This window comes from Lampris incognitus, chromosome 6, assembly GCF_029633865.1.
Source record: "Lampris incognitus isolate fLamInc1 chromosome 6, fLamInc1.hap2, whole genome shotgun sequence".
Classification (NCBI taxonomy): domain Eukaryota; kingdom Metazoa; phylum Chordata; class Actinopteri; order Lampriformes; family Lampridae; genus Lampris; species Lampris incognitus.
This window is the reverse complement of record NC_079216.1, coordinates 63,709,216-63,827,885: the sequence shown is the minus strand read 5'-3', so window position 1 is coordinate 63,827,885 and position 118,670 is coordinate 63,709,216. Positions and strand designations below refer to the sequence as shown.

Sequence of the window (118,670 nt, the reverse complement as noted above, 5' to 3'; positions counted from 1 at the left end):
TCATCTTAGGGAGCAAAACGGGGATCAGGGTTGTGTCGGTTGACAAAATAATGCCGCTTCCCTCTCTTCAAGCAATAGGACGGAGGCGAATTTTCTAACTTCAGGTGCTAAATAATTTTGCATACTGTCCTCACAGTTTCACTTAGTTGCATGAGTCAAAGCAGCCTGGAAAAAAATATGTTGTAACTCCTCGAGTATTGCAGACTTGTAGTTTGGTTCAGAACAAATTGTCGCAACTGTCGAAATTATTCTGTGATATCAAAGATGGCACCACGTGATCCATAAAGCAACGGTATGGCAGGTCAGTATTTTGTCGATATCCGTCGCTTTTTGACGGGTCGGTATTACGGTCATTATCATCTGGCGTAGTAGGTACCATTCGGTTATAAACCTTTAGGGACGTCAAATCACATCTTGTGGTCTAGAACATTGCAGCACTTCTACACATTTTTCAACACTTTAAACAGTCTTAAAAAAATGAAAGACCAAAAAGTCCGTCTTGATTTTTCTACGGAAATTCAGACGACCGCCTCTCGAACCAAAATGGGCCTCGCGTGAATCTGGCGCTACAAAACGCGATGTCAAAAGATTTGGAAGTCCGACCATCCGGCTGCCTGAAGCGTGGGATGTGACAACCTCTAAATCAGTGTTGGAGTCGCATGTGTCTTCACATGCAACTCCAACGCCGGAGTTGCATGGCGACAGGCGTGGGCGGGCGCAAGTCCACGAATACTGGGACGGCATCCAGCGCTTTACCTGTGGCCCCCCGTCCGTAGGGTTAGCGGTTGTGCCAGGAAGGGCATCCGACGTCAAATTTTGCCAGATCACTATGCGGGTTGATAAGACCGCCATCGGTGCTGTGCCCTCACAGGGTACCGATGGAAACTGTCGAATCTGCTGTGGCGCCCCCTGGGAAACGGGGAACAAGCCGAAAAGAAGAAGAAGAAGTTGCACGTGTCTCTTTACGTGTCGGGTTCGAGAGAAAACCCGCATATAAACGGCTCTCTACGGCGCATGGTTGAGTATCACAGCTCCGATCGATCGATCCGTTTTTTCATGGCTATCTAGATCATCTTTTTAGGCTTGTTCCCCCCCCCCCCCCACCTCCCCCCAGCAGCTCTCGTCAGCATCTTCACACAACCGTTCCCTCCACGTGAAATTATGTACGATGCGAGTGTGTGTATTGGACTCAGTGGGCCCTTTTCTAAGCTGCTGTCCTGCAAGTGTGAAGCCCTCTTCCAGTGACTCCAGCTGCAGTGGAAGTGCAGCTGGGGAGATAAGGAGACATCATGTGGCTCTCATACTTTCTGGGTGTGCTTGAGAACGGAACACAGAGCCCTCCAAAGCTTTGATGTGCCTGAGGAGACATCAGCGAGTGTTATGTTAACTCTCTCCCTCTCTCTCTCCCTCCCTCTCTCTCTCCCTCTCTCCTTACAGATTGTGTTTAGCGAACAATCTGTAAGGAGAGAGGCGAGAGAGAGCGAGAGAAGAAAGAGTGCTGTACAATGTGCTAGGAGAGTGAAGGAGAAAAGCTCAGTTGTTTTTCTGATATTGTCGAGGTGTCAGAGAGACGGGACAGGACGCAGCCATGGGGCGAAAGAAGATACAGATCACCAGGATCATGGATGAGAGGAACAGGCAGGTCAGTATTGTCAGAGCTCGTCTCCCTCGCTCACGCACACGCACACGCACACACATACGCACCAGACTTCTCGTCACACACTTGGCAAATGGAATTCATACTTCTGATCTAAGTGTGTTCAAAAAGGACTGACCTTTTTTATACGAGGTCAGTTTTTTTAAATGTCGATTTCGAAGTGTGTGTTGACACGGGGTGTTTTCAATCAAAATAGCATAATTCATAATTCCCACCGCAGTAATAGTTTCCACGTATACTTTAGAAGAGCAAAACTAAAAAGGGAAACATACAAAGTATGGAAAAAGAGGCTCTTAACTATTCAGACTGTAGGATTAGATAAGCAGGCCTAAAGGAAAACTAGTAAACATTCCTGTATATATATATATATATATATATATATATATGTGTATATATATATTTGTGTGTGTGTGTGTATGTGTGTATATATATACATATACACACACACACACACATATATATATATATGTATATATGTATATATGTGTATATATATATATGTATATATATATATATTCTTGAACATTTTTTTATCTTTACCGACAGTGTGTTTTGCAGAGTATGTAAAAACAAGGCAAGTAAGTCATAATGCCGTATCCTCAGTTGGACTCTATTCAGCAGCACATCTATTTAGACGTAGATTCAAACACGAGTCAAGCAACACGTAATCCTCCATATTAACTGATAAGCTCAGTTGCCTACAAGTCCATGAGATGTTTTTCTCTGTTTTGCGTCCTGTTTGGGACCTGTGCTCTGCAGCTGTCATGGAGTGCATAGATCCAAACCGACAAACCTTTTCCCCCAGAGAGCCGGCCTTCTTAACGGGGACCGTGACATTTCTTTTGTCAGCGGAGGGGTATTTACAGACACGATTCCCCTGCCACCCTGCAATTTCAACCGGAGAACTTGATGAGGCAGCAGGAGCACTGGACTGCAGCGGGGGCCTCATGGCGTGGGAGTGAACACAGAGGCCGAGGGGGGCCAAGCGGGCTGCCTTTGGCCTCTCCACACTGTAGGGCTTGTCCCCTGGCCTGGCGGCACGGTCGGGGCCCCTCGCCTTAGCCTCATGTGTTTGCAGCTGCTCGATAGTAATTACCGTAGGAGTAGCCACGGCGCAACAGCACCCTCTCATTTGCAGGGTGGGTCAGCAGGACACACAGCACCCTTCTCTGCCTCAGTTATACTGGCCCGAGCCAGCCACAGAGAAGGGAGAGGGCTGGAATTCACTCCGTCTGCCCCAGTTAAATATAAACTCCTAAACAGCTCGGTGCTGTACAACACAACTTTTGGTTTGTCTGGAGCAGGCCTGCATATCTATTGTTGGAAGATTGCGCCCTTTTCTTTTTTAGCCGTCGCATACGCCCTTTTTGAGTTGCGAGCTGAGAAATCGTTCACCTTTCAATTGGCAATAGCCAGCAACGACGCTTGCCGATGAATGCTGTTCACACCCCCTCCAAATATAATTTGCGCACCCACATAGGTGGAACAGCTTTCTTTTTGCGCCGCACACAGAAATGCTGTTTGAGGTTGCGCTTCCTCCCCTGGGGATGATAACACGATAGCTCATGGTGGTAGCTGATTGTTACTCTGACGGTGCCTCCGTCTCTTACCGCGACGCTGGCAGTTCAGCCGAGTGAGGAACAAAAATTCACAGGGCGGACCGATTATCAGCATAACACCTACCTTCCGGGTAGGATCCAAACACCGGGGCAGGGGAGGCAGCACTCAGGGCACGGTGCTAGCCGTTGCAGGTCATTTACAAGGGACGCAACGATAGGCAACATCTGGAAGATAAAAAAAATAAAAAATTAAACTTGCTTACACGCCCGTCTCCAAATTATACCCCATTTTTCCAGAAGTATGAACTCAGAAGTAAACCCCTCCCCCCCCCCCCTCTTTTCTCGCCAAGCCTCAGACTTCTAGGACAATGAAACGCTCAACAGCCTTTTTACATTTTGCTTTTTCCAACATCGTATCGCTTGTAACCCAATACGCAATACACCGAATTTACTGTAAACTCAATTTGCCAGCAAAGCAAGTCTGGAACAAAGAAGACAAACATAAGTAAAAAACAAATTAAAAATAATTCCACCACCCCCCCCCCAAAAAAAAAAGAAAAATATATATATAATAGAGCTGTGTTGTTGGTAAAAGGAAAAATAAGATCATATTTATTCTGCCTGAGCGTCTTGCCTCTGGGCTGAGTCAGGCCAGGGGTTTTAAGCAACATCACAGACAATGTTTGCAATGGGGGGAGCTTCCCTCAGGTATGTCTAATCCACCCCCGGCAGGCATCTATATAAAGCTATAACCCCACAAGCCTACTGTAAATCCTGCAAAAGGTTTTCCTGTCCCGGCCATAGGGATTTCAGTCGCCGCCTTCCACCACCATGCAACGAAAAAAATCCTCTCCGGGGCTTAGGAGCGGGTAGCAGGGTGAAAGAAACAGACCGGCGTATCACGGCTTGTCTGTGAACCAGTTGTGGACCAGAACAATTGGGCGAAAATGGACAATGTCCTAATGAAGTAGTCAGACCGCTCTGGCCGCCCTGGTTGCATCCACTGTTGCTACTGGAACAGCGCACCCTGAAGACCGCCAGGGAATGGGAGCGGATGGTGCGTGTTGTGTGGACCCAGGGTGGCATGGCTGGCGGCTGCATTGAGAGTCATGTTCTCCTTCATGCAGGAGCGAGATTTCTTCAGCGTTAGTGGCCAAGAACATTCACCTTCTTCTTTGAATCGACTGGTAGAATGCCGCCTCGTTTGCAGAGGTGTATTCTTGTGGCGTCTCTCCGGCACCGAGCTCAAACATTCTCTACGAAATCACATCAGAAGGTAGCAAGTCTCTTTCCCTTTCGTAGGTATTTTTGAGCCGGACAAGGTACGCTTGTTTCACTGGAACTCCGTCACATTGAAATGTGCCATTGACGGCCAAAATAGTGACTGTGTCAGTTCCCTATAACGTACCTTCATCTTCCGTTATTCTCCTTCATATTTCACACGAGCAAAGGACACTGTTGGCAAGAACCCTGCTCACAGCGGCAGTTTCTTGCTCTTCCACGCACATGGTCTGCCACCATCGGCCGGCCTGTAGTTTCCCAGTTCACCGGATAAAGCACTAGTTGTGTCGGACCGCTGTGATCTATTTTTAGAATGCACGAATACTACTCTCAAGTTCATGTGATGTATTTCTACCGTCCCATTTGCACATTTACATAATCTAATCTGCTCCGTAATACAGCGGAGCGCATACAGCATTCCAGTGTTAGCAAATTACCAGTTTTTTTTTTCCGTTGGTCTGAATGTCGAGATGTTATACACGCCACAGTGACGGAGGCTCAGATGGAGCCGCGCTCCCCTCACAGCTTCTCCCGTTGTCCCGCCACGGAAAAGAACACGGTCAATCAAAGGCGGGGGGGGGGGGGTCACGAGTCTGAACAGACAGGCTTTTTTCTCTTTCTGCCCTTCCTCTTCCTCTTCCTCCCACTCCATCGTCGGCTCAGAAGACGTGAACTCACCTGCGGCCCTCGTATATTCCTCCCCGGGTCCTGATGGGTGTTTTAACAATTACGCCCGCAACTGTTTGCACACTGTGAGGGCCGCGTGTTGAGTGAGATAAGCTGTAATAAGTGGAGTTTTACGTGCCGAACGAGAGGCCTTTCTCTGTGAAATATGCGGTTACTCGGGCCGTGGAAGGTTTCGCAAAAAAAAACGAATCGAAAAAATCTGCCGTTTGTGTGAGAACGGGTGAGTCGTGCTTAATGCTGAAAGAGTCTCTCAGTAAGCGATGTAAATTGCATGGGATGTTTTGTTCATAGGAACAGTTTCACTTTCTAAGGGCTTGTGGAAAGCTAACATATCAGGTTGCCGCTCATTGTCCGGTGGGCCTTGAAAAGAAAACTGCAGCTGCAGCCAGTTGAAGGCCCGACGGTGGATGCGACGGTTTCTTTGTTTATTGAGATACTTTATTGATCCCCGTAGGGAAATTCCTCTCTGCGTTTAACCCATGCTAGCTGTGTAGCTAGCATGGGACCAACTCCACTTCGTCTTGCCGTGCTCCGGTCAGGGGCACAGACAGGAGTATTGACCCTAACATGCACGTCTTCTTGATGGTGGGGGGAAACCCACCGCGGACACGGGAAGAACATGCAAACTCCACACGGAGGACGACCTGGGATGACCCCCCCCCCACGAGGTTGGTCAACCCCGGGGTTCAAACCCAGGACCTTCTTGCTGTGAGGCGGCAGCGCTAACCGCTGCGCCGCTGTGCTGCCAATGTGATGTGTCGCATTATATCATTTGTAAAGTAGAACCATCCATTTGTCGTCTATAAATGTATTATAGCCTGAGTTGGGAACAGCGCAGAACCGGCTGTGACAATAGGGCCAGCATGCTTAAATAAAGCATCGCTGTAATAATTTAGATATGTGTATCTTTTCCTCGGCGAGCCTCGGATCATACAGTGTCTTCTCTCTGGGGTGTGCTCCTTGCCAAAGGGGACTCGCCATTTGCATACGGGCACCATTGTTGGGAGATGTGAATTTTTTTTTTTTTTTTTTTGCTGCCTGCCTGCCTCTGCTGCTAGCTATCTATATTCATAGCATCAAAATGAAAGAAGGTCTTAAGTGGGCTAATTGAATAATGTGGCAAGACAGGATGATGCATGGGGACAGCAGGGGCTCCCTGCATTATCTCTGCAATCTGCTTTGGACAGGCTGTTAACCTCTCCGGATAGTTTGTGGCACCGGCTGAGAAGGTCTGTCTTGTCCAACGAAACCAAGTGGATTAGCTTTCAGGAAGAGCGAGCGCAGACCGGAGGTCAGTTTGGTTGACTTATTTTTGATTTTTGATTTCGTTACCCATCCGACAGCCCGCTTCAAGTCGCTCGGTCGCCCATCCGTGTGCCTTTTCAATTTCATTTACTCAAAATCTGTCTCGCCGACACGCTGATCGGAAGTATGAGAAGACAGCTTTTAGCACAAAACCTAAAAAAGTATTATTCCGGTTGATTAAATGCGCACACACACTCACTCACAGGCACACAAATACAAGAACAAGGACACATATGTTTATGTTTTTGTGGTTTACAATGCTCTTTAACACGTTCTCTCTCGGCACTCTGCCTCCGTTTCCCACTGCGTTCCCGTTCCTCTGCTGTCCCACTGTCCTTTACACACACACACACACACACACACACACACACACACACACACACACACACACACACACAGAGCGGAGAGGCGGGACTTCCAGACTATCCCTGCAGAGGAAATGGTCTCAATTGTGGACTCAGATGTCCCAGTGAGCTTGGGTCTTTAGAAAGAAAGATGATCTGTTTTGAGATCGTTAAGAGATGGCGATTGTGTAGTTGTGGCAGGTTTGGGTTGCACGACTAGTGTACAATAACAACAGCAGAGCCCTTGGCGCTGTTCTGTGTGAGGCTGTGCAGGGTCTTTCACCTCACGAGGAGGGAGAATGATGATGTGAACAGTAGGGTACCCATTAGCCCTGTAACGCGGGGTAGGAGAGGAATTCTGGCTGGTGCAGCAGAGTGAGCAGAGCCTGGTGACGTCCTTTGGATGCCATTAAGCGGGCTCACTGGGGGTAATTGCCCAAGTCATTAAAAGTTTGATGATTTTGCTGCTGGGTGGAGGGTTGCCTGCCCTTGCTGGGGCTCATTTTGGAGTTTGCTCTGGCACGTCAAATGCCTGTGGGCGCAGAGCTGTTCTCTCTCTCTCTCTCTCTCTCTCTCTCTCTCTCTCTCTCTCTCTCTCTCTCTCTCTCTCTCTCCCCTCCCTCCCACTCTTTCACCTGCTTTCTCTGTCTGTCTGTCTTTCTGTCTCGCTCTCTCTCTCTCCCCCCCTCCCTCCCGCTCTTTCACCTGCTTTCTCTGTCTGTCTGTCTTTCTGTCTCGCTCTCTCTCTGTCTCTCTCTCTCCCTCCCACTCTTTCACCCGCTCTCTCTCTGTCTCTCTGTCTGTCTGTCTTTCTGTCTCGCTCTCTCTCTGTCTCTCCCGCTCTTTCGCTCTCCGTCTCTCTCTCTGTCTCTCTCTCTATCTCCCTCTCTCTCTGTCTCTCTCTCTCCCTCCCGCTCTTTCACCCTCTCTCTCTCTCTCTCTCTCTCTCTGTCTGTCTGTCTGTCTGTCTGTCTGTCTGTCTGTCTGTCTGTCTGTTTGTCTCTGTCTCGCTCTCTGTGTCTCGCTCGCTCTGTCTTCTCTCTCTTGTCTCTGTCTCTCTCTGTGTCTCTGTCTGTCTCTGTCTCGCTGTCTGTCTCTGTCTCCCTCTCTCTGTGTCTCTGTCTGTCTCTCTTTTTCTGTCTCCCTCTCTCTCTCTCTCTCTGTCTCTCTGCCCCCCCTGGGAGCAACACAGCAGATCTCTGTCATTTTTCAGCCCTTGCCCATTACTGAAGTTCTGAAAGGTCATCATTATTTTCTGACAGGTGGAGAGCTTTTTGATAGAGAATAAAACGAGCCCAGAAAAACAGTCAGACTCCACAGACGGTGTACCGTGTTGTTATTGTCAGTGATCTGCAATTTCCCAGAAATTCGATTGAAGCTGGGAAGGGAGAAAGGTGCTCCATCGTTTTGCTTGAAACGTTGTATCTTGTGAACAGCTCTCAACGTTTCTCTAAGAAAGCCAATTAGATAATTACATCATTATTAAGAGTGCGGGAGCCCATTAATAACCAAAGTATACTCTGGCTCTCATGGCCATCACTGGCGGCACAACATTAAATGACCAGCCGAAATTCTAGCATGTCGACCCCACTAACAAGACAGGATCACACCCGGTTACCGTTAAGTACCCAAGGTCAGTCCCACCAAATGGACAAATGGGAAGCTTTTCTGCCCTTAGTTGTCCACATGGGGAACCTGGGGGCCGTCCTCTCTTTTTCTTTGGGAGAGCTGATTCAGGCAGACAGTAAGGGAGGCCAAGGCCTGTCTCCCAGGCTCCAGCACTGCGGCGCTGCGTAGCCAGCCCACGATTTCAGGGCAGCAGCCACAGGGCCCGGGTCACTCTGCCAGCTGGTGCCAGGTCGCTCTGTCTCTCAAGCCCGCTCTTCGTGTCTGCCACGGGGGCCGTCAGAGTTGACATGAGGCTCTCATGAGGCCGCCAGCATCTCACCCCTCTGAAGGTGTTAGTGACTCAGGCATCTCCTGCCATACCCCGGCCCCAGCCTCAGTCTCAGTCCCAGATGTCTTGTTTGTCATCTTGGCTCCACAGCCTAAGGACAGGCAGTGATAGACCTTTTGATTGACACATCAACTCGGTGTTGGCGTGTGTATATGTTTTTGATTTTATTTGTGCGTGTGCGCATGCATAGTGGTTTGTTATTGCATATTTTATTATAAATTGTGCAAATTTCCAAGATAAGACCCTTTTCTCCCACCGTGTAAAACAAGAAAAAAGCAAGTCAGTGATATAAATAAAAGAACAGCTGACTCGCATGCTTGGGGAGATTTTAGGTGCTTTTTTATGATGCCCCCGTGGAGAGGAAGTTAGATATCGTAGTCGCATATTACATTAAGACCTCAATAACTGCAGTTTTGGTGATTTTTCACATACCGTCTTAAATTGCAGTTGAGCCCGGTCCTTCATGGCCACGAAAATGTCATAACCAAAAAGGAAAATGGATATCATGGAGCCCAGCGTCAAAGAAACTCAATATGGAAATAAGTGCTCTTGGTTTTTAAATTGACGCCCCTGGTTTTATGACACCTGCCCTCAACTTTGTAATCCGTTCTCAACCCAGGAATCTGTACCCTCAAAATGTATAACCCATGCCCACAAATGACCAAACGGTGGCCTCAAACTAATAAACACCGCCATTTTGTTTTCTGCGCTCTTGAACTCGCATCGCAGTTCATTTCTGCAAGAAAGACGTGAAAGACATCGGTGTTTTGCATTTGTCATAGCTGTGATGCACCGAAACCTACCCATTTAGCAAGGGAATGTGTTTCAGCTTTCTTGTCCCTTTGCCAGCTGCAAATGAAGAAATTAACTCAGTGTCTTGTCCCTCGATTTGGAGCGCAAAATCAAAGCCACGGATAACCAATTTTAGGGTACAGGTCATCAATTTGAGGATGCCCCTAACCCGGTTATTTAATTTAAGGGAGAAAATTACTACTTCAAGAGCATGGATTATAAAACTGCTGCCGCCGATCTCAAAACTGACTGCACAGATTTCCAAGTTGTCTGTTTTGACCCGCGCTTTATAGGTTAACCGCTACCTTAACATCTGCAGGTTAACCACTACCTTAACATCTCCAAGTTAACCGCTACCTTAACATCTGCATGTTAGCCGCTCCCTTAACATCTGCAGGTTAGCCGCTCCCTTAACATCTGCAGGTTAACCGCTCCCTTAACATCTGCAGGTTAACCGCTACCTTAACATCTGCAGGTTAGCCACTACCTTAACATCTGCAGGTTAGCCGCTCCCTTAACATCTGCAGGTTAGCCGCTCCCTTAACATCTGCAGGTTAGCCGCTCCCTTAACATCTGCAGGTTAACCGCTCCCTTAACATCTGCAGGTTAGCCGCTCCCTTAACATCTGCAGGTTAGCCGCTCCCTTAACATCTGCAGGTTAGCCGCTCCCTTAACATCTACAGGTTAGCCGCTCCCTTAACATCTGCAGGTTAGCTGCTACCTTAACATCTGCAGGTTAACCGCTACCTTAACATCTGCAGGTTAACCGCTACCTTAACATCTGCAGGTTAGCCGCTCCCTTGAATATCTGCAGGTTAGCCGCTCCCTTAACATCTGCAGCTTAGCCGCTCCCTTAACATCTGCAGGTTAACCGCTCCCTTAACATCTGCAGGTTAGCCGCTCCCTTAACATCTGCAGGTTAACCGCTACCGTAACATCTGCAGGTTAACCATCTTGATGTCTGTAGGAAGCCTCTCCAGATGCAGTATATCAGCTTGTCGTCCCCCCCCCCCCCTCTGGGTTTCTTCACTTTTGCGAAGTTCACGTTTTGAAAATGCAACATTTTCATCCGAAGGAAAAAGTGTCGGAAACGTGACGCCAGAGCAAAATGAGCACCACGGCAGCGCATCCCGAAAGCGTCGGAAAAGGTCAGAGTGTTTTCAGCCTGACGCAGACTCTGCCAGTAAAGAACCGCTGGTTTAATTACTGAAGCAACTTCAGTTGTGTGTGGATTATTACACTGACCTTATCAAAAACCAGGGGAAAAAAATAGTCCTTTTTATTAAAAGTTCAGACTCGGATTCAAGTTCCTAAACTTGCGCTGAGTATCTTTGTTGTGTTTTTTTGACATGCTGAACCATGGGAGAGATCTGCCAGTGGTCCTCCCACATGACCTCAAGGATGTCTGTGGTCTTCCGCCGTCTCACCAGCCACCCAGTAGAACATGGGGGTGGAGGGAGGTAGAAACCCAAATAGCCACATATTTTTCAGCCAACAGAAATGCTACCAAGGGAGACAGCTGCACTTCTTAGACATCATGCAGTAGGGGATTTACAAAAACAAAAAAAACCCCAGCCTATTTCTTTGCCTATTTATTGATAAACGTATAGGAGGATGTGCTCTGCAGCTTTTAATGGCAGGGTGTGCAACAGCCGGTAATGTAGTGGTACTGTATCGGGGCCGGGGCCAGGGCTAAGCCTCGGTGCCGCTGCTGAGGGTGAAATGAAGCGGCGCCTGGGTCAGCAGCCTCACACTCAGCACTCTGCCACCCATCCAGGTGGAACAAAGTCCTCGCTCAGCGCCTCACCCCAGGCTCCCTGCTGAAAGGTGACATCTCCATGGCTTACCAGCTATATTCATCTGCTAAAGAGCATACAATTTGTTAATCGTTTCCGTTCACGACGGTCCCTGCTTTCCACATAGTTAAGCAAACCAAATATGCAAGCAGGCAAACAAATGGAGCAAGTCGGCAGCCGTAGTGTTAAATAAGACGAGGCCGGCGTCGTTTGGTTGGACCTGCAAGTGAACCAGGGCGGTTACTGCTCTATTGAGAACCAAGTAGAAACAAGTGCTCTATGGTGCGGGGATTTGGCTGGAGCATATACCCTTGTCGGCCTCCATGCAGCGATCCACCGTCAGACCATTATCAGAATGACATGCACGGAACCACCAGATGCTTTTTCCTGCTCTGCCACACTCGCTCCAAGGCTTTATCGTTCTGAGATTTTCGAGGAAACGCACCGCCGGACCGAGCCGCATCCGTATCTCAACTAAGTCATTTCAAGAAAAGTCAACTTCGTATTTGTTTTGTCGAGTGAGTTCACCGTGACATGAAAAAATAGAAGCGACACCGGGGAAGGGAAGGATCCTGTGTGTCTGCAGAAAGGGTAATGGCCCCGTGTAATTACCTGTAGTGTGAAAGATTTGAAATTCATTTTTCACAGTTGCGGTGACCTCACCGCCTCAGCCATTACATAGACACCGTACAGCTCATAGGATTATACTGCATTATGCCGCTGAAATGAGGGTAGCCGCAAGCTGTGACCAATTAAAACTGAAAAAAAAGCTAGCTCATCTGCTCAACTCCTTTCTTAGTAGGTCAGTGAAATTGATAGATAACACACACACACACATGCACACATGCACGTGCATGCACGTGCACACCATTTTCCATAGTTCCACACACAGCTCTTACCAGCAACTCCCATTGGGGGCTGAGCACTGTATCACACACACTAAACACGAAGCATCTTTTGAGTAACAAAAAAAAAAAAAGTATTGGTTTCACACATATTCATTTCCCATTCTCATTTTCTTGAAATATGCTGCTATTACAAACCTGAGCGACGAATGCCCGCGCTCCAAAATTCCCTCGGTCTGAATGGTGTTTCTTAACACGGGGAGGGATTATAGCGCACTGCAGAAAGGCGGTGTAACACAATAACGCGTGTATGAGGCTGACGCGACCACAGAGACGGACGGGGGCTGCAGAAATACAGGACATAAAGTCACTCTGCGGAGGGGGTCGGGTTACCGTCGGAGTGATGTACGACCCGAAGTCCCATCTGAGGGCTCGTGTTACAGGGCTTGTGCTGTGCTACGAAGATGGCTTTCCATACATGGCGGCAGAGGCCAAACTAATGCGTGGACCCCTGTCATTGCCGAAGCTCTGACTCAGCTTTCTGACCCGTGCCTCTCACCGTGACCCATGACCCGGTAGCTTAACGACCGTTTTATACACACGCCGTGCTGCTCCTGAAGGAGAACAAATGTGGTTGTCTGTCACTCGTACGGTGGAATTTGACATGCCCTGTATTCATACAGCGTGCCGGGTTCGCTGGGTAAGTTATGGAGGAGCTGGGTACCGTGTGGCCTTACATTACGAATAATATGTGATTACTCAAGTCAGCTGCCTCAGAGGTCTTTCATATCTGGCATTAAGAAACAGTTATAGTAAGACACAGGAGATGACTCCCCTGATTCGGATCAAGGAAAATCTCCGGAGAAAAAGAACTTGGGGGCTCTTTGGAAGGAGGGATCCCGTTCGCAGGATCGAAAGGTTTACGGCATAATAGGCGGCAAAAGGCCGAGATAGACAATGTGGTCGCAGATTGGGAAAGGAAACGCGTCGTGATTCATCTGTAAAGCACATCTTTACTGGGGCGTCCGTCCGGGTGGCGTGGCGGTCTGTTCTGTTGCCTACCAACACGGGGCTCGCCGGTTCGAATCCCCGTGTTACCTCCGGCTTGGTCGGGCGTCCCTACAGACACAATCGGCCGTGTCCGCGGGTGAGAAGCCGGATGTGGGTGTGTGTCGCGGTGGCCACTAGCGCCTCCTCTGGTCGGTCGGGGCGCCTGTTCGGGGGGAACTGGGGGGAATAGCGTGATCCTCCCACGCGCTACCTCCCCCGGGTGAAACTCCTCACTGTCAGGTGAAAAGAAGCAGCTGACAAATCCATATGTGTTGGAGGTAGCACGTGGTGGCGCAGCGACCGGGACGGCTCGGAACAGTTGGGTAATTGGCCAAGTACAACTGACAATTGGGGACAAAAAGAGGGAAAAATAAAAAACACATCTTTACTGAATGGTCTCACAGCATCTTTTAAAGCACAATGTTCTCACACTTACATTTTAGGAAAAAAAAATCGGTAACACTTTCTATGAAGCTTGCATCTATAACGCCCTATAAGCATCTATAACGCCCTATAAGTGTAGCTATAAGTCATTGTAAGATTCATTATAACCATGTATATAACCTCACAACACCTCATAACCACCTTTATGATACATCATGTCAATTTAAAATGGATTTATGCATTATAAATATGTCATCATTAGCCTGTTTATCTGTCAAATGTCATAATGCATCATAGCCAATTGTTTTGTAGAGATGCATAATGAGACTTCAGTGCTATTTCACAGTCTTCAGCCATAGCCGTTAGTCATTGTAATACACATTATAGGAAAGTATGGGCGTTATAGATGCAATAGACGCTTATAGGGCGTTATAGATGCTTATAAGGCGTTTTAGATGCAAGCTTCATAGAAAGTGTTACCAAAAAAATCAAGCTAGAATTAAAATATTTAGTCGTTAACTTTCTTGTTTTCTTGTCAACGTTACCTAATACATACGCATTTACGTGAACCTGCCACTGCCGGGTTGTGGGAAGCGGTGTAATCCTCCTTGACGGATAGCTCTGCCTTTCTCTCCGTTCCTCAGGTTACCTTCACAAAGAGGAAGTTCGGACTGATGAAAAAGGCCTACGAGTTGAGCGTGCTGTGTGACTGTGAGATAGCCCTCATCATTTTCAACAGCTCTAACAAACTGTTCCAGTATGCCAGCACAGACATGGACAAAGTGTTACTGAAATACACAGAGTACAACGAGCCCCACGAGAGCAGAACCAACTCTGACATTGTAGAGGTGAGTCGGCTTCACTTTCTTACTTTTTATCAGGGGGAGAAAACTCATTAGCCCGACCTTTAACCTTTCACACCACCCAGTTTCCCTCCCTGTTTATATTCTCCTCTTGAGAGGCACACTTTTTTTTTTCTTCCCGCGAGCGCAACCTCATACTCCTTTTTCTGATCCGTTGGAAGTATTTTTCTGCGGCGTCGACTTCAGACCAGAGACGACAAACGGATACTCGCGGGATCCCGGCTGATAGGCGTAAACCTTTTGCTGCGAGGGCGGCGCTTTACCCGTGCGAGAGCAAGGGACGAGTAACAGTTTCCTCCGGTCGCCATTCAGATAGGCCGCAGGAGGTCTGCGTCCCCTGATAAGTCCAACTCCTCTCGAGCCCGTCAACTGACGTGGTAAACCTATCTCTGCGCCAGCCTGCACGCGGCGGCTGTTTAACCACCACGGCCGTCCTGTTTCCCCACAGATATTGTACCTGCTCCGTCCCACAGCAGCCCGGTCCGTGCCCTGCCTCCAGAGAGACGACTCCCCCGGCTCGTTGCTATGGTAGTTTCACCAAGACATTTTGCTTTTGGCACGTCGGAAAACTCTCCCGAAAGCCCCGCGAGCGCTTGAACTTCCTGGCGGCCGCCGTCTCGCTGAATGCTCGAGCCCCCGGCCGAATAATAAGCCGCGTGTTATGCCAGCCCATGGCGCGGCCAGCCAAAAGCATCAGTAAAACGGAGCCGATCGGCGACGCATGCCGGTCCAAATGTCTTTTAGTGACGCACTTTTCGGTTCCTCGGCCCGTTCTGCCGGCTGCAGCGGGGGTCCTCGCTCGCGCTAAATGAAAGGTAAACACATCTCGGCACCGTAAAGGATATCATAATACTTACAGTGAAAGGTGGTCTGTTTATTATGATAGTCAATATTGAAAGTAGACCGACCGGCTCTCGGGTTTCATGTTTTGACTGAAGTGTTTATGTTAGACGATGCAGACTTTTCCCAGATTTCTGCACTGCTGCGTCACAACACTTGATGTTTTTACTGGCACATTTCCACTGAGACGTACGTACCTTGTTATTACTGTGGCACAACAAAGAGGGGGGGGGGGGGAGGCAGGCTTAAGATTAGCGAGGAATTCACACACACACACACACACACAAAAAAAGCCCCCCCTCCACGATTCTTGTGTTTTGCAAAGTCTTTCACTTGGAGGAATGAGTAAAATTACATGCGGCATAGAGGAGTCAGCTGTGGCCCGTTATCTTTTATTCATGGTGCTGCTGCTGCTTGTGAATTACCTGCTTGGCAGAGCTGCAAAAGAGTGCTCTGCCATGCTGCCGCCCCATGCAGTCGACCTTCCATCAGGGGCCCTCGGAGCAGAGCAGGGGCTCACCTGCATAAAAAATACATGGATGCACTCCTCACTTACGTAACGGTGGCCACAAATTTGTTTTTGTCGTGACTCGGCGAGCCGTCTTATTTTAGCCAAGGCCCGGGCTGCGAATGCCACGAGAAGTTTGTAAACTGCCCATTAAATAGTTCCCTCCCCACAGTGCCCCGTGTACCTGTGGTCGACCGACGGATGTTTGTGTTTACGATATGTTTTAACTGGCATGTGCCGGGGCATATAATGTCTGCACAGGCAGCACCAGCGGTCCGCCGCCAACTAGATTGGTGGACAAACTGGTAGTGATCTGTTCATTTCCCATGCAGCCCCCGGGGCAACTCTCAAGGAGGCCGTCCCCCCGCTGCACGAAAGGCGAGAACAATGTGGCGTTGTCCCTGCTCACTCGGCCAGCATCTGTGCAGATATGCGCAAATCCCCCTCGGCCTCACGGCGATGTGGCGAGGGTTCAGAAGTGGAGAAGCAGAGCAGAAGTAACCAAGCACTAGTCCAAGCCCCAGTTCAGGTCGCTGCCACACAGCCCCGCCATTCAGAGCAGACGCTGGAGCCGAGCAGCAGAATGACCTCAGTCGTGTCAGGTTATCTGGTCAAATCCCCGGCTAAACCCTGCCGTGCCGTCCCGTCCTTTAAAGCGGATGGCCATTTTCTTTGTTTCATCAGATGGGTGACTCTTAATTTGACGAGCCGTGGCGAATGATAGTGTTTTGCGTGCGTTTTCACGTTTATACTTGCGGAAAGAAACGCACAACAAGTTTACGTGTTGCAGTTGTTCGGGGTTGTTGGTCCGCTAATAGAGGGTGACGTTGCTCCACTCGCTGGTTAATGTATAGGGATGTTTGTGCTGTACATGAGGGGGGAGGGCCGTGCATTGATTACAATGGAAAAGATGGTAGCCCCTCCCCCACACACACACACACACACACGCCTCTCACTATTTATCTGCTGAAATGAGCCTCACATGAGGGCACTTACTCTGAACACTTATCTGAAATTTTAAATTGCATTAAACCAATTATTACCATGCAAACAATCATGTGCTCATTTACCTTGTTTGGAGCACCAAGAAAATCCTCTCCTCGGTTTCCAGTGGGCAGCGTTCTCTCTCGTTCCATGCGAGAAACCAAATCAAAGGTCACATTCCTGCTCAGTGGTACCATCTGTAGATGAAGGCTGGGCTGTGCAGCGCGAGAGAACAGTCTCCATGTTTTCCACAGATGGATGCATGCCTGGACCACAGTGTGATAGCTCAGTGGCGGGCCGTGGACTTCGCCTAAAACTTGGCTCCCTTTCCGAATTCGAGCACTAGGCTCAGACTGCTATGGGTGTGTGTGTGTACTTTTTGTGTTTGTGCTTTTATAGAGTTCAGTATTTTTATATTATGTACAGGGGCGGCGTGGCTCAGGAGGTGGAGCGGGTCATCCGGTAATCGGAAGGTCTCTGGTTCGATCCCCGGCTCCTGCGGAGAGCGCGTCGAAGTGTCCTTGAGCAAGACACCGAACGCCTTAACTGCTCCTGATGAGCAGGTTGGCGCCCTGCGTGGCAGCCTCCTCCATCAGTGTGGGAATGTGTGTGTGTGTGTGAATGTGAGGCGTACACGGTAAAGCACTTGGAGTGGTGGGTAGACTAGAAAAGCGCTGTATAAAATGCAGTGCATTTACCATTTTACCCTTTATTTGTGGGGGAGGGGTGGGGGTCATAAGTCCCCACAGGACTCTTGGGCTTATGATTAAGGTTAGAGCTAAGGTTAGGTTAAGACATGTAGTCCTGATAAGGTTAGAGGTAGGGGCTGGCGAATGTAGTCAGTGATGGTCCCTACAAATAGAGGAAGACAGGGCTGTGTGTGTGTGTGTGTGTGTGTGTGTGTGTGTGTGTGTGTGTGTGTGTGTGTGCAGGCGGTACATAAGCAACAGGCATCAGGTAAACTGTTCTGGCGTTCACGTCCAAGTGGGATTTTTTTTTTTCCAGGTCATTTTCTCCGAAGGTCGTTTCTCTGACGTTTCTGGGAAACCTGGGCAGAAGGACACGCCGCCTGTTTGCGGCGAGGAGCCCGCTCAGCGGCAGCAGGTGCCCCGAAAAGAGCTCGAGTGTTTGTCGAGTTTTGCTTTGAACGGAGCCGAGTGTTAGCTGGCGCGCAATGCTTTGCACCGTGGCGGGCGCTTTTTACAGTGTGTTGTGTTTCTTATTGAATTTTATTTGTGCCGCAAATGAAAACGCTGCCATTGGTCATTAGATTAATCTAATGATCCTCGCTCTTCCTCCCCTCTCCGCTGCCCGAGGTAATGAGATTTTGCCCCAACCTTAAGCCCTTATCCCGGACACAGTGAGGCCTCTGTTCCTGCGAGATACCTTGAAATGAGAGGGGGACTTCACAGGCGTCATTTGGTACCTATCTGTGCTTTCTCTGGGCTTTTCAGTACGGTTACGGCACATGGCGAGAGGCCCGGCTGATTCTGGTTTGGTGACACAAGGAGGTGACGTCAAGTCAGCGCGTTAACGGTAAACTTGTGACGTACAGATTGTGAAGACAAAACTTAATTCTAGAAAACAATTTTTGGGCAATTTTTGGTTAGCGGCACGGTGGCGCAGTGGTTAGCGCGGTCGCCTCACAGCAAGGAAGGTCCTGGGTTCGAGCCCCGGGGTAGTCCAACCTTGGGGGGTGGTCCCGGGTCGTCCTCTGTGTGGAGTTTGCATGTTCTCCCCGTGTCCGCGTGGGTTTCTTCTGGGGGCTCCGGTTTCAGCCCAAAGACATGTAGGCCAGGTGAATCGGCCGCACTAAATTGTCCCTAGGTGTGTGTGTGTGCCCTGGGATGGCGTGGCGGCCTGTCCAGGGTGTCTCCCCACCTGCCGCCCAGTGACTGCTGGGATAGGCTCCAGCATCTCCACGACCCTGCGAGCAGGATAAGCGGTTTGGATGACGGATGGATGGATGGATGGATGGATGGATGGATGGATGGAAGTATTGGTTAGCGCCATGCTATTGTGAATAACCGTGGTACTGTGGATGCACAGAACGGACTCTCTGCTACTTTTCTGCATACCGTGCGCCGGTAAAAAGCCAAAGAACATTCATAGGGAAATTACGCTCATCTACCAAGTACCCCAGAGGGGCGGCCATTGTTGTTTGGGAAACACGGTTTAGCCCCGCATTTATTTGCAGTTTCATGATAAACAGCCCATTCACTGAAATATCATGTGATTTCTATAAAGCTTTTCTTTTATCATCACTAATGGCATATTGTTATGAATGGGAATATATTAATCGTTCAGTGAGGTATGTAAATTTTGACCATTTCTGAATGTCAGGCCCTGAATGATTTCCTTCTGCGCTATCAGTTTGAATTTGATCTTTCTTTCAGTTGATAATGATATTCCTGAAATTTACAGCCAACCATGGCAGTGTTTTATGAAAAATTAAACGTGAAGTATTCAAAATGATAAAAGCCATTTACAGAATTATCACACCTAATGACTACATTTCCCATTATCCATCACATTTCTAATCTAACTGTCCTTAAAGCGGACTCTTTCGGGGTGAAAGAGACGGTACAGTAAATTAAATGACGCTTAAGTGGTACAGTTTGAAGCGTGAAGATGTCACCGGTGTAATTACAAATATTTAAAGAATCGGTTATAGAGCTGTGGGCTACTGGCAGCAGAAACATAAAAACATGTTTGTGTTGTCAATCACAGCCTGAGCGGTGATTAAGACTCATTCCCGTCTTAATGAATGCAAATTGGCACATCTGCTATGGTGAGCTTGCTGTCCAGACTCTTCAATTACCAAGATTGATCAATTATCCTCCTTGTGGGTCTGTTAAAATGGAGGCAGGGGAGCAAGGAGAGCGTTGCGGAGAGAAAAGGGGGGGGGGGAGAGACAAGAGAAAACGAGAGAGAATCCCACAAAGATTTGTGCTCAACCCGACATGCTAACCATCGAAATGAATAGATTTTTTTTTTTTTTACTTGATTGGATCCAAAATAATAACGCGGTTAAAATAGTGGACTCTATAGATAGTCTGTCAAATGTGATGGAGCGATTGTGATTTTATCTTTGAATATGCACTTTGAACAAAGGCCGTCATGTGGGGTACCTCCATCTACATTATGAAACAGTGGTTAACAATCAGACGGTCATAATGGTGCAGATGAATACCGAGTAGCAGTCGCAGTACTGCACAGAAATGGCCTTGAAATGTTAGCGGTTCCACTTTTAAATCAAGTCGAATGGTATTTGTAATGCAGTTGGCTTAGAATAATGAAGCAAACTGTTGTATAGGCAGCATTAAAACGTGGATTTGTTTTTTCCTCACTTGAGCTTTAGTCCTGTTTCAGGTTATTTGGGTTTTGCATCTCTCATTGTAAAGCATCAGACTGTACACAACAAACAACATGATTTGCATTGTAAATCTCTATCTGATTCTCCATCTGCACAACTTGTGTTGGAACAAATATTCCTGTGAGAAACAAACTTGAGCCATGCAAATATAGATCGAGACTCTTTCAAGTAAGAAATCTATCGAGGATATCGAGTCACGTGGCTCGCCGATGTCGGTTCTATGAAAGGAATCGCATTCCTGAAATATCAAAGCGCACTGGTGAGGCTGTCCTTAGCGTATCACAGGCAGATTGTCCTGAGTGCGGTGTATCTCTAATTGTGACATACCAAAATAACAGGGACAGTCACCTGAGGCTCCAACTGGCACACAAAGAGGTTGTCACTGCTCCCAAGTCCCATACAACTCAGCAAGAGTTGGCTGACTAGATTATAGGGCATTGTGCATTCAATGCAGAAATCTACAGAAATGCATCTCTCGCACAATCGGGCGTAAAAAAGAAAAATTTGATTTATAGAAAAAGGCAGCTGTACACCTCTGCAGCTCTCTCTCTCGAGTCTGCAAGGTGATTACTTACTTATCCAAGTGCATGGTCACCTCGAAAAATTAAAGGGGGTCGAAGTAAGGAGAGAGAGCGAGAGAGAGAGAGAGAGAGAGAATGATAGTGTCTTTGAGAGAGAGACAGAGAGAGAACAATAGAAAGTGAGTGGGAGAGTGTCTTAGAGAGGCAGAGAGATCCTTCATATTCGTCCTTAGCAACAAAGAAAATGTCTTGATGACACACAAACTGCAGAAGCAGCGCTTCAGCAGGATGACATGAAGAATAGAAGCACATAAAAAAAAGGCCCGATTTTCCATCGTAATGACAGGAGTGAAAAAGAAGCCAAACTTGTGAATTACACCGGTGTTGTTCAAACGTGAGCCGGGCCAAAATACTCAACGTGCACGTGGAGTAGGCCACGTCTCGATCAGGCCCACCAAAACATGTCCTAGCTCGATCCGTGCAAGGACCCGCAATATCATGAGATCTGGACCGGGCCCAGTATGTATGTATAGACGAATGCCCAAAAGAAAATATGACATTTTAACAGGAGACAACGCCGCTTGTTTACTCCGAGTTTGCTGCAGAGTCAGAGTCCCGTCTAATGCTGAGGCCTTGTACTGCCCCGAGCTGAGGGGCGGGCATGGTTAGCTGCAAATTCAGGCCTGTTTTAATTTTTTTTTTGGGGGGGGGGGTGGTTGAAGAAAAGTTCACTGCCCATGATTTAAACTTTACTCTAATTACAACCTACCAAGTGTCTATCTTGGTGTGATCAATCTTGAAAGCTTATTCTCTGCTGACACCTTTTATAGGAATACATCCACACATTTCGACTTTTTAATTCAACGTATTTTCCAATCATGCTGTCTCAGTAATCCTGAAGCATGTCATTTTTTCTCTGATATAACTTGCTGATATTACATCTCCTTGCATTAGACGGCTGGATTTCTCACTAACCTCCCTATACCCCACTATGCTGTCCTCCGCCCTTTCGGTCTGTAGAGCAAGCTCACAGCAGCAGTGATGAGAAATACCTCTTAGTACCTCCGAGCCAAATGTCACCGCTGTTGACCCAGACTCACTGAGTTAATGTTACATTTCCAAGGGATTCTAATATACTAGAAATTCCCCTTTTTTGATATTAGGGAAGAGAAACAAATATGTGCTTTTGGGCTGTTACAATTTATTAGAATGGGGTTAATTTGCCTTTTTGCATTTATATTATATGTATTGATACGTGGTATACTTTAAACCGAGTGACTTAGACTGAGTCTTATTTGTGAATGGCGTAATGTCATTTTGCTAATATTGGTGGGTAACGAGCAATATTTGGAAATTAATCGATGCATTCATTTGTCTGATGCATTGGTTTGTATGGGAGAAACCGCTACTGAAAGGTCCACGCTCCACCACAACCGCAGATGATCTCAGTGTTTCCACCTCTTCTTGAGGAGCGGAGGGTCCATGGATCGCACGGAGAGCCGATTTTTCTTTTTCTTTCCATCACCTTATCGAATTGTATCCCCCAAAGTAGCCCAACATGTCAGAATTGTGAGGGTGGGCATTCCTCATTCTTCGGTGCTGTATTTTCCGGTAGGCGCTTCGGCGCAGGTCAGGTGAGGAGTTGACCCACACTGTTAGCATGCTGTCAAAACAAGCACGTGCCGTTTCCAGTTGCTCCCAACGCCTATTTTGGGGACAGTGCAGTGGGGCAAGGTAGCTAAAAATAAATAAGGAATTACAAATGCCTACAGTGAAAACAAAGGAGGAACTGGGCTATCTTTGTCAGGAGCCTCAGCCCCGCCTCGGACGACCGTTTAAACACCGCCGTCCCAAATGCAATAGGCCTGTGAGCTTATTACACCGCTTTACCTTAAATAGACACAATGGCAGGATCAAACTACACAGTCGCTGCCAGTTTCTCAGTCACTTTTGTCGGTGCACTTAGTGCATTCTGCCTCAACCTTTTCCCTCCCATGCACAAGTTAGACGCACCGCCAGAAGGCGTGAAGAACGGCGTTTAATTAGTGCAAGAGGAGGCAGCGATGCAACCGGAACGCATTCGTTTGTTTGGGGTGGGGGTGGGGGGTCCCCCTTGTGAAATTTGTAACGCTTCTGAGCAAATGCGTTGTCACCGCTTCTTAAATTATTGCTCTCCGACCGGCATTTAGCGTAGATTCGGTGCTTAATTCGGCTCCGCAGCGCCAGGCGACTCGCTTCTCCCCGCCGCGGCCCGAGTGTGGTGGGAGTTGTTTGACAAGTCTTCATTTGCCACACCGAGTGTAGCGACGCTAATACTGTTGCCGGTCTCATGCTGGGTTTCAAAGTGCCCCTTTTTGTAGGACAAGGACTCCTTTTCCTCTGGGCTTTTAGTGAAAAAGGGTCACCACTCCTTTTTCCAAGTTTTTTTTTTTCTTTCTTTTTTTTTTTGAGTGTAATGAAAGCAACGGCGGTTGTAATTTTCATGTTAGTATTTCACAGAGCGCGCTATTTCTGTCCACCTTGGTGGAAAACACAGAGATAACCCCTCCGCTTGGTTGCTTTGGAAACGGGAAATTTTTCAAACGGCCGATTCCGAAGAGTGAAATTTCATTTGGCTCGTTGAAACAGAGGTGTCCATTGCTGCGAGTGACGTGGTGTTTTCACGGATTACACGCTGCGCCACAGAAGATCGTTTTATTAGCCGTGTTAATATGATATAGGGTGTAGCGCTGTTTTCTCCTTCATGCCAGCGCTTCATCATCAGCGGCTGGTTCTCTGTGGTTTCTCATATTTATGTTCCTGTTGTTTTATTCTTACGTCAAAACACTCCTGTGTGGTAGTTGTTACTAGGTTACTGCTAAGAGATTTGGGTTTTGGCACATGTCGCGCCGCATTGACGTCAGAGGTCGTGTGTTTTTTTTGTTTTGTTGCTCCCATCCTTTCTTGTATGAAACGTGTTGTTCATTTCAAAACCGTGCCCTCTCTTTGAGAGCGCAGATTAAAAAGAGACGCCGCAACCGAGACGCCTGGCCGCGGTGCCACTTTCTCTAGATTACTCCCCGGTGACGAAGCGGGGCCTGTGTGCATTCACCAACGAAGAAGACGGGGCCCACACGTTCAATATACCCAATTGCTCCTTCCATTAGAGAGTCCGTCTTTTCTCGCATAATAAGTGAGAAACGTGTGTATGTCTGGTTTATGAAGATTTTTCATTTTGTAAATAAACTTTGCTGTCTTACTATACTAGGTATCAGCTGATCCCCATTCCCTCCATTAGCCCAACGAGGGCATATACGACAAGGGTCAAGTGCATGTAGGCCAGGGCTTCCCAAAGTCCGGACCGAACCGCCGGTCGGTCCGGACCCAACCCATACCTCGTGTTGTGAATACGACACCTTATGGAGTGTAGCGTTTTCTATTGTGTGCGTTGTTGCTGCAGAGCTCACACAGCTTTACACCGGAGAATTTGCTTTAAGGGTGATGTGAAGCTTTTATTACACTTACAGTAACATAATGAGTGTAGCTGTCACCAAGTCGACTAACGCCGTCTTCACTTCACCTGGCTCCCTGTCTCTCCTCTGCTCCGTGTGTGAGAGAGAGAGGGAGAGAGAGAGAGAGAAGGAGGGAGGGAGGGAGAGCAACTAATGTGACCATAATTGACAGTAATGAGTAGCCTACCAGTATGAGAGTTTTCGTTAGGGCTACAGCCAATCAGAGGCAGAGTAGGGCGGGTCTTTGATTGCTGGCAACCAATCCCGTGTCTCCCACTAGGCCCGACTGCATTATGACTATCTTTACTGCCTTGAACTTGAATGTTTGTTGCTCAAAAGTTATCAGTGAGTTGATTAAATGTTATTTTGTTCCGGACTTGAATAAAAATCAGATGCAGACCTTTGAGAAAGGAGTTTGAGAAGCCTTGATTATAGACCATTAGTACAGATTTTAAAAAGAGGACTCTCCCTTTAATGTGTGAGTAAATCTTGGTGGGTAAGACAGAGCTTGGGGCTAATTCTGTGACACGTGGGGTGGGCGCTGAGTTTGGGGGGAAGTGTCTGCCATCACCAAGGGAGTTATTTTGTTCCTCCCATTGCAGCAAGGCTTTCTTACGGCACCGTTTGACACAAAGATGTCTGACACTTGAGTCTTTTTTTCCCCACAATGAGCTCTGACAGAATAATCATAGATTAAGTTGAGGCTTTGAAATATCTGCTCGCAATTTTGTTTGGTTAGTTTCTACACGACAATATTTGATACCGGATTTCATTTGATGTTGATTATAATTTAATCGAGTCTTCTCTATTTTGTGCAACGGAAATTCTTTGTTTTTTTTTTTGTTTTTTTTTTTGCAAAGTGTTCGCTAGCATACTTGTTCTCCGTGATTAATTTTGACAAGCATTTATAGCTTCTCTATCCCAGACCCTGTCAGACACCTGTCATAAAGCACACACACCATGAGAAATGGGTCATACATTGAGCTGGCCTAATTCGGTTTGATCTAGTTAAATCTCAGCCGAGTTACAATCGGAATACTTCACAAAATCGGTGGTGTGTTGAATGAAGTCGTAACACCACGGTGGCCTGTTCAACCGAGGAAATGTGACACAGACGAGTTAAAGTTCAGCAGAACCCCTAGCCGTACGCCTACCCCCTGTGTCCTTTAATGACCTTGTGGTCCCAGTGACGGAAAATGAGACCTTCGTTTTCACACACGGTGATTCCACTGCCTTTGCTTGTGCAACAATCTGCTTGCCCTTGTGCCCCCCTCCTCCCAGTGTGAGTGCTGTGTGGATACCCCTGCCCGCCTGCCCAGGGGCGAGGACAGAGCAAAACCTGCTGGGACGAGGAGGCGGGGGTTGGCTGGCACCATGCCACCTCCCCCCGGCTGCCTGGTCTGACTCGGAGCAAAGAGGGAGGCTGTGGCTCAGATTGATGAGGATAGAGGTCTTTGGTCAGGGTATAGAGTGATGCAGTGCAGACGTCCTGCTGGCACATCCTGCCCTCTCTGCTGCACGACCCCCAGCCCTCCGTACTCACCTTATTGGAACTCCTAATTGTCCTTATGAATATTTTAGTGGCGAGCAGGAATGGGAGTTGAGGGTTGGGGTATGGTTTCAAGGGCCTGACAGCTAATGAACCACTCAATGACCAGAGAGAGAGAGAGAGAGAGAGAGAGAGAGAGAGAGAGAGAGAGAGAGAGAGAGAGAGAGAGAGAGGAGAGAGTTAAAGGGGTGAAAAGAGCAGACAGCTGTTTATAAGTAATCCCTTTTTATTCTTATTTAGAACTTTTTGAATTTGCGATTGCAATTTCCTTTCAGTGGCAACTCTTCAAATCACTTCATCTCTTTCTGTAGGGGACAGCGCCTGTGTTCCCATTCTTTTCAGTCTGTAGCTAATGATGACATTGGTATGCCTTTATCCTCAATTTGTACTTTAATTCCCACTTGTCCATATTGAAAATATGCAGTCTGCTGATTGAGAGAATGTTCTCTTTGACTGTGGCAGCTAATAGCTTTGTCACAGCAGTCATTCACCAGTCTCGCAGCTTGCTCTCTAAGGGAAGGGGTTGCACACTTTACTGCAACAGTATTTCACTTGTGAATATGGACGGACTATATTTCTCAAAGCGATGATCTCGTCACTAGTCAGTTAGCTACAGATAATTATCTGTTGTAAAGTACACCAGACTGGTATAAGAGAGTGTTATCTATCTATCTATCTATATATATACATATATATATACATATATACATATATATGTGTGTGTGTGTGTGTGTGTGTATATATATATATGTGTATATATATACACACACACACACACACACACATACACACCCACCTCCATTAGAAATATACACCGAGTTGCCAGTTTATTAGGTACACCTATCTAGTAGCCCTTAGAACAGGATGAACTCATCTGGGGATGGATTCCACAAGATGCCGGATGCATTGCGCAGGAATGTTGCACCATGCTGAAATGATAGCTTTGAGCAACTGCAGCAAGATGGATAGCAGACCAGTCTTGCTACAAGCAGCCCCTTCTTCCACTGTATCCCAAAGATGTTCGATAGGGTTGAGATCCGGGGACTGTGCCGGACACTGGAGCAATGAAAGCTCACTCTCATGTTCCTGGAGCCATTCATTGATGATGATACGTGCCGTGTGACATGATGCATTATCATGTGTGAAGTGTCCACCCGAGTGTGGATGAACTGTAGCCAGGAAGGGATGAACTTGGTCAGCAGCAATGTTACTGTTCAGATGTTCTTCAGTGGGTATCAGGGGTTCTGCTGTGTTCCAGGAAAACATTCCCCACACCATCACACTGCCACCAAGAGCCTGTAATGCTGACGTCAACCACGGCAGCTCCACGGCTCCATGTTACTTACCAGACTGGGATAGGAGTTAGGGCACCACAACTGGTATAATTTCCGATCCTTCCATCAGTATGATGCAAATGTAACATTGATTAGACCAGGTAACTTTTTTCACTCCTCAACGGTCCAGTTTTGATATAGTTTTTTGCCCACTGGAAACGAGCTTTCTTGTTCTTTGCTGACAATATTGGCCCTGACGTGGTCTTTGGGTGTTTTAGCCCAGATAGAGTCCGAAAAATGGTGCGTTCTGAGATGACATTCTGCACACCGACGGTAATTTCAGATGGGACTTGGCTGGTTGTGGCCCATCTGTTCACTTGCAGAATTCTTGCCATTCTCTTGTGATCCCTCTGATCCACAAGCTGTTTTCATCCACAGGATTGCCGATTGCTTTTTCTCCATATTCTCGGTAAACCCTTGAAACGGTTGTGTGTGAAAAGCTCAGGATGACGGCCATTTCGGAGATGCTAGAACCAGCACGACTAGCACTAACTATCCTGCCACTTTAAAAGTCACTAAGGTCACTCGATTTGCACATTCCAATGCTCAATTGAACATTAACTGATGCTAGAAACCCTGGGCTGCATTGCAGTCATGTGACATTGGCATGTACCATTTGTGTGAAGGTGGGGAGAGTACCTAATAAATTGCCAACACAGTTGGCAGTTTATTAGGAGCATGGCTCACTTGGATTTCTAAGCCACTACAGAGTCTGATGCTTAGCTCTAAATTCATCATGATTTGCTCATTGTCCCATGTCAGAAGGGACTGGATCTCATTACATTGTATATTGTTTTTCTAACAGCTGCATTAAGATCACAAATACAATACAGATGGGCCAACCAAGAGCTCGCCCCCTGCCACTGCTTTTCCTGTTGAACTAGTGGCTGGACAATGCAGCGAGCCAAAGGAAGGACATGAATCTACCCTCATATCCTGATATCAGTCCATTCATTGATGTGAAATGGTCATGAGATTAGACGAGATTTGTGTGGGAATCACAGAGCTTTCCTTCTCTACCGGTGCCTTCACTCCTGAATCGGCACAGTAATGTGAAGGGAAACTGAGAGAGGCTGTGCAAATGTTGCTACATGAGTGTAGTCCTAGGTCATGGCACATAGTGCCCAAAGAACAATCGACAGAGGCTTTTATTCCCCTCAAGTGAAAACTACAGCGCCAGAGGGATAAGGGAACATGGCGATAGTGAAAGACTTGTCTCTTAAGATGTTATATAAGAGCAGAAATATTCCTTAGTAGATAAAAGCTTTCCTATCAGCCGCCTCCCCATGCTGATTTCCAAGAGCGTTCACACTCAAAGAAGCCCTTTGATAAGCACATTAGATGGAACGGCCTGGACACAATGGTGATGTCATGAGGATTAGCACGCTAACTTGCTTAGTGTTGGGCACAAGGGCTAATTCACGGCACTGCAGGGCGAGAGAGGCTGGGACACCCAGTTTAAACGAGGTGAGGGCAGCCTTGGCGCAGCAACCAGTTAAAATATAGCTTCTAAGTAGTGAAATAAAGGCTGTATGAAGTACTGGCTGCCCGTATCACTGGAATGGATTGTACTTTTATCACAGCCATCCATTCCCCAAAGTTCCTATCCAACTGTGCTCAGTTTAGTGTATGTCTTTTTTTTATTTCACGTTGCCATTACAGTCTCAGCTCTGTTGCTGTTGAAAGGTTTGTGATTGGAGCCATGGTGCACAGCGGTCATAGGTCAGGTGGCACCTAAAGCTAAGTATAGCCATTTGCGGTGGCTCGGGCACAATGGAAGACACTTTGGAAGCGGCCTTTTCATATCTCTCTTTCTGCTATCTCCCCCACCATTTTGAAGTTGGGCTTTTATGTCGAACCACCCTCTGACTCCTTCCACCCTGCTTTCTGTCCGTGTACAGTACTGTACAGTACATGAATAAATGAGATGCAGAAAAAGCTCTCCTGACACAGAGGAGGGAGGACATCAATGTGAAATGCTATTGCAACGCAGGCACACACACACACAGCAACACACTGAGGCCCATCTCACCAAAATACAGTACTTCACAAGGAGCAGGTGACGTAGGTGGCTTACGCAACAATTTCGGATGTTATTTTTAAGTCAGAGAAGAGAGTTCACTTCAAATTCTCAATGAGAAGTTCCGTGCAACTTTTTCAAGCTTAAACTTAAATGATGAACTCCCAAATGTGTGGATGTCAGTATAAATTTCCTGCTTGGCCTCTTGGTATACATCTACATACAGTACTGTACAAGTACATACCAGAATCGTGTTTATTGGCCATGTAGGTTCGCACTACATGGTATTTGACTCCGGTTTCGTGGCTCCCGGTGTACTTGACATGGAATAACAACACGACAACACAACAGTCTTCAGCTATATGTAGCAGTTCTTAAGTGACTCCTTGTCCAAAATACTGAACAAGGGATGGCATGCCAGCTAAATCAAGGGTGTATGCCAAATTGCTTTGTACTGCGCTAAAGCTTTCTGTACCATACATATAGTACCAAACCAGGCAATTACTGTGCTAAATGTTCCCCGCAGTTACAAATAGCTTAACAGTTGGGTCTCAGGTGGAGCTGAGAAATAGATTTTTCAACACAGGAAGCCTCGAGGCACCCTGCAAAGGACAATGTTCCTTGGGATAAGCGAAGGTATCACACATGGAGACAAACAGGCAGGCATGCGCTTCTGTTTGTGCGCACGTGCACGCAGGTATGCACACACACAATGGAGCCCTGCTGGTTTGACGTCAGGCTCGCCGAGTTTCATTTTTATACGTTGCGCCAAATATCTATCAATACAGGTTTGGACTGCTGTGAGAAAATAGCAGCTGGCCCTGTTCCCACTCATCTTTGTGAGCCTCTCAGGGCCTTGTGAATAGATTACACAAGTTCCCCTGCCAGTACTCCCTCCCACCCCACCCCCGTTACAAACAGAGCCCGTATCTCCCATCATAAACGCTACTGAAAATCCCAACCTCTACTGTATTCACACCCATCCAACTTTCCTTTCCAGGGCACAAACCCCCCCACAGCTTGATTCGACACTTGAAAGGCATTTTGAAACTCCTCCCCCCCCCTCTAACTATTCATATTGCAAAGAACTTATCTTTTATTTGGCCATCAAATTCCCAGTAGCTTTTCATTTTCTAGGTCAAAACACTACAGTGTTTGGAGCACTCGGCAGCATTGATATGAAAGGGTAAAGTTGGACTCGGGTCGGGTGGCCTTCAGGGCTCCTTGCGGTCCCTTGTACGGCCATGTCTTTGTGCGACTGCATCTGATTGGCCAGCATGGGGAGCCAGGCCTTGACAGGTGTTTGGGAGAAGGACACCTGTTTGGCCATGTGCTGATTTAGTGATCCATTTACTGGGCGCTGCGGGCAGCATCTGTGGGACACCCAAAACATGCCAAGTCGTTTAAGGAAGAATTGCAGCCATGCTTTCCTGGTCCTCCCATATCTCACATGCATAATAAAAGTACCTCACAAAGGGTGTCAGACTCGAGCCAGTTTACGCCAAATGCTGTGAATGCCGAGCCGTCAGTGCAATTCACATTATTTCTGAATAGCTGAAAAGCCTCTTGAGTCAACTAACCAAAGGTTTACAATAATGACAGGAGAAATGTCAACTTGAGTGGTAAATGTCATATTGCTTTGACACCGCTTTGTCTGTCATGATGTGGCATATCCCCGGTGCTGCTCTGAATGCTGCCTGTCCTTGCCTGATGCTATTTGGCGCCGACTTTTCCAGTTCGCTCCAGCGGCCCCTCCCTTCATCGCCTGGGCCAGAGGGTGCGGCAGGCTAAGGACTGGTCAGGCTTGTTGTGAAAGTGGTGCAGCCCTGCCCATCTCACACAGCCTTACCCAACCAGCCTGACCAAACTTTTCCCATAATGAGCAGGTTGCAACTTTAATTTGCAGGTCCCAATCAGATGTTCGGCTCTCTGGTGGAGAAAGTGCCTAGCTCCCCCGGTAAACACAGGCCTTTAAGAACACTAACTAAAGGGGGTTGGTGCAGCAAACAGGAAATTACCCAGGAAGGCGTTTTCTTAGAATGAGAAGAATGCCACTGCTCTGCACCACACCAAACAGTAACGCATCTGTGGTAAATCGTCTATCATTCATTATCCAGAAGACACGTCTGTCTCACTCTCTCCCCCGGGTACCGTGGACTGTCCTGTCTGATGAGATGTGGAGGCCTCCTTTTTTCACCCTTACGTAGTTGTCAGCCAGCCCATTCCTGTCTACACAATGTGCTCTTGTCATGCCAAGCACATACGTTAACGGACGGAAGTGAGTCAGTCTTGGGTAAAATCTAGAGAATTGAGTGTGTTGATAGGAGGTAGTGCAGGTGCGAAGGTCTGATTATTCTTGAGAGCGGCAGTGAAGAGGGTGTTTCTGGGATGCTGAAGCCTGTTATGAAGAACATATTGTAGCCCTGAATTCAAATAAACATCGCTGAGGGGATGTGGCCAGTTGATAGCCCTACGTGTATACCTATTCTCATCTTATGCGCCTTTTTCCTGCCACATCTGAGCAAGGTTTTTTAGCATAGCGTCCCATTTAGGTAACTCATAGGTGCTCCTCGACAATAACACAGGTAGTAACTACATCAGAGCCGGAGTGTCAGTCAATGTTGGGATTTGCTAATGTACCCGATATCATCCAGAATAGCGACAGGCACGGGCCCAAGTCCATGAATACCGGGACGGTATCCAGCGCTTTACCTGTGCCCCCGTCCATAGGGTTAGCGGTTGTGTCAGGAAGGGCATCCGGTGTAAAATTTTGCCAAATCATTATGCAGATTAACAAGACCATACCGGATCAGTCAAGGCCCCGGGTTAACAACGGCCACCATTGGTGCTGTGCCCTCACAGGGTGCCGGTGGAAACTATAAAATCCACTGGGGCGACCCCTGAGAAACGGGGACGAAGGTGAAAGAAGACGATCATCCAGAAACGGCATGCGTGCTAACACGGGAAGGAGCCGAGCGTTTCGGGACTTCACAAAAGCACAAAAGAGGAAACTGAATTCAGTGATGCTAAATTTCACACTGCCATGAGAGGGAAACGTTTTTTTCGGAAATGTGAGTTGCATTGAGGTTTTGGTGTGCAGGCTGGGTTAGCCACATTGTCTGCACAGTGCAACCATACTGTCAGATCACAATCAGAGCATGCAACAGCTGTTGCACTGCCACCACCCACACACATTCCCTCCATGCAATAAAGACACGTTTCCTTTATGTACACACACACACACACACACACACACACACACACACATACATACAAGGGGCATGCAAGTACACACACAGCCCTCCAAGTTGTTGGTTGATGAAGACAAGAGACAGAGAGTAAGGTCTCATTAGTGTGTGAAGGTTCCTGTCCCCCGGCTCAGACTGTGGCCCCTGCGTCCATAGGAGTCAGCGACCTTCCTGTAGATACAAGGTCTCGGAGGCAGCCCGTGGACAGGGCAGGGCACGTCTGTGGACCTCCTGCGGGTCTGATAGGGGAGACAAGAAATCCACTCATAAATCATGTTTTGATGTACACCTCCCTGATAGCACGTGCTGTCATGTGCTGTCAGCGAGTCTTGTTAACGCCGCTGTTCAGCGCTCTAATGAGAAGCAGCGGACAGCCTTTGTGAGAGTTAGCCAAGGTGCAAAGCGTTGGGGTTGTGAAGTTGTGCAGCGTTTTTTTTTTTTTTTTTTTTTTTTTGTGGACTAAGAAAATGGGGCTTTGTGACACCACAAATACCATCCTATGCACTCTTTGCTCGTACAATAATTGCTCAATTTCATGCTCAAATAAGCATCTTTGACCACATACGATAATCCATTTTATCGCCTACACGAATTAGCTTTGATAAGATCCCGTGAGCGACACCCACGCCGAGTTAAGGACGGGGACGTCCTAAAGTGCTCTGCTGTGGGATCCTCTTACGCCGGGGTGTCTTCCAGCTGGGTGGCTTACGATAACTGGAATATAATGAAAAATGCAAACGCGCACTTGCAGCAAGACGGAGGGGGACAGGGGGGAGGGAGGGAGGGGGAAGGAGAAACACGAGAAAAGGGAAGAGGAAATGTTTGATTTCTCTTGCCCCGAACGCTGGTGAAGGGTGAAAGGCTTTAAAGTGATGTTTCGGCTCCCCCTTATTCCACAGCCGTACCGTGCTGTGTCTACTGCTTAGCCCGGCCAGTGGGTGTAACTGTAGCGCCGAGGCTTTTAGAGAACAACTAATATAATGTGTACACATGTTGTTTATTTTCCACCATCAGAATGAGTCGTGTTTGCAGAACCCGCAGCGGTTTTGAATGTATGCGATTCCTGACACGAAACTTTGGGGCGTCCGGGTGGCGTGGCGGTCTATTCCGTTGCCTGCCAACACGGGGATGGCCGCTTTCGAATCCCCGGGTTGCCTCCGGCTTGGTCGGGCGCCCCTACAGACAGACGCAGTTGGCCGTGTCTGCGGGCGGGAAGCCGGATGTGGGTATGCGTCCCGGTCGCCGCACTAGCGCCTCCTCTGGTCGGTCGGGGCGCCTGTTCGGGGGGGGGATGGGGGGGGAAATAGCGTGATCCTCCCAAGCGCTACGTCCCCCCTGGTGAAACTCCTTCCCTTCCGGGTGAAACGAAGCGGCCGGCGACTCCACACGTACGGGAGGAGGCGCGTGGCGGTCTGCAGCCCTCCCCGGATCGGCAGAGGGGGGTGGAGCAGCAGCGACCGGGGCGGCTCGGAAGAGTGGGGTTGATTGGCCGAATACAACTGGGGAGAAAAGGGGGGACCCAAAAAAAAATATCCAAACCTCTCCCCCCCCCTCCCCCCCACAAAATGTTAGAATTAATAACAGTAAAATGTTGATGATAAGCTAAGCCTGAGATCCACTTCATGTATGCTGTTTTTTGTTTTTTTTTGTTTTTTTTTGTGTTTTTTTTGTCAATTGTCCAATTTTATTTCAGAAATTAAGAAACAAAGGCCATAATGACTGTGCTAGTCCTGATGCCGATGACTGTTTTGGGCACAGCCCCCTCATGGACGACCGTTTCGGCAAACTAAGTGAAGAGAGTGATTTAATGTACAAGCGCTGTGGTGTAAGTACTTCCTTCATCCCCTGCTGTTTTGTGTTGATTCCTGTCTTTATGTTGATGTTCACTACAGGCGCTTAACAAGAAAGAACACAGAGGCTGTGATAGCCCGGACCCCGATGCCTCATATGTCCTCACTCCTCACACAGAAGAAAAGTATAAAAAAATTAATGAGGAGTTTGATAATATGATGAGAAATCATAAAATCGTAAGTACTGTAAATGCAACGTTTTTGCTTGGCTTTGTGGCACAAAGGACTTTCACTCTATTTTTTTTTTTTATGTAACTTTTTTCCCTCTTTTTGTTACCTCACTCTAGATTTTCTGTCACCTACTGTCAGAACTGCCCAGTCACGTGTGCCCCCTTCATTCGGGGGGGGGGGGGGGCGGCGATGTCGGTGTCTTATGTTTATGTGCGCTGCCCCTGATATTTGGGCGCACCCCGATAAGATCACATTTTAGCCACACGGCGGGTCAACGTTTCTCCCTTAACCCTGTAACGGTCCCCAGAAAGGACACCTTTCTTCGATTTCCTGTGATGTTGAGCCCCCCCCCCACCCCCCCACCAGCTCGTGTGTGGTCTCTCCTCTTACAACCTAGAGGGTTTTTTTTCCCCCCCCTTAGCTTCCTGTCATATCCTGAGCTACTCCGTCAGTCACGTGGGCCCGTAGCACACCGATACTGGACTATCAACTTGTATCGTCCCCCCTTTTACATCAAGTATTGCGTTACTAGGGGGCGTCCGGGTAGCGTGGCGGTCTATTCCGTTGCCTACCAACACGGGGATCGCCTGTTCGAATCCCCGTGTTGCCTCCGGCTCGGTCGGGCGTCCCTCCAGACACAATTGGCCGTGTCTGCGGGCGGGAACCCGGATGTGGGCGTGTGTGCCGGTCGCTGCACTAGCGCCTCCTCTGGTCGGTCGGGGGGGCGCCTGTTCAGAGGGGGAGGGGGATAGCGTGATCCTCCCATGCGCTACGTCCCCCTGGTGAAACTCCTCACTGTCAGGTGGAAAGAAGCGGCTGGCGACTCCTCGTGGTAGTCTGCAGCCCTCCCCGGAGCGGCAGAGGGGGGCGGAGCAGCGACCGGGACGGCGGGGTAATTGGCCGGGTACAGTTGGGGAGAAAAAGGAGGAGGGGGGGGGGGAGTATTGCATTACTTCGCCTTCTCAAATACCACACGCCTACTGTGATCTTATCCTGGGTGACAACGGTAGGATGGCACAACTGTGGCGGTTTCAAACCTTCTGTTTTGTGTTTGTTTTTACGGTGTCCCCGACACGATACGCTCCACCGGTATGTTATTAACAAACTAATGGTTACACTAACCGCCTCCTTGGATAACGCTTTGTTAAAATGTTCTCCCTGTCACCTGTCATCGCTGTCAAGCTTTGTATAGTCAGCACTTTGTGTTCGTGGATCAAACGCAGGTCGTTCTGAAGTCGTATTGCACTGTACCACTCCCCCAGACTTGTTAAAGAATGCATCACACCATGCTGCTGCAACACGCTGTTACCCCATTCAGGAGTGCTGACTATAGCAACGCGAAGGAAATCATCTATATGCATGTTCGTTTTTAAATGACTTTATTTGAATTGTGTGATTTTTTTTTTTTTATGACCTACGCAACCTATTTGTGTGCTTTACCTTGGATGACGTGGATCATCCTTCATAACAAATGTTTTGGTCATTGTGAGATAGGCTCCATTTTAGCCTAAATAAATAACATTGGCATGAGGTATAAATGTTTATTGGGTGTATTTTGTGATTTTCTCAGGCAGTTTTCTGTATTTCGTTTTTGTGAAACAAATTTTTTTTCTCTTGACTAAACCCCAGCGAGACTACCCTGTCGACTCCACCGAGATAACCCGTGCATTGTTGTGTGTGTGTGCGTGTGTGTGTGTGTGTGTGCGCGTGTGTGTGCATATGTGTATTTACCACTTATAGCCCACAGCACTGCCTCAGCAGAACTTCTCCATGCATGTGGCGGTGCCGGTCTCCAACCCTAACGCCATGTACCAGCCAGGAGGGGCTTTGGGCACTCAGGCCCTGGCAGCAGCCACAGTTTCCCTGAGTGACAGCGGGATGCTGTCCCCACCCCAGGCGTCCCTACACCGGAGTGGGGGCTCTAGCGGAGGTCCCCAGAGGCCAACCAGTGCAGGTAGCGCAGGTCAGTAGGCAACACCCCGATCTCACTCCTATCCAAGACCAATCACCATCTTAAAGAATGGTGTACTAATTCACCGGTATAATTTCATTCTATCATTTTATGTAAATCTGTTATCGAGAAATGCGAGGAAAAGACCACTTCCCCCCCAATGCATCCCCCATGCTCACAGATCCCTTCCATTGACCCGTAGCGTCCCGTCGGCTTCAAAAGCCATTAATCGCAGCTTTGAGAGACAACGCTTGAGCCTCAAACTTTTTCCAGAGTGCACAGAAAGTTGAACCAGCTCATCTGAACACAGCGTTTATTGAGAGACAAACGTTTCATCACTCATCGAAGTGGCCTCTTCAGTCTCAACCGACTGCAGGGATCCCCACCCTTATAAACAATACAGTGGCATAACGACCAAAAAAGACCCTGATCGGTGTCATATGCAAATTGCCGTGAGCATTAGCTGGCGTTACAGCGGCCGTGTGTACTAATTACAGAGGATTGGGGAATAGCTGTAATCGCAGCATTGTAGTGGTGTGACAGACCGACTCTTAGGCCCCCCTCCTCGGTTCAGGGATGGCGATTCTCTACTGAGCATGCATAAAGACATTTTTCCAAAGGTGACTTCAAGAGGCGGAACTGTTCTCGTGCCTTCAGTGTTGCACGTTAGTAGTTACCGCCAATGTGGCAAGCTGGCGGAAACCGGCTACTGGCAGGATAGCAGTTGCTTAGCCTCCAATGTCAGGGCAAGTATGTGGTACCTGGCCGTGGTGTCACCTCGACACAGTGCAAAGTGTTTTGTAAGTAGGAACATGCCCATCAATGTTGATCGGCTGTGTGTTAGTAAAGAAACTAGAGTTGTGTTCGCAGTCGTTCCCTTGTCCACCCATTTGCTGTCCCCTGCCTATGGAACACTCTATAGCAGGGATAGGCAACATGGTCCAAAGAGGTCCGGTTAGGGTGCAGGTCTTTGTTCCAACCAAGCAGATACACACCTGCGTCTATTAGTCAACCAATAGTCTTTGCTAAGGTAGACTCAGGTGTGTAACTGCTTGGTTGGAACAAAGACCTGCACCCACACCGGACCTTTCTGGACCACGTTGCCTATCCCTGCTCTATAGGGAGGTCCCATCATGTGGTACGGTGACAAGAGTGTAAACAGAATGGGGAAGGTGAATATAGTGCGCTATTGAGCAAATAGTGAGCAATTTCAGACACAGCTTAGCATTCTCTCGACTGATATTATAGAATAGCCAGTTAAAAGCTAAAACGTTCAAATAAAGGCTAGAACAGCCAATCGCAACCTGACACAATTAGAGGCACTGCAGTAAACAAACCAGCATGGTTGAAGACCCCACATTCCATCCAATGGGAAGCCCCCCAAATATGTGCAATGCTATCTGGACTACCATTCCTAAACTAAACTAAACTCTGCACCATTGCACTCTATCACCTCTTTTTCACCTGCATAAGTCAATCCTTGTGTAGATATTTGAAAATTGTTGTGTTGTAGTGTTGTTATTCTATGTTAAGTACACCGAGAGAGCCACGAAACCGGAGTCAAATTCCATGTTTGTGCAAACCTACGTGGCCAATAAACAAAACAAGTCTTTTTACGTTATAAATTTGTTTCAGAAACCCCCCCCCCCCACATTATTTGCAATGATGCATTATGATGACCAATGCAACAGCTACTCTGCAACCTGCTTTGAACTCTTTTTTTATTCTTGTATTTTTTTTTGTATACTGGGACCCTATGGCTTCCTGGATGGGAGCTACGTGTGGCATGAGCTAGATGGAAAAGATTTGTGAACATGGCGAATGCATGGGGGAATTTAGTTTTTTTTTCTCATAGCATTTGTCAACATCAGGAAATGCATACAATTACACTAGTGTGTGTTAAGCTTTTAAGGAGCTGCACATAAGTTAGCATGGGTTCATTAAGTTGTTTTACAAGAGTATTTGAGTGAATTGGAGTTCTTCTGCGTGCTGTCGACTGGCCACCTAGTATAATCCATTAAATGTGAATCATTTGATTGTTGTAGGGTTTTTCAGAGGTTCGTGGTCATGTTAACACCTCTTAGGCAGGGCTTATGATGTCACTGTCGTTCTTCACACTTTCTGAAAATGCTCATCATCACACCTTTTCTTTTGTTTGTTTGTGATGCGAGAAGAATGCTGTCTGTCAGCTTACTTGATGCATGCTCAATAATCCAGAAAAGGTTGAATCAGTTCATCTGGACGCAGCGTTTATTGACAGATATGGTTCATCACTCAACTAAGTGACTCTTCAGTCTCAACAGACTGCAGGTATCCCACCCTTATAAACAATCCAGCTGCATAACGACCCAAACCAACCACCAGTTTCATATGCAAATATGGACGTGACCGTTAACTAGCGTTACAACGGCCATGTGTCCTATTCACAGAGGATTTGGGAGTGGTTGCAATCACAGCACTGTAAGATGGTGACAGATGTACTCTTAGCCCCCCTCCCCCCCGGTCCCCGCCCTCCCCCGGTTCAGGCATGGTCGTTCCCTCTTCACATAGATGACCTCTTTGACTCCCCGTTCAAACCAGCGTTCCTCCCTATCAAGGATGTGCACATCCACATCCTTGAAGGAGTGGCCACTGGCCTGTAGGTGGCGTAGACTGCGGAGTCCTGTTTGTGTCGGGGGACCCGGTCCATGGGGTGGACCAACTTCTGGTGCAGCGTGTTTTGGGGTTTGAAAGCAACTGAGACATGTTGTTTGGAAAATACACGTCTCAGCTTTTCTGACACCCTCGCCACATATGGCACCACCGCTGGTTTACATTGAGGCAGCTGTTGTCCTTCTCCTCTCTTCGACTGGCTGGTGCACTGTTTGGGCGTCTTCCTGGCTTTGACTAACGCCCAGTTAGGATAACCACACTGAACCCAGGGCCTGTTTAATGTGGGATTTCTCCCCTTCCCCGGCGGCTGTGTTGGTGGGGATGTTGTCAGCGTGGTGGTGCAGCATGCTGATGACTCCTAGTTTGTGCTCCGGTGGATGATGAGAGTCAAACCTTAGGTACTGATCAGTATGTGTTGGTTGACGGTAAACATCAACAAACAAATGTCCCCCGTCACCCATTGTAATTTCACAGTCTAAGAAGACTAACCCGTCACGTTCCACATCCTGCCTGGTGAACTTGATGTGATTGTCCACCAAGTTAATGTGGTCGGTGAAATATGGCATGTCCTGAGATTTAATTTGAACCCAGGTGTCGTCCACAAATCTGAACCAGTGGCCAGGCAGTGCCCCTGGATAGGACATCAGAGCCCTCTTTTCCACTTCTTCCTTAAAGAAGTTGGTCACTACAGGTGAGACTGGGGAACCCATAGCACACCCATGCCTCTGCCTGGAGTGCTGCCCCCTGTATGTAAAGTACGTGGACTGGAGACACAGCTTCAGGAGCAGACACACTTGGTCTGTGTTAAGGGTGGTCCTATTGCTAAGGGTGATGGGGGACACTTGATAGCTGATGTTTACCGTAAACCAACACATACTGATCAGTACTTCAGGTTTGACTCTCATCATCCGCCGGAGCACAAACTAGGAGTCATCAGGTCGCTGTACCACCGAGCTGACAAAGCCCCCAGCGAAACAGCGGCCGGGGAAGGGGAGAAATCCCACATTAAACAGGCCCTGGGTTAAGTGTGGTTATCCTAACTGGGCGTTTGTCAAAGCCAGGAAGACACCCAAACAGTGCACCAGCCGATACCACAGAGGAGAAGGACGGCAGCTGTCTAAGCATAAACCAGTGGTGACTCCGTATGTGGCGGGAGTGTCAGAAAAGCTGAGACGTGTATTTTCCAAACAACAAGTCTCGGCTGCTTTCAAACCCCAAAACAGGCTGTGCCAGTAGTTGGTCCACCCAAGGACTGGGTCCCCCGGCACAAACAGAAATATAATGGCACAACACAGGACAGCTAACGCGTCAGGCCAGGCCTCCACAGTCTACATCCATCTACAGGCCAGTGGCCACTCTTTCAAGGAGATGAGGATGTGCACATCCTCGATAGGGAGGAACGCTGGTTTGAACGAGGAGTCAACGAAGCCATCTATGTGAAGAGGGAACGACCATCCCTGAACTGAGGAGGGCGCCTAAGAGTACATCTGTCGCCATCTTACAATGCTGTGATTGCAAACGTTCCCAGATCCTCTGTGGATAGTACACATGGCCGCTGAAACTCTAGTTAATGGTCACGCCCATATTTGCATATGAAACTGCTCGTTGGCTTGGGTCGTTATGCAGGCGTATCCTTTATAAGGGTGGGGGCACCTGAAGAGTCACTTAGACGCGTGAGGAAATGTATCTGTCAGTAAACATTGTATCCAGAGGAACTGATTCAACCTTCTTTGACGTCAGCTTATGGTAATTGTATGGGTGAGCTAGTCTGGGACTGAGACAACCTGGTCTCAGCTCAGACTATTGTGGGACCCGAGTCCTCGATACACATAAGGAAATACATGAAGTGAGTTATAAAATCTCTACCGTTTAACCAAGTAGCAGAAGTGGCTGACTCTGGATCGTGGCAAAGCCTAAACATGTGTTGTGAATTTAGTTTATGCTTGTATTTCTAATTCTTCACCTTTCATCCCTCATGATGCCCCTGCTTTTCATCCGATTTAAAGGATGTGGTTTGGATGATCTTGTTGCTGTCTGGTGGAGGAGACTTCCCCCTTCCAAGCCCAGATGGCACACGGGCTTAAGTGCTTCTCATGACAAGCGTCACCTTGGCTGGGTGAACAGAGTGAGAGAGCATGAAGTGAACGCCTACTGTCCAAGAGAATTAATACTCTCTGGTTGCAGATGTGTCTTTATAGTGGGGAGCTACAGCCACTGTCTTCAGGGTATGCTGTACCTGGCTCGAACACCAACGCTGTTTCTCTCAGCCACCCGTTGAAATCTTTCCCTTTCTTCCGCACATCCTGCCATAAGGGTGTTGAAGAGAGACCGTGCCTAGCTTTTGTGTGCAGTTGAGAAAGATCTGCATGATATTTTCACGACCGGTCTGGCACCTCCATCACATGCGCTGCTAGTTGGCAGAAGGATGCCGATGGTTAATCTTATCATTCTGTGCATCTCATTAGGTGGCATGCTGGATACCACAGACCTCTCAGTGCCAAGTGGTGTGGGCTCCAGCCCAGCGGGTAAGTCCTCCAGGGGAGATTCATTAGCTCTCTGTAGCTCTGCCCAATAGCCCCCCCCCCTGCTTAGCACGCGATGTGGATAGTCACATTTCCCTTTGTGATTGGTCTGCGACTGTTATCGTCGCCATTGATTGGTACCGCCTTTGTTGTCCAGCTTCGTTTTTCAATGCATGCTGAGGGAATAACACCGCCGCTCCCCTCCGGAGTGAGGAAACGTGTGTGGAAGTCATTGAACGCGTGCGTTAGGGATGGGGAAACTGCCTCATCCTGGTGCAGTCTTTCGTTTGGCTTTGGCAGGTAAATAAACGCGGCGCTTCCTTTAAGTTCGTCACCTCGATCCAGGCCCTCTCCCTCCGGTTTCCTTCCCTCTATTGACAGGTGCATCTGTTTTTCACCAGTACCCTGACAGCCCTTATAAGGCTGGAGAGGGTCTGCAAGATGCCTAGACCAGCATAACCCTGGAGGTATTCGGGCCATGACATCCCTCTAAGACCTCGGTACACAATGACCGGACAGCCTGTCATGGCTGCTATGTACTGCATGAGAGGCGGAGGCAGGTGGAGTTCAGCTCTTCGCTTTTCTCTCGGCCCGCTGCATCCCATATAGCGTTATGAATAGGGACATTATGCCGTTATAAAGCCGGTCGTGAATCCTGGCGAATCGCCGAGAGACTTTTTGTTATAATATTGGATTTAAAAAGGGATGGTTGATGAGGCAGTGATTAGAAGCTGTCGAGGGAGACTTGGCAGAACCTCGGTTTGCTTCGTGGGCAGCATTCTGCGCCGAGTGCCTTGTCGGTTTATGATTGGGGTGTGGTGCCGGGCTAGGGTTAGAGTTAGGACCCTTTGCCAGGGGGTGTCAGCGTTTGGCACTGTGTGAGTAAGCTGCAGCTGTTGTTTGTACCAATAGCATGGAATAGCGGAGACTACAGGGAGGAGAAGTCTCTCCAGCCCTTCTGTCAGATGACCATTCCTGACATAGCTCTGATTTTTCACAAGTAGCAGCTATATCAAGAGGAGCGCTCTCCTTAAGTGCCCAGATGGACCGGTCTGCACTGCACTGTGGAAAGACTGTGAGGTCAATGCATTTGAGCACTTAATGGGCAGCACGGAAAGAAACTGTAACTCCAAATGGTGGACGAGGGCTTGTCAAGAAAACAAGACAGATGTGAAGATTAATCAGTAAAGTGCTTAACAAAGTGAACTCGATCAAATAATGTAGGTTCTATATGTGCCAGTTCTATTTATTTCCATTTTCAGTTGATTCTGAAAATAACCATGCTTGCAAGTAAGCAAGCAAGCACACACATAGTCACTGTTGTTTAAGTGAGTACTCTTGTTGAGTTTATTCGTGACAAATAAGTTTCAGTTGTCCTCCCTTAAGGACATAAGCCATCTGTTGCAGCTCTTGTTTCATCTTTGGCACCCGTGGCGTCTCTGAAGCTGTTACACCTTCACCACATTAATCCTTTTTCGTGTGCTTTTTTTTTTTTTGTCACTGTTAAACACAAAATGTAGTTCTAATGTGACACAATTTGATACACCGTTACTGAAATGCTGCTACATTGCAGTTCTTAACTACCCGGTGTGCTCCTTCTCTGGTCAGTATAGAGAACAAACTCTGAGTGTATGGGCAGTTAGAATACTCTCGTTGCTGCACAATATGTCAGAAACCCGCCCCTTGCGTTGCACACTTGTTTGCACACTTGGAGACATTCTGTTTATTACACGCACCGGAAACATTAGCATGTCGCTGGGCATCCGGGTGGAGTGGCGGTCTATTCCGTTGCCTACCAGCACGGGGATCGCTGGTTCGAATCCCCGTGTTACCTCCGACTTGGTCGGGCAGCCCTACAGACACGGTTGGCCGTGTCTGCGGATGGGAAGCTGGATGTGGGTGTGTGTCCTGGTCACTGCACTAGCACCTCCTCTGGTCAGTCGGGGCACCTGTTTGGAAGGGGGGGGGACTCGGGGGGGGGGGGGTAGCGTGATCCTCCTACGCGCTACGTCCTCACTGTCAGGTGAAAAGAAGCGGCTGGCGACTCCACATGTGTCGGGAGGAGGCACGTGGTAGTCTCCAGCCCTCCCCGGATCGGCAGAGGGGGCGGAGCCGTGACCGGGATGTCTCAATAGAGTGGGGGTAATTGGCCGCATACAATTGGGGAGAGAAAAAAAAAACAATTAGCATGTCGCTCACATACTCAAGGAAATGAGAATGAGAGATGAGGAGGGCCGTCATTCATGTTGCATGTAAAAAATGACTCGGTGCGAGTGTCTTTTCACATGTGGGAGGGAAAAACAGGTTTTCCCCCGGGGCTCCACTCCTTTGTTATCTTTCAACAATATGGCCATGTCACTTCCTGCCTAGTCTGACGAAGTTTCCAGAGATGAATAGGGCCGTGCATGTGTAGCAGTCCTCTTTGATTCATAGTCAATAATTTCATCACATTCATCCCGACGTATTTTGTTTCTTGTCTGAACTTGCGAAACGTTTTCGGTAATGACGACCAGGCAACGTATTATTGTGAAAGCACGGTTTTGTCACAGTCGCTCATTTGACTTCCAATGCAAACTGGGTGCTGGAGTTGTAAAGATAAGCCCTTATGTAATGCCACTCCCCGAGCTGTGTTAATTATTTAGGACAATGAATCTATTTATTTACCCCAAAACGGAAACCAAACAGTCTTCTGCTTGCCCTGTGTTCATTCATAGCGTGTTTAACGGCACTACCAATCTGTTGGAGATGCCTGAATGTGGAACAAGGACAGACATCAGACACCGCACACACAACAACCCCCCCCCACCCCCACCCCCCGAATTGTCTCTACTAAAAAAGCATGGATCAGTTTTTATGGGTGCGCTCTTGGCTCATTATTGCTTTTGTGTTGTACATTTGTTTTTGAAATTGTGTGCTCGTCATTCTTTGGCTTCAGAAATGATGGGCAGTTTGATCAAACCAAATTTCCTGGCATATTCTTGAACATATGACCGTGCCTTTTCTCCTTCCTGCAGTGTACATGGACTGTTTTCCCTGTTTGCATCGACGCAGCGCAGTAGACAAATTGTGTATCTTTTGTGTGAGATATTTCTACGGGGAGGCCTGTGGTATGTGCACATTCATGTCATTGCAACATTAGCTTTTCAGTTCGGACTGAAATCGCCTCACTGTGTCATAGCCGTCTGACTGCCGGAAAGCTCTGCCGGCGCGCCTTTTACAGAAAGACACCGAGAAGCCCCCCACCCCCCTTCTGACACCTGCCATGTTGCCTCACTGTCATCCACTTCCGCACATGAAACTGTATTTGCATAAACATCTCATTCCCACTGAATGACATCTGTAATGCTTTTAATCATGTCTGCTATTTTTAGTGCCTTGGACCCCTTTACTCTGCTAATTGTGTAAAGGTTGTTTTTGTTTTGCAGCAGCCACGTCTTGTACGATCAAAGATAGAGCCGAGGGCAGTAGCGACTCGTATATACTGTTGATTCAGCTGTGAGATACCATTGTAGGCCTCGTATAACTGTTTATTTGACCTTGTATTGTTGGGGTCCTTATCTGTAGTGGAAGGGGTTATTGTTCCATTATGTGCCCAAGCAATGTCGTGCTCGCTCCGCAGACAGCTTGTGTTTCACAGGGGACCCTGGAACACAATGGAGAAGTCAGCCGCTCGCTGAGGTGTCACCGATCCGTTGATAGAATACCAGATAGGATTGACTCGTTGTTCCCCTGTTTTTCAGGATTTCAACACATTTAATAACCTCCATTTTCAGCCTTCAGACTTCCCAGAAGTTGGTATCGCTCGCTACAAGCACGATTGCTAGAAGAGCACGGTGCTGAGTTTGGTGTATCAGTAGAGGAAAACGGCGTTTTCTTTTGAGGCGCACTTCAAATATGACTTTTTAGCTTTCGGGATTTTTTTTTTTTTTTAATATTTACAAATTATTTAACAATTTACAGCTTGCGAATTGATGCTTTGATGATATAAATCCCACTGTCTAATCAGCATAATGGGGGAAAAAAACAACCCCAATTCAATTCAGACCGATGCTATCTTCATTTGAAATTAAGGCTATCGGGGGTTGGGAAAAATCCGGGCACTCTACGGATATCTGTTAAATCAGTGTTTTACTGTGCACATTGCAGTCGAAAAACAAGTGCGAGAGATACGAAAACGGCAGAAACTGTTTCCATGGCGGTAACTACAGTACAGCCTTCCTGTGTTTGGCAAGTTGGCCGTCGATCTGAAAGATTGTAATGCAGTGATTATGGTGCAGTATTTGATCACCATAATAATCCAGGTGGCTGCCAATCAGATAGTAATGTCTACAGAAGTGAGCAATTACCTTACGGCCAATATTGTCAAAGCTGGAAAAGAGAGCTCGACCGCGTTGTCTTAATTAACACCATCAGCCCCCGTGTAAAATATTCAGTTGTGAGGAGCGTTGTCGAGAGACGCGATACCCAGCTGGGAGGCCCCCCCGAACCCGAGAGAAAATACAGAGGTTAAAGCGTTCACAGACGAAGGTGTGAATGTCGAAGAGAAAACACGCCGGGCCACCAGTCTGTTTGCAGCTTGTGTTCAGCGTTTGAGAAAAAATACGCGGGGTTAAAAAAAAAACAACACTGCTGAGAAATAGTCTTAGCTTCGACTATGTCTATAAGGCAGTCACAGTACATTTGTTAAGTGAATTACTTCACATCCCAAGATGCAAGGAGCTGACTTCGGTACAATCATTCACTTTCAGAATGAAAGGCTCATCAATTTGGAAATGGACATTTTATTTTCGTAAATGTGCAGGATAATTATCCAAGTCTATTAAAGTTTCCCAGAGGGGTTGAAACGCTTAATGCTGCATGCCACAGCAAGCTTAAAAAAAGAAAAAAAAAGAAGTGTGCAGCAGCGGAGGTTTAGCTGATGACTGGGAGGGTTGTCAGTCACAGTCCGCAGTCTGATGATTCGTACGTTGCTGTGTATCTCAACAGGGAACGGTTTTGTCAACCCCAGGGGTTCTCCAGGCCTCCTTGGCACGCCCAGCGGCAACGGCCTGGGCAAAGTAATGCCCACCAAGTCTCCGCCGCCCCCTGGAGGGAACATGGGGATGGGCAACCGCAAGCCAGACCTAAGGGTTGTTATTCCTCCGTCGAGCAAAGGGATGATGCCCCCGCTGGTGAGTACAGAGCACACTGCTACTCGCCGTAACACCCGCTGAGGGACCTGTAAGTATCTGTGCTCCAGGGTGAGCCGTGTTTGGCTTAGCGATCGTCTCTAGACCTCCCACACATATGAGTAACCAGGAAAGTTTGGCGGTATTTTGCCCACACACGTTTCTGATATTGTGTGCTGATACAGCATGCCATGCTAGTAAGGTTTCACCAAGAAGGGAGCCGTCCCTTATGCCTCAGGATACATAACTGTCTTGAGAGCTGTTTGTTTTTTGTTTTTTTTTAGATTTATTTACAGTGTTCAGCCCTTATTTGCTCCTATTACTAGTGCTTGGTGTTCATCTCATGCTGCATTCTTCTGTAATCACCTCCAGGAGACTGCCAATTTAGCCAAGAACCTGCAGCCCAGGTGCCTTAACTGGTGCTCAATTATTCATATTGAAATGAGAGGCCCTCTCTAATTATAATAATTAAAGTGCAGAGAGCTCTGACCACAGTGTGCACCTGAGGCTACAGTAGACTCTCACGGCCATAAATCACCATGCAAAAACAGTGAGTGCGTGTGGGGATGGGAATCTCAGAGATCGGGTAAAAAATGTGCTCTTTCTAACCTGCAAGTTTCCCGGCGCTGTTAGCAACAACAGCGCGTTCAAGAAATAACTGTGTTTGGTAAATAAACATTGGGTTACTGTGGGTGCTCCTCTTGCACCGAGTCTCCTCTGACCCAGGGTGGGGTGTAAACAAGCGTGAGTTACCATATCGGCATTTGGAAGTGGTAGAGCAGGACCGGTTGTGTCGGAGGAGACACGGAGGTATTCAACATGTCAGGGTACTGAGAGGGAGGCAGAGGGAAGGGTCTGCTCTGTCAGGGCTAACCAAGCATTCCAGATGGGTGGAGGCTGCAGCGGGTGCTCGCGGTGGCAGGTCTGCAGACAGCCTGTCATTAGGCCATAATGGTATTAAATTAATCACATCTCGGTGTGACAGAGTAGGGATGAAGACTTAATCAGGGGCCGAGGGTGTGAGCTAGATAATATCTTGTCGCCCTTGTCGTGTCTTCCTGCCGCTATTGATTGAGTGTGGGTATTAAGGCAGCCTTGGCCTAGGCAGAGTGTGTCCGTTTGCACTGAAAAGATGGAAAATGGGCTTTCTGGTTCCCTCCAGCGATGCAGCACAGCGGAGCTGGCATATGAGCAGGATGAAAACGGTTAACGGCTACGCGGTCACCGTTGATACCGCCGTACAACGCTCGCCTCTGCTAAATGCACTGCTGTTTAAAGAGGGTTAACAATGGCATCGTCCTTAAAGCTCGAGCGCGGGACTTTGGCACACATGTCCGTGACGTCCACGCCTTCGTCAGACGAGTTCACATAGTGATGATTAAGCCTATCGCCTGCCAGGTAGAGCTCTCTTTGTTTCACAGTGTACCGGAGTTTCAAATCTGGTGTCTACGGCGACATTCCTGCGCTGGTGCACCGGAGGTGAAGTGTAGCGATGCGTTTATTGGCTTGACGGAGCAAAAAAAAAATAAAAAAAATAAAAAAAATAACAGACTAAATAAACAAATGCTTTGCCAGAGCTGAACTTCCGTGTGACGAAAGCACTGGCATGCCTTTAATTGGCTTGCCTTCGGGGGTTTCTGCCAGAAAGCTTCCGGGCTTGGAAGCTATGGTGGAAAAACCCAAGAAATGTCCAAAAAACAAAAAAAAAGTTTCTGATGCTCCAGAGGGGGAAAAAACACATTCGGCGTTCAGAGGAAGGATTAAAGTAAAAAAAAAAAGAAAAGGGGGTGGGGTGGGGGAAGCGATAGACAGCGAGGACAAATAGATACCCATTCTGTAGCTTTTCCTGCATGGAAAGCGACGAAAGAAGAGAGGTAATTACTCTCCCTGCCCAGAAGGGGGAGACAAAACTCAACTCAGAACTTGATTGCAGACTCGGCGTCCATAACAGACAAAAGGCAAAAGATAAGAACCGTTGGTAAGAGATAAACCCTAGACAATACGTAAAGCAAACACGATAAAATAACATAAAAGGGAGCAAAGCGGTGTCTTTGACCAAATCAGAGGGCAGCTGCAACAGCGATCCCACTGCCGGGATTGGTGGCGTGTGGCGCTGAATCAGATATTAGTTAAAGCCACGATGATTCTATTATAAGAGTCACTGAGCCAGCAAATAGACGTATACAGGAGCTTTCTTAGAACAGCCGGGAAAGTATGGACTCCTGCAGCCACAAACATTTCCCTCACCCTGCACCCTCTACACCAGTGGTTCTCAACCGGGGGTCCGCGGACCCCCTAGTGGTCCGTGGTGTAATTGCAAGGGGTCCGTGAAAATAAAATATCTTTAAAAAAAAGATCCTATGACATTTATAGAAACAGGATTATTTTACTCAAATGTGACTGAGACCTTTATCTGCCTAAACTATAAAGGGCGACAGGACTTTTTTCTCCAATTACATCTGTTTCACAAGTGTAATTTATTGTATTTTAATAAGAGATCTCGCTCCCGTTTGCATTGTTAAAAGTTGCTGCATAACAATTCTGTTTTGTTACATATATCTGAAAGTTACTGACTACATATTCTGTTTTGTTACATATATCTGAAAGTTACTGAATACATATTCTGTTTTGTTACATATATCTGAAAGTTACTGAATACATATTCTGTTTTGTTACATATATCTGAAAGTTACTGAATACATATTCTGTTTTGTTACATATATCTGAAAGTTACTGAATACATATTCTGTTTTGTTACGTATATCTGAAAGTTACTGAATACATATTCTGTTTTGTTACATATATCTGAAAGTTACTGCATAAGAATTCTGTTTTGTTAACTATATCTAAGTTACAACTGAAAGCTCTTATTTTTGCCCCAAAGAGTGAAAAAATGCTATAATGCAATTTAAAATGCAGTTTCTACTAAATTGCAACCCCCCTCCCCCAAGATCAGGTGGAGGGGTCCTCAGGGTAGATCAAAAATACACAGTGGGTCCAGGACCCCAAAAAGGTTGAGAACCACTGCTCTACACCATTTAAAGAGCGAAAAGCCAGTGTTGTTTTAGGAAGAACTCCGGGCTGTACGCCCAAGTTGTGTTTTGTAGCCTCACAATTCATTCCCTGACCCGCTGAATTTACTGGAGAAGTCGATGTTAACCCCAGTGACATTTCTCTCTTCATTTTTCTGCCAGGGGTTTTAAGCCAAGAAAACTTGCACATTATAATGAAATTGATGGTTATGATTTGGACAAGTCGAGTCACGATGAGCAGAGTGCATGAACTGTGTGACACACAAAGAAATAAGTTGTGGTTACTCTGGAAGTCGTCCAGACCATTACTTACTGTATTCCTTCTAATGTTAACGCAATAGCTAACACTCAGCGTGAGCAATATGCAGCGGCTCTGCCTCTTTGTCTGTAACTCTGCCTCTCCTCTTTTCTTCTGTTGAGGGCAGTCGGAGGAGGAGGAAATGGATTTGGTGAGTTGTGAGCAATGCCTGAGCAAGTGGCTGTGTGAACATGCTTCCGGTAATCACACTAGGCTAAAGGCAGCGCTTCGACCGGAGATTGGCCCTCAGAGTCGCCTGCAATAACAAATGAAGAAAGGCCGAAGCGAAGCCCAGTTTGTCACTGCATGCTCTGGGTTCAGCCTGTGAAAACCGCCTCGGCCCGATTTGGCTCCTCCATTCCCAACGCGCCAGTGGTAGTCATAATACAGTAGAGAAACAAAAGTTGCGTGTGTTTGTTTTTTTGCAGAGCGAGAGAGGGTGAGACGGAGGAAGGGCGAAATAAACAAATACAGGTAGGCGGGAAAGGGAGAAAGACGTCCTTGAGGATGGATGAACTTTGAAAGCCGCGAAAGCAGCCGTTCGGATGAACGGCGAAAACGTCCCCGGTCTTCAGCGGCCAGTCCAGTTGTGTGTTAGTTGTGTTTTCCTCTGGACACCTCCCTGCCCGGGATGGCTGAGAGGAAAGCGCACAGCGGAGGAGAAAGAAAGAAAGTAAGGGAGCAAAAAAAAAAAGGGAGGGCGCTCGAGAGACGGGGCCGAGGCTTTTTTTGGTGAGCGTTGTTATCGTGCGCGTAACAACATTAGGAAACATTTTGAATCAAGCCGTCGAATAAAATTAGAAATCATTTATTATTTTTTGTGAAGAGGAGAAAATGACTTCATGCTGAATGATGTCATTGTGTTGAGAGGCTCGTGTTTGGTGAAGTCATCTGGCGGAGGAGTGCTGGAACAATGCAAGGAAGCCATCAAATAGATCATAGCGTTGCCTCCAATGTAACTGCGGGCAGCTGCACATGTGTTTGTTACATTATCAGACGGAAGACAAAAGCACGTGAGGCAGATATTTGTCATGTTGTGCTGAACTGATAACGTGTCTATATTTAATGAGCGCATCGCAACCCTGCACAGTTCAAGCTAAGAGGTTGTTCTGCATGAGCACGCTGTGTGGTTGGTGTGTGTGTGTGTGTGTGTGGGGGGGGGGTGTGGATTGCATGCCAGTCACTACACTAAAAAGCACTTGGGCTTTGTTTCTCACGACAGTGTTGGGGAAACTGAACACTTGTACTGTAAATCATTCGTGGACACAATACTTATTTTCATTCAAAGTGGGCCCCTGTTCATTTCTCAATACATGTCGTGTCTCTTCTGCAAAGACCAACGATGTTTCCACCAGTTTGTGTCGCTTACACGGCAGTAAGTAGCGAAAAGCTTCCCCGCGCTGCACCCGTTGTGAGCTATTCCGATATTAGCTGTCGGTTTGAACTGTGAGAATGCCAAATTGATTAGGGTGCATTATAATCAATTTGTGTCTTTTAGTTAGCGAGATCATTTTATGTGCTTAACGTAACGTCGTGCGCAACACGAGCAGTAAAAAGTGGAACTTCTTCGGCGCCCTTGTCTGTAAATGCAGTTGAACTCGATGGGACAATTGAAAGTGTTGTTATATTAAGTATGAAATCCACTTTTCTCTTTACTTTTGGTGTGACACCCCGTAAGGATCTGGTGATCAGCACATTCTGTCATCTGAATTCTATTGATTTATGGTATCTAAAGTGACCATTGCAAAGAAATATGAGCTATGAAATCTCATATACTCAACAATACTACATGTGAAGCCAATAAAGATACAAAATTGTATTTGATCTGAAAAACAAAACAAAATCCTGACATGACACTACAGCACCACCTTGTGGTGGAAGCTATCTCAAACCGTTCATCCCCTTTATACCTTTTGCAACATTTTGTACAGCCAAGGAAGTGGAAAGATGTTAAACTCTGGAGAGAGAAAAACATCCTATCTGTTCATCCCTCACCTGTAATCCAAATATTTATGCAGTAGTAAGTATTACAGTGGGATCTTTTGAGGTTTAATGCTTGGTTGTGCTCGTTCTTTGTGCTTGCAGAACACCCAGAGGATAAGCAGCTCCCAGTCAGCCCAACCACTGGCCACCCCAGTGGTATCCGTCACCACCCCCAGCTTACCTCCACAGGGCCTGGTGTACTCCAGCATGCCTACCGCCTACAACCCTACTGGTACGTCTGGTCTCTGCATTTACCACAACTGTCGCATCCCAGCCAGTTTTACTGGAAGCTTTTTTTTTGTTCTTGCTTTTGCTTTCTATAGCATGAGGCTCATGAGTGAAGTGTGAGTAGGTTCTCAGTGTGCATTGCTGCCCTTTTCTTCTTCTTCTTTCTGACAGAGTACTCCCTGAGCAGTGCAGAGATCTCTACCCTGCAGGGCTTCAGCTCTCCCGGGCTCTCTCTGGGCTCCATGTCGGCATGGCAACAGCATCAATTGGGCCAGGCAGCGCTCAGTTCTTTGGTGTGAGTAACACACTTCCAAACAAAGGCACACACTCGAAACACCCTCACACGCAACACCCGGGCTGTCATGTGATGTTGTTGCGCTCACTTCACACATCAATAAACCTACAGCACTGTTCTCCTTTACCGCTTGTTTTCTTTATGGTTCGTTTTTTTAAGGGGTTTATCACCAGAATAGCTGGTTTGTGTCTTATTTCATTTGAAAAAATATATATATATTCATTGTGCTTTGGGGTGAAAATGTGGAAAATCGAAAAAGCTGACGACAGGACAGACGAGACAAAATGAAGACAAATGTATTAAGAAAAGAGCCAACGGAAAGACAGGATAGACATACATATTGACGAAAGAAGTCCGACGAAGGGCAGATTTAAAATGCAGTTTTATAAACTTAAAGGAGGAGTTTTTCGCTGACTCCCTATTATTCTCAATTACATTTTGATGCCTCTTTGTGACCGACATCAACAAATGTGACCATCAGCGGGAAGATTAGGTATGGCTGTTCCTCGCCAGGTGGAGTATGACAGGCCGATTTGCAGCATTCAGACGGGATATAGTAGAGACCGTTAGAGATACAACATGTGCATATGCATGCTCAATGATGCAGGTAAGGAAATCACAGAAAGTTGAATCAGTTCATCTGGACACAGCATTTACTGTGAGAAACATGTCATCACTCATGTAAGTGACCTCTTCATTCTCAGTTGACCGCAGGTATCCCCACCCTTATGCCGCTGTGTTGTTTATAAGGGCGGGGATACCTGCAAGAGGTCTATTAGATGAGTGATGACACGTTTCTCACAGTAAGTGTTGTGTCCAGCTGAACTGATTCAGCTTTCTGTGAATAAGAGATGCATCACCTCTTCACTTGCAAACACTATAAAAAAGGATTTACAAGAGGGTGCTTTGTACCAAGGAGCATATGTGAGCATGTCAGTATGCTGTGTATGGGTGTGTCTGTGTGTGGGTTTTTGTGATGCAGGGGGGTTATTGAGGGGTGTGGCGCCTCAGCCATACAGCAGGCAGCCCAGCACAGGGAGGTTGGGGCTCCACACTACTCCAAACTGGGGCAGCTCCTAGATCCTGGGGAGGGAGCCTACCTACCATAGAACCAAGAGCCCCCCCCTCTTTTTTTCTGTTTTTTGCCCCAGTCACAATTTGGGTCAAACGAGTGCTTCCAGTATGACCCACCCAGGGCAGCTCCCAGACGTTAATTCTTCTCCCTCTTTTTTTCCACAGCGGTGGGGGTCACCTACCTCAGGGTCCCAACCTCTCCATCAACACCAGCCATAACATAAATATCAAGTCGGAGCCCATTTCCCCACCGCGGGAGCGCATCACTCCCTCCAGCTTCGCCCCTCATCAGCAGCAGCAAGTGTCCAGCCGGCAGGATCTGGGACGCTCACCCGTCGACAGCCTCAGCTCTTCCTGTAGCTCTTACGATGGCAGCGACCGCGAGGACCACCGGCCAGACTTCCACTCCCCACTAGGGCTGGGTAGACCCCCGACTAGTTCCGAGGACAGGGAGAGCCCATCTGTTAAGCGCATGCGCATGGACACGTGGGTGACATAAAGAGCCCTGGTCGAGCCCTCCAGTCACCAGCCAGTCACAGGGAAGGTGTAGACATGGAGATGAAAGAAGGTGAAAGGGTCCTTAAAAACGATCGCCCTAATACTATTATTTATCTCCATTTCATTTTTTGTAAGACTGAGTGGCAAACGTAAAATGAAGTGTCAAGACATATCTGCGGTCAATCCTCAAACTGCTACAGTAAGAAAGTAAAGGAAAATTAAGAAAAAAAGCTCAATTTAGCCAGACTGAATTATATGCACAAGCAGATCCCATCAGGTACTTGTTGCAAATTAGACGATGTTTGCAGGGGTATGATTTTCAAAGCATATGTTAAGCAATAGGCTATAAATTATTGTAATCACTGGTCTAGTCTGACACTAGTAGTTACTGTTTTTGCTGTTGTGGTTGCAAGTTACAAACAATCAGAGATAGTTGTGTTTGCTTCAGGCTGAGGACCTCAACGCGCGATGTTGACTGCAAAAACTCACTCTTTAAATTGTGCCGTAACCATACAGCGCACGACTAACCAACGGATGAAACGCCGAGAACACATAACAGAGATAGTAAACATAATAAAAAAAAAAAAGAAGAAGAAGAAAGAGTTACAGTTTTAATCTCGACAATTTTGCACCGGTTGAAATCACCTTGCTGTACAAATGAAACGATACTGTCCAAGGTTAAAACAAACACAAAAAAAAACAAAAAAAAAGAGATAGGAAAAGAATTTATTGCAATAATAGCATAACGTTCATTTTATAATTTAAAAAAAGAAGAAAGAATAGGATATTTAATGTGCAATGAAGATAACGAGAAGCTGTCCAGTTGAACTGGTGAGAAAATCAAGACGTTCACGTTTGTGCAAAATGTCATCAGTAATACAAGCCAAAGGTGTTTTCTTTCGTTTTGTTTTGTACAATAGTGATGGTTTCCTAGAGAGTCTCTCAAATGCATCGTTTATTTCCGTCATAGTTTTATTTTTATCGTGCTTTATTACAAACCGTGTAAAATCATGTAAACCAGATCTAGAATTGATATCTAAAGCCATGAACACTTGCTGTTCTGTTTGTATAATTGAAAATTTGAGCCAAACATTTTTTTCTTATGTAAATAGTAACTTTAATATATAGCACCAGGGTGCGAGTACAATACTGAATGTATCGTACCGTCACCAGTTTTGAGAAAAGTATATTTTTGTGGATTGCAGCCAAGTTTACAAGGATAGACCCTTAAAAAAGTGGATCCTTTACTGGTCAATATTTGCTATTTTGTTAATTTTACTGTAATCTCTTCTAAATTGAGTATCGGCATAATCATGTACGTGTTCCTGAGTTGGAGACGGTAGTTAGGTGGTTGTTTTCCCTCGAAGAGTGGTGATTGTTGGTCCTTCCCAACCATGCTGTGAGGTTGACGTTTGCCTGTTCTGTTTTGTTTTTTGTTTTTGTTGAAGGATGATCGCAAGTTTAGGGGAAATAGTTTCTTCGCTCCCATTGTGTGTTAGACGTACGCCTACAGCTGCTGAATACACTGCCACAGCATTCGCACCCAAGGTCCCGACCTTGCATAGAGGAATCCAACGGTATTGTGTGTAGGTCAGCGGAAAGACTCGCCATCTCATAAGCCTATTTTTTTTTCTTCTTCTTCTTTCCCCTCCGCTCCGCAATCCTATTATTGGTTGAAAGCAGAAGCCATGCGTTTGGTAAAAGTGTCCTCTGTCTCTCGGAGGACGCTTTTTTACACACAGTAAGTTAATGTAAATATCCCAGTCTAACTGAATTGTCACTCCTAATTTTGTGGGGAAACTTTTTCTTTTTCCTTCTTTTTAAGTTAATTGGCTCAGAAATAATACCTTACGTCCATCCCTCATTATTATTATTATTATTATTATGATTGTTATCATTATTATTTTATTAAGGTTAGGCCTAAGGAGCTGTAGGAGCTTGAGAATAAACCAGAGGGCATTGATGTCAGGTAGATATGGAAGGTGGCTACTGCCTATATTTGTATACTAGATCATGCAGAGACACATCAGTATGTGCTAACATGGGGGTGGCGCTGGGAGGGTGGGCGGTTGGGGGGGGGGGTAAATTTAAAGACTTTCGATTCTGTCTCATCTCCATGTAAGCAAAAGAATTCAGCAGCTAAATCCTAAAAGAGCAATGACCCGTCATTGACCCGATGTCACCGCTGGATTGCGCACCTTTGTATGATTAAAGTTGGCTGTGTGAGAGGAGTATCACCCTGCATTCGCCACGCCCGATCTTATGTGACTCTGAGGGGGTTTCTCGCCCTTCAGCACCCCCCACCCCACCCCACCCCACCACACACACACACACACCCCACACCCCCATCGAGTCCATAACAGTTGGCAATATGTACCCGTAACGATCTATGCAGTTTTTAGAAAAACCCATTATTCCACACAGATGTGCACCCCGCCGGGTCACTTGGAAAGTGACGGTGGACTGAAACGCGTCAGTACACGTCAGAAAGAGGCTTCTGGACGTACCCACTTACAGGCTTGAGCTGAGGAAGGTAGTAGACTGTTAACTTTCATACAGCCCAAAGTGCCACCGCCAGAGGGCGCTGGTTTGCAATTGCATGCCTGCGCCGTGTAAAAACAAACAAAAAAAGATTTCGATTTTGCTGCGGCAGCACCCTCTGCTTCACACACAGTGGTAGACGGCTAGGAAAGTACCCCATCTCCACATTTCCACCATGAAGTATTGCAGTTAAACGCAGCAGGGTAGACCACAGCAATAATACATGACTAAAAGACACACACACACACACACACACACACGTCTTGCATTGACAGCGCCGTCTTACAATCGAGCACACAGTTTTGGCACTTGATGACATATCAGGGAATCGTCTCTATTTTGTATGCACCGTTGGGAAATGCCTTATTCCAAAGACAAATGACTCCGTTTCCTCTCCGCCTCCCGGTTTTGCCAGGGCAGCGCTTGTCGACCCGGCCTCGGCCGGCCTCGGCCGGCCCCGCCGCCGCCTCTCGGGTTAAGAGTCACACAAGACAAAACGTTGGGAATGCAACGTGATACACTTGCTCTTTTGGCCCGTGTCCGAGACGTGCACAACTGACGAATGTGAAAGGAAAGGGGTCATCGACGAAACTTTGTAAAGAATTTTCTTCACTTTGCTGTGCAAGAGTACACCGCTTTCGCTTCATGGCTTTTATAAACAGAACTATGTGTTTGGTAAATGTTTGTAGTCGGTAGTTCACATAGCTAAGGGAGCTGTTTTCGGTTTGAGCGCTCAGACCGTTTGGCAGCACAAGCTGGACTTTGTTGCCAAGAATGAAATTATTTGTTTTAAGTTCCAAGAGAGAATTTTAAGTTAATCCGCATTTTCATTTCCCTCGACTGTGTTGTTTTACCTTCATCCTACAATAACTATTCAAGTGAACTTTTTATTAAAGAATTAAGATACTATGCTAGATATTGTTGTACAAATTTGTATTCTGCGTTCACAAAAGTACAAAAAAAAAAATATTGGCTTTTAATGTGTAATTTAGGTTATCTCTCTTATTCTGTATAAAATGAAGTGAACAACTCTTACATAGAATTTGTCCTCCTGTGAAGTCCCGAACGATAGATACTGTCAACTTTATTAAACACCTCAATGTATGCTCAATCGGAATTCTGCCCAAACACTGTGTTTTATTGACCACCCTGCATCCGTTGCCCGGAGGAGGCCACCGCCTTCACGTCGTACCGTAAAACTGGGGAAGTGGCACAGGGTTGCGGTAATCCTCACCTCACCTCACCTCACCTCACCTCACCTCGCCGGCTTTATGTGAAGCCGTGTTTTCTTCATAGCGCGTGCTTCTTACGCTTGGGGAATTATAGTATGGTGGCGTTATATTGTGCTGCATAGTGGATTTCCCTGCCACCCCCGAGGCCTCACAGTGAGGTGTACATATTATACCCTCTTAATGTCCGGCTCAGCCAGCGTCTGGGAACCCTCACAACTCTCTCTCTAACCAAAATTGTTGCAGTGGCACTTTCTTTTTTTTGGAATTATGCTTTTGTATTGACTGACTTGGAAGTTTTATAAGCCAGTCAGTTTTGTATTTCTGTCAATTCATGGCCACGCTGACCAAAGTCATGCTAACCACAGGTTAAAAGCTGACATTATTACTCTGGCGGGGGGAGGGGGCATCTTCAGAGGTTCCCCAGTTTGTTCTGCGGACGAGGCATTTTCAATGTGATACCGCTAGATGGCGATATAATACAAACAATTGCACCGGAAGTTGCTAGCCTGCTGCTATCAGCACATCCTACTTTGTAAGACAGGTAAGTTTACAGTGCTTGGAAGAATTGAATCAAAACTACTGGAAGTTTCCCCAACAGATAACTTGTCATTTTATCCGGCAAGCCTGCTGATAATTGTTATCAAATGTAAATAAGGCCTTACATTTGAAAATAGTAATCTCATAACTGTAGAATAAGTAGGGTTTTTTTTTATATAAGAAGTAAGAAGTTTTAGAGTAAGTAGTTGTTTGTGTGAAGGAGCGAGTTTAACACATTTTCCTACCTGTTTACGATGCAGAAGTTACTACAGCCAGCTGACTGAGCTGGAGCAGTAGATGTGAACCCACACGTTTGGTGTGACAAACACAGAGTGTGTATGACAAGCAGGGCCATTTTGGCCAATAAAATAGTTGACAATTCAAATTTTTTCCATGACCCCGTTCAATCTGATGGTTTGCATGTGCATCACTCGGCAGTCCCCAAGTGCATGTTCTTGGCTCCCCGTCCTCCAGACCAGCTGTGCTAGATGCTGGAAGGGATCCAGTGTGCATGCGTAGAGTAACCAAGCAGGGTTTTGGACTATTTGAATTGTGTGAGGAGGGTGACAGGCCACCTGCCACAGGGGCCAGCCCTGTTCGGCTCCTCAGCCCTGCCTTTCAACTGGGTGCCAAGTTTGGGTTCTTTCATGTGGGCCTGAGCTCTTTAAGACATCGGTAAATATTGAACAAGGCTCGGTCCAGACTCAAACACATCTGTTGTCACATACAGTCTCTACTGTTATGCGCAGACAAGGCGGGTGGACATTAGTGGGGCTGTTGCATTAGCTTCTATGTGTGGACAGCAAGCGAGAGTTTATTCTTTGCAAACACAAATGCTCACTTTTGATGAGCTTAGGCTAAACCATGTCCCACTGTAAACAAATACTGGGCTGCATGAAAGGAATGGAGTTTGGTCTCACAAGGCAGTCGCTGAATGCCAAACCCAGCCCTGAAGATCAGAGATGAGATAAAGTGAACAGATAACTGGCATTTCATACGCCTTAGACATCATGTTGACGAATCCAACAGCATCATTCCTTTTTTGTCTTTGTGTGTGTGTGTGTGTGTGGGGGGGGGGGTTGGGGGTTGGAAAGGTGTATAGCTGAATCATAGCTGTGGTCCCACATCAGGCTAGTTATTGACTCTTTATTTTTTTTAAAAACAATGACCAACATTGTCATGGGTGTTACACACTACTGATATTGAGTCCAAGAAAGAATAAAGACTTGGTGAATTTGCTGTAGCGGTGTGTCCACTGGATGCCTGTCAAAACAACCCCCCCCCCCACCTCATGCGTTTTGTATCGTCCGCCATGGAAAGACCACGAGTTCCCCGGTGCTTTCCAAATATGAAACATTTCCTTTTGTGTTTTGTGAAGCGCACAACTCGTCAGTGTCACTTCTCGCTCCACCAACCAAAAAGCTAGAAAGCATCGATTAACCAAAACAGTATTGAAGACACTAAAATGACATTTTACAAAGCATGCATATCGTCACAAAAGGAATAAAGGGAAAGCAGGATTCATATTAATTTCAATGTGAAGCTTGCAGAGCCACTACTCTGAGCAGTCAGCCTGCACCTGCTTTCCACAAAGCCCTGCCCAAGGGCCTCGCCTCCTGCACCACTGATTTTGGGGGGGGGGGGGTTGGAAAGCGATCTCCAGTGGACACAACGCCTTATTGTGGGGGCCTGTGTGTTCAGCGGGCCCAAGGCTTACGAGGGTATTCTGCGACAAAAGAGTTGCTAACAGTGTTGCTAACGCTTCTCTAAAGGGGAGTAGCTAATGGCTGCCCCTGGAAAACCCCTAGGACGCCATCATCTAATGTGCACATGTATTTGAGGTGACAAGGGGAAGGGTGGGCTACAGGTGGGCGAAAGCGAGCCAGTGAGGAAACAGGCTGCATGTTTACACAAATGAGACGAGAATAAACTAGATACGTTTATAAGGGAAGGTATTTTGATCAGGCATATTATTGGACGGGAAAAGAAAATGGCGCCACAATTATTTACGCGAAAGAAACTAGCTTGCTATAATCCGCTAACGCCGGTTAGAATGAATAGCTGTTAGCATACCGAGCTAACATAAAATGAGTCAGGCGTTTGTTATTATTATTATTATTATTATTTTTAGTTTGTCATGTTCGCGGATGACATTGTGATCTGTAGTGAGAGTAGGGTGCAGGTTGAGGAGAGCCTGGAGAGGTGGAGGTATGCACTGGAGAGAAGAGGAATGAAAGTCAGTAGGAGCAAGACGGAATACCTATGCGTGAATGAGAGAGAGGACAGTGGAATGGTCAGGATACAAGGAGTGGAGGTGACAAAGACATCTGAGTTTAAATACTTGGGGTCAACTGTCCAAAGTAACGGGGAGTGCAGTAGAGAGGTGAAAAAGAGAGTGCAGACAGGTTGGAGTGGGTGGAGAAGAGTGTCAGGAGTGATTTGCGACAGAAGGGTACCAGCAAGAGTTAAAGGGAAAGTTTACAAGATGGTTGTGAGACCAGCTATGTTATATGGTTTGGAGACATTGGCACTGACGAAAAGACAGGAGGCGGAGCTGGAGGTGGCAGAGTTGAAGATGCTAAGATTTTCACTGGGAGTAACGAAGAAGGACAGGATTAGGAACGATTATATTAGAGGGACCGCTCAGGTTGGACGGTTTGGAGACAAAGCAAGAGAGGCAAGATTGAGATGGCTTGGACATGTGTGGAGGAGAGATGCTGAGTATATTGGGAGAAGGATGCTGAATATGGAGCTGCCAGGGAAGAGGAGAAGAGGAAGGCCAAAGAGGAGGTTTATGGATGTGGTGAGGGAAGACATGCAGGTGGCTGGTGTGACAGAGGAAGACGCAGAAGACAGGAAGAAATGGAAACGGATGATCCGCTGTGGCGACCCCTAACGGGAGCAGCCGAAAGTAGTAGTAGATTTTTAGTTTGTCATGTAACCACATTACTCCTTTTTAAGCAGTACTACTACGCGGTGGTGTACGGCAGTTTTCCAGAAAGCGGGATTGGCAAATGTGTCCACTATGTTAATGCCGAAATTCACAGAAATCCGGGATTTGGTGTCCCCAGCACAGAAGCTAACCTTGCTCCCTGCCGCCCTTACACGGTAAGCCTAGCTAGCCGAGCCTGCTAGCAGGCCACCCTCCACCTCTTCATCCCCTGGGTCTAGAACGACTCGTTTGCCACTTTACTTTTAATGGTTCTCATTAGTTAATCTGGATCTAATTTTCCATTAGAAAACAAAGACCCTACAAGGTAAGGAGATAAAAATTCGATGACTGTACATAGTGTAACGTGCATGGATAAGAAGACACGCTGGCCGCTGGCTGGCGGGTCTGATCCTCTAGCCGAGCGGTTAGCGATGTCTCCCGAGGTGCGGGCTATACGGGTTCGCGTCCCGGCCGCGGCAGTTCCTGTGGCTGCCCCCCCGAATTTGCTACGACACGCAATTATCTATAGTTTCTCAACACTAGGTGGGTAGAGTCAAGTTCATAACCGTGGAAAACGTGTTTCCAACAGAAAGATCTCACCTCAGAACTCGTGTGATTGGATCGGTTAAGGCAGTGGGTCTCAACCTTTTTGGGGTCCTGGACCCCCTGCGTATTTTTGATCTACCCTGAGGACCCCTCCACCTGATCTTGGGGGAGGGGGGTTGCAATTAGATAGAAACAGTAGAAACTGCATTTTAAATTGCCTTATAGCATTTATTCACTCTTTGGGGCAAAAATAAGAGCTTTCAGTTGTAACTTAGGTATAGTTAACAAAACAGAATTCTTATGCAGTAACTTTCAGATATATGTAACAAAACAGAATATGTATTCAGTAACTTTCAGATATATGTAACAACAGAATTTTTATGCAGTAACTTTTAACAATGCAAACGGGAGCGAGATCTCTTATTAAAATACAATAAATGACACTTGTGAAACAGATGTAATTAGAGAAAAAAGTCCTGTTACCCTTTATAGTTTAGGTAGATAAAGGTCTCAGTCACATTTGAGTAAAATAATCCTATTTCTATAAATGTCACAGGATCTCTTTTTTAAAGCTATTTTATTTTCACGGACCCCTTTCAATTACACCACGGACCACTAGGGGTCCGCGGACCTCCGGTTGAAAAACACTGCTTTAGTCGAGCGGTTAGCGATGTCTCCTGCGGTGCGGGCGATATGGGTTCGCGTCCCGGCCGCGGCAGTCCCTGTGGTTGCCCCCCCCCCCGAATTCGCTACAATACGTAATTTTCTATAGTTTCTCAACACTAGGTGGGTAGAGTCAAGTTCATAACCGTGGAAAACGTGTTTCCAACAGAGAGATCTCACCTCAGAACTCGTGTGACTGGATCGGTTAAGGAACCCGGGGTGAGTTTGGTTCCGAACATTTCCATTAGTTTCTGAACAAAATGAAGACGTGGTAGGCAGAGCAAGTGGGGTGGGGGGGTGTGACCCTACTCAATTTTGGACAGTATTACTGACCACGTTAAGTGAAATTTCTCCTCAGGACATGACTTTATAGCTGCATGACCTGTCAGTTAAGGAACTTGTCAACGTGTTGTCGTCTTTCTTGTTTTTCTTGTTTGTTTGTTTGGTTTTTTTTCCCATGCCCCCAGCAGACTGTATCGGTAACCAACACTTCTACACCACTTTAACACGCAAACTCGGGTCAGAAAGGGTTGCTAGGTTGGTCACCAGCCATCTAGTGACACGGGTGCCAAGTCGGGTGGGTGCCAGCACCTCATCGTAGCAGCAAAAGGGTGTTGTCCATCTGAATAGGACTCACATCGGGCAGAACACCGAGTTGTTCATTTATGTACTTTGTAAGGGAAATTGTTTGAAACTGTAAACTGGTTTTTGCACTTCTTAGATTATACTTCCAAGCCACTCAAAGCTCAATTTAATATAGAAGCGTGATATAACCCGCCCCCTCCCCTTTTAGACTAGTCTGTAAATGAATGAGTCAGTGACCTCCTTTGCAGGTCCACGAGCTGCTTCACATCTCAGAATTATTAAGGCCTATGAATAAGCTCATCGTGAGAAATAAGATGTCTAGTCCTGTAGACACAAACAAAAACAAACACGCAGACAAATCAGGCTCTCAAGTATGTGAGATTTTTCCTCTTCATACTCTATACATAATCTGTTGACGCAGGGCATTTCCCTGATACTATTTTTCTTGCTACACTGGTTTGTCAACATTTTTAATACTTAGCGCTCATTTATTGTACAACTTTGTCTTTTGAGAGAGTTGATTCAGGTTGATCTTACCCTCTTTACACTGACTACAGCAATCTCAGTCGTTGGAACGCACCTGGTGGGACTGGTATGGCCAGTTTAGCCCAGCCAGGAGTCTCAGAGTTGCAATCAGCCAAGTTCTCTTCATCCAGGAAAGTGCATTTAGTTCTGCTATGTAAAATACTTCCTCATTTTTACCATAGTGTTAATGGTAGAACTACCTCTCTCCAAGTGTGCTGCCAAACTCTGAGGAGTCTAAACTTGGGACATACTTTACCAGGCTGTCCAACACAACACTACACTGAACAGGTACAGTTTATGTTTTTTTAGTATTTGATTTCACAATTTGCCCAGTAACTTTTATTTCGTGGAGTGTTTGTGATTCTATTATTAGCAGGTATTTCTTGGGTTTTTTTTTAAAGTTGATGAATCATTAGGGAAGAAAGGATGCAAAGTCTGCTACTGGTTTTGATAACAAGATAATAGAAATGACTAATCTTTCAGGCTTAGATGGTGAAATATTTCGATGTATCTTCTGTCTTTTATCCCTATTTCTTACTGAGCTTAAGAATCAGAATCAAGTTTATTGCCCATGTAGGTTTGCACATACATGTAATTTGACTCCAGTTTCGTGACTCTCAGTGTACTTAACATAGAATAACAACACTACCACACAACAATCTTCAGATACACAAGGATTGACTTATACAGGCGAAATAAGAGGTGATAAAGTGGAATGGTTCAGAGAATATATCAGAGATGCTGAAAATAGATGTTATCAGGTTACTTGCATACATGATTTAAGCATACACTTTCACCCTTCACAGAGATCACACATACCAGGGGGCTTCTAGTTTAATTTGTAGCTGTGGGAAAGTATTCTGGAGTCACAATCTGTTCAGCTGAAAATATTACACGTAGAGTCAAACATGGGATAATAGAAAAGTATGTAAATCCATACTTTTCAAAAAAGTATGGATTTACACGTGTTCCATGCATTCTCTTTCGTAAGAGAACACAGCCATATCTTCTGACCTGTCACATTTCTTAACAAGAATTAAGGACAACTTGGCAGGTGGGTTGGTCCTTCGAAAGTTCAAATTTAACTCTTGCACTTTGATATAGAAGAGCTTCCGAAAAATTGTTTGCAAGATGCCTGGTAGCCTTGTGTTGCTGTACATCTGCATCAATATGACTGAATCAATATGATTGCCATTTAACTTTGTTTTTGTTTCATTGTCAAGTCATAGCCAAGCTTTATGCTACTCAACATGGAGCCCAAGAAAAAGAACTTTTTTGATAATTTCCGTCTGAAGACAAAAATGCCCAACCTGAAGAAGCCAGGCAAGAAGGGACTTGGAAGGCAAGGCATGAGGCTTGGTCATCGTTACAGCATCTCAGTGCCAGACCTGAGGTTACTGCCAAGTGAACCCTCTCCAACACCGAGTGCCCTAGATTACCCTCAAGGCCGACTGTCCACTGATTCACCCTCTTTCTTCTTTGGTACTTCCCCTGGGCAAAGTGACACCGACTCCATTGCTAGCAGTTCTATCACCAATGAACCACCATCATTTGCCGACACACTGAGTGATTCAGTCTCCCTGACAAGGTACAAAGTTCCCATGGATGATACAGATTCTTTTGACAACCTAATAAGTCCACCTGTGATGCCACTGACCCACTATGAAGAGGTGGAAGATGTCAGAAGAGATCCAAGCTCAGAGGGCAAAGGGAATTTGAGTGCAGAACCAGTGTATGCACAAGTAAATAAGCCACCCAAAACTGTCAAAGGGAATGTACCGAGGCCTCTGTCTCTTCCTGTCCCTTCACCAAGAACTGTTCTTACTAATATAAATGCACCTCTACCCCATCTAGCCCTCTCAGGAGACCAAGAGAATCTCTCCACAGAGAGACTTTACAACACAGAAAATACTTCTACAGAGAGAGTGAACATGTCCTCAGGGGGAATTACAGCAGCACTTGCCAGAGCAAGCTCATTTGGAGAGCATGCAAACCTTCATACAGAAAAACAGCCCTCATCAAATGAGCAAATAAAGCTTCCACCTGAGAGAGGGACACCACCAGCAATCAGAGAAGACATATCATATGCAGATAGATGGTCTCGGCCCGTACCCAGAAGAGGCACACCGATGGAAAGCGCAGATGGTACCTCACTGGACTCTGCCGGTGATACACCCAGTGAGGAGCGAGTCAATATGCCATGGACCACGGACTCAGAGGAACTGGATCGAGACTTTCTCTCTCCCCAGATATCGGAGGCCCTCTGCATGGAGGAGCCCCTGCTGGAGGGATCCCAGCTAGAGGAGGTCTGGGAAGAAGCAGAGGAGGTCAGTACCTGCACCATGCTCCTATTTCCTTTAGCACACCTGCAGTTGAAGGGCCCTGTTCTCCATCTGTAAAAGCACAAAAATAACGATCATATACTGATCAGTAAAGCTAAGGCTGATACGCTAGAGGGTATAGAGATAATATCCATTATTCCATCCATTATCCAAACCACTTATCCTGCTCTCAGGGTCACAGTGATGCTGGAGCCTATCCCAGCAGTAAATGTATTTTTTCATCAGAAGTTCATCTATTCAGTCGTCACAATAAGTACTATACTAACAACAAGTAAACCTCTCGTGCACTTATAAAAGTAGTACACAAGTAAAATGCTATCTGAGAACTGGACATCCACAATGTATCTTACATGCTATGGCTCAAGATTGATTTCAAATTAAAAATGAAATTGATTCAATAAAGCCTGCAGTATAGTAGAAACTATATCCACTATATCTTCTTCTGTTAGGTGAACTTGTAAAAAAAAAAAAACTTAATGGTTGGAGAAACAATGAACAATTTAAGATGCAAAGTTTGAGTAAGGATACTTTTTTTGCGCAATGGATATTGTTTTGTTGCTTTTGCAGCTCAATTCAGCTACAGTGCAGTGGACAAATTTCTCTTTGCACCGCTCAGAGGCAATGCATATGAAAATTCATTATGAAAATGCATTATGAAAATCTTGATAACTTTGATATAGATTTATAGCCCAAAAATAAGTATTTACAATCACAATCAGAAACTGTCATGCCCACTGCACTGCAGGCCTTAAAATTCAGCTTTATAATCTGTCTATTGTAAATAGTGATCACAATGACCCATTTCTACATAGATGTCTAGTGAGCACAGTGAACTCTTTGACAAGGCCATGCAAGACCTGTCAGATATCTCAGTGAGTACTGCCTTGACTATTGAGCTCATTAAAACGGGATAAACATATGACTTTGAGAAACCCAATTAATGTGCTTATATCTCCATCCCAGGTGCTGACACCAGGGCTTGAGGTCCCAGCAGCTGTGGCCTTACAAAGATACCTCCTCACCATCAACCTTAAGGAGGGCAGGAACCTGACCGTTAAACGCAAACGCTCTGGTAGGTCAATAAGAAACCACTGGTGGTTCCAACCTTGGTGGGTCATCCCGGGTCGTCCTCTGTGTGGAGTTTGCATGTTCTCCCCGTGTCTGTGTGGGTTCCTCTGGGTGCTCCGGTTTCCTCCCACAGTCCAAAGACACGTAGGTCAGGTGAATCGGCCGTACTAAATTGTCCCTGGGTGTGAATGTTTGTGTGTGCGTCGGCCCTGTGATGGCCTGGTGGCCTGTCCAGGGTGTCTCACCATCTGCTGCCCAATGACTGCTGGGATAGGCTCCAGCATCCCAGTGAACCTGAGCAGGATAAACGGTTTGGATAATGGACGGGTGGTTCCAAAAATCCTGGCCTTACACAGAAATAATAATAAAAATAATAAAAAAACGATTATTAGATTATAAAGATTATAGGGTCTATCATTTAGTCTTAAAGTGTTTTTTTTTCCTCCCATAGATCTTGAGAAGTTATTAGATATTTATACTCCCTTTATCATGGTCGTTTTTAAGCTGAAATGCCCTTGAATAGATTTGTTGGAGAATTCAGATGATGTCAAGGTAAGTCCACGACGCATCAGATTTCTTTTGCAAAAGAATGGAATTTGTTTACTGGCTTTCAGGACAATCTAAAGGGTAGAACCCGCTGATACATTTGCTATACATGGAATTCCTGCTAGCCAGGCCTTCAGTACGTGCTATTCACACAGCGGGAAATTGGGTATGTGTCATTGCTGTGCAGTCTTGTGTGTAAAGTCAGCATGGCGCATGTTCAGTAAATGCTACTGCTTACTTGTCTCCTGTTAAGTGTTGTATCAGCAACAAAAGAAAAGCAAAAGAAAACTACCAGAAGCCATGCAGTCAGACCCGAGTAAAGAAAGCTTTTACTGTACTATGCTGCACAGAACCTATTCAGTAGAAACACATCATCGTCATGTGAGTTTCTTCTTTCTTTGTTTTCTATTTTTTAGTAAAATTAACTATTTTTGCAAGGTATCAGTCCTGGTGAATTTTTCGTAGAGGTGGTAAATCTATTTTTCAGTCATTATATAATAAGCTGTCACATGCTTAAGGTGTTTTGAAATCTGTGCGATAGCTTACTTACTGTAATTCTGGCATACTTGTTTTAAAGTAGCATGCTGAACCCATATCCCAGGCTCATTACCACAGGTAAATCCTCCATCGCCACATTCAAAAGCTCCTATGGATTGTGCAAGATGTTGAGCTTATTGCTATCCTTATTCTAGAAATTGTGTGTGTGTGTGTGTGGGGGGGGGGGTGTGGGTGCACGCCTGAAATACAAACCTCCTTCTGATGGTTTTCTTCTTCTTGCGCCTTTGACCTTTCCTTGAGGCCCTGCGAGTGCACTTAACAGGGTTTAGTTTGAGGAAGTAGCGACCTCAAGTGTCCATAAATGGAAGTGTGTGAGAGAAGCATAACGCGTGGCCTCACGACTTTAGTTAGTAAAGCTATATACGACTTTTTTTTTTGTTTTACATTTTACTTTAAAAGCTAAGACTCGCCAATGTTGGTGTTTTCTACTGACATCAGTGGTATTTTTTGGTACAAATATGTGACGTGAGATAATTGGTAAAAGCTGGGTCTGTCTTATTGAAAGCTTCGTGTGCTACATGTCAGAATCAGAATACTTTATTCATCCCCGAGGTTGAAGTTGGGTATGTACTACGAGTTTCATGCAGAACTTGATTTGGGTGTAGTCCCATGGGGTTGGGATTTCATCTTGAATGTAAGAAGTAATGAGTAAATGCATCTCGCTCGTAGCCAAAGGGTGTTCCACCTGCATTGGCCGTGGCAGATCGTCTCAGCTTGGTGCTCCACTCCCCGCTAGTTGAGACCTTACTTCCCCTGACAAGATGGCACCGTGATTCAATCCCCACACGCCCCCTGTCTCACTACTGTTTGCCCAACAATCAACTCTGAGCCAAAGACCCACCAACGCTGTACATTGTCATTACATATTGTGAAAGGACCCACGCCACCAGCCCCCGCCTCTTGGATCTTTTTTTTTTTTGTTCTCCCCTTTTTTCCCCCCCCCATTAATTTCCATCGTCACTGTTCTCAGTCATGCCAGAGCTTTTCTCCTTGCTAGATGCCACATTCTCCTCCTGTCAAGTTGCCTGGAGGTTTCCCTGTCACAGGCTGGCAGGGCGGAGCTGCTGTGGGTCCTGCCTGCCTATGCGAGATGTTCATTTGGAGTGGGGAGCTGACAGGCCTGACAGCACATCCCCACAGGGCCTTTGTCATGTGATTCAAGCCTCCCTGCAGGCTCTCTCAAGCACCCCTTTATTTCCCAATACAAATGAAGGCATAGGACTGGCTTTCATTTTTTTTTTTTTTTTTTTTTTGGCCAATCTGCCTGCCATGATGGAGACAAAGACATTTTGTACACCCACCCCACTCAGCGACAGACTTACTTAACAGGCTTGGGAGATTAACACTGGTTGCATCGAGGTTCTGGTTCCCGGTTGCCTCATGCTGGCGAGTGTTTTACTCTTTCACAATTAAACAGCTACATCCCTCTATTTTTTGCCAGTAGATGTTGGGTGTACCTCCTCCCCACATATTTCAGCCTCAGACACAACAGCTCTTTGATTTAACCACTATGGGGGAAGGGTGTCTGTATTTGTGGGCGTTCTCATACAGCATGTGATTTTAAGTGTTCATATGTTCAGTGTGAAATAAAATGCACTTGAATTACAGCAATCATTTACACTACAGATTGCTACAATGTCACATTTTTTACAATCTGGTTGTATTTTAACACTAATTACTGCTTGCGTCACACTATACTGAATTGGCTTGTCACTCTGCTCTGTTTTATGGTTCATTGTAGGTACAAGTTATCCCTACGTGAAATTCAAACTTGAGGGGAAACAGTTCTATAAAAGCAAAGTGATGTCGAAAAACCTGAATCCACGGTGGAACGAGTCTTTCTCCCATCCTCTGCGAGACAGAGAGCATTCCGTGGAAGTGCGGGTAGGCCTCCTAAAATCCTCATTTTGACTCGTGAGGTGGTATTTTCTCTTACAGATTGGTCACACGGTTTTGTAAAACACAGTAGGTTTTAGCACAGTGATTTGGTACAGGTTATTTGAAGTTATATGTCTTTAAAATAAATAATAATGTAAGTGATTTTTTTTTTTGGTAGGTCTACGATAAAACCCGGACCACCGATGATTTTATGGGTTCTAACTTTATTTCCCTTAAGAATCTTGACTTGAACACGTAAGTTGGATTCTTTAATAGTACAAAATATCAGCAATTACAGTATTACTATGAAATCCATCATAGACTGTGGGCATTATCTTGGTTTTTGTTTATTCTGTTTCCCTCCAGAACCTACGAGATGGAGCTACATCTGAATGATCCTAAAAGTAAGGAGGATAACCTGGGAGTCATCATTGTTGACGTCTGTCTAATGTTCAGAGAAGCCACCATCAAAAGAAGCCCAGTAAGAAAATGTCTCATACGAGAGGCATGTATTCACATACAAGTTGCGTTTCTACCCTTCCCTAAATGAGATCGTACTGATTTTATTCTGTTTGATTTACAGAGATGGCCACCAAAGAAGAATAAGGTATGGATATTGACATCATTACATTTGGGCTTAAGCATCCATTTACAAATTTTATCCCACATACCATAAGTACTCCAGCATTCATAGCCTCGGTAGAATAGTATCTACAATTTCCTTTTCACGGATATATACCAAGTCCAGTTGCACTCGATTCAATTCTTTTGGACAATTTCCTTGGTGGAAAACGCTAGGGGGCAGTAGATTACTGTACTATGGTGAAACAAAGAATAAGGTGTGTGCACTGGGTGCACGCTTTTGTGTGAAACCTTGTTTCAGTGCAGCCTATTTGTTGTGGTTTCATTGCAAATCTCTTTTTTTTCTATTGGATACACTATTCTATGGGATGTCATTTTTGCTATGAAAAAGAAACAACTGCACAATAATAATAATAATAATAATAATTATTATTATTATTATTATTATTAATAATAATAATAAACAGTGATCAAAACATGTCAGAATTATCATATTGAAGGATTATGTTCATGTGAAAGAGCTCTAAAATGAGTGTAATCCCATCGTACCGTTTTTATCTAGTAAACAAAATTCCACCTCTTTTCACGCAGTTTTCAATATATTCAACAGCAGATGTAATTAGATACAGAAAGAGTGCTGCTGCTGGGGACTCATGATGCCGAAGTCATTGTAGCCATGGGTTTATAGTCACTCCTATATAGTCCCTACATCTGCCGCTATTCAGTTTCTTGATGGTCTGGTATGCAATCTCAGTTTGATGTTAAATGACAAAGGAATGAAGCAATTTTCATACAAAAAAGTAGGTTATCCTCCACAGATGGTTAAAGATACTCAGAGGGAGAGAGAAATGTGCGATGGGACTCAACACAATGTTGTGCTGCCCAAATCACAGTGCTAATTTAACAATTTGAAAATACTTACTTCATGCCAATTTTTTTGACAAATGCACTATATCTTATTGCATTTAACACCTATCCTGGAGGTGCTGAATACATATCTCATCCAGCACTACTCCCTCCTTCTTTCTGAAACATCCTTTTCTCCCCCTGTGTGACCACCACTGAGACCAGCAAAGGCAAGTGCCTGAGTAAAACTCTGCCATGTGATAGTGTTTCAAACAGCGTAGGGATGGGGAGTGTGAGGTGGGGGCTCTGCTCCTGAAGGCATGTTGCCAGTGTGGGATGCCTAAGATCGGCAAGGCTGATAATTCCCAGGCATAGTGGGCAATAACCCAGATGTTAGGATGTAATATCCCAGCTGTGGATGGACAGAGCTGAGGTACCAGCCAAATGGACCTAGGTCTGAGCTCATCCTACTCGTCCCCATGCTGTCCCACCATATGGAAGCAATCGCACAGCCCTTTTAGGACCAGGAATAGACTCTCTTTAGGGGCCACTTACAGTTAAGTGGAATTGTTTTATTGGCCGCTGAGATAGAAATGTGCCCAAGATAAACACTTGGGATGACTTGGCTGGGGCCTGTTATACATCGCTCCTCCACTCCCTCTGTTCCTGTCCTTTTGAAAGGGGTTGATATTTATAGGGCTGCGTCTGTGGTATTCCATGTTAATTCAGGTCCCTGAGATGTGCTTTGATCCCCCCCGGATTGGGTGGCAACGTGGGTTGTGACCCCGTAGTGAGGAGGAGGGGCCCGGGTGGCAGGGGAGTCGTACCGGGGGCTGTTTGAAGCAGTGCCGGCTGGGGCAGCCGAAAGAGCTGGGCAATCAAAGAGGCTTGAGTCAGATTATGGTTCTGCACTTTAATTACAGTCAGCCCTACACAACCGCTCTGCTGTTTGTTTTTACAGCTTTGGCCTATCACCGCGTGGCCTCACAGGGAACACGAACCCGTAGAAACATATCAAGCTGCTCTCTCTCACTCCCTCTGTGACACAGGGCAGAAGAATTGAATCATGTGGGGGGCCTGCCCTTGATTCGAGAGATTGCTCTTATGCAGTGCAATTTCGTTTGCTGCAGAAATGGATATATCACCCAGCTGGTTAAATTAGCACTTGGAAGAATACACCAACTTATAGTGAGCATAACTCAATAGATGCTGGCCATATATACTGCGTGTATTCATAATTCGCTGATGAGTGAGCTATGTGGTTTGCATCATTACTCACTGCTGCCTGCTGTCTCTCTTGCAGTATGCCAAGTGTCCTGCCTCCCCACACTCAGTCTGGGAGCCTGTGATGAGTGGGACTGTCACAGCCAGGGACATCTGGCTGCTTGCTGACGTCCCCCTCTCTCTCCCTTTCTCGCCAGGAGCCTCCTTGGTGTGGCTTGCCTGTCAGTAGAGATGTGCTAATGTGCTCCAACAGAGATAGGCTGTATAGTGTACACCCCTTGTCCCACTTTCATGAACTCTGCAGACATGATAGGATGCCAGAACGAGGCAGGGGCAGGTAAACAGAGCAGAGTGCGGTGAGGCTTCACACACACACACACACACAGTTTTCACCTAAATGCTATCCTGTCTCTGTTTTTGTACCCTACCCAGGGAGGCCAGCAACAGAACCAAATCCACGCAGTGGCACAGCCCCAGCGCTCATCTGAGACTCAGAAGAATCAACTTAAGAGCCAGTGCTGGACAGGGGTGTTTGGTATCACCTTGGTGGAGGGACAGGACATGCCACGGTACGGCCAAGGAGACATCTATGTCCGCTTCCGGCTGGCTGATCAGAAATACAAGAGCAAGGTTAGTCTTGTTCTTTTTCAAAAGTAGTTCTCCTTCCTTCTTTTTCTACTTTTCTTTTTATTCTGTTTTGATCTTCTTTCTTTCTTTCTTACATCTCCTCTGGTCTCACTGTTTCTGATTCATCTAAGCATCTCCACCCTCCCCCTATCGTTTTCGTTCCCTCTTCTCCCTCTCAGCAGGTGTCTGTCTGTGACTCACCTCCACCTTGGCTCACTGGGCCATGGAAGAGACAGCTCATTAGACTGGGCGTAGCTGCCAGTTGCTTCTCCCAGTGCTTCAGGTGTTGGGCTTCACTGCTTTCATTTGCATACCCAGCATGCCCTGTTCATCTATCTCTACTTGTTGCCCCCCCCCCCCTCCTGATGATTCCACAGTGCACTTGTCTTGTGTTGCCGTGTCATTTCTTTGTAAACCTCTCTGCTTTCCCCTCTGCTTGTTTGTTTGTTGAACAAAGCTGATTCTAATTGGAAGCTGTCAGTGTTTACAATCCCAGAGTGGCTACTGAGGTGTACACATACAGGCACGTGCACGCACGCACACACACACACACACACACACACACACACACACGAAAACAAAAAAAATTCACATCCAAATATACTCACTCAAATCCAACCTCTTTCTCCTATCCTGCTTCGTTCTAGTTGGATTGAATAAAGACTTAATCCACCTGTCATGTAGTGGCTGCTTGCTTTGACAATGCATTAAACCTGACATTGCATCGGTGTGTGTGTGTGTGTGAGAGAGAGAGAGAGAGAGAGAGAGAGAGAGAGAGAGAGAGAGAGAGAGAGAGAGAGAGAGAGAGAGAGAGAGAGAGAGAGAGAGAGAGAGAGAGAGAGAGAGAGAGAGAGAGAGAGGGAGAGGGAGAGGGAGAGAGAGAGGGAGAGAGAGAGAGAGTCCATGTTACTGTATGAGGCTGAAACTGTGCCTTCACCTCTGTCAGAACCTATGCATTCAAGCCAACCCCCAGTGGAGAGAGCAGTTTGACTTTAATCAGTTTGAAGAGAACCAGGAGCCTCTGCAGGTGGAGGTGTTCTCTAACCGAGGAAAGAAGTGTGAGGAATCATGGGGAATGTGAGTATTTCCTGCAGTGTTGTGTGAATTTCCCCTTCCATTTGATCTTTCACAGGCCTAGTGGGCCTGATGTCTTCCCTATGTGTCTCAGGGTTGAGGTTGACCTGTCGAGACTACCGGTTAATGAGAGGCAGCTCTACACCCGTGTACTAGACCCAGGGAAGGGCAGGCTGGTGTTTCTGGTCACCCTGAAGCCCTGCTGGGGTGTGTCCATCTCTGACATCCACTCTGCTCCTTTGGAGCAGCCTGATGAGAGGGACATGATCATGGGAAAATTTGTAAGTTACTTAGTACTTATCATAATCATATGGAAGTGCCTGCGCTCAGTTCCCACATATTAATGTAATATCCCATTGTGTACTGATCAGTTTTAGTTTGCAAAATTGGAGGAAAATTATTACTAATTGTTGATTTCACAAAGTAGCAGTAGCGCATTATTTTGATAATAACACTGTAATTTTGTGACATTTTTAATGTTAAGCATACAATTTAATCTAGCAGACCATAATATAAAGCATTTTGGAAATTTAAAAATAGATAACTTGGTGATATTCATTTTTGTAGAGCTTGAAAAATTCTCATAAGTGTGTGAGGGAGATTGGATTCCTTCAGGTCAAGGTTATAAAGGCAGCAGACCTTCCAGCGGCAGATCTCAATGGTAATCTATAACAATACTTCACTGCTCCAAATGTCTTCCTCATGGTCTGGGCCTTCCTCTTTTACATAGCACTAACACGGCTTTCTCATTTTTAGGAAAAAGCGACCCCTACTGTGTTATTGAGCTTGGTAACAGTAAACTTCAAACTCAGACCATTTACAAGACTCTAAATCCAGAGTGGAATAAGGTCTTTACATTGTGAGTAAGATGATGGCATGTATGTTCCTTTTCCCTTATTTTACAAGAGTCTGTGAATTATTTTATTTTCCTAATGTATTGCAGCCCAATAAAGGACATCCATGATGTGATAGAGCTGACTGTCCTCGATGAGAACGGAGACAAAGCCCCAAACTTTTTGGGGAAAGTGATGGTCCCATTACTGAGTGTGAGTTTGTTTATGATCTTCCAGTTGATCCCCATGGTGGTAGAATTTAATTTGGCTAAGTTTATCGAATAGGGTGGCACGGTGGCGAAGTGGTTAGCGTGGTCACCTCACAGCAAGAAGGTCCTGGGTTTGAGCCCCAGGGTAGTCCAACCTTGGGGGTCATCCCAGATCGTCCTCTGTGTGGAGTTTGCATGTTCTCCACATGTCTGCATGGGTTTCCTCCGAGTGCGCCGGTTTCCTCCCACAGTTCAAAGACATGTAGGTCTGGTGAACGGCCGTACTAGATTGTCCCTAGGTGTGAATGTGTCGGACCTGTGATGGACTGGTGGCCTGTTCAGGGTGTTTCCCCGCCTGCTGCCCAATGACTGCTGGGATAGGCTCCAGCATCCCTGTGACCCCAATTGGGATAAGCGGTTTGGATAATGGATGGATGGAAGTTTATCAAATATACACATTATAATATGCATTTATTTGATGATTAGAGACATTTAAGGATGTATTTTACTGTACTATTGGAAAAGGTTCAGAATGGTCAGCAGACGTGTATGTTCTTGAAGAAAGAAGACTTGGGAAGGTTGTCCAAAGGGACCATCACGCTGGAACTGGAGGTTATCTATAACAAAGTGAGTAAGCAAGTCTGTATTAAACTAATCGTGTCTAAGGTTGTAAGAAAGGTATACAGTTATTTGCTCTGCAGGCTAAAGTGCATCCTTTTTTCTTTGTTTTTGTTTTTGTTTTTTCTTCACATTTTCTCCCCCAGGTCAGAGCAGGTGTCAGAACCTTCCAACCAAAGGAAACCAAATTCACGGAGGACAACCTTAAATTTTCCAAAAAGGTTATTTCACTTGACATCGCACAGCTATTCTGTACATAATGTCCACACAGTTAATGGAAAGCAGGGAACAAGAAAATGCCAGAGTGTGCCCTCACATCACACAAATGAAGCGTCCACAACAAAGCTACGCGTGGTTATAGATTAATTGGTCATAGTCACACTGATTATTTTAATTGGCTTTAAACATCAAGCTACACAGCAGAAAATAAGGGCTTGTAAAGCTGAATCAGGCTGATTGTAAAGTCATGAACATTATGTCCAGCATCAAAAGATACTAACTGGCATTTTGTTCTGATTATTTCCCATTAGGTTCTTGCCCAGAATATATATCGGGTACGCAAAATCAGCACAGCAGTGCTGTACACGTTACAGTACATTAAAAGCTGTTTTCAATGGGAGAGCACGCAACAGAGTCTAATAGCCTTTCTGGTAAGTCGTTGCCTCACGTTAATGAACTCGCTTTAAGCCTTGGGGCGAAGAAGTTTTGTCCCATTTCACTGCAGTCCAATTTTAACTTTCATTTTATGTGAATTAGACGGTGAAGAGTATCTGTGGCTCAGCCATTTTCTCTCTCTGCTCCTCCTTTTCCTCGGAAAATCGATGACTACCTTTTGTTTTCATCCCGTGTGTATGTGATGGATGTGCCTTATCCTTTAAATCAAACCCCACTTGGCTTTCTTTCAGTTCTGGTGACATTAGTGTGTATTTGAAAGGCCGGGGCTGGGGCGTTTGTACATCTGACTTCTTAGCAAAGCCTCCTAACTCGGGGGACGGTGTAAGGAGGATCAGAGTCTCAGCTTCCTTGGGTGGAGGAGTGACAGTCTGCCTCTGAGATTTGAACCTTGTTTAAATGTCTCTGTTTAGCTGTTTTTAATGAGGGTATGTGATCTAAGGCCCTAAGCCAAAATAATCTTTATTTCACCCTGCCAATCCCCATCCTTAGAGCACATGTAATGTCATGATTAAGAGCATACACTTGCCATGAAAGCCCTGGCAGCGCCACGTCAGGGTGAGGAAGCGGTCACAGACAGGGTGTGTGAAGAACTCCTCTTTCACCGCCTTTCTTCTGTCTGCCTGCTCTGTCTCAGGATGACATGCAATTCATACCTGGTGTATTTCATAAGCCCTTCTCACTGATCCTAAGGTGCAAATCCCCCCAAGCAATGGCCAGGCTCAATGTATTACAGCCTTTGGAACAGCCAGGCGCACAGACGGGCAAGAAGGACACACAGACAGGGAGGCAGAGAACAATGCATGAGATTGTAGAAGGATAGAGTGGGAGGCAGACTGCTATCTGGGAAAGAAAGTTGGAGCACAGAAAGAGGGGAGGGAGAGAGAGAGCTCGACCGTCAGGTAGATTGCAATGCATAGCAGCAGATAGCGAGCGACTCGGAGGCAGGCAGGTAGGGAGGTAGGGATGTGGGCTGGAGAGCAGGAGGATAGGCAGGCTGACAGGTGACAGGTCAGCGGGACGGGGCCATCTTCTGGTCCCCACCTATAATTAGATCCTCCGCAGGCGACGGGAGTGTGAGGTGGCACACCCTAATCTTTCATTTCCACTTCCACTTCACCTGCTGTTTGGGAGCACAGCGCACAAATAGAGATCTCAGAAGGATGGGAGAGGACCAACTCTAACACCCGCAATTTTCATTGTGATCATCATTACGGTTATAGCTTAACGCTGCTCATTGATAAAAACCTCAAGTTTGTTTTATGACATGCGTGTCTTTTATGGATGATGCAAGTTTTGTTGTTGTCTTTTTTTTTTTTGTCTTTGTCTCTTTTCAGACAACACGGCATTGCACTGGGTGTTATTTTTAAAAGCAGACAGTAACATTGTAGTTTCAGTGTGCCTTTGTCTGAGAACAGGTGGGCATTGACTAGCGTTAAGTGTCAAAGGCACACAGTGAAAACTGCCCACAAAGAATGAATCAGCCACCATGTGTCTCACCCACTCGTCAGCAGGCTGAGAGATTGACGAGAGGATCTAATTTGCAATGATTTATGTCATCCTCAAATAGGGATAGCATGGGAAAAAACACATAAATCACATTGGAATATCACCTCTGATTGATAGTAAAAGGAAAGGTCTTGAACTAGAGTAAAAACAGGCCGATGTGTGAAAAGAAAGGGCAGCGACAAAGCAGTGAATGTCCTTACAAGCTTTGTGCCACACTGCAATGCTCACAGATGCCCCTGGCCGCTACCAGGCCGGCCGTGGTACCGCCACTCCTCCTCCTCCTCCAAGTTATCATTTGCAATTAAGTTAATTTTTGGAGCTGTCTGGAGGGGCACGCCACCTCATGCCTTAACGAAGGCAGCTCCCACTTCTATATTTATATCTTTAGGCAGTGGTAATAAGGTAACTGATTCAGACATTGACAGATGGCCTCTGCTTGCTTCTGAGATGTGCATAATTATACCAGAAGTGCCTGTTCTTTTCCATAGTGGCAGACAGTGCAAGGCTTCTCAGGGTGCACCGCTAGGAACTGCTTCAGTGGTGGGTCTAGCTTTAATATACATTATAATACATTATTTAGTAAGCAGACAGACCCTCACGGTTTACACCATATACACCCTGTAATGCATTACCACTGCTGTGGTTTCTACAGGGACTACGGGATGCTTCTGTAGTGCTTTACCAGGAATACTCAGCCATTATATTACTCAGTTCCATAGGCCAGTTCTCTGACCTCCCAGCAGCATGCAATCTGCACTTCTTCCCTGTTTATGTAGATTCATGTGTGCATTATGAAGTTCTTGTTGCTACATGCTTCGTAAAGAATTCAAATTATGCGTGAGTGATCATTGACCCGTTGCATGTTAATTTGGTAGTCAAGAATGTAGTCTTTAAAGAAGAATAAAGTAGAAACTTCTTGCAGTCTCACAGCGAGACAACTTTCCCCTGATGTGGAAAGATAAATGGTTTGTGCAGGGACGAGTTCCAAATTGATGGCTCATTTACTGTACGAGAGGAAATTCTGCACAAAAAAAAGGAGACATCCAGGATCGTCATTGTTTGCAGGTGCTGGAGGTCACCTGGTTTGATTGTGCAATCTCCTCAGCAGGCAGAGTCGGCACCGTTTGAATTTGCATTCGATTTTTTCACACATGGATTGCAGTCGAACATCACACTTTTCTAATTAGCTGACGTTAAAAAGAATTCCTCCTACGTATTCGAGCAAACTTCTGGCAAATCCTCACAAACATCGTCATCAGTGAACAGAAATTAAAACAAGAAATTCTGTCTTTTCAGTTGTTGTTTTTTGCTTGTTTATGCCACAGTAATGAGCCTAGGATCTGCGCTTTTTAGGAGTTTGACAACGGCATGCTCCTCTCTCCGAGAAAGAGTGTGACAGAAAAAAAAAATCTTCATTAAAAAAAAAGTACAGCCTTTAGATGTGCTTTTCCCTAAGACTGAACTAGATGAATGTGCTATACATCAGCAGTGACTGCAGAGGGGTCACCCAGAGTTCTTTGCTGCAGACCGGGATGAGGTCTGTAGATGGAGCTACAGCACTGCTGGAAATGTGCATTGGTGGTGCTGAAGGAGATCACTTACTTTCTCCTTACAGGAATCTTTTCATGGGAACAACTTGGACTGAAATCCTCCATTCGGTGCGCTAGAGCGAGCAACACAAGCCCCCACCACCACCACACACACATACACACATATATACACACACACACACACCAGAAAAGGGAGAGAAAAAAACCGCTAAATGAGCATGTATTAGCCAGCCAAATTAATCTGTTTCAGAGGTTTAAAGTTGAGAACAATTTTGATTTAGATGAAATGGATGAAAGTTTCCAAAAAAAAAAAAAAAGAGAGAGAGAAAAGGGATCATTTACACTTGAAAGCTGATTTTGAGCTTTGCTGTCATTAGAGCGCTTTAAGTATTTAAGTAGAATTAATATTTTAACATATGAGGTGCCTCATCTGTCAGGAGTTAGACAAGAAAGAAACCTGTATACCTAACGCGAGTATTTGAACCGTTTTCTTTTTGACACTGCCAGGTAACAACCGGTTTAGACATCCTTTGACAGCCTGTGAAATGCTGATTGCCTCACATCACAGACTGTAAAGATGGCATTTGATGAATGTTTGATGCGGTGCAGCTGTAAACACAGTTGGCAGCTGCATCGACTGGTTTTTTTTAGGGGGGGGGGCTGATAGAATCATCGCCTCCCCCAGATGAGAGCAGGACAGGGTCAGATCTGGCTCTAGAGGTCCTCGGAGACCACCTGTGTGGAGCCGCGGTAGTTGTGGGCCATTAATACAGAATACCAGCATGGCCAAGATCAAAGCCCTAATCAGAGTTGTCATAATTGTTCTTGTTAACAATGTCTGAGGAAATAAATGGCATGTTCAGTGAGTCTCGGATCTGCCCTTTTACTGTTTACTGAAATGCAGCATGGTCATGTGCAAGACCAGTGAGACTGGTGTGTGTGTGTGTGTGTGTGTTTGTGTGTGTGTGTGTGTGTGTGTGTGTGTGCGTGCATGCATGCGTTTGTCTGTGAATTCTCTTCCTTGTTTCTGCTTTGCATCTGTTTTCTCTCTGTTTGAAAAAGTCGGAGGCCTTAAAGGAGTGGGTCTCTGCAGTCTCCCGGGGGTTGTACTCTTCGATTCCATGGCTGTGGGAGTTCTCACAGAGTATGTGGTGGGAACGTGTCCAGGAGGGGGGGGGGGGTGATGGCAGTGATGGTGATGGATTTTAAAATGCTCTGAGATCTATCAATTATTAAACAATAGGATATCAGTACCGGTAAACTACTCGGCGATGCCTTCAGATTTGACATGGTATTATTATTATTGAGTGTCCCTGAATGGCTATGTGTCAGTGGAGCTGTTGAGGCTAGCTGAATGTAGAGCATGTGACCTTAACGCATGTTGTCTTGTTAGTGAGAGTAACACCAACACTCCTTTCTTGCCTCTCACCCCATTAGAGTCGTAACATCAATCACATTTCTGAATATTTAGATGTTAGAGGACATATATTTCAAATATAGGGACGCATTTGTTTTATTTTTAGTCCTTCCTGATTCATTTGACTTGTTTTTCTATTATTTGCATACCTGTTGTTATTCATTTCTGTTCAGTCTCAAAAAGCAGCACGAGATCATTTCTAATTATGGAAGAGTAGAGTGGCTGTAAATGAATAACAGCCTACTGTGCCAAATAACTGCGTCACCACTTCAGCAACACAGTTTTATCTGTGCCTCTGCTGCACCGCGTTTCGTATTGGACTTATTTTCAGCCGAGATGAAGTGCGCTCGATGTTTAACCCCACTGTGTGTGCCTTATTATAATGACTGCCTCTAACATGCTTGCCACCTTCCTAGTCACAGAGGACACCTCTCCCCAGGCAGTTGAGCCCCGCGACCTGGCCGCCCCTGTGTGTGAATGTTCTGGAGCCGGCCTCGGCCCCTGCACGTTAACATGTGTGTGAGTGGAGCTGACGGGGAGGGAGAATCAACGCCACTCCCTCCCCACCTCCTCAGGGGAGAAGGCTCGCATGGCAGATCTGTCACCCAGAAGGTCGCTCAGTGTTAACGCTCCCGACACGGATTAAACACTGGTGGCCAGTGCCGGAGCGCAGGGTCAGAGTAGCCACCACTGACAGCCACCACAGGCCCCCGCTGACCACCCTGCACCCGGCCCTGTGCCGGGGCTGCTCTGGTCCTGGCATGTGTCAGAAAGGCAGGGAGACACCAGCCAGAACTGGCCTTGTGCACAAATGCTAATGATCTGCCTTGCATGGCTGCTCTTCCTCTCCGAGTCTTGATGACGAGCCCTCTGTTGCAGGCTACAGTATATGGCGCATGCATCCCCAAAAACTATTGTTTTCTTCTTCTTATTATTATTTTATGATCGTTATCATTACTATTGTAACTATTATTATTTCAATGGTTAACCCTCTGTTTACTAGAATAATTAGTGAGCCTACAATTCAGTCAAATTAAAGTGTAAGTGCTCTGTATTGCACATTTATTTTATGATTTGTTTTGAAATTAGCTCAGGAATGCACACGTTTATGACTTATTTAGGTATGATTGCATAAAAAAAGTCATTTTTTCCTTATTCCTGTTGCTTTTTTATTTTTCATTAAATCATGAAGCAAGTGATGACAGTCTAATAAGCAATTAACATCTAAGCAGTTAAGTAGCTAAATAAGTGAGTATCTGTGATAGCATATCTTTGATCGTTTTTGAAAATGTGTTGTAAATTGTGTTATACAGTAGAGCTGCTACTGCTGATGTAGACCTGCTCAAGAGGAAGATGAGATTCCCCATTTCATCGCTCTCACCAGAGTACAGCCTCTCTTGTCACTCTCTCTCTCGCTCTCTTACCCTCCCTCGCTCTTTATCTATCTATCCTGACCTCTCTCTCTCTCTCTCTCTCTCTCTCTCTCTCTCTCTCTCTCTCTCTCTCTCTCTCTCTCTCTCTCTCGCTCTCTCTTGCTCGCTCGCTCTCTTTCTCTCCCTCTCTCCCAAGTCGATAAGACTTGAGCTGAGCGTATGTGAAATATTTATTCAGCGTTAGCTGTGAGCGCCGCGGCTGCCCACACACACTCTACCTGCCCCGAAGAGAAATTTTATCTGTGCTTCCTCTGCCTGCGACACCCCCTGAAAGCCTGTCCCCACAATGGCCCGAGCTCACCACAAATTACATGTCTCATTGCTTTGCATTTACAGCTACTTTAAAGCCTGCCGCTCCCGTCCCTAACATAAGCCCTCAGCCAGACTCTGTTCTTGCCCAAATGGAAAAAAAAAAAAAAGGCCTGCGTGAGCTGAGCTGCCACTGGGGCCTTTGATTCATTATTAATCTTTTTTTTTTGTATTTTAATTGAGGAAGTAATGCAGATTAATTTTACTGCCCTTGATTTCACCCAGAAAAAGTACTTAGATATCAGAGCCCAGATGATGAAAGGTTTTGTAACCCTGTTTGTTAATATTTCCATGTTTATTCTTAAACATGTTGTCTGCATATTTGGCATGCATGCGTGCACAAACATGGATTCTCTTTTGATATATCTCCCTGTTGCTGTCTTTTCTCTCTCTCTCTCTCTCTCTCTCCTCTCTCTCTCTCTCTCTCTCTCTCTCTCTCTCTCTCTCTCTCTCTCTCTCTCTCTCTCTCTCTCTCTCTCTGTCTCACACACACACACACACACACACACCCTCTGATCAACATACATACACACGCCCTTTGGGCTGTAGTCAGCCTTGTTAAACTCTCTCAGTACATGTTCATATAATTTGGCATACATCCGCAGCCCTCGTGACTGACCCTCATAATGCTAGCTGCGATCTCCCCACTTAGCTTAGGCTCTGAGAGTAGTGTGGCTGAGGAGAAACAAGGTAGATCCAAGCAGCTTGAAATTCACCTCTGTTTTCAGGGCAATGGAGAGTTTTAAGAGATACAGTTATTTCTAAAAAAAAAAAAAAACAACAACAACAAAAAAACCACAGGAGGAAGTGTCATAATCTCCACGCTGTTTCATGTTGTTCAGTTGCAATATTATCATATGGCTGGCATGCTATAGAATTACACCGGTTGTCTCTTCTACAGTATTACATCTATTATACCACTGCAGTGCCTATATTTACAGTCTCTCGTCTGCCGTAGTGCATGAGTAGGGTGTTTGGCAGCACTTTAGTCTGGTGCAAAGTCTGCCAGTCAGTGGTTTGGGTCGGTAGATGGGGCCACCCCCTCCTCTATTAATCAATTTGCAGGATGGTAGAAACTCTTAGTGAGGGTGTCTTTGTCCTTTTGTTCCCGCTGCGATCTCCTCTCCCCCCCCCCCATGGGAGAGTGTGGGTGGTGGGACCTGCCATGCTTGCTCAGCTTTCAGCTATTTTATTCACACTTTTAATTGCTGAGTGCTTTATTATTAGGTGCTGGATTCTGCCGGCCAGAGGATCTGCATGAGAAGGCGCCGAATGCATTTAGTGGAATCATATTAATGGCACTATAAAACAAATCTGTCAGGCTGTTCTTAACCCGGCTGGCAGAATTGCTCTGCCCAGGGTTGCCCCTTCTCCAGGCGCTTACAGGTGGCTGAGGAGAGTGCATCTCCATCACCTACTCCACCGCGCGCTAATAGTTTTATTAATTCATTCTTCTCGTGCCCCTCCCCTACCCCACCCCCGTACACCCCGTGCATAATCATACAGACATTTTTTAGCTAAACGGTGTTTGTCAAGGGAGGTTTCCTGCATTAGAGACACTCCTCCCAGACATACATACCAACACTTGTTCAGTTACAAGTCGTTCATTATCCAATTCTGCTGCGTGTAAACCTGAATACCCAGGTAGATCATTAATTATTAGCCGCGCTGCTTTTTTTGTTTGTTGCTTAGTGTCCCCTCGCTTAAATAAATGACTGCTTCGCCACCCAAGTAACATATTAGCTTTGTAGTGTTTAAAGGTTTAAGGTTTTCCTTGTCATGCATAATTTGTCAAGCAATGAAAAAGATTTTTTTTTTTTTGCCTCACAAGACAGAAACGGAGCCTTTACTTTGAGGCCAATTAAAATGTGGATTATTTTCTGTATAAATTTACACTTAAGTCTGACAGGTTGCACTTTGTCCACCACGTCCTTTAATCACTCAGCAGCTTGCTAATAAAACATAAACCACTTAGCGGGGATCTAGACTCGTCTCCATTTCACAGGAGTGCTGGAGAATGTGAGGAGACCGGGGGGGGGGGGGGGGGAGCAAAGCTCTGCCTCCACTCATTACTGAGGGATATCCGACGGGGGAAAAAGTCTCATTCTGTGCCCACCTGAGTGAAGGGATCGGAAAGGCTTCCCCAGATGTTTCTCTCCGACATTTTTATTAGCATTAAAAAAAAGAAAAAAAAAAGAAAAGAAGAAGGTGTGTAAATCCCACACACACGGGCTGACACACTGAGAGGGAGGAACCGAGAAGATATCCCTGACAGTTTTGGTTTATACCCTCATTTAAGCGCTCAGTTTAGACACAAGACATTGTATTTCTGTAGGCTTTTATCTTGTCCACCGAGCCAGAACGCGGCGAGCTGAAATTTGCATTAGTGGGCGATTATGAATACCTGTGACAGATTCTCTCTGCCGGCTCCCTGGGCGGAAATGAATTGGCTCCCTCTGTTGACTTGCACGGGAAGACAGAGACCAAGCAATTAGACTTTAGTGGTTAATGTAGCAGGTTTTGCAGGGGGGGGGCAAGGAGGTTCAACATTCCTGCTGGGCTCATGTCAGTTTCCAGGCTCTTCCCCTCTCATCGCCATCCCCGCCCCACCCCCTTCTCTTTTCCCCTTTTTCATGAGAACGCCCTGGATATGACAGGCTACCTGTCTGCCTGAATTCCTCCGGGGTGAAGAGAGCGTCGCTTTAGAATAGCCTCATGGGAACTGAGGTGACAACATGTGACGTAGGTTATTCATAACCGCGAGGAGAGGCGCTGCGGCTACCTCTGCAGATCATGCATATTCATTGTTTACCTTCCCCACCCCACCCACCATCCCACCAGCTCAAGTTTTTGCGGCTGTATAATTCAAATGAGCTGTTATAAGGGAAAATAACAATAACATATTGTTCATCGTATTTCTTTACATCTCGGCCATTCCAACACGTTTCCCCGTGTTCCTTTCGTCCACCCACCATCTCATGGTCCCAGATGGTGTTGAGGGATAATAAGCAGTACGGCGCTGAAGCCTAGGGCAGCGGGGTGACCGCAGTGTTGCGTGCATTACTCATGGTTCACGAATCCCTGGTGGCTGTTTGAACCCAGGTCTGGTGTGGCAGTAGGTAGACTGCCCCGAGAGCAACATGGGCAGACTCTGCATGGTTGCTATGACAGGAGCAGTCTGCTGTTTACGGGCCTGCTGTCGGAGGCCTGAAGGCCCCAGTGCATCACATCCTGTCTCAGGCTTAACTCTAACATATTGCACCTACCCCAGGAAGCCTGCAGCACTTTTCACTCAGACAGCACAGTGCTATGGAAAGACCGTGATATACTGTTTCAGTTCAAAGTTCCAGGAACAAGAAAATTTCATGTTAAAAATCCTAATTGGATGTAGCAGAAATAAATGATGCAGGGGTTAATGAATATACATGATAAGATACAAACCCCATCCAGTGTTTGTGGATCATAAGGACGGACCATATGTTGGGTGTGTTGGTGTATAATTATACTATAATAGATTTTAAGTTTCAACTTCGTGTGGGGGACTTTCTTCATCCCTGTCAACCTGCTGGTGTGATCCTCCTCACACATTCCTGATCATTTCAGTTGGAAACAGACTCATTAGGTTGTCACTGAATGGGTTTTAATGCAGCTGTCCAATTAGCGCGCTGCTGTGAAATGCAGTGGGTGTTGTGCGCTGTGCTTAGCACCACTCCTTTACAGAATTATGAGGGATTACTCATTCATTGTGATCAATCTTATTTCTACCAGGGGTCTTGGCTTTTCTCAGTATCATCGCAACGAAGGGGGTAAATGTTGCAAATACTCCTCCAGTTGCCATGTGTGTCTGGCCAGACAGCCTCGCTGTGTCCTAGTTTAAGAGGATTTGATTTGGCGGTTAAAAGACGGCATACCATGCCTACTTATGTCATACTTTCTGTTTAAGCGGGAAGGCATTTTTTTTCAGCGCCGTGCTTGTGCTGTATATGAAAAGAGTTTGAAGATAATTAAAAGTTGTCTTCAAATACTTTAAATAACTTTCACACCACTAACAGTGAAATCTGTTGCCAACAGCTAAGACGCTTAGTGGATTTACAGTGTTCTCTGCTTTGTTTTTAATGAGAGCTAGTATTTAGGTAAAGACATTATAGATTTTATTCTGGGGGGGGCTTTATGAGAATGGGACAGTAGCTGAGTTCTGGATGGCACAAAATGTGTGTGTTTGTGTGTGTGTATGGGGGGGGTATGACATAATTGGCTATACTTTACTCTGTCATGTCTTGTCTCCTCAGATCTTCCTGGTGACAGTTTTTTACTGGGAACTTTTCATGCTGCCCCTCTTCCTATTGCTGCTCATCAGCTGGAACTACTTCCAGTTCACCTCAGGCAGGGCCAACTCCAACCAGGACCTGGTGAGTGATGTGCACTTTAAACTCAGCGCTATCCATCCACACAGTTCAATGGACAAGCTTCTCTATGTTCACTGTGGAGACATACATAGTATGTTGTTCACTCATTGTATGTTATGAGTATGTTAACGCATTTTATTTATCGACACATTGGTCTGATGCTAACTTTGTAATACCTTTTTCTGTACACCCACCCAGAGTTCGCCGGTTTTCCATGTCAAATCAGTGCACTTAGAGATATACTGTACAACAGGAATTGTAGGAAAAAAACAAAACAATATATCAGAATCAGGATTATTGGGGGCGTCCGGGTAGCGTGGCGGTCTATTCCGTTGCCTACCAACACGTGGCTCACCGGTTCAAATCCCTGTGTTACCTCTGGCTTGGTTGGGCGTCCCTACAGACACAATTGGCCGTGTCTGCGGGTGGGAAGCCAGATTTGGATACGTGTCCTGGTTGCTGCAAGTAGTGCCTCCTCTGGTCGGTCGGGGCGCCTGTTCATGGGGAAGGGGGAACTGGGGGGAATAGTGTGATCCACCTACTCGCTACATTCCCCTCACTGTCAGGTGAAAGGAAGCGGCTGGCGACTCCACATGTATCGGAGGAGGCATGTGGTAGTCTGCAGCCCTCCCCGGATCGGCAGAGGGGGTGGAGCAGTGACCGGGATGACTCAGGAAGAGTGGGGTAATTGGCCAGATACTATTGGGGAGAAAAAGGGGGAAAAAACCCCCCAGGTTTATTGGCCATGTAAGTTTGCACACACATGGAATTTGACTCAGGTTTCATGGCTCTTGTGGTGTACTTAACATAGAATAACAACACAGCAACACAACAATCTTCAGAAAGAGACACGAGGGTTGACTATATAGAGGTGAAATAAGAGGCAATAAAGCGCAACCGTGCAGAGACTGTATCAGAGATGCGTGTAAAACGTGTAGCACAAGTGCATATGTTTTGTTAGCTTGTTAGAGTAGATTTCACAGTGTCGCCTGATGCCCAATGAGGAATTCAGCAGGCAAAATGCAAAATATCCCAAGTATTGAGCGATACTGTGTAAACAGACTTCAATGTATGTGGTGTACTGATGTAGCTCCACTGCGGTTGTGAAGACAGCACTATACTCCCCTCGAAAAAGACTTGACTATCTCAAGTTGTTTGACTATTATGGAAATCAAGTTTGCCCTACACATGTCTGTGAAGGTTAATGCTGTTCGCACTTCTGACTGCCCCCCAATTTCACTGGGTTGTAAGCCATTTCGATGGCCAGCTAGGGGCCTGTCCCGCTCACAGCCTATCCCCATGGCAACATCCCTAGCCCCGTGATTGTGTTTGCGGCTGCTGGCAAAGATGCCTTCCTCGGGCAATGTTAAAGCCCACACTCACCCTCATATCCAGTGTGGGGACTCTGTCACCTCTCTGTGACCCTCTGGCCAGCACTGACACAGCTCTGTTCTCAGGCAATGTCAGTGTGCGCCACAATGGGGTCAGGGATGACTTGATATAAAGTGATCTAGGCAACAGCATCCAAATTAAATGTTTTTTTTGGTTTTTTTGTCTCTTTCCTCTTTCTATTTTTCTGTGTGCTTATGTTGTGGAGAAAAGAGATTGCTTTGCTGTGACAGTGCTCTTGTGAGGAAGGCCCCCTTTCACCTCTCCTTTTGTGTGAGGTCACCCCTGCGATGCAGTCTCTATGGAAACAGGCGTCTCCCAATAGGGGTGTATGTACTAGAAGAAAATTTCATTACTAGGTGTTTGTTAAAAATGCTCCAGTGCCCACATGCCCTGTTCATTTGAAATAACCCTCAGCCTTTTATTCTCTCCTAGGTAAACATGAGCATGACTGATGACGAGGATGAAGATGAGAAGGTACTTTATGTATCTCTTTCCACTGTTTTAATAGACCTTAGTGGAACATTATCAGGTTATATTTTCCTTTTTTGTTTAAAGAACAGTTTACTGTCTATAATGGTACTTCCAAACATTTACGGTACACTTACATTTGTGGATTGTTTCTATTTTGACCTCCATGTCTAAAACCCGTGCATGCTGCAGTTCTTACATGCATGCATGTGAGAACTGCAGCGCTGTGAATCTACATAACATTTCCTTATATGTTTTTGATTAGAAGAGTCATTTTTGATGAAAGTAATTATCAAAGCATCAACACAGAATATTTTGATGTATTGCAATTCAGGAAAACATCTTTGCAACAGTAATTGCATGTGAGCGGTTCCCAACTCAGCTAGATATTATTCTGCACCTCTGGGTATTCAGTGTCACTCCACGAATAAAGTCTGCTGTGAAATCGCGTGCCCTGTAAAAATCTTTAAATCGAGGCGGGTAAAAGTTGCCGTTTCAAGTTAGCCTACAGTTATGTATAACGTTCCAGATTTCTGGACCAAACTTGTGTAAATGCGATGGTCACGGGGAGGATGACCTTGACTTCCAGAATAAATCAAGCTAGGTGCCATAACATAGAAATCAAACTTTTCTGTATCCAAAAGGTTATCTTTGCCAAGAAATGTCACATTTTTTTTATATATAATTTCTTTCATGCACAGTGTATGCACTGAAAACTTAAACTATAAAGACATATAAAGTACTCTGCTTCCCCACGGCACATATTCAATTACACTCATCCCGCTAGTTTCTGTGAAGAAGGAAGAAGTAACAGGAGAGTGTATTATTGCTTTATAGCAGTGAAGTGTGGAACTAACACAAAGCCTCCAAGCAATGACCCTTGTGCTTCGTGTCTAGGCCCAGGATTCATATCCATAATGTGCTCAATATATTCTGCTGCGATGACTCGGGGCTATGGAAAAAGCCAGCTTCTGTTAAAAACACAGATCCATCCGCCAAATCCTGTCTGAAAGGATGGGCAAATTCATAGATGAAACTCATGATATGTGCACACACACAAGGTGGTGTAAGCTGCATTTGGAATGATCGCCAAGGATGGAGAAGCTGTTGCTTAAACAAACAGCAGCAATACAGAGATTTTCAATGTTTTTTATGAATATCGAATCAGGAGGGACTGCTTTTATGTGGCGACTTTATTATTATCACCGTGTCATAGAATTGTTATCGCCACACCGCTACAGAATTTTCTCTATAAATAAGTGTTTCGCCTCGTTTGCTTTTCCTGTAGTCTCTAAAAAGCTCAGTATTTTCAAAGTGCTGCAAGAATGAACAGTGAAGAACACTTTGCATGTGTTGCAGCGCTTATGTTTGGCCCCGCGAAGCCTTTTTTTTTAAAAGGTTTTCCATCCCCTCCTGAGCCCTTTCACTCTCAGAAGAAATGAAATATCTCTTTTCATTTACTAATTAAGCAGTCGCCCATGTTTGTTTTAAGCTGTCAGCTTTAATTTAAAGTGGCTTATTTGAAAGTCTTGTTATGGTCTCGCTGTCACTTGACTGTGATATCACGCAGGCAGATCAAGCAGTGTAGCTTTACACCTCCTATCAAAGTCTTCTTTAAAAATATTTGGGGTTAAAGAGTGATCAGTGTTAAATTTGATGACTTCAAAGGCGTGCTTTTTTTTTTTAAACCGGAGTCTTTTCTCTAGCATGTGAATAAAGGCTTTTCCCTCGGAGAAGGTTATGATTACCACTCAAATATGTTTTTTTTCCCCCCCTTTTCCCCCTTGAGGAAGAAAATATGTAAAACCTCAGACGGAGCACCAAGAACGAGAAGGCATGACGTTAAAGAGAGACGAAAGGCAAGACAGTGTTACAGAAGGATAATACAGAACAGACTCTTCCCCCTGTGAACAAATCTGTCCTCGGGGAAAGAGACAGCTTACAAATTATGTGTGGGCAAGTCACTTCCCTTTGGCCTCAGGTATCAATTGTGCAGAGAGACAATATTTAATCATAACATAAAGAAACAGAAAGGCAAAACAAGTCCATAGATCTCCAACACAAATGAGGAGCGGCGATGAAACTGGCCATCCATTGCCCCTGGCTGGTAAGGCTGGTCCGGGGTAAAGCTCCCCCCTCCCCCCCAAGCTAGGGTTGGGGGTGGGAAGGTGGGGGAGTGGGGTGCCAGACAGAGCATGAGGTCGCTCTATCTCTCACCCTACAGACCACAGTCACCGCTGCGTCTCCTTGAGAACACCAGTCCAGACAGGTTGCCCATGTGGTAATCAGTGACATGCCATATCAGGAATCGGGAACAATTTATTGCCATTTCTTTCATGTACTTGTGTACACAAAAGAAACAAAATGTCCTTTCTCCCAGCCCACAGCGGTGTAACACAAAAGATAAAAACACACATCCAAAGTTTCCCAAAAACGACACCAACCAAAAACGTACAAAAACAGAGAGAACAAAACGAGGAACAGTTAACAACACAGTCCGCTCAGTGCAACACCGTCCAAAAATTTCACTGTCCAGAGAATGAACTCCAGCCAGGATGACTGTCGGAACTGCCGGTTTGCATGGGCTAGCAGTTAGCGTAGCCTGGCCCAGTTCCACGTCCTGTCAGAACGCCCTCTGTGTTTCCTGTTTGGGCGCAGCTCTGGACAGGGCCGTGGTCATTGGGCCCACCGGACGCAGCAGACCAGGCTCCCTCAGCCGACCAGGCTCCCTCAGCAGACCAGGCTCCCTCAGCCGATCCAGGCTCCCTCTGCCGATCCAGCGCTAGCTCTCCCAGCCAGCCCCTTCGACACAACCTCCCCAAGACTCCACACGACGACAAAAATGCAGATGCAGACAAAAACACTGCACAGTTGATGCTAGGCGAGACCGCCGCCAGGCTGCCTCGGTGTTTCCTCTCGGCCGCAGCTCTGGGCAGGGCCGTGGTCCCTGGGCCCAGAGGACAAAGCAGACCAAGCTCTCTCAACACCAGCTCTCGACGATCAAAATAAAAACTTTGCATGATGACGCAAACTCGGATGCAGATGTAGACGTGGACAAAGACACTGCGTAGCCGGTAGTGGGTGAGGCCGCTGCAGATGTGAGTTCTTGCCAAAACGAGAGTTTACTACACACGGACTCACTTGCACAAATCAACTGCTGAGAGCTTTCTGCGCTGCTGCATCAATTTGTTTGTTAGCTCATTTTAGCACTCTGTAGGGAAATCTCGGGAACACAGGTGTTCTCCGCTGAGATGCACACTTTGTGAAAAAAAAATCACCCGAAAATGTCCTAGTCAAGCTTTAAATGCATATGCAAAATTGGTGTCGTTTATTCAAATGGAAGCGACGTTAAATGAGCTCTTTCCAGCTTTTTAATGATGTCCAACATGCCTGTGCGAGTACGTTTTGCTATTTAACTTGGTGCATGACATCAAATCTGTTCTCCATTACAGCATCTTAAAAGTAGGCTTTTACAATTTCAGCTGAAATGAAGATATGACTCAATCAGCAGACATTTAGGACTATATCATCCATCCCCAGTTTAACAATTCCTTTTTCAAGTGAGTGGGAGCTTTTTTTTAAAATTTATTTTTGTTTTCTAAGGCTCTTATTAGGCAGGCTGAAAAGAATACTAAACAAAGATAAAACATTTCGCCAAGTGACTAATGTATAGGAAGGGCTATAGTGTTAGTCACTAAAGAGGGACAGTTTTCACTCGTAAAGGAGGTGAATGGTGATCACCGAAGCGCAGCCTCTTGAAGCCTGCTTCAGAGTACATCATTTGGTCAAATTTATTTATTTATTTGGACCCCCCCCCTTTTTTTCTCCCCAATTGTACCTGTCCAATTACCCCACTCTTCCGAGCCGTCCCGGTAGCTGTTCCACCCCCTCTGCCAATCCGGGGAGGGCTGCAGACTACCACATGCCTCCTCCCATACGTGTAGAGTTGCCAGCCGCTTCTTTTCACCTGACAGTGAGGAGTTTCGCCAGGGGGATGTAGCGCGTGGGAGGATCACGCTATTCCCCCCAGTTCCCCCTCCCCCCTGAACAGGCGCCCCGACCGACCAGAGGAGGCGCTAGTGCAGCGACCAGGACACATACCCACACCCGGCTTCCCACCTGCAGACACGGCCAATTATGTCTGTAGGGGCGCCCGACCAAGCCGGCGTTAACACGGGGATTCGAACTGGTGATCCCCGTGCTGGTAGGCAACGGAATAGACCACCAAGCCACTTGGTCTAATTTTCTGTAGAAACAAAGGCCACAATGTTTTCTCTTTTTTTTTTCTTCCTCCCTGAGCTACATTTATTGTGTGTGTGTGTGTGTTGGCTTTTGGCAGTGAGAGAAATAGATTCTAATCCATGTAAATCAGGCTTTTAGATCTAGTCAAGTTTAGATGGGAATGTGAGAAGGTATCTGAGCCTAGTGTTCGAGGTTACATGTCCTTTGAGCTATGGTTTCCCCCACGCCAGATCAGTCAGTCAGGGGTTCGGCAACGTGGATTCTGGCTATATCAAACACCTGCTTTCAGTGAAAACTCATAAAGAGTTCAGTTAACTCTTAATGTGGAGTAAAGAACCAGGAATATCATTGCACAGAGGATGAACGTCTCCTTTAACCCAGTGCCGTGGCATGTAGTAAGACGAAGCATAAAAAGGCGATGCTCCTTACTCCCTACAGTGAGACCATGAGATGTTAATCTCTTCAGCAATCTGCAAGAAAGCATTTTTGAGATAGTTTTCCATTTTTGGAGTGCGCTGAACCTCCAATGTCTATCGAGATATGAGCCCGGTGGGGAAGGCTCCGCTAGTGTGGGAATTGCTCTCTTCCTGTGCATCAGATGGGGACTGACAGTGGGGAGTCTTGCTGTGCTGGCAGACAGAGTGTTTTCCCAGGGGCTGCCTCATGAGGCTCCGATAAAGGCATTCTGTCTGGATGCTGTCAATGCACACGGGCTTGGGTTCGGCTGCTGTATAAGATACACATATAGACATCCTCAAGCCTCCTGTTAGAGTCCATCAGACAGCCACCTCCCATCCACCCTCACACACAACAACACGTGCATGCGCGCGCGCACACACACACACACACACACACACAAACACACACAGTCTTGCACTCACTCCCCCTCTTCCTTTCAGACTCCCTCTCCCTCCCCCTCCTCTCTGTCATCATTCCTGTCATTATTTCCCCCTTTTGATGTGAGGCTTCTCAGCCCTCTTTAGCTTGCATTACTTGTGTTATCTCCAGTCACTCCTCTCCCTCTGGAAGGCTTCAAATGCTCTTCACAATAACTATCCCTGATGTGATCACATATATTCCGTTTCAACACAAATCAACCCCTCTGAAACCCTCACTCCTTCAAATATTGACTTCTTTCTTTTCCCAGGTCCACCTGGACTATGTCATTTCACACTCGGCCCCTATCATGTCATGGCATCACTACAAAGTAAAACAAATAATTCTACATGTGGAAAAACAAGTTCACTCACGAGACGACAATCTCGTGAGTAAGGGCACGAGCGAGAAAACATCCAACCGGTGTTCTGTCCTGGGTGAGGCAGTCCAGCCATATGTGAGAGTGTTCGGCTAGGTTAGGAGGGCTGCTACGAGGCTGGAGCTAGCAGAATTTACAGAACGAGTCCAAACTTGCCCTTTGTGGGCTGCTAGAACGAAGTCTAGTCCCAAGTTGTGGGGCCCCTGCACTTTCCGTCTGGGTTGTCTCGCCTGGCTGATTGCGGACAGCCATTTTGTGTACTTTTCATCTAGCAGAGAGTCTTGATTGTGCGATATTTGCGCTGCAGCCCTATTGTGCATGGCAGACAAAAAGCCGAAATCTCAGCTATCCACGTTTCAGCCGCCGAACATCATCTTTAACAGCATGGTCTAAAGATATACAGTGTTTGCTCATTATAGGCCATTCAATAGATAAATCCCACATGATAGCACAGCAGATACCGGCTGGTCTTTGTCCACCTTCCCCGACAATTGAAATAAAGAGCACCTCATCAGTGTCTGTGTATTTTGTTTTTCTTTCTAAGGAATCTGGGAAAAAAAGTTTGATGGAGAAGATACGTATGGTGCAGGAAGTGGTTATCACTGTTCAGAGCATTTTGGATGAAATCGCAAGCATGGGTGAACGAGTCAAGAAGTAATTTACGCGACCTTTTCACATTTTTCTACTGTATATATTTTGATTATCTTACATTATTTGCAACCGATATCTGCATTAATCTGACAATTTTTCATCCACAGCACATTCAACTGGTCTGTGCCGTTCTTGTCCTGGCTGGCCTGTTTGGTACTGTTTGTTGCAACAGTCTTGTTGTATTCCATTCCCCTGCGCTACATCGTGCTAGTGTGGGGTACGTTCTTGAATCTTCATTTTAAAAGCTAGAGTTACTGTTGAAAATGACTTTGCCACGCAAAGCAGGAAAATGCTAAAGACAGTTAAAGTTTCCCAACTGGAAGTACAACATTTAATTACTCTAAGTATAGTCATTTAAGACCCCAACCTCCCCTATGCGTCTGTAAATGTGGAGATCAGATGGCTTGCAGAGGTTCAGTCTGCACAGTGTGGGCAGCTGCTGTAACCAAGCCCAGCGAAAGCAAGGTCCAGGGTTTGTGTGAAAACAAAGCAGGGTACCAAGCTGTATATAATTCATGATGTCCTTGGGCAGTTTGTAGGCTCCTGGTCTAGCCTCTCATTATCTGCTGTAGTCATACAGAATAGAAAGTCATCTTTGTGGTCAGGTAGATATGGTATACCACCCTTTACAGGCTCTCTTTCTCCAGCTATAAATCTACAATCACTGCACTTCCACGCTCCCTTTAACACAATCGATACAACAACAAAAAAACATTGTATCAGGCAGAGCCAGGAGATATAATTCCTCTACATCTGCTGTTTGAGTTAAAACGAAAGAAAACACTGGATGTCTTTCGCCCACAAAAAAGTGCAGTGTCATCTATATTGGCAGGAACACTGCAAACAGTTCCACAACTTTTTTTCTTTTTTCTTTTTTGCACTCTGTAGAGTCGGCATGACACCTTTATTTATTAATGTGTTCTTGTTTTCACAGGCGTTAACAAATTTACCAAGAAGCTCCGCAACCCACATGCTATCGACAATAATGGAATACTGGATTTCCTCGAGAGGGTGCCGTCTGATGTTCAAAAGGTAAGGGTCCAATTTTACATAAAGATAGTGAAGGAATTCCCTCATGACATCTGCATTATTTGCTCGAACAGAATTCCCATGTGTCGGGGGAAATATATCCTCTGGCTTTGTTTGATTATTAATGGATCTGCGCCTTTAAAGCACCCCCGGCCCAATTATTCCTCAGTGCAGTTTGATGCAGTCACCCCCTAGACTTAAAGGGCCCTGCTCTGATCTGTCTTCTGTCATAACGCTGCAGTCTTGTTGGCAATTTTGTCTCTCCAATTGCGGCACTGTGACATTAAGGTCGGTGATTGGCTAGGGGCCACGGAAGGGCCCCTGATGTCTCTGGCTGTTATGGGCGGCACGGTGGCCCAGTGGTTAGCACTGTTGCCTCACAGCAAGAAGGTCCTGGGTTGGAACCCCAGGCCATCCCAGGTCCCTTCTGTGTGGAGTTTGCATGTTCTCCCTGTCTGTGTGGGTTTCCGCCGGGTTCTCCGGTTTCCTCCCACCATCAAAGACATATGTGTTAGGGTTAATCCTCCAGCCTGTGCTCCTGACCAAGGCAATGGAAGAAAGAACTGGAGTTGGTCCCCGAGCGCCGCACTGCAGCTGCCCACCACTCTTAGCATAAGATGGGTTGAATGCAGAGAATGAATTTTGTTGTATGTACAATGACAATAAAATCTCTTCTCTGTTATGTCAGTGCTGAGACTCTGGTGTGGCCTCAGAAACGTTGGGGCAGGATAAGTCAATTAATATAGCTGCATGCTCCGGTTGCCCTGCTAGGTGCCATATCTGATTATATATTAGCCACGGCTAATATGTCATTTGCAGTTACATCACAGATCTTGAGAGAGTTGCCAAGGTGTTGTAGGTAGTGCAGCGTGTTCGGCCACAATGGCAGTAACATTCGGGGACTTCATCTCTCACGTGATGAACAGACAGAATTCAGCCACAAAGCTGGCTGACTGTGTGGATTTTGGTAGACGCTTTCACCCCTCAGCGTCTCTCTCTCTCCGTCTCCTCTGCCACCATGATGTCTTCCCCGATGCAAGCCACTGCTGATACTTATGTGATGTTGTTGGAGACGATCTGTGTTGTTTGAGATTCGGCCGACTGGGTTGGCAAAACAATACGGTGAATACATTTTCATTCAGACTCCCGCGCGTGTCCCCTTGCCAATAGGATGCAGTGTTGTAGCTTTGAAAACAGTTCACTTTTAAATCTGATGGTAAAAGGTACCTTTTAGCCTGGTTGAAAGGGAGAACTGCATATAGAAAAGAGGTCCAACCATGAAAAACAAAACATCCTTAAGATTCATCATCAGTGAGTTTCATTCCGTTCTCTGAAAAATAACCTTAACGTTGTATACACAGGAGACCTAAAACAATCGACCAATTTTTTTTGTTTTTGTTGACTTAGTACTTCAATGCTGGGGTAGGTGTGGACACTAAAATGCAGCACAAAGGCTGAAAATTGACTCCTGTCTTTCTTGCAAATGTGACTTGGCAATTAGTGCCTGTGCACATCTACAAAGTCCCCCTCAAACGGGGGACTTCTGACAACAGCATGTCTGTCCTGAAATGAGAAGCATCTGTCAGTTCTGAGGACAGTTTTGTGCTCTGATGCAGACGGCAGTCACTTTGTTCCCGCATTCCATCATCCATTCTAATAAACTGGACCAGCTAATTAGCATAGAAATTCATACCTTTATCCAACGATTTCAAGGTATTGTTGAAGCTCAGCAAACATGCTTCAAAAGCACATTTTCAAAATCGAGCTGCGTTCCTTTTTTTAGTTTGCTCTACGGCCAATCTGCTTTGCGCTGTAGAGGCAATTTGCGGGAAAAAAAACAATTTCGGGTTGTTCCTTGATTGACAAAGACAGCATAATTTTTACAACCTGCATCTTTTTTCTTTCTTTTTTTTGCAAATACAGTTGAAGATAAAGAATTCAGGGAATTTGTTGGGAGACTGAGGCACACGGCAAGTTGTCCTTATGCTGAGCCTGATATCCATTGCAATTTTTGCAGATATAATAGACGCGAGACAATGTTGTTATTTCGGTTGTCAGATTCCCGGTCTCTTTTCATTCTGAGGCGATATCAAAGTCAACTTTGAGATGCTGCATAGGCACGAAGAAACACAACACGACGGTTGCTTCTCCACCTAAACAATACATAGCTGAGACTATTCTTATCCTTTTACAAAGTTTTCTTAAAGGGATGCAACTTGCTTTGAGTGATTATGTGGTTTACAACTCCCTCACTGACCTGGCAGGTCACCTCAACAGTTGATGTCTGCTTCTAATATTGTGACTGTGGTGGAGGATGGGGGGGGGGGCGAACGCTGGTACGGAACCCTTGACTTCTCAAATCCTTCCTCCCTGTGATTAATCCCCTCTGCTCCTGTGTTTAAAAAATGATTCATTACAGGCGAGTCCACCTCGCTTTCCCCCGCACCCGCTCTCCTCAGGGGAGCCATTACTGTGCGCTCCACTGAGCTCAGATTACCTGCCTCTGACCAAACTCCTGTTTGTTTTTACAGGTGCAGTACAGCGAGCTGAGGGCGCCCAGCATTCAGAGCACACCACGGAGGAGAAGGTAAGCTCTGTGGATGGACACTCTGGATGAAAGGCTGGTCGTTTGAAAATGGTATGGCCCGGCCTGCCTGACAACAATGCTCCACTGCCAGCAGAACCCACTACCCCATGCCCCCTACCACACCACTCTGCCCCCCGGCCCCTACTCCTTGGGTGAAGCCGCTGCTCTGCGGCTTGTGTGCCCCCCCCCCCCCCGCCCAACCACCTCCCTTTCCATCAGGGACTGTGCACTACAGCGGCCAGGAGGGCAGCACATGGTGCTGTCAATCACAGACCTGAAGGCAAAGAAATGAGGGTGCTACTAGGCTTAGCCTGCATTCACGGATACAATTTAGAAAAGGAATGAGAGGCATAGGGTTTGGCTTACCTTAGACCTCCACTGTTTTGTTTTTTATTGACTTCAGTAAAAGGGAATTCGCCTTAAGGTACAGCTAAACTTAAGAATTCAAAGAAGATAAAAACATGCCATCCTTTATGAATTATGTATGTATTTTTATTACAAATGTCAATGTGTAAATATTGCACTTCCAAGTAACATTGATAAATATGTGTTAGAAAGGAAGATAAGACAAGAAATTTTATTAAACCCTGTAAAAATGATTAGTTTATCTTATATTAATCGTATCATATTGTATGAATACACAGTGTGAAAGAATATTCTGTAAGGCTCTTAAAAGTGCCGTACTGCTTTAGAATGAACCGCGACTATTACATGGTAGAGTCTCGTTCATCTTTCGTCAGTAACAAAAGAATATTGCTGTTCAAAACTTAAGTCTAAGAATAACCGAGCCAAAGACGGGCTCTCTACTTTTGATGCTGCGCTCATAAATAAACAGACGCAGCGTGGCCAGACCGACTTTTTAAGGTCAAAGTTTGCGCAGAAAACTATCTGTTAGATTTGTGTACTTAAATATTCTTTCTTTTTTTTTCTCCATATTTTTCCATAAAGATTACTATACTGAATAAACGCTCCATCTTGATCAGTTTGAGCTGTTTTGCCAGTTTGCTTTTGTGGGGAACCCCCCCCCCCCTTTTTTTTTTTCCTTTCTATAACTGCGCCGTGGTGAGGATGGATTACTCCACTTCTTTCCTTGAATACACAGTAAACACATCTGATTACACAACACAGCCATTGGAACAGAGCTCACACACCGGCCACCGCTGTGCCTTGGTTACTGAGCTGACATCAAAGCTGTGTAGCTCCAGTGTGCGTCCTAATGCAGCGCTTTGTTGCCTTCTCACAATAACAAGGTCCAGATGAGAAAGAAAGAGCTCATCTCACAGAGAGCACTCTCTCCATCCTCAGCACTTAGTGCTTCACATTTCCATTAAAATCACCTCCCTTATCTAATGGTTACACAAACACACGCACAAACACACACGCACGCACACACTTACTCAGACATGTGCACACTCACACACAGACAGGCTTCTCCATGTCTCCGCAAACTGTCTCCAAGTTGATCGACATACAATATTTCCTACTCAAACTTATTAACCATTAATATTGAATTTGTGCACTAAGAGATAATCAATTGCGAGGCCCTTCGATTTTTGTGTTTTGTTTTTGAGATTTAGATTTTCTTTTTCACAATAACAGGACAAATCCCACACAGTCACGACAAAGTGATTTAATACTATTCTTATTAATAGCGTGGAACAGATCTTGCATCGGCTGTTGAAAAGTAGTGTTCTCTACTGAAAGTGCTCATCGGATGTTTTCTTTACAGAGCGAAAGTTCTCGTTTAATGGTTTGAACGCGTGGGCTGCTGTTCAGACATCTACTAGCTGGACGTCTGTACTGGCATAAAAAAAAACGAATTCAAGAATTATTTATGTTGTAAATTGGCCACGTCCACACAGGAGCAAATGTCTGGTTAAGTTTAAGCTATCCGTCTTTATTATCCATCCATCCATCCATTATCTGTGCCGCTTAAGTCAGTAGGAAACTCTTAGTTTTCAAATGGACTTAGATGGAAATGGGTTTGAGTTGGATTGAGCCCTGGACCCCTGCAATGGGAGTTTGTTGTAAACGATTGCAAGACTGAGCATCCCAGCCGGGTGCCCCCCTCCTCCTCTGCCGTGGCACGCTGGTGAAAGAGCATCCGTTTGTGCTTTGTGAAGAGTTTGATTGGCTCAGGGGGACCTGGTGGAGCCCCGGGCTATCTCTTTTGACAGGCTGATAGAGACATCACTGGGCTCTCCCAGGAGCTGCCACCAGGGGTCCATTTCAAAGTGAGGGGGTGTGGAGGTGACCCTGAGCTTCTGACGAGCTAAATCCCACACACTGACTGAAACTCTCCTGCATTCTTGGCTCCATCAGGGCGGCGGCGGGAGGGGGTGGGCAGGAACTGTGCGGGGATGACGGCTAAAGAAGTGGGGGGCGGGTTGGAGGGGGGATGGTGGGTATGCCAGCAGGTCACTGGCAAGACCCAATGATGTGTCTCCGAGAGGTGAAACCAATTAAGCATCACTCCCAAGGTACTCTCTTTAATTGACAAATCAGCAAACTGCCAAATCGCCACTCTGAGAACGTTTGAATACATTTAAACAAAATAAAGGACAAATGTTGGGCCGTATTAACCGTAAATACCCACACATCCGGCGGCAGCCAGCTGAAAACTGAATATCCCAGGCATGACACATTTTGTCGGGACCTTGGTGCAGAGCAAGATCTGAGTTAAAATAACGCGGTGTCATCAGTGGGGATATCATCGAGGCAAACGCTGCCAGTGACATTAGGACGGGGTCACGTGGGAATATGGGTGGCTGCCTGCAAGCTGTCAAAGCAGTGGCAGAGGCTGTGGACTTGGACGCTCCCGCTGTAATATCATTCACAGTCAGTGGATCAAACAGAAGACTCTTGACAGGGTTACAAGAGTCACTGAATTGTCTACGCGTGCACTATCTCACACACAGACACGCTCGCGTGTACATCCGTGTCCTCCTCGAAGAGGTGTAATCATATTTTGAACATTATTTATCAATTCGTTTCCTCCGGGGAAAGCTGCAATCCTCTGCAGAGGAAGTCACTGTGCGATAGGGTCTCCGAATGCATTAGCGGGGATCCCTGGATGTTTTACAAGCTTGCTAATGAACATTTGATCCACACAACAGTTAACATTGCCTGATCACATTTTTCCCCTCCTTCTCCAGTAGTTGTTGTTGTTGTTGTGCATGGTGTGGCAGTGATGTCTTCATCAGCCTGTCAAAGAGGAAGAGCCTGCAGCTGTGGCGGATCCCCCCAGAGCCTGTCACACTTCTTGTTTCCATGGTAGTCCTTCAGGCGGCACCACGGGCAGGCTGTGCGCAAGGACCCATACAACCTGTTTTTTCACCAGCCGCCCCTCTGATGTTCAGCCCCGAAGCGAGCGTCAAACTGCCGAGTGCAGAGAGAGAGAGAGAGAGAGAGAGAGAGAGAGAGAGAGAGAGAGAGAGAGAGAGAGAGAGAGAGAGAGAACACTGCAGCACTTGTGTTTTACGAGGCACTTGTTTTGTGTGATTTGGTCCTGTTGTACCAAACTAAAAAGCAGGTCATGGAGATTAGTGACTGTGCCCTAACTCCCAACTGGCCTAAATTAAAGGTGCAGAGGGGTTTGTGTCCGCCCTGGGAGAGGAGGACCCTGACACCAGTAAAGTGTAGGGATTTCCTGGCATCAACTCAGCAGCAATGAGGTCCAAATGACATGCCAGGTCGTGTTTGCTACTGATACCGATTGCTCCGTCTGCATAAGTACACCTACCTGAGGAGACTGTACGGGAAGCTTTTGGAAAGATGCTGTAGGCAGCTATTTTTTCCCCCCCACTTATCTTTTTTTTTTTTGTTAAGCTTTCACATGCCGGTTGCAGCATTGCTTTAGACAAGGCTCACATCAGAAAGCATAAAGCATAATAAGCAGGATTGATGTTGTGCCCGGGATTAGGGGTGAAAATATGACTGAGATAACAACAAAGAGAAATGACTGCTAATGGATGCTGTTTTCAAGAGACCCGGTTTACTAATAATTCATCCGCTGGCCCCGCAGTTCTCGCTGGTGTTAAGACATGGCAAAAGCCATAATTCTTTACAGCATCAAGAAAAGAGGATGGCCTTTAAGAGCTGAAATTAAATCATTGGCCTTTAAAAGCATCTCTCTAAGGGGCAAGCTGCATTAATAAATTCAACTGATTCTTCTTTAATATTATTCAGAGTGCATTAAAATGAAGCCAACAGCTGGGATCACGGCCAATCTCTGGAGCATTGCCTCGGCCGCCAGTGCCGGCGAAATGCAAAGCATGTCTGAGCGTGGCCTCGCCTCCACGACGCGAGGCCACAAGGTCTCGGCGTTACAGGTGCAGGCCTGACAAGTCGCCGCTCTCGGATCAGGGGTTCCCGGGGTACTGACACGGGCCACAGGACAGCCACTGCCCGCCTCAGAAACGGTGTCAAACGAGAACAGACACCTCGGGCCACCCGGCCAATCAGGCCACCCGGCCAATCAGGCCAGCCGCCGCTAACATCACGACGGTACCGCTGACGCGGGACAGCGAGAGCGCTCAAAGCGCTTCCCGGGAACGCTTTGCATTCGCAGCCATCGCTGGCGCGCTGTCATCCGGGAGTCTCTCGGGACACTTGGAGACTTATTTTGTTTCTCTTAAAAGTAAGCAAGCTTTTTAAGAATCAAATACACACACACACACACACACACACACACACACACACAAATGGATGTGAGGAAATGCAGTGTTTTGTTAACACCGGGTATTACATCAATGCTCTATACTTAGCGTTGCGAGCGCACTAGTCGGGCGACGACACAAAGAATAAGCGAACTGCATATTTCATTCTAATTAACGGTGATATAACGCAATGTGACTCTCAGCCTCCAGAGGAAAGCGCGCCGTATTTGGTTTGATGAATCTGCGAAAGCCACCGCCGGTCTCGCCGCTCAGCCCTGGGGAATCAGGTATCATTAGAGATATGAACAGATCTTCTTTTTGTCTCACTGAAAGGGGGGTGGAGGGTGGGGGGGGGCACACGTTCTCTCCGTGCTGGCACATGGGTGACTGTGAGAGTGTTCAATATTAATAGCCATTCATCAAGGACACAATTAGGACACCTCTATTTGACACATTCTATAGGTTGTGGATGAATATGGATGTGTGGTCCCTGGGAAGATGCCGTAGCTGGAATAACAAAGTCAAATCTCCGGCAGACCCGGTGGAATGAGGGATAGGACAATGCAACGCAAGGCGATCTGGTGTGAATCCGGAGGGCACGGGAGAGTCTATTCAATCAAGGCCCGGGGCAACAAGCTGTACGTTTACCCAAGTTAGCAGGTAACATACATACGTTTTTGTATGGGACACTAATATAGTGTGTGTGCACATACACACGGACGTGTTCGGGGGGGGGGGGGCAGATTACTGCCATCTAAGTACAAGCACTTGCACTCCTGCTTTGAACCGGATCACACGCGGGACGCTTGACCGTCTCAACAGTTGTGCTTCCGGGATCGCCGAAAGGCTCGCGCTCTCCGATGAGCGGGCCTGTGCCGTTTTCGCCGCTGTACGTTTGCGAAACCTCAAGAGCACGGCCTCCTCCTCCTCCTCCTCCTCCGAGCTCCACGGCCTCCTCCTCCTCCGAGCTCCGTCGGATTATGACACCAGAGAACCGCGTACCACGGAAACACCGTTAGGCCCATTAACCGGAGCGGCTAATTACGCCGCTTCCTACGAGGTCTTCCGAGTTCTCAGGCAACGCGTGCTCTCATTTCTGATTAAAAAAAACATAAATGCGCGTCGGGGAAAAAAGAAAAAAAAAAAGGAAAGAAAAGAAAGAGGATCAATTACAGTAAGGCAGAAAAGAAAACAGCCCTGTACCAGAGTAATTAGATGGGGTGTTTCATCGGAGCCGCTTGTTCTGTGATGAAGGTTTAAAGAGTCCAGTGGCAAAGATGTGCGTTTGTTTTATTTACGCCGCCGCCGTGTCACCCACCGGGGCCCAATTAGTCGGCGACTGATGCCTCGGAAAGCCTCTCCCCCCGCTCCCCTTTGACGAGAAATGAAAGCTCCGGTTGCTCACGTCCTTCCAGTGACCTGGGAGCCTCGGCTCCAACCTGTTTAGGGGCACACTGCCCGACAGCGGTGACACCGACATGCCGCCACAACCTCCTTCCTGCGATCCTTTAAGGCCATTTGCCACTACATTTCCCATCACTTATCTGTGTCAACAGAGGAGACTGCGGTGATAATGTGCAGATCTCAGAATGGACCTCTTCAGGCCCAGTGTGTGGACTCCAGTAGTGTGTTACAGATTTGCTGGCAGGCTGATTTGGTAGAGATGGACTGCACAGTATACCGGAGCGGCACAGTGAGCATTCCCTACCCACACGAGGGAGCGCCGCCATAAGGAATGGGGCCTCGTGTTGGCTTGAGCTCTGATACCAGCTTCAGACGCAGGCGGTTTGTCAAAGTAATTTTCTTAATTAACTGAGATGGGGTCTGATTAAAACGCTATTTACCGATTTCCATCCTTTCAGGCAGCGCCGGGCTTTAAATTGCCTTTCATGGATGTAAAGAGCAGCTTCTTTCACTGTAGGGGATTGAAATAAAGCAGAAAATGCTCGATAGCCAAGCTTTGATATGAAACTATAAATAGTGTCGGTTATCTCATTTACTTTAGTGAAAGGCTTCATTTCCCCTCATTCAGTCTTATGCAGAAAAGCTTCTTTAAAAACTGCAGCAATTCATAATTTCAAAACCCCCCGTCCCTTCACACCTTCCACTGCGCCACGCAGCCGTTAGAAGCATACGGTCCTTCAGTGTAATCCTTCAATTACCACACATGCACATAGTTTATTAGTTTCAATAGGCACATAAAAATGTCTATGGATCTTAAAGCAAGCAGCAAGAGACCAATTAGCAAGTATCTCTATTCAATTCCTCCATATCTCCGCTAAGTGAGCGTGAGGGAGGGAGAAGTGGTGGGGGGAGGAGTTTGAGCGGTACAGGCAGGCAGAGAGAAAACAAAGCCATCATCTCCCAGTGCTTTGCCCTCCTCTCCCCTCTCCTCTGCAGCTCCAATTACTGGCTCCTCTCCCTGCCATCAGTATGCAGCAGGGCCGCTCCTCTCCTTCACTCGCCCCAGGCCATTGAATACGTTACCTCCGCTATGGGGCTAGGGGCTTGGGGGCACTGCACCCTCTAACCCCCTGGATAATTTGGGATTCCTGCTCCTGCCTTGGAGAGCTAAAAACAAATAAAACACCCGGGTAAATAAAGAAATAAGGTTGCTGCACAAATATCCAGAGATCTACTGATTTATTGATTTGTTCATCCCCCCCCCCCCCATTTATTGTTATTTGTAAATCATCACCGAGCTGTCCCAAACCGACTTGGAAGAGTGAGACTCACCGTTCACTTTGGTCGAAAGTTTTGCGCAAGTTTAAAGAATCAAGGCTAGTTTCTAACAGTACGCTCTATCCCTCCTCCCCCCTCCCCCCCCCCGCCGCCCCCCGAAACATTGGTAATCAGTTCATGGTGGACATTTTTAAGGGAACATTGTCATGCTGGGTAATCTAAATTGTAAAGGAGATATTAGCCGGTGATGCAACTTTTTAATCATGTGTATGGTAGGTTTCTGCATATTAACAGTTACAGAATAGAAAATAAAAACCTCTCAATACACGAGCAATTTATGCATACATACAGTTACTGTGTATATATGATACATACGGCAATTTATTCTAATGTTTGCAAATCGTGCAATCATTTTATACCTTCAAAATGAGTTCATTATAACTTAATTGGCTCTCACTTCCGGCTGTCACTTTGTATCGAGTCCTCTGTTGGTCAGTTAAAATGGGAAGTCTCAAATGTTTTACATATTTTGGTAATCATGTGCAGCGAGGCTACCCTCACAATTCAGTCTTGAGTCCTTTGTGCTCTTTTACACTGAAAAAGACAAAGAAAAAAGCTCGCTCCATGAACTTGACACAAGTCTATGTAAAGCTCAAACTAGACCGTCTATGGCGTGGGTTTCCTTTCCATGTCCTTGTCTGCAGCTAGTGTAAGTTGGCTCACAGCTGTCCACAGACCCCACCGGTCCTTTTAGAGCACTTCAGGTGACTAACAGGTTGGAGAAAGAACTGCTTATGCTTGAAAATAGCATCTAAAACTTACAAGGGGGGGGGGCACCGCATAGCATACTACTTGTCAAACTACGGAAGTCAAATAATCTAGTACTCGGTGCAACCAGCAATATCAGCATCTCAGTAGTACAATGACTGTATTAAATAACACAACAACGCTCGAATTGCTTCTCCCTAACGGGCGATAGATAGTACCACATCAGTAGTTAGTACCACATTAATACCTTAACGGGGGGCAGATAGTACCACATCAGTAGATAGTACCACATTAATACCTTAACGGGGGATAGATAGTACTACATCAGTAGATAGTACCACATTGATACCTTAACGGGGGATAGATAGTACCACATCAGTAGATAGTACCACATTAATACCTTAACATGTGATAGATAGTACTACATCAGTAGATAGTACCACATTAATACCTTAACGGGCGATAAATAGTACTACATCAGTAGATAGTACCACATTAATACCTCAACGGGGGATAGATAGTACTACATCAGTAGATAGTACCACATTAATACCTCAACGGGGGATAGATAATACCACATCAGTAGATAGTACCGCATTAATACCTTTACGTTTGATAGATAGTACCACATAAGTAGATAGTACCACATTAATACCTTAACGTGTGATAGATAGTACCACATTAATACCTTAACGGGCGATAGATAGTACTACATCAGTAGATAGTACCACATTAATACCTTAACGGGCGATAGATAATACCACATCAGTAGATAGTACCACATTAATACCTTAACGGGCGATAGATAGTACTACATCAGTAGATAGTACCACATCAGTAGTTAGTACCACATTAATACCTTAATGGCGGATGGATAGTACCACATTGATACCTTAACGGGGGATAGATAGTACCACATTAGTAGATAGTACCACATTAATACCTTAACGGGGGATAGATAGTACCACATCAGTAGATAGTACCACATTAATACCTTAACGGGCAATAGATAGTACCACATCAGTAGATAGTACCACATTAATACCTTAATGGGGGATAGATAGTACCACATCAGTAGATAGTACCACATCAGTAGATAGTACCACATTAATACCTTAACGGGGGATAGATAGTACCACATCAGTAGATAGTACCACATCAGTAGATAGTACCACATTAATACCTTAACGGGGGATAGATAGTACCACATCAGTAGATAGTACCACATTAATACCTTAACGGGCAATAGATAGTACCACATCAGTAGATAGTACCACATTAATACCTTAACGGGGGATAGATAGTACCACATCAGTAGATAGTACCACATTAATACCTTAACGGGCAATAGATAGTACCACATCAGTAGATAGTACCACATTAATACCTTAACGTACGATAGTACCACATCGGTAGATAGTACCACATTAATACCTTAACAGGGGATAGATAGTACCACATCAGTAGATAGTACCACATTAATACCTTAATGGGCAATAGATAGTACCACATCAGTAGATAGTACCACATTAATACCTTAACGGGGGATAGGTAGTACCACATCAGTAGGTAGTACCACATTAATACCTTAACGGGGGGTAGATAGTACCACATCAGTAGATAGTACCACATTAATACCTTAACGTGTGATAGATAGTACCACATCAGTAGATAGTACCACATTAATACCTTAACGGGCGATAGATAGTACTACATCAGTAGATAGTACCACATTAATACCTTAACGGGCAATAGATAGTACCACATCAGTAGATAGTACCACATTAATACCTTAACGTGTGATAGATAGTACTACATCAGTAGGTAGTACCACATTAGTACCTTAACGGGGGATAGATAGTACCACATCAGTAGATAGTACCACATTAATACCTTAACGTGTGATAGATAGTACTACATCAGTAGGTAGTACCACATTAATACCTTAACGGGGGATAGATAGTACCACATCAGTAGGTAGTACCACATTAATACCTTAATGGCGGATAGATAGTACCACATTGATACTTTAACGGGGGATAGATAGTACCACATCAATAGAAAGTACCACATCAGTAGATAGTACCACATTAAAACCTTAATGGGGGTAGATAGTACCACATTAATACCTTAACGTGTGATAGATAGTACTACATCAGTAGGTAGTACCACATTAATACCTTAACGGGGGATAGATAGTACCACATCAGTAGATAGTACCACATTAATACCTTAACGGGGGATAGATAGTGCCACATGAGTAGATAGTACCACATCACTAGATAGTACCACATTGATACCTTAACGGGGGATAGATAGTACTACATCAGTAGATAGTACCACATCAGTAGGTAGTACCACATTGATACCTTAACGGGGGATAGATAGTACTACATCAGTAGGTAGTACCACATCAGTAGGTGGTACCACATCAGTAGGTAGTACCACATCAGTAGGTAGTACCACATTAATACCTTAACGGGGGATAGATAGTACCACATCAGTAGATAGTACCACATTAATACCTTAACGGGGGATAGATAGTACCACATCAGTAGGTAGTACCACATCAGTAGGTAGTACCACATCAGTAGATAGTACCACATCAGTAGGTAGTACCACATCAGTAGATAGTACCACATCAGTAGGTAGTACCACATCAGTAGGTAGTACCACATTGATACCTTAACGGGGGATAGATAGTACTACATCAGTAGATAGTACTACATCAGTAGATAGTACCACATCAGTAGATAGTACCACATCAGTAGGTAGTACTACATCAGTAGGTAGTACCACATCAGTAGGTAGTACCACATTGATACCTTAATGGGGGATAGATAGTACCACATCAGTAGATAGTACCACATCAGTAGGTAGTACCACATCAGTAGGTAGTACCACATTGATACCTTAACGGGGGATAGATAGTACCACATCAGTAGATAGTACCACATCAGTAGGTAGTACCACATCAGTAGATAGTACCACATTGATACCTTAACGGGGGATAGATAGTACTACATCAGTAGATAGTACTACATCAGTAGATAGTACCACATCAGTAGATAGTACCACATCAGTAGGTAGTACTACATCAGTAGGTAGTACACATCAGTAGGTAGTACCACATTGATACCTTAACGGGGGATAGATAGTACCACATCAGTAGATAGTATCACATCAGTAGGTAGTACCACATCAGTAGGTAGTACCACATGAATACCTGAACAGGGGATAGATAGTACCACATCAGTAGGTAGTACCACATCAGTAGATAGTACCACATCAGTAGATAGTACCACATTAATACCTTAACGGAGGATAGATAGTACCACATCAGTAGATAGTACCACATTAATACCTTAACGGAGGATAGATAGTACCACATCAGTAGATAGTACCACATCAGTAGATAGTACCACATTAATACCTTAACAGGGGATAGATAGTACCACATCAGTAGATAGTACTACATCAGTAGGTAGTACCACATCAGTGCCTTTTAGCTGGACAAACTGCTCCACCTCTAGCAGACGACTGTTCACGGCTGCTCTCCCCATTCAGCTCAGTAGTTTTGAGCAGGGCAGTAACCATGGTGAGGAAATGCCGGATAACCCGGGTGAGAACCAGAGCTTCCTCTTCCTTGCTGCCCAACCGCCAGCAGCATCTTTACATGGGGTGGACCAAGTCTGACAAGCGCTCACATGGCCCCCAAACTATTCCGCTTTCACAAGTAGTGACATTAATGCCTGTTTGATATGCTCCCGTTTCTCCCAAAACAGTTGGAGTAAATGTGTGCTTGATTACTTAATGTAGCGCTGAATCGATTCTCAAAGCCGTCCGTCCCCGGGTATGGCGAGCAGGGGGGGGGGACTGTAACACCGCCGTGGGGGGGGGAATTATGAACCTGTGAACTAGACGCTGCCGCTAGTTTGGCTTAGGATCCTCCCATTTGGCTGTATCTCCTTTTTAATAGTTGGCAGCCAGTAGTCAGTGGATGTTAAATCAGCTGGCGGTGGGAATTTATATTGTAATATTCTCAAATAATGTGTTCACAAACCGACCATGAGGTAATGTTAGGTGAGGTAATCCACTTACAGTGATTAAACGAGGCCCTCGACTGTTTTTCTCTCTTCTATGGAGGCACACTAATGGAATTCATTTTCAGTTTTAGGGCTTGTTGACGGGGACGCGCGGCACCGGACACTAGTATACGTTAAAACCCGGTATTTGAAGTGATATACATATTCGACGCGGAAACTGACGAGGCCGTAAAACACCGCCCGCTTAAACGCCTTGTGCCGATGTAAGATTAATGGGTCGTCCATTCAGCGCCGAGTAGCAAGAGGTAGAAGAGGCACCTGCTCCTCAAAGGGCACCTCTAATCACTCTCATCTGCCCCCCCCCTTCCCCAACCCCCCCCCACCCCCACTGACACACTAACCTGCTGTTCCTTAGGAAAGGAGATCTGCCTCCCAGATCCTCAAACCCTTTTTTTTTTCTGGCCCCGTCGTATTGCCTTCCCTAATTCAGCCCAGATGTGGCGTCCCCACTCTGCCGTCCTGTTTTTCCTCTCTGCTCAGTCTCATTCCCACCTGCTAGCTGACCCGGGGGACCCCGGGCCCCCGCCTCGCGTTTGGTTCGCTGCCTGAAAAAAGTGAAATCCTCTTCTTTGAGTCACAGCCTTCCTTCCAACCACGGCCTAGAGGGTCTGTGGCGAAGCCCACGTAGCGCCAGAGTCTGCACCTCTGCTTGTCTTATTAACGATCCCGGTGCTCGGACCAGAACAGTCACTACCCTTGGTACCTACACACTTACACTCTCCTGTCTGTGAAGCTGAAAAACTGCCCCCCCCCCACCCGACTCCCACCATAACTCATGAATAAACAAACATAATCAGATATGTTAAGGTCGATCTAAGGGGTTGTTCTTTTTTTCCTTACGCGAGCCACTGACGGCCTTTCAAGCTTTGCATCTCTTTTAGCTTTGGTTCAGAAAAGCGCTCTTTTGTCTTGGCAACACAATGGGTCCAAATGAAAAACCAAAGGAATGTCATTGTCGGACGCTGAACGCCATCGGCAGCGCTGACCGCCTGAAAGATCCCTGTTTTAATTGGATTGCTTGGCCATCACAAGATGATGGACGTGCTCGTCTCTCAGGACCAGGCGGCGTCTGCTGCCTGCAGAGGACGGGCCCCGCTAAATAATCCCCCCCCCACCAAACGCTTAACGTTAATTGTGTTTTTTTTGTTTGTTATTGTTGTTGTTTTGTGGTGGTGGTTGGTGGGATAGGGATGGGGATGGGGATGGGGGAGGGGGGGTGGTGGATTAAACAATGCTTTAGCGTCTCTCGGCTGTGGAACAGGGATTTCCACCAGGGCCGAGACAGGTGCCTCGCACTAGAAAAGACTTGCAGACGGGGTCTGCCAATCAAACCTAAAGAGCTCTCCATTTCCACGGCTCTGAGAGGCTCTAGTCCCCTCCAGTCAGTTTATTCCAAACACGGTTTTTAAAATGCTGGGGATTAGGCAGGTAGCAAACAGGCCCAGTCCGTCAAAGGGAATCAGCGTTCCCCAGCCTACATGCACATCGCCTGTCTCACGCCACATCTACAGCTGCAGGCACGGGGGAAGTTTTTCTTTCTCTCTTTCTTCTTCTTCTTCTTCTTCTTTTAAACCAACAAATGATTATGCTCCTTACGCTTTAGGGACCAGCAGTGGAATTATCATCATCAAAATGATCACTGTTATTACACAAGAAAGCACAGAAGGGGGGGGGGTGTTAATGCGATTTTGCAAAGGTTTCCAAAATCTTCAGTGCCACTAGCTGCTGTTTCAGTTTTTCGCGTCGTCTCTTTAATTTTATTTTTTGGGTGCACTGTTTTTCCCCGTTTCTCCAAAAAGATGCTGTCGAGAGAGGAAGACGCAGCGGATAGGTCAACTTTTTCACCGGTGCCAGACGACAGGGGCAGGTGCCCGTTTACCGTCGGCCGCACGACAGGGGCAAACGCCCTTTCCGTCTCGCGTCTTCATTTTCTCGACTTTTCCTAATTCTCGTCGAGCGTGAGCTCGGGGGAGTCGTGGTGAGACGTGGTCTTTGAGGAACATGGAAGGGGACGCCGATTGTTATTCTTACACCTGACCTGGGGGGGCATTGTCAGACTGCGCACAAACACACACACAGGCGTGGTACGCGGTATAATAGCATAATCAAGGATCTAGGAGACAGGCTGGGAAGAGGCGCCAGCAGCTATTCACGCTGGAGTCGCTGCACAAGTGTGGGAAAAGCAGGTCACGGAGTCATGGCCACTAAGAGCCGCTGTGCTATATAATGCCAGTGACAGGGCTGCACAAGGCCGGGCCCTCGTCTTGCTAAACTGCACACATTCTGGGACCGCATCACGCCTGCCTGTTTAGACAAAAGGAAGATATCCCTGCACAGTGAGAGAGAACGCTTCATGCACATATGAGCGTGCAAAAGAAAGCAGAAAGCCCCTCATCAGAAGACGTTTAGCACCAGAGAAACGGGGAAAAAATAACAGCAATGCAGCTCTCGTAGCAACACCAGAAATTCTTAAATTTGAGTCTTGTTCTTATTTTCTTTTTCTTTTCCATTCTCGTGTAACAGCGAGTCACTTCTGACTCTTTGGTTGAAAGATGTGTGAACACGCTCGGTGCTAAATATAATACAGCGACCGAGTGTGTATGAGCGGGTCTGAATTCCCCCAGCAAGCGAGCTGCTCGTCACACACAGACAGGAAATGGACAGCCACTTTGGGGAAATCCAATTCACTTGTCGTCCACTGTGGAAAAGATTGAATCATGTAGACATTTGAGGTGATTTAATGTTGTTAACATACCCACAGTGCAGCTCCAGGACTTAAGCTGGGCCCGACTATGGATTATTGAGTTCAGCATAAGATCAGTCACTTCTCCGGAGTCCATTTGACCGAGAGAAATGGATGGACTTTAGCAGAAGCTCTGAAAGGGATCCATTTTGCCACTAAACTAGTGATGGATTCAGCATCACGTGCTGTTGTTGCGGAGACTCGTAATTCAGGGGATCTCATTGTCTGCATGGGGACCTCCTCAATTCAAAAGCATGTTAGCGTGGAGGAAGGGTTTGCTGGTTGTGTTTTAGCATTCCTAAATAAGTCTTATACATCTATAGCGGACAGCATTAAAAACTATCGACAGCGTTGCTACCCGGGCAACTCGGGGCAGTTAGTACAGCGGATCATGTATACGTAATGGTATTTTACAGCTTTTGGCCCCCTTGATGTAAAGTGTCCGAATGACCAGCGCAACCGTGAACTGGCTCTACAAGTGCCGGATTGCTCACCGGCTTCATTTTATGTTATTTTATTTTTTGTGGGGGGTGTGTGTGTGTGGGGGGGGTGTCATTCTTCAGAGCACACTATGGCACAGAGGAATGAATCCGTGTGTATCCTGCCTTTGTTTCATCACTCATCCATACGACTGAAGAGGTCACTCAGATGAGCGGCTGTCAGTAAACATCGTATCCGGAGGAACCGATTCAGCCGTCTTTCATGTTCCTACCTGGGTTACTGAGCATGCAGGAAGACGCCCTGCCTTGAATTCTGCAAACCCTGACACACTTTTTCAACATGTCAAGAGATACATTTGGGTACAGAGACAAAATAGAAGTATTCTTCCCTGTCCATCCTCGACAATAGTGGCATGTCCGGCTGCTTCTCAAAGACTTCCTCACACACTACAAGAGAGGCCGTGGGAGGATTGGTATCTGGAAACAAGCTTTAGCTGCCTCCTTTTCTCTTTTTTTTTTCTTCTTTCAGCGTGCAACAACATCCTTCTCTCGATACGCCGTGCACATGTCCTCTCGCTCCATGCATTATGACCCTGATGAGCTGACCACATCCTTGGAACACTTCACAAGATAAATAATTGAACTCTCAATAGCCCTTGATGGACAAAAATTGCTCCTCCAGCTGTCACTTCTTCTTTTGCTTTGTTCTCAAGAGCAGCGACGGCGAATGGCCCATTGCAGAACACCACACTAAGAAAACACATTTCCCGATGATAACACATAAGAGCTGGGGGCTGCGTTTCTTCTCTCTTCGGACTTGTTTCGTTGGAAGTGGCCTGTGTATCGTACAAATAGTAATAAAACCAACCATCAAAAGAGATATGTGATCTTAAAAGGGTGTTTTATCCCCAGCAGATGACTGATTTCATCATCATCATCATCATCATCAATCATCATCATCATCATCATCATCTGTTGTCTGTTGTTACCACCTAGCTTGTCTTCTCAATATTCAGAAAGGAGACAGGCAAAGGTTTTGGGGTGTGCAAGTGTTTGGACTATAGGTGGCAGTGTGCTACCGTGGGATGGAGCCGGGGCGGTGTGGACACAGCACTTGGCAGGGGAAGGCTCGAGGCTGTTCTGTGGATTTAATTAGACAGAAACAGATACTCACATGTTCATTTCTCAGCTGCCTCCCATCCATTTCTTTACAGTCTGTTGGGGGGGTGGGGGGGAAATGCTTTATGGTCCAATTGCAACTTTAACCGAGAGCACAAAAGATCCACACGTTCGTAGCACAAAAAAAAAAAAGCCAAGTGTTGAGACCTTGTTTCACACCTCCTACGGGCAACCATTACAGCAGGTAGATCTGTCAGAACCACAAACCCACTGTTGAAACGCTCAAAAGAGAGGGCAGGAGGCTTTTTCCGGCGGAGGAAAAGTAATTTAAAACAGTTCAGGTATGCTCATGCCCGAGGACCACACCCAATCTGCTCAGAGGCTTGTGAAATGGCTCCACGTTTCCACCGGCCGCAACGGCCATCTTTACGTATTGGGATTGTCAGAATCTGGCTTTCATCCAGCGAAACCCTATTTGGCCCGTGATGAAAAGAGTAATTATTTTCATATAAACTTCAGCAACAAACTATCCGCAGGAAGCCGTGAGGATTGGATGCTTTCACTGCGTGACGAGTGCCAGCAAAGGGACAAAATGTGACAAAACAGCAGATGCAGAAGACGGTTGTTGGACCGAAGTGTTGATTGGGGCAGTGGTGGTTGGTGGCAGCTTGCAGACCGATACTTAGACCAGCCACGGGTTAGACAGGGGCTTAGCCTACCACTCACCTTCTCATTCCTATTAAAAGCACTGTGCTACTGCATGCAAATTAAAAGTAGCCCCGCTAAAGCACTGTTAATGAACCCACCCATTGAACTCCGTACAGCAGGCTTGCCTTTAGGTGCACCATAAATAGTCCATTTGGCAGGGAGCCAGCGCGAGAGGCTAAGACAGAGTTAGTAGCAGTGGGATAGGGCCTTTATTGTGTTATGACAGACAGAGGAGACGATCAAACAGGATAGAGATATGGGCTTTCCTTTCCAGATTAATTAAAGAAAGGATCAATTAACAGTGATGAAAACCATGGCAGCATACCGACTAGCTGATAGGCCAATCAAGCCTTGAAATGCAGAGCAGTTGGCATGTTTTATCTCTCCAAACTTAATTGCAATTTTCCAGAGAGAATGACGTGATCAAAATGGCAGGGTGAAATTAACATCATATGAATAAAGTATTTACACTGTCTTTATAGAACAGATGCATTTGCTTTTTTTTTTTTTTTTTGATTTTTGTTTTTATCTCCCAAGTCTCTTCAGCGCACATGCAAAGGTGGTGTTACGCCGTGCAAGCAGGGGCTCCTAATTTCACCATTTATTCTACCTTTCTTTCACTTTATGCTCACCTTTATCATGGTAATTGTGCGCGGGGCTCCACTATTCAATTTTAGATTTTGCTGAGTAGCAAAATGTCTCGGCTGAAGACAATTTATCCCCACATTGCCCAATCACGCCAGATGCACGTGGTCGCACAATGTGCAGCCCTCATTTACCTCCTCGGACTTGATATTCATGCACCTTATGACTGCTACCTTACATGCATTTGATGGCACACGCACACACACACACACACAAAAAAGACCTCACATTATAAAAAAGGAACACAAATTTCCCTGCCCTGCTTTGAGGACGGAAATGAATAAAAGTGTGCAAAGGATGAAAGCAGATAAAGAGTTAGGCACACTGGAGCACAATTAGGAAGCCCGCTGCTAATGCAGGAGTTTGCAAGCGTAACAATGACCTTTGACCCTAAAATACAGAGGTTATGTCTCGGCTCTTTTGAGACCTTGCCCGTCCCAACCCCCCACAAGGGCTTGCCGCACATTGAGAGCAACGTTTGCTTAGCAAAGGTGAGCCACCATGTGCTGCTGCTCTCCAAGTATAACCCGGTTGCAGTGCTTTAGCGTATAGCTCGTCTGTACAGTTGGAAGTTGTGAGGTGAGGCAACAAAATCCAATGACATTGGTGGTCTGTACAATGTTGCCATTTGTTTGTTTTTAATAATTTAGCCAGTTTTTATAACAATATTAGTCAAGATTAAACACACATACACACATTGCTCATTACCTTGGGAACACAGCTCACCAAAAGCTCATTTCCTGTTGAGGAAGACCGCCTAACCCCGATTGACCCTCAGATATTCCCATTACCATGGGCCAATGTTTAAGGGAAGGCTTATTGAGCTACCTCAGCTGGAACACCCACCAGTGATTTATGGGCTGCAGAGGACTCCCGCTTTTAATTATTATCTATTTATTTTTTTCTCACAAATCACAAATGAAACGAGGGTTACGGAGAGAAGTATTGAGATGTGCAAAACAAAAAGGCGTGGGGCCTCCGGCTCGGTGGGATTTTAAAAAAAAATAATTTTTTTTTAAAGCGGAATAATTTAGGGTTTTGCCAGAACATGATTAAGGCTTATTTTTGCAGGCTTGATACGCGTTGACTTGTAATTTACCCTTTACCTGTGCCTCCGAGATCAGTTTTTGTGCAGGGAGTCGATGAAAAAAAAAAGACGTCAGAATGTTTGCCTCTCTTTCGTGCACATGAAGAGTTGATATCTAATTCTTCTTCTTCTTTGAGCATATCCTGGGGGTTTGGGGTTGGGGGTGGGGGGTGGGGGTACCTCCGACGCCCGTCAATGGAGGTCCAGTCTGTTTACGGTGCAACATCTCTGCTGCACTTCTGCAGGTGGTGCCTGACTCCCTCCCCTCTTGCACAATAGGAGTCCTGAGATCCACCCATGTCAGTAATGCTGCTAGATGGACGAGGAGCTTAAGTGAGTCTGTCACGGTAATTATGGGGGATAGTTGAGGACTATCGGGTCCTCGGCTCGCTCACCGCTGGTGTGATCCATCCTGGACATAAAGAGTCGTCCTGTGAGCTTGGGGAAATTGAAAAGATGTACTTATCTACCTAATGGCAGCGAGCTAAGGCAAATCACATGCATTTCATGGGATGGAATAACTGTCCGAGACATATTAGCCCTCGAATATGCCCCTGCGGCCATATTGGGCGGCTATTTTTGATGGTACATCAGGCAATGTCAGAGGACGACTGGATCCTGCCGGAGCTGGTCCGCTGGTTAAGGCGAAGCTAATGTCGCGTGATTGTCGTTCATTTCATAATTTCCCCGACTGACAATCCCGTCAGGCCTTGAC

The 118,670-nt window shown here is 46.1% G+C and overlaps 2 protein-coding genes across 5 annotated transcripts; both read left to right on the top strand.

Annotated features, from left to right (window-relative positions):
- Positions 1-1,476: 1,476 nt before the first annotated feature.
- mef2aa (myocyte enhancer factor 2aa) lies at positions 1,477-56,154 on the top strand. 4 transcript variants are annotated; one of them, XM_056281431.1, is made up of 9 exons: positions 1,477-1,642; positions 14,302-14,505; positions 34,085-34,216; positions 34,284-34,418; positions 36,153-36,375; positions 46,524-46,708; positions 52,121-52,250; positions 52,418-52,541; positions 53,781-56,154. In XM_056281431.1, exons 1-9 carry the CDS (start codon positions 1,589-1,591, stop codon positions 54,112-54,114), a joined length of 1,521 nt encoding a protein of 506 aa, XP_056137406.1. In that variant the 5' UTR covers positions 1,477-1,588; the 3' UTR covers positions 54,115-56,154. The 4 variants fall into 4 exon arrangements, with proteins under 4 accessions (XP_056137406.1, XP_056137403.1, XP_056137404.1 ...); XM_056281428.1 differs by lacking the exon at positions 34,085-34,216; XM_056281429.1 differs by lacking the exon at positions 34,284-34,418.
- A 7,715-nt stretch (positions 56,155-63,869) lies between these two features.
- mctp2a (multiple C2 domains, transmembrane 2a) lies at positions 63,870-99,979 on the top strand. Its single transcript, XM_056282486.1, has 23 exons — positions 63,870-63,962; positions 64,898-66,001; positions 66,829-66,888; positions 66,980-67,088; positions 69,930-70,072; positions 70,245-70,321; positions 70,433-70,547; positions 70,650-70,673; positions 73,151-73,348; positions 74,292-74,422; positions 74,514-74,700; positions 74,987-75,080; positions 75,176-75,278; positions 75,363-75,465; positions 75,987-76,088; positions 76,226-76,300; positions 76,610-76,729; positions 87,259-87,378; positions 89,200-89,241; positions 95,277-95,386; positions 95,491-95,600; positions 96,318-96,415; positions 98,944-99,979. Exons 2-23 carry the CDS (start codon positions 64,913-64,915, stop codon positions 99,001-99,003), a joined length of 3,270 nt encoding a protein of 1,089 aa, XP_056138461.1. The 5' UTR covers positions 63,870-63,962; positions 64,898-64,912; the 3' UTR covers positions 99,004-99,979.
- Positions 99,980-118,670: the final 18,691 nt, after the last annotated feature.

Bases quoted from the DNA above. Each gene is read 5' to 3' on its own strand.
- mef2aa (XM_056281431.1), top strand. From the start codon at position 1,589: ATGGGGCGAAAGAAGATACAGATCACCAGGATCATGGATGAGAGGAAC. The intron at 1,643-14,301 runs GTCAGTATTGTC...TCCGTTCCTCAG, and splicing joins TGGATGAGAGGAACAGGCAG to GTTACCTTCACAAAGAGGAA. The intron at 36,376-46,523 runs GTCAGTAGGCAA...GTATCTCAACAG, and splicing joins AACCAGTGCAGGTAGCGCAG to GGAACGGTTTTGTCAACCCC.
- mctp2a (XM_056282486.1), top strand. From the start codon at position 64,913: ATGCTACTCAACATGGAGCCCAAGAAAAAGAACTTTTTTGATAATTTC. The intron at 70,322-70,432 runs GTAAGTTGGATT...GTTTCCCTCCAG, and splicing joins AAGAATCTTGACTTGAACAC to AACCTACGAGATGGAGCTAC. The intron at 74,423-74,513 runs GTGAGTATTTCC...TATGTGTCTCAG, and splicing joins TGTGAGGAATCATGGGGAAT to GGTTGAGGTTGACCTGTCGA.